At 43.4% G+C, this 144,179-nt stretch overlaps 1 protein-coding gene across 3 annotated transcripts; it reads right to left on the bottom strand.

Moving 5' to 3' along the window:
• Positions 1-2,946: 2,946 nt before the first annotated feature.
• On the bottom strand, positions 2,947-71,965 carry SYBU (syntabulin). 3 transcript variants are annotated; one of them, XM_036436795.2, is made up of 9 exons: positions 71,834-71,965; positions 69,898-70,096; positions 47,625-47,822; positions 34,022-34,180; positions 15,327-15,429; positions 8,255-8,458; positions 6,807-6,956; positions 3,690-4,853; positions 2,947-3,657 (listed from the first exon to the last, which is right to left on the bottom strand). In XM_036436795.2, the coding sequence occupies exons 1-8, from the start codon at positions 71,855-71,857 to the stop codon at positions 3,746-3,748; spliced, it is 2,145 nt and encodes a 714-aa protein (XP_036292688.1). In that variant the 5' UTR covers positions 71,858-71,965; the 3' UTR covers positions 2,947-3,657; positions 3,690-3,745. The 3 variants fall into 3 exon arrangements, with proteins under 3 accessions (XP_036292688.1, XP_036292690.1, XP_036292689.1); XM_036436797.2 differs by having other exon boundaries at positions 69,898-70,093; positions 71,826-71,940; XM_036436796.2 differs by lacking the exon at positions 34,022-34,180.
• Between the last annotated feature and the right edge of the window lie 72,214 nt (positions 71,966-144,179).

The raw sequence follows: 144,179 nt of genomic DNA on the forward strand, positions 1-144,179 counted from the left end.
CTTTGAATCATTTGGTTTAGACAAGGATGCAACCATTAAGACAAAAATACAATTTGCTCTTCATGATCAGCTGCCTCCAATTTGATATTCAACATAAATATTTGTGTTCCATAGAGAATTCTTTTTTTTTTTTTTGGGGGGGGGGGTGTTCTGGTTACCTCACAATTTATTTTAAAAAAATTTTTAAATTATTATTATTTTTTTACTATATGTTTCTTTATTCCTTCATTACTCCCCACCCCCTATTCGTGCCCCACCCCTCTGTTGTCTGTGTCCATTGATTAGGCTCATATGCATGCATATATTGTAAGTCCTTTGGTTGATCTCTTCCCCTTATTCCCACTGTCCCCTACCTTCCTTGAGGTTTGATGTTCTGATTGATGTTTCTCTGTCTCTGGACTTATTTTTTTAAATCAGTTTATGTTTATTATATTCCACAAATAAGTGAGATCAGGTGATATTTATCTTTGTCTGGCTTGTTTCACTTAGCATAATGCTCCCCATCTCCTTTACCAGCACGCATCTCTCCATCCATTTTGATTTGATAAAGAACAGTGCTGAATTTGTGTGTGATTACATTCATTTCTGAAGCAACAAGTGGAGACCAAAAACACCCTTATAATTTTTCCTAAAGTAAAAATGGGTGGATTTCGCAATGACTAAAAATAAACATAAGGAGGGACTGTAAGGAAGATAACAGCTTCTAGGTATTGGTTTGGGCTGGACTACAGGAAGGGACCTGAGTCAGCATGGCTCATTATTTTGGGACAGTTCCGGTTATTCACCTCCCAAAATAGCTTCCATTCCATTTCAGCCAGGTCTCTGCATGGCTGTGTGCTGAGTGCCCATGTGTGTTCCAATGGGAGCGATGTCCTTTCCCAGACAATCCATCTTCGCACATGCACATCCTCCTGCCCTACATCCCATTCCTTCTCATGTTGCCCTGGGCTCCCCTCCTTCAGCTAATCCTCTCTCCTAGTTCAATTTCTTCCTCTTCTTTGGCTCAATCACCAAGTGTATAAAAGTGCTCTATCTCTCTCAATATTGAAAACTAAAACAAACCCCTGTATCCATATGCCCTTGTAACTACCACCTTCGTCCTTATACCCCCTTCAGTAAAACGAAGGCCCCCTCCAAAAAAAAAAATTAGCTGCATGCGTCAATTTCTACTTTCTCTCTTCTGGTCACTCTCCAGCCCACTTCAGTCTGGTTTCCATGTCCATTTTCTCCAAAGAAATGATCTTGACAGTCACTAAGACTCTGTGGACAAAGCCAATGTAAATGTATATGTTCTCACATTACTCAACTTCTTGGAAGGATTTCAACACAATTGACCGGTCCACTCTTGAATCACTCTCCCTTTTGGTGTTCATAGTATTACATTCACTAGTTTAACTCCTATCTTTGAGCTGCCTTTTATCAGGCTGTTTGGTTGGGTCTTCATCCTCTATCTAAATGTGCAAGTGCCCCAGACTTAGTCTTTGGCCTTCTTTTCTTCTGTACACTCCCTCTGGATGATTTCATCCATCCCATGGTTTTAAATAGTAAATAAAGGCTGAGGAACCCCAATTTTATAGCTCTAGCCCTGACAACTCCCATGATTTTCACATTCATGTATATATATGCAATTACTCACTTGACATTTCCACACAGGTGTTTAATAGACACCTCAAATTTATTTTCCCAAACTTGTTTTTCTCGATCTCTCTATACTCTCAGCGAATGGCACCACCATTGACTGACACAGGTGCTCAAGTTAAAAACCTGAGAATCATCCATCCTTAATTTCTCTCTTCCTTAAACCTTACCTCACCCCCTCCCTACATCTAATCTATCAGCCAATCACAACAGTTCTATCTTCAAAGCTATATCTTCAGGTATTCAACTTAATCTCTATATCCACCTCCAAATTGTCATAATTACTCACCTGGACTATTTACAATAGATCCCTATATGGTCTCTTTGCTTCTGCTGCTCCTGCCTACTTACAATGCAGCCAGAGAGAAGGGGGTAAAGAGAAGAGAGGGAGGAGTCCGGGCAGAGAGGGACAAGGGGAGAGGAGAAACCAGATTATATCATTGTTCTGTCTAAATATTCCCACTGCACTGGGAATAAATTCAACCCAGCCCTACCATGATTTACATGGCACCATATGAACTGGCTTCTTGTCCACTTCTCCAGACCTCCCCTTCCCCTTCACTCTGCTCCAGCCACTGGCCTCCTTGAAGCCCCTAAAGATGCCGAGCCCTCTTCTGCCTCTTGGCCTTTGCATTTGTTCTTTTATTTGCCATATTTTCACGTGACAGGCTCCTTTTCACCCATCAGTGCTAATGTTTCCTTCACCTTGTTTATCTCCTTGGAAGCACTTACTGCTATTTAAAATGATCTTGTTGGCATAATTTATGTCATTCACAGGCAGAATTTTAAGACCTCTCAAAGAAGAAACAGAATCCTCCGCTACTGAAGACCAAGCCGGTAAAGTGCCCAGCATATGAGCACCCAATAAGAATTTGTAGGATAAATTAATTTAACAGCTAGTGCTAAAATCCCCACTGTTAAGTCGATGCTGAGAGGAACCAGGCTGAATGAAATTAAAAAGCAAAACTTATAAATTTATTGTTACATCTGTGAACAGAAGGGCTGAGATGAGAATGTAATAACATCTCTTAAACACTCCTCATGTCTCTTGGCCTGGCTCCTGTCAGAGTGGACATAACACCTACTATGTGCATTATGCTGTCCTAAATTCTTGGTATAATTTATGAACAAAATAGAACAGAGATTCCTGCCCTCAGAGAGTTAATATTTTAGTGGAGGATGAGCAATAACCAAGGCATAGTAGATAAAATATATCCCATTTTCACAGACCACTATTGATAACCATGCAAGGATCTGCTGCTCATTTAATCTTTTTTATCTATCAAAATAAAACTGCAGAGATCATAATTTTATAGGGGGATAAAACATTTATTTAACTGTAAACACTAATCTTTATTTTCGTCATGCCTAAGTGTCTGGTTACAAACAATCTCCAATAAAACGCTATCTATAATAAACAAAAAAAAAATAAGTTAATACACTGTAAACTTACAGACAGTTTCATCAATTAACAGTTTTTAAGAACAAACAAAGCCATGTTTAGACTTTGGAGCTACATTTAGTAGAAAACGGCAAACACTCGAACCTTACCAACCCCAATGAAGACACTAAAGGATTAGCCAAGACTTCTTCAAACCCAGGACTCAAATACACGTTCATTTTTTTGGTTACAGTCCCCCCGCCCCCTGCTACGCACAAGACCACGGGGGATGCTGGAACAGTCACACATCGGAACACAGCACGAAGCAAAGCAGGGAGATCGCATGCCGGCAGGACAGAAGCTTGTCTGGAAAAGTGCAAACTTTGCGTTTTCTCTTCCGGAACCACCAGGGTTAAGAGCGGGCACCTCTGACGACACGCAGGGTCACGGTCACGAGCATGCTTTCTACACCACACGGGCGGGGCTTTTGCCTGGAACCAGGGTCTCCATGCCTTTGGAAGATGCCTCCGGTCCTCCTCTCCGCAGGGAACGGGCTTCCACTAAACATAGTGCAAATCAAACACCGAGGAGCAACACGACAGAACACAGACCAGCCTGGGTGGACCTGCTGCTTCTCCCCCCTACCCCCGCCCCCGGCACCAGGTTCCCCACCTGGCACCACACCGCCTGCCACCCCCTGGCCCACGGAACCACCGCCGCTGCCCTCTAGGTCTGCACGTGGAAGGCGGCGCGGCGGAGCGAGTGCAGGGCCAGCACGCAGCAGCCCCGGAGCAGGGCCCCGATGTTGTACACGGGCCCCGTGCCCCCCCTCTGAGTACTGAACGCCCACAGCGCGGTGGGCACCACGGGGGCAGCCACGGCCAGGAGATCCACCAGGAAGCTGCGGCTCCAGTACTGCCTCCCCGCGGCCCCCGGGAGGACGCCGTCCAACCTCTCCTCTGCGCAGCCTGCGAAGTCCAGCTCTCCCATGAGGCTATTGGCGGGGGCCTGCGTCTGCGCCGTGGCGTCTGGGGTCTCCACGGGAGACAGAAGGGTGGCCGGGTTTGGGTTCTTTGGAGTTAAATCCACCATCAAGGCGGAGATGGACTCCGGGAAGCTTTCTGTGGAGTCAGCCGCTGACTCGGAAGGCGATGCCGAGCGCCAGGCAGAGGGGTCCTGCAGCTGGAGCATGTACTGGAGGAGCTCGGACACCGCGGGGCTGGAGGGCACCATGTCGGTCTGCACGGCCCGCTCCACCACCGCCACCACCACGCGGCCCTCCTCCTCCAGACCTGCCTCCGTGGGGATGATGGCCAGGGCCTCTGCCCCCGGGGTGGAATGCAGCAGCTCCAGGTCGTCCGCCTGGGTGTCGGTGGCCGTGGCCAGCTCATCCAGCAAATCCGAGCCATCCACGCCGCTGTCTCCCACCAGCAGCTCACTGTCCACCCCTTCCTCCGTGACCTGCTCTTCCACCGACATCCCATCGGCCGTCTGGCCCACGGGGGCGTCTCGGGGGCAGCTCTTCGCGGGGGACTCGCAGGGGAAGTCCAGGCACAGCTCATCCCTCAGGGAGCCGCTGTGCGCCAGCTCCATGCTCTGCAGCAGGGACTCCAGCTTCCTGTTCTGGATGTTGATGTCCACGAAGTACTTCTGAATGCCTTTGTCTTTGTCGGCCAGGCTGCTCCTCATGGTCTCGATGACCTGCCTGAGCTGTTTGATCTCTTTCCTGGCCTCCTTGAGGGCCAACTGGGCCTCCACCCGGTGGCACTCCTCTTCAATCCAGTCTTCCCGCATCCGGGCCAGCTGGGACTTCAGCTCCACGATTTCCGTTTCCCTGCAGGGAGAAGAGGAGCAGACCCCCGAGGCTGAGAGACCGGCATCTCTGAGCCAGTGGATGCACAGGCAGGAGACCGAAGACATGAAGCCAGTTTTGAGCATTTTTTCTTTCCCAGGTTAATACCCATAAATAAGCCCACCCTCAACTGTAACATGGCTAAAATAATTCTAATAACTAGAATCAGAATAAAAAACAATCCTATTGTTTTTCCCCTTTCTTTGTGGAGCATCACTACATGTCAGACATTGCATTAAGTATTTTACAAGCATTCTACCTTATTCAATACTTAATATTTGAGCCTGGCTGGCATGGCTCAGTAGTTGAGCATCAACCTATGAACCAGGAGGTCACGGTTTGATTCCCGGTCAGGGCACATGCCTGGGTTGTGAGCTCAATCCACAGTAGGGGGTATGCAGGAGGCAGCTGGTTGATGATTCTCTCTCATCATTGATTCTCTCTCTCTCCATCTCTCTTCTTCTCTACAATAAATGACAATATATTTTTTTTAAAGCCTAACCTTAATATTTGAAATTTTATAATTAGAACACATTAGAGTCTCTCAGTTATCCTGTTATATACCTATTAGAGGCCTGGTGCATGAAATTCATGCATGAGTAGGGTCCTTAGGTCTGGTCAGCAATCAGGGCCGATTGGGGCCTTCTGGCTGCCAGCCAGGGCCTTCCTTTGTTCTGCACTATGCCCAGGTGGCCAGCACACGTCATAGTGAGTGATTATACTCCCAGTCTCTTGGTTGAATACCTAAGGGGACATTTTGCATATTAGCCTTTCATAGATAGATAGATAGATAGTTTGTGGAAGGAAAGTCCATTTCACTTTAAAGAATATGTGTGTGTGTGTGTGTGTGTGTGTGTGTGTGTGTATATATATATATATATATATATATATATATATATATATATATATATATATGCCCCACAATGGGGGTGTGGCTGTTTCAGAAGTTCAGGGGACCCTCCTTTGTTAGAGGGGACTGCCTCCCTGCTCTGGGTGTGAGCAGCTTTGACAGGAGAAGTTGGATGTGTTCCTGACTATTTTTAAATGGCAGGAACACTCAGAGGAACAATCCATACTTCCAGCCCAATGGGTCACATACAGGGAGCCCCTCGTAAGCTCTCTTTATTTCTGTGAGAGAGTGGGTGGCTGTGTGCACCCTCTTGACATATCTGAAGATATGGTGTCAGTTTTGCTGCTTTAAGTTTAGGATTGAATAATCTTCCTCCTATGACTGTTCAAACCCTCACATGGTTTCCTCCAATCACACCCCCAAAGACTTCCAGAAAGTAGGGTCTGACTCTGGGCAACCTCACCCTGGGTTCACAGCTACCCTGGCTGGAGCTCTGCCCATCCATCCTAAGATGTTCCAGGGGAAAACCATCAAGCAGGGAATCTCATCTGCTCAAATCGTCAAAGGTCTCTTCTCTCCCAGATAAGATCTCTAAACATGGGCTGCTTTGTTTTGCTTTTTACCTTAGCACTTGGCCAAGAATAACGAACCTCTTCCTTCAGCACAGAAATAGCCGGCAGGAATCACGGTGCACACAGCCATCCACTCCCTCACTGGTATAAACAGAGCTTACGAGGGGCTCCCTGTGTGTGACTCATTGGGCTGGAAGTATGGATTGTTCCTCTGAGTGTTCCTGCCATTTAAAAATAGTCAGGCACACACCCAGCTCCCCCTGTCCAAGCTGCTCACACCCAGAGCAGGGAGGCGGTCCCCTCTAACGAAGGAGGGTCCCCTGAACTCCTGACACAGCCGCATCTTCTGAGAGACTGGGTTATGAAATATGACAGGGATTAAGTCACATTTCTTCTTTTCTAATTTTCTACAGTGTGGTTTCATATTTCATTTTATAGGAAAAAAAAGAAGGGAAAAAACAACACAAACAAATGCCCTAAGCCACCTTAAGTGTGCAAGGAGCTGGGACTCACCTCTCGTGGAGTCGGTGCTCCGATTCCTTCAGCTTGGTCTTCAGGTGTCTCACCGTCACCTCTTTCTGCTGTAGGGGAGTCAGATACTGCTCCGGATTGGGGGGCTTGACGCCGTGATTCTCACCGCAGGACATGTACCTTCCAGACCGCCTGAAACAGCCCAAGCAACAGAACGTTACCTTTAGTATAAAAAAGGCCCAGGAAGGCCCAGAGAAGAGCTTGAGAAGAAGTGGGGACTGTGTGTTAGGATCTTAAACCTCAGAAACGTGTGGCCTCACCATGAAAGGGGATGGTGATCTACCTGCCAGCCTTAGGATGTTCATTACGTGGAATGTGAGGGTGGTGTGTGGGGAGGGTGACAGGGGAGAGGGAGGATTTTCTCTGGCTTCTGAGTGATCTCAGACAAAATAATACACAATGGTCCAGCTCAGAGGAGCAAGCCGTTTCATGTTAAAGGACAATGAGAGAGGGCAGGCGGGAGGGAAAGAAGGGAGCAAGGGAGCGAGATGACCTAACTTTCCACACAATGTGCCTCTAAGATCCCGATTGTTAGGAACTGAATTCAAATTGTTCTGAAACCAGTCCCTGGAGTGAGTGTGCTGATTCGGTGGGCAGTTTCCTCCTCCTGACAGGAACGAGGCTGAGTGTGTTTGGTAAGAGAGGTGCCTGATGTCCTACAAACCACCGGGAGCTGGAACCCAGCCCCGGTCAGGCTGTACGAGAGCTGACTGGTGAGGACAGGCGCCCAGAGGAAGGGGCTGAAGGAGGTCGGCTGGCAGCTTCTTCCCTGGCTGCGGCCCCAACCCAAGCCACTGCCCTCGCCCTGTTCCCTGAGCCTGCCCTCCAGCCAAGAGGGCCTGCGTCCAGCTCCCAGCCCTCCGTCCCTCCTGTCCTGGCCCTTCTGGATGGGCAGTTCCTTCTTTCTGCCTCCCCAATTCCCCCAAGGACTAACTCATTCCTTGTGTGACCTTCAGATCTCACTTCAATTTCACTTTCTCAGCGAGGCCTCCTCTGGTCCCTGCAGCGCTGGAGCCCTGGCCACCTTAAGCTTGCAGAATCATCTCAGTGAGTTCTTGTCGTGAGATGAGTTAGGTCCTCCTTCTCCTCTGGGTGGTGCGCCCAGGGCCCAGCTCTGTCGCTCCATGCTCTAGTCCCAGCACATCACACGGAACCTGGCACCCACCATGTGGTACTCAACATGTAACTGGTATCTCAAGGGACATGTGAGTGATGCCGTTTTTCTCCCTACCCACCCCCTACTTGGATTGCCGAAACTTAGAGGAGAGATTGTGGCTTGCATTCTTCCGGCAGCAGCCCTTGAACAATGAGCTTGTGTGTGGGAAAGAGAAGTATCTTGTTGCAGAATAAGAGTTGCATAACTATTTTTTTTTTTTTTAAGGAAAACGTACCATATAGGAACCATGAATTGAAAGGGGATCAGAACTCACCTCATGATTGGGCTACAGTCACTTCCTTTGTAGGAGCCCGAGTTGCTACTACTTGGGGAAGAAGGTGCATAGCTGGGATGGGTGTTGACAGGACTCAGCTGATTCCTGCACAGCATGGACAGCAGGTCCTGTTCCCGTGGGGACTGGGGGCTGTTGCCAGACTTGTGTGATGAAGCTCCATTACTCCGCCCATGGGGACCTCGGCTGAGGGAAGAGCATGAAAAAAAGAAAAAGAAAAGTTAAAACTCTTGAGGCTACGGGTGGCCACCACTAATGCTTTACTCTTAGAGCTAGTTACCACAAAAGAAAGCCAAGGTATAGAGTTAGAAAGAGGCAATGCAGTTATTGGTGCACACTGCCCTTGTGAGCAGCCTCCTTCCCACCTGCCTGATGCTCTCTCTCCTTCTGCCCTCCGCACCGGCAACCTCTCCCCCTCTCTGTTCTTTCAAGTGGTTTCTGACCACAAAGCTTGTTTTGGATTAAACCCAGCTGCCTGCCAGGAACACAAGCCATGTAAATATTGATTTGGTGCCGGTTCCTTTTGGAGGCGGTTTTGGATGTGGGGTTGGTTCCAGGACACCTGTTTCAGCTGCAGGTGGGTTAAGGCGATTGGTTGAGTCATTTGGAGAAAGGGGAAGTAGGGGACTGCCCATAAAGGAGGAGGAGAAAAGTAGAACAATAAAATAGCCCACATAAAAGTATCAAGCCTATAATTCTAACCACCTATTTTTTTCACCCCTTTTCTTTCCATCCCCAATAACTTAGCACAACCTTCATCATTGAACTGCTGAAATGTCACAGCCCCCTCTTCGTCCCTGGCCTCTTGTCCTGACCCCTTGGGCGAAGTGGCTGACCCTGCAGCTGGAGGCCTTTCTAAAATGGAATGTAAATATCCATGCCCTCCCAGAAGCCATTCACCGGCCCCCCCTGCCTCCCCAATAAAGGCCAGACTTCTTAGCATATTTGCAAGGTCCAAACCCACCCCCCAGTCCCACCCACCCTCTGCCACGCCCCATACCTCTCCTCTATCCCAGCATTCCAAACGACTTACAGTTTCTTGACAATCCACGCTCTCCATCAACTTTATATTTTTAAGCTTCTAATTTCCTCTGCCTAGTATATTCTCCTCTGCTCCCTACCCTAAGCCTCTGGGTACCTCCTACTTCGAAACTGATGGGAACCTACTCCAAGCAGCCTTCTCTGGATTGTTCCTTCCCACGGCCGGTGTCGGTGCCATTCCTTGTTGCTCTCTAATATTCTGTGAGAACTTCCAACATGAAATGTACCACAATGCATCACCACCCCAACCCTCCTTTCCTGAAAACGAGGGCATGCCATGGGCAGAAACACACAGCCTGGCCTTTTCTGTCCCCGCTAATGCCTGGCACACACTAGGTGCTCCCTGGATGACTGATGACTGAATACACTGGGTTGACATCCTGGCACTGCCACATTGTAGGAACTTAACCTATGGGGATATATGATAACTTCTCCTGTCTTCCTCACAGAGTTGATAGGAAAAATCCAAGAAGGCGCGTAAGGGCATTTGACAAGCTGTTCAGGGCAATTCAACGATAGGGTGTCACCAGAGAAGAAACTTGTTTCCACTTCCCTGTTAATCTGGTCCCAGGGAAGCATTCTGAAAAGATTGTTGGAAAAGGACACAGAGCATCCTGCTTTTTGAGGATCCCCCGCTTGCCACTTCAATTACCGCCGTGTCCAACCGGCACATCTCAATGAGAAACGTGTGTGCAAGGAATGTGAGCGTGCACGTGGTCACACTTGGCTCCAAAGCCACAATTCTTTAAAATCAAGTGCAATGTCAACTCGCTGTCAACCCATAAATCACACACAAAGGGAACGTCACCACGTTGGAAAGTTAAAAGGTTCTTTCCTTTTGAAAGCATGCAAATGGACTCTGTCTCCTCTTCATGAAAAGGGGACGCTTTATAGAGAACAGATGGGCTGATGGCTCTGTGACAAACCACCTCGAGCAGCCCAGGGGCGGGAGGACTGCAGGAGTAGCTGCAGAGAACATGCACCCTGGCTTGAGTTTGCTTCTTTAGACGTCACTTCCAAGCCTGGTACCAACCGGCCTGCTTCTTACCGTGGCTGTGAGGAATGTGGAGGGTTAGCCATTCATTGCAAGTTAGGGCAGACAGCAAAGAACTCCCCCTAACATTGACCTGGGGAATCCTATTGAGTCTACCTTCACCACGGACCTTCTGTGACTCCAGCCCTGTTCCTGGTGCTTTATGAACATTGTTTCATGTAACTGACCATCATGCTGGACATAAAGCTGGTACAGAGGTTATCTCCCTCTCTGTGAAGTACTCAGTAAGTAACTGAGGCTGAGAGAGAGACAAACAAACAAGCAAGCAAGCAAGCAAACGAAAAACTGGCTCAAGAACAGGGAATGAAATCCAGGTCTTTTCACACTGCAGAAATACCTCCTACTTTCCCCAAGTGGAGTATACTGCTCTGAGCTTGTAAACAGGTACATTGGGTCCTGGCTATGTATATGGTTGTGACCTGAAGAATTTGCCACTGACTTCTTCAGTGTAGTATGTGACTAAGACACAAATGCAATTAGATGAGGATTTTGTAAGAACTCATCTGCTCTACAGACTAAAGCAAAAACTCTTAAGCTATTAAGCATGACTAAAGTACAATCAAGTCTTCAAACTTATTCACGTGTATTTCAGGAAATGAATGATTGTAGACTGTAACAGCTAACTTTTTTAAGAGAAAGTACATACGTAACAATCTCTGTTCTGTTCCTTACATTTAGTTTAATCCAAAGTCATCATGGGTGATGATAAAACGTTTCGAAGGAGAAGCAGGGGTTCCATATTGGTCTGGGCTGTGAATAGACAAACCCAATGCTACCCTCCTCAGCCCACCTAACACCCCTGGTTTGGTGAACAAGAATGAAGTCCACAGAGGAGAGACAGAACTCTGCTTACCCCACCCCAAACAGGAGGAGGATAAATGGAAAGTGAGAGACACTGAGACGTGAAGATGGAAACCTCGGAAGGGGCCCGGGTGAATTTCTATGCCCCAGCTGCTGTCCTTTACTTCAGGTCACATTCTTATCAACACCATCATCGTTACCATGATCACTGTTTTGGGCTGAACTGTGTGTCCCCAAATCCACAGGTTGAGGCCCCAACCACCCGTACCTAAGAATGTGACCCTGTTTGAAAACAAGGCTTTCTAAAAAGAAATGAAGTTGAAATGAGGCGATTCGGATGGGCTCTAGTCCAATTTGATGAGAGTCCTTATATGAAGAGGAAAATTGAACACAGACAGAGTAAAGAGGAAAGACTGTGAGGAAATGGGACAAGACGGAGGAGAGAGGCCTCAGAAGAAGCCAAACCCATTGATACCTCCATCTCATACTAATCGTCTCCAAAACTGTGAGAAAGTAAATTTCTATCATTTAAGCCAGTGTTTTTCAACCTTTTTTGGGCAAAGGCACACTTGTTTCATGAAAAAAATCACAAGGCACACCACCATTAGAAAATGTTAAAAAATTTAACTCTGTGCCTATATTGACTATATATAAAGTAATTCTCTTGAATAGGAATCAAATAAACACAAAGAAAGTATTTTATAATTACTTTATTATGAAATATTAAGTAAACAAAATAGTGAAAAATTATAAAATTCTTATCTTGTCTGCACCTACGGCACACCAGGCAACATCTCGCGGCACACTAGTGTGCCGCGGAACAGCGGTTGAAAAACACTGATTTAAGCCACTTCGTCTGTGGTATTTTGTCATGGCAGCCCTAGCAAATTGGTATGATCACCATCACCATAATTGGCACCACCACCATCAGCAACGGCAGCATGAGGTAGAAGCCATGATTACCCCATTTTCCAGGAGAGGAAACTGAGGCCCAGGGCTCGGGTCATGCCCCTAATAAACAATGGAGGCTGAACTCAGGTGCAGGACTGTCTGATTCCAATTCCCAAGCGCTTCTCTTCTCACTTCCGTCTGCCTCTGGTCAGACAGGGTTTTAGTTTAAGGAAGAGAATGCCTCAGATACACCAGTGTTGGCCTTCTGTAAGAAGAGACCATTTGTAAATCTCTAATGTGTTGTTTTTAAAATCACCTATCAAAACGACTCTCACCAACTCCACCTGTCCCTCATTCTTCCCACCCCACCTTTGCCAAATGTTCCCGCCATGCTTCCTCCCAGGAGCTAATTCTCCACAGAGAAAATTCCTTTCTAATAGGATTGAGCCTATTAAACAGATCATAAACTATTACAGAATTTGGCAAGGATACCGGCCCATCTAGAGGAGTTGCCCTCAATGTGTGGGTCACAAAGACAATGTGAAATGCCGAGCTAGTCCATCATAGAAATCTACTCTTGGTGCTCTATGCCTGCATCAGATTTAAAAAAAAAAAAAAAAAAAAAGTTAGGGCCTGACTGGTGTGGCTCAGTTATTAAAGTGTTGTCCTGTATACTGAAAGGTTACAGATTCGATTCCCAATCAGGGCACATAACTAGGTTGCAGGTTTGATTCCCTGGTGTTTCTCACTCCCTCCCTCTCTCCTTCCCTCCCTCCCTCCCTCCCTCCCTCCCTCCTTTCCTTCCTTTCTTCCTCCCTTTCTTTTTTCTCTAAAATCAATAAGCATTTCCTGGGGTCAGGATTTAAAAAAAAAAAAAAGTGAGGGTAATGGATAGAATATTTCCAACTTCCATTTCCCATCTATGAAACATACATCTGATTTGCACATAGTTACATTTATCTATTTTATGTTTGACATCAATTTTTAACCACTTAGAGATATCGTGAATTCCAGACTAGCACATTTTCTCCAAGTCACTCAGTATTACTGGCATTACCTTGGAATTTAACCATAAACACAAATTCTGTTGAAAGGCTTAACAAATTTGGCTTCTTCTTCAGGACATTTGTTTTTTTCCTTTTGCTTCTTTGCTCTTCGATGCCTGTACCATGGGTATGGGCTAATTTCTTGAATGGGTGAGATTAGTGGGTTATTTTCAGAGCGAGCCCCATCTGACTTATACAGAGAACGTTCATATTCACCGTCCTGTGATCTCAGAGGCAATTTATTTCCAAAACAGATGGTGTTTGGGAACAGAACGACTGCTTTTTCACGTGGACTTCGCTCTTTTGTTACAGGTTTGTCTGGCTTCGGCTTTGTTTTCAATAAACTCTGCACCGTGGGTCTCGGGTCCCTTTGTAAACATCAGCCGAAGCTGCGGCCTCCCCAAGGGGAATGGGAACTGACTCCTGGAAATGCCAGGTTTTAGGAATGAGACAGCTTTCCTCCAGGAAGGGACCTTACAACAACATGCAGTCCAACCTCTTTCATACACATTTGGACACTGAGGCCCAGGAGAGCCACGTGGCATCCCCAAAGTCTGAACACAAATCACCCCCCTGTGTCTTATGGCTCGTCCGTAGCTTTGTTCAGGTCTCTGCTCAGAAGTCTCCCAGAATCCCCCTACCCCCCATTACTCTCCTGTAGCCTTTCCCTGCAGGTTTTAAAGGGAATTACAGCCTGAATCGGTTTGGCTCAGTGGATAGAGTGTCAGTCTACAGACTGGGGGGGAGTCCCAGGTTCGTTTCTGGCCAAGGGCATGTACATTGGTTTCGGGCACATCCCCAGTGCGGGGTGTGTGTGTGTGTGTGTGTGTGTGTGTGTAGGAGGCAACTGGTCGATGTTTCTCTCTATCGATGTTTCTAGCTCTCTTTCCCTCTCTCTTCCTCACTGTAAAAAAATCAATAAAATATATTAAAATAAAAATAAAAGTAATTACATTATTTATGCACTTATTCTTTCTTCCCCTGCTAGAAGGAATGTAATTTTCCTGGCGTTTTGTTTCCTGCCCCATCTCCAGAACCTGTCTTATAGTAGATGCTCCACAGATACTTGTAGAACAAGTCGCTGATGGTGGCAGAGAATCCCTGTCCCGCCCAGTGTGAAGAGGCGCCTGTGTCCCCCAGTCCTCTCCCCTCTCCCCAAACAGCATCCGAGGCGAACCCTGCTGATGCTTCCTACGCTAAGCACTTCCCCTGTTTCCACCTGCCTCCCCTCAGGAATCTAGATTATGGATTCACCCTTTCTTTCTTCCAGCTGAGCTTCCTTTCCTTTATGAGCCCACACTTGACCCAAATCAGCCAATCTAATCATGACAATAAACCTTATGAGGTGGGCCTCACTGTAGTCCTGTTTTATTTTTTTAATTTATTTTTCTTTCTTTTTTTCTAAGTATATTTTATTGATTTTTTTACAGAGAGGAAGGGAGAGAGATATAGAGAGCTAGAAACGTTGATGAAAGAGAACCATCCACCAGCTGCCTCTTGCACACCTCCTACCGGGGATGTGCCCGCAACCAATGTACATGCCCCTGACCAGAATCGAACCTGGGACCTTTCAGTCCACAGACCGAAGCTCTACCACTGAGCCAAACCGGTTTTCGGCTGTAGCCCTGTTTTACAGACGAGGTGACTGAGGCTTGGAGAAGCTAAGCTACTTGCTCAGGGCCACGCAGCCTGTAAGTGAAACTGCCATTCAACCCAAGGCAGCCTGACCCCAGAGCCCACACACTTTCCTATGCCTAGGAACGTCATACTTCCTTCCCCGAGTACATATTGGGATGACCAATATTTATGCTTATATATAGTGTATGCTTCTTGCACCAAAATAAAGAAAAGGAAGCTCAGCTGGAAGAAAGAAAGGGTGAATTCGTAATCCAGATTCACGAGGGGAGGCGGGTGGAGCTTGGAAGGCTAGCTGGAGGCCCAGGTGAGTGAGCACACCGGTGAGAGAGGAGGAGAACGTGGACTGGACCCGGAGCCGAAGGCTGGCTGAGAGGTGACAGAGGCCACGCCGCCACGTGGCCACAGGAGGACAGGCGGGAGCGAAACACCCATTTCTAATCCCTAAAAACCCCCCCACAAAACCCACTCACTGACCAAGATACGGCTGGACAGTCCTCTGGGTGGCTCTCTAGAAGCATCAAGTCCAGGGAAGCCGCCCCGCGGGCAGGGCCTTACTAACCACAGGGCGGGAGACGGTGCCTACTTGCGTGAGAACGAGGAGCGCTTGCTTCCTGCCGCAGACATGTGGACCTCAGGCGCGGAGATGCTGCCCGTGCTGCTCGAGGAGCTGAAATCGGCTTCGCTACCTGCAAAACAACAGGGGGAGAAGCGTGAGGGGAAGGCAGCCCAGGCCGATGGCCAGCGCCCGGCCCCCCCCGGGGCCCTGGCGGCCTGCCTGTGCACTCTGACTCCGCACCTGCCAAGATTCCAGAGCTCCCGGCCCGTGTTCCCCGCAGCAGCCAAGGGAAGGCGCACACACAGGGACATGGTTCGTCAGCACAGCCTAGCAGCACAGGAGGCTGGCTGCATACGGATGTCCGGCGTCCAGCGGGCTCTACCCACAGTGGGGGAGACACATGCATCCACCCTGTGAGTCACAGGCCCTCCCCACAGCACCCACGGGCCGGCCGAGCTGCAGGCAAAACGACTCCAGTAGTTTTTTTCCCCCCAGAGAGTTCGTCTCCAGGCTTCTGCAGTCAGCTAGCCACACGTGCATTTGGCACTTCGGGGTCTGGAGATGATCAACCAGTTGGAGGCGGTCAGGAAGCAAGCCTGGGCTCCAGAGAAGTGTTGGAACCGCGCTATCTGCTTATTGCCTTGCTCTGACTGCGGCTGCAGTTCTGCTATAAAACAGAACCTTAACGAAAAGCAGGCATGGAGGGCTTCCAAGCAGAACGAAAAAAAGGTCACAGTGACGGAACCGCTGAATTAAAGGGAAATTGGAAATTTTAGGTGTTTTCTGGGGTGGTGGTGGTGGTGGTGGGAGGATTGGTCATTCGTTTAGGAGGATTGCAGTATGTCTTGAGTACAGACTACAGTTTGGTATGTAATTAGAAGAGTGGTAGAATAATTCATGTGAATCCCGTTTGCAACAACAATAAGTATGTGGGTCTGAAATGGTAATGAAAATATCCCATGGCTTGCATGGGGAAGTGAAGGGGAGGGGAAGAGAGAGGCGAGAGGGAATAAGTGGGAAGAAGAAAGAGATGAAATAAAAGATGAAATTCCACTTGCTTTCAGAAAGCAAACCAAGGTGTACAAGTTATTTGACCTTGTCTCTCAACTCCTACAACACAACTCCTGACTCTCTGGTCTAGAACCCAGAGCCAGCTCACATTAGTGAATTGAGGAAAAAAATGAATAATTAAAAAAATATATATATATATATATTTCTTTATTTCAGAGAGGAAGGGAGAGTGAGGGAGAAAGGGAGAGAGGGAGAAAGAGAGAGGTGGGGGAGAAACATCAATAAGGAGAGAGAATCATTGATTGGCTGCCTCCAGCACATTCTATACTGGGGATCGAGTTCACAACTCAGGCATGTGCCTTTAGCCGGTATCGAACCTGGGATCCTTCAGTCCGCAGACCAACGCTCTATCCACTGAGCCAAACAGCTAGGGCAAAAAAATGAATAATTTAAATCCCCTAAATTTCTAACAGGCAGTGAACAATGTGATTATAATAAAAACGACTTCACGAGTGCCTAGTAGGCTCCAGGCCCTAAAGGAGATGCTTTCTACTCTTCATATTTTTGACAACTTTGTAATGCAGGCATTGATCTCACTGCTCCACAATGGAGGAGACCAAGGCTCATTTGTGCAAGGTTTGGGAGTGGCAAATCATGCCCAAATCCTCGTGCCACTTCCATGAACCACGCTGCATCCTTAGCAAGGCCGTGGGGAATGCGGGGACACGGGAGAGTTCTACCATCCCGCTAACTGGCAAGATGAGCCATATGTGCAAGATGTGGCCAGACTGGCCCACTGAGGAGCAGATCCTGTCGCTGACGGGTTGTGTTACTAGTAGATTTGCTAGAAGGGAAGGTAAGCAGCAGCAAGGAGATCAATCCCTCCCCTGGCTGCCAGTACCTCTCAGGAAGTCCAGCCTCTTCTGGGAAAGAGATCAAGAATGATCTCTGAGCACAGGAGACAGTAGTGAATTTCACCTCCCAGCAGAATTCTGGGAGGATTAGGCTGGCAATTTATCAAGATGGGCCAGGCTAGTCCTTATGGATTTCAGAGACTTTATCTAATGATAAATTGAACTCCAGAAGCTCCCCGAACCTAATTAGTTGCCTCTGAGAAAGGCACTGGCTAAGTTCGTATTTTAGTCTCAAGGATGCACAGCTGGCAGTGGTACCCAGAAACACGCTAGTCTGGACAGCCTCGTTCAACCAGCTTTGTATGCTAGTAAATTACCAGGTTGGCTATTAATCATAATGGTGGAAGATTTTAAAAAATAGATACTGTGTGCCTGGCTAGCATGGCTCAGTGTTTGAGCATCGACCTATGAACCAGGAGGTAACAGTTCCATTCCTGGTCAGGGCACATGCCTGGGGTTGCAGGCTCAGTCCCCAGAGTGGGGCATGCAGGAGGCAGCCCATCACTGATTCTCTCTGATCACTGATGCTTCTGTCTCTCTCTCCCTCTCCCTTCCTCTCTGAAATCAATTAAAAAAAAATTTTTTTTTAAATAGATACTGTGGCTGCAGCCACCAGATTTCCGATATCATTTCCTAATGTAAAATTATTACTGGGTAACATCCCATTTTGATTTCCTAAAGGATACACAATAGCCATCAATCATAAGTTAGCTGCCTGCACAGAAAAAGGAAATTCTACAAGAGAAACAGACAATTGCCGAAAATCCACCATTTCCTCCTGATGCCTTTGATCCGTGGTAATTAAGTTCTCTGAACTGAAGGGACACTTCATTGCTACAGGAACTAAATAATTGACTCATTTGCAGACCCTCATGTCACTGTGTTCCCGTACTTTTTGAACTTATCTTCTGCACACATGAAAGAGATTAGAAGGCTCATTCAGGGTACCCAATAGATGCATTCAGGATTATTTGAATAATACAAAAGAGAAAAAAAAATGCTACTTCTCAACTACTTCAGTTTATGATTTGCAAAACTATAACTATTTCCAGTTTGGTTAATGCAATGTAAAGTCAACACACTTGATTTAAGGGCTATACAGAAAAGTCAATTTTACTGCAACACCTGATGTACTTCCCCCATTTGCTGAAGCAAGATAACTAAGAGGAAGGTGGGAGACCTGACCCGCCCCCCCTCCCAATTTATCTATTAGCTGGCAACACAGACACAGGGAAGGGAGGCACTCTTTATTCATTTCCTTTAAACAGTGACTGCAATGAGGGTATTGTTGTGGAGGCTGTAGTTCATTGCTCTGTTGGTACTGAAATCATACAGAGTACCTAATCTAAAAATACAGGTCCCGAGACAGATAGGGCCTCTCTGTGCCTCAGTTTCTTAATTGTGAAATGGAGATGATAATCATAGCACCTGCCTCATAGGGACAGTGCAAGCAATGCATGTATTCATATAACCTGATCTCCATTGTAAGCTTTCAATAAATGTTAGCTGCTGTTACTCTGAAGATGTTAAAAAGGCAATGGTTAGTATATTATACATTTCCTTTGTAGATTATTTAGAAAACAGCAATGGTCGAGAGGGGAAAATGTAGTCTATAATTCATTACAAAAAAATAAATAAATAAATAAAAATAAATAACAAAAACAACTATAATCTTTTGACATGCAACTCTTTAGAATTCAGACTTAACACACTATCATGTAACCTAATTGTCTTTCTTATAATATGTGATATCTTGAAAGCAGAACACATTTTGTTTCATTAAATCAATGCATATGAGGCTATTTCCAGTTGTCCTACTATTGATAACAAACACTATGCGCCAGAAACTATCCTACACATCTTCTGCAGGTTAAGTCATTTCTTTCTTGGGAAAGCACAGGCCCTATGAGGTAGGGACATTGACAAGGCAGAAAAGTTGAATGACACAACAACAGTGACACAAATAATAAGAAGTAGAGGCAAGACTGGGACCCACGTCAGCTGACCCCAGGGTTCATATTCTTAAACACAGGCCTACCGTAACCTAAACCAGTATACTTGAGCATACAAACTTATATCCTTGTCTACTCAGTTCTTTAATTCCCAAAGGTAGATTTTTAAGCCAGACAGTATGCTCAATTTAAACACTTTTAGTATTTCAATATCATTAAGTAAGAAAGACTTTCATCATTTAATATTTAAGGTTTGCCCCCATCTGCTTGTATGCAGACACCTAACTGGGAATCTCTGATGTCACAGGGAATGCTTGGACAAAGCACAGAAAATAAGATTTGGCCACTGAAGAGTCAAACTTGGAAAGCGGAAGGGAATTTAAAATATGCATATCCCCGTCATCCTCATCAATACTGTCTTTGTTCCTTATCAATACTGTCTTGGATTGGCTGCTGAGGTTGGCAGGACTCCGCAGGCAGGATGAACTTGACCTTTAAGACACCGTGTGGCGCCAGTCCTGATGCCTGAGCACCCTGCCCCCTGACGCTGAAGGCATTTCCCAGCTACAGGCTATGCTCGCTGGCCTCCAGAAATCCCGGTGGTTTTTCATTTGGTAGTCTTGCTAGATTCTATTGGGAAGTGTTCCTTTATTCATAGCACCAGGACATCAAGCATTCTCTGCATGTGATGGTGAGGCTGGGAATTAGAGAAGGAAAAATGCAAACAGAAAGAATATGTGCAAAAACGGACAACAAAACTTACTTTTAAAAACCACTACCTGTGATCTGGTCTCTAGGATGCAATTATTTTTGCCTGCTTTTAGGATAATGTGCCGTCCTCCTACATCAGAAAACATCATGGGCCTCGGAGGACAGCGATCCTGGCTCTCCAGAGTTGTATGAAGTCATTCTAAACCAGAGCTTGCCACCATCCCAAACCTTCCTTTATCCTCAGGGTGTCACCACAAAGCTATCACATTAATTCAGGCTGGCCACCCATATCCCCATCTCACATAGAGGCAGCAAATTAAAAAAGAAAAAAGGAAGAAAGGTAGAAAAAAGCCAGTCCCTCATCCCTTCCTCCTCTCATCCCCACACAGAGACACACAGATCTTTTATTTAAAGCTCTCCGGGGAGGAGAGACGAGCCATCTTCACTGAAGCCAAGCAAAGCTATCAGGGAGCAGCTGGGCCAGTGGACAGATGTAATTAGAGGAGACACTATAAAAGAAGATGCTCTGTAAGGCGTGTTCAGGAGAACTGACTTTTAGCTGCAAAGCTTTGGGGTGGGGGAAGCCAAGGAATCAAACAAATCCTTCACAGAGGACTTTCATTTTAGATTTTACAAACTATTCTTTGAACCTTCTAGGGGGTTTATCTTAGAAAGGGATTTTTAAAAAAATATTGTTTCAGAGAGAGGAAGGGAGTGAGAGAGAAGGACAGACGCATCAAGGATGAGAGGGAATCCTTCATTGGCTGCCTCCTGCACTCCCCCTACAGGGCATCGAGCCCACAACCTGGGCATGTGCCCTGACCAGGAATAAAACTGCTATCTCCTGGTTCATGGGTTGATGCTCAACCACTCATGAGCCACACTTTCTAGGCAGAAAGGGAATATTTGATCAAAAGGTCAATCAATTGATTGGGAAACTATGTAAAAAGTATGGTTGCATTTCAAAACAGAAAGTCTTCCTGAAAAATTGTAAGCATCATTTCCTTTTATATCATAATTTCAAAAAAGGTTTATTTTCATTCTGATTGATGTGCAATGAATGGAGCTACCATAAACACAAAAGCATACACACACACACACACACACACACACACACACACATATGCACAAGCATTTAAAAACAAAAAGTTCAAATTTAAAGTATTTAGAAGTGAATAATTTTGTACTGATAAATCTACATAAAATAAAATCGTTTATGGGAAAATAGTAGTCAGAATCAAATAATACATTTAAAGAAATTATTTGCAACATAGGACAGATTAAAAGCTAATTCGCCAAAGCTCATACGAAATTGAAAAAAAAATAAATAAAAAGAACAGAAAAATGAGTAAAGGACACGAACAGACGGATGACAGGACAACAGAGGGAAAAAATGAGCAACATACATGAAAAGCCATACAACTTCACATATAACATTAAAATGTAGATGAAAAGGAGACTTCCTTCATCTGGTTGGCATAACAGTAAAAAGTCAAAGCTTGCTAACGGTGGTTCTGTGCAGGGTTTGGGAAACGCTCTGGGAAGGTTTCGTGAGAGTGCGAACCGAAGCAGCGCACATAAATCTGCTTGGGATGCACAGAGGCATCCGAAAAGACAACACAATTATCTGCGAATAAGGACTCCAGTAGTGAAAAGGAGTGGCGCGCACCTGTGCGTGCTGAAGGGGAAAGGTCAGAAACTCGCGTATTCCTTAAGAAAAATGTGACGCAAAATATCTGCTTGTGTGTGAGCAGCTCTTCACGTAACACAGAACCTGGAGGGACTGAAAAAGGTATGATAACAGGGCTTTCGCTGGCAAGGGGACGGCAGGGCTATTGAGAGACTCTTGTTTTTATTCTCTGTCATTGGGGAACCATGTGGCTTTTCTAACCACGTGCATGTACTCTTGTTATAGGAATTATAACGAGGGGCCCACTGCAATTAAGGGCAATTAGTTTTGTCCTATTTTTTTTTTCTTTCTTAAGAAAGCCCCTATATTTCTTAAAAGAAAACGTTACTTTATAATAAAAGTAATTAAACCATGTAATGTGCTATTATTAAGAGGGCTCTGGAGGGAAGCCGCCTGGGTGTGGATCCTGGAACGTTTCTCTATGGAGCCTTGAGCAAGCCATTTCCTTTCTCTCCGCCTCAATTTCCTCACCTGTAAAATGGGGGTGAACTTATCTATAGTAAGTACTACTCCAGGGTGGTGGAAACTAGGTGAAACATGTGCCCGGAAGAGAGCTAACGCTCAACGTGTTAGCTTTTATTATTTCATAGCTAAACCTATGGCATCCATGGCTAACGGGCCAGGAGGGGGCTTTTCAAACACCGTTCCCTAAAATAAGCCCAAGTAGGAAGTGCCTTCTTCCCCTGAAGTCATGCATTTTATAAACACTCCTTTAAACATGTGGTTTTTCCTCAGCCATTCTTCAGTGGAGACCATGTTTCTTTCTTTTTTTTCTTTTTTTCTTTACCTGTGTGTGTGTGTGTGTCGAACTCAATCAGAGAAGGGGCCAAAATCTAAAATCCAGCCTAAATCGCGGGCCGAATTGTTTACTGAACAGTCATAAACTGTCATTGTGATGGAAACGCAGCGGAGTGCAGTGATGACAGCGCGGTGCGGGCCACATTGCAAGGCCTGGCGGGACGGATTTGGCCCGCGGGCCTTGTGTTTGACACATTGAATAGACTATGTCTGAAGATCTATGGTCCTGAAACAAACTTCCCATGATGCCCCTGGGTTAGAACCCTGCCTTCAGCGAGCCCCAAGGAAAACGCGCTCAGGTTCACAACAGCTTCATCTTTGCAGAGGCCAGACACCTGCGCTAGTAGCTTTGACGGTCCGAGAAAGGGAGGGAAAGATCGTGGGAGAGGAGGGACAAGAGAGCCCACAGGGCCAAGGCCAGCTCCACCTAGTTCACTCCTTTGTCTGGAGCTGGCTCAGCCACCAGTCCTGGCAGAGACACAGGCAATCCACCCGCAGACCAGGAAAAGAGATGATAAACAGGTTGTAAAGGGACCGCACGCAGGGAAGGAGGAGGAAGTGGACATTTCTGACCAGGGTGAACATTTATGCATTTCCTAGAGGGCCCCAGGATACATGTAAGTCTCCCTCTACGTCACCTCCCGGGCATTGGCCAACCTTAGGAGAACACAAGGTAGGAGAATGGGTGCTGTGTGGCTTTGTGACTGACCACCCAACTTCCCTGGGCCTGCTCGCTTCATTAGTAACACATAAACAGGTGGCCCTGTCAATTGAACAGAGATGGCCGAGAGAATGCTGGAGAAGACATCAGGCAGTTCAACCAGAGAGCCAACCAGATGCCTTGCACTACTCAGCATTGCCAGAAGGAGGCGCCAGCCTGCAGATTCACACCCACAAAGTCCATCTAAAGAAGGTGCCCTAAAAGCCCAGCTCTACCTCTCAGTAGTTAATGTGTTCTTGGCCAAGTGTTTTTAACTTTTCTAAGCTTTAGTTTCCTCCTTTATGTACTACCCATGTATATACACACATATGTATATATTTTTAAAGGTTAATCTGTTTCTTTCACAAGAATTTACTGAGCATGCCCACAGCGACCCTTTTGTCCCTGGGTTGTTCAGACCCCGGGTGGCCCTACAAGATCAGGAGTTACCAGCTGGGTTTGGCGTGGGTCACTCCACAGCCTTTCCCCTGGGTCTGGGCAGTGAGACCAGCTGACCCAGAGTTACCACATGACACACAGAACCTGACTGAGGGGGAAACGCCCTTGTCCCACGGCGAGGAGGACAGGGGACAGGTGGCTGCACCCTGTGAGGATGTCCTGGTGCTACCGCAGCCAGGACGTGGTTACGTTCCTAGCGTGAATGCCAAACTCTGCAGCTCAGTCACGACTGAGGGAACTACCTGAGCGTTAGCACAGGCCCCCAGTTTCAGAGAAGGGGAAGCGACTGTGGAACCATCTCTGTATCAGAGAGGAACTGCCCTGCCTTAGAAAGGTAAAAGCCAACGTCAGTAGTTCTGCCTTTTGACTGGCATCTTAAGCATCTTGGCATTAAGTCTGACATGTGCTGCTTTAAAACATCCCGTGAATTTACATAACTCGGTCTGTGGAGCCGGTCAGGCAATTCTAGGGTAGATTTTAAACCATCCTCTGCCCCTACACCCACCAGTCATCCTCCCTATGCCTCTAAGACAGTGGTTCTCAAAGTGGGTTTCATTGAGCCGCCATTGGTCTCACCTGAGAAGGCGTTACAGACGTAGGTTCTCGGACCCCACCCGGACCCACGGAGTCAGCAGCTCAGAGGGCAGGTGGGGCTCAGTCATCGGGCTGAACAAACCCTTCAGGTCTGAAGGCTGAGAACCACCTGCTCTAAGACCCCTCCTGTAGCAGCCTCCTGACTGGCTGCCTTTGAGAAACAGAGCAGCGGGCTTGACCTCGATTTACCACAGAAATACCACAATCATGAATGTGTCAAAACGTGCCTCACGCACTGAGACGGCACACCTGCATGGAGCTCCGGAGCCAGGGAATTTCTGTTTTCCCCACAAGGATGTGCTTTTGCAGACGGGTGGCTGAACCCTGTGGAAATGCACTCATGGCCTGCAGCAGGGGTCTTAACAGGAGTACCACCGCCCAGCCCTGCTCTGCATCACATACCAGGATGCAAATAGTTAGGGAACACCGGCCACACTAGCACAGAGACTGCGCTCTCTCTCTCTCTCTCTCTCTCTGCACATGAACCCTTGAAGCTGAGCCAGTCACCTAAGTTCAACAAAGATAACAGGACTGAATCTTCGTTCAAAAATGAAAAGCTAACACATTGTGAATACACCCAAAGGAAGCAAGCATTGCTATTGTAAAACACCTAAGAGAAAGGGGGGTTTCATAGTGCCGTCTGAGGACCTGGACTCTTTGCTGAAAATACAGATCCCTGGCTCCTACCTCAGATCTGCTGGCTGAAATTTCCCCCCTGGTTCCCATCAGCGACATTTTTACACCTTGCTCAGGTGAGCTTTCTCACATGCCAAAGCAGGGGAACAGCTAGAATACATAGCTCTGGCTTTCCCTATCTAAGGATGAATCCGGGCACCTGCTCCATTCTGTCTGCTTAGTAACCCCGGGATCTGGCCGCTCCCTCCCGGCCTGAACGCTGCACCCCAGGCCCCCATCCTGTCTCCGCCCGGAATGACGGAACAGCCGCACACTGTGTCCCAGCTGCTCCATGGCCCCGAGCCCTGGATCCTCCACTCTGCTCCGGAGCATACATCTCATTAGGCGATTTCCCGGTAGGAACCCTCTAAGGGCAGCCCGTGTCCTTAAGATAAAGCCCCAACGCCACAGCACGGTTTACAAGCCCTTTATAATCTCCTCTGCCGCCTCGCCTCCGCCTCCGCCTCCGCCTCCGCCTGGCCCCGGCCCGCGGAGCCATCACCTTTGCCTGAAGCCGGCACCTCACTCTCTAGGTTCCCAGTTTGCCCACGCGCTGTTGCTGTTCCGTGGACTGTCCCCTGTCCCTCTGGGCCAGTCTCACGACCACCTGCTTCCCAGGTCACAGGTGAGCCTCCCCCTTGAACTCCTTCGTGCTCTGACCTCACCCACAATTTAACAAGCATGCATGACAGTGCACAGCCATGTGTTTGCAACGTGCCAGCACACCCGTGTCAGCTCCTTGAGGGACATTGTATCCCAGCGTCTCATGCAGCATTCAGCACACAGTAGGTGCTGTCACCTTAAAGGATTTCAAAGCACTGGAGGTCCCTCCCACTCTTGGCACTCAGCAATGGCTTCAGGGAAGGCTCTCTCCTGACTGAGCTCCCCCTCTTTCCTTCCCTTTCTGTGGGGGTGACAGACCAGTGTTGTGGCAAAGAGGATCCCTATTCCCTCCCCTCCCACCTCCATCCCACGTGCCCATGTTGCTTAATACTCAAGTTCTCAGCCCAAGATGTAGCAAGCAAAACCCTGCAGCCTGGAAAGATCAGCCTGGCTGATCACTGGATGTCCCCAAAGTTAGTGCCTGGCATAGAGGAGACTCGGAAGAATATTTGAGTGAGGAAAGAAACTGAAAAAAAAAAAAAATACAGATATGTTTGTGGAAGAAGCACCACACGTTTGTGAAAAGTCGCAAAGGAAGGAGGCAGGCTGGAGGTGGATAAAAACATACAGGCTCCCAAAGGAGAGAAAAAGATAAGCTCTTGCCAAAACCGGTTTGGCTCTGTGAATAGAGCATAGGTCTGAAAGATCCCAGGTTCGATTTCGGTCAAGGACATGTACCTTGGTTGCAGCACATCCCTTGTAAGGGGCATGCAGGAGGCAGCTGATCGATGTTTCTCTCTGATCGATGTTGCTAGCTCTCTATCCCTCTCCCTTCCTCTCTATATAAAAAAAAAAATCAATAAAATATATTAAAAAAAGAAAAGAAAAAAATAAGTTCTTGTCCAGTAAAACTATTAAAGAGGTCCCCTTGAGAAGGCAAGGAGGCGCAGCATGAGCCCACTGATGACGAGTTCTCACTTCCTTTCCCATCAGAGTTATGATTGCAGGGTAATGGATGGCACACGTGGATTCAGTAGGCGCTCATCAAAGCCATTAGGAGAGCCTGGTGAACAGGCTGGCACGCGCCCGGATGACAGCACAGCTCAGCCCCGAAGGGCGTAGCCTAATGGATTGCCTGTCAACCTCCGAGGAAATCTCTCGTAACGTGTCACCTGGCTCCGTGCGTGCCCTTATCCTACTTAACATGCTTTATTCATGATGTGAAGGGAAACACAGGAGGCACGGCGCTGACGGCAGCCCACATTACACAAGCCTCGGAGGCACAACCCGTGCAATGAATGACGGCGTCCGACGCTAATGCTACCAGACACTGTGGACTAAAACCCAAGCCTGCCGAGAACTCCGCATCTGCTGTTTCCTCTAATCCAGTGATCCTCAAACCCACGACCCTTTAATACAGTTCCTCATGGTGTGGTGACCCCCAACCACAAAATTGTTTTCGTTGCTACTTCATACATGTAATTTTGCTACTGTTATGAATTGTAATGTAGATATCTGTGTTTTCCGATGGTCTTAGGCCAGAAGTGCTAAACTAGAATTTTTGGGAACATATAGGTAAAATTGTATACTTAACTAGTGCTCTAAGACAGATTTTATATACAGAGCACTAAGTTAGGTATGCAATTTTACCTATATGTTCTCAAAAATTCTAGTTTAGCACTTCTTAGTTGGGATTCAGGAATCTGTGTTTTAACAACTCCACCAGGTGATTCTCATCATGAGAGAAGGTTGGGAAACACTGTCTTAGGCGACCCTGCTAGCAGTTCTCAACCTGTAGGTCACGACAAAATTACAGTTACGAAGTAGCAACGAAAATAATTTTATGGTTGGGGGTCACCACAGCATGAGGAGCTGTATTAAAGGGTCTCGGCATTAGAAAGGTTGAGTACTTCCTCTCAAAGACCTACAGGGTACAGACCAGGAAACGGAGCTCCTGAGTGGTGATGAGATGGGCCCCAAATCACAGAACTAGTACACAGCAGAGCCGGTTTGTCTGACTCCCAGAGTCTGCTTTCTTCCCTGCCCACTCTGCTTGGTACCTGTGATCAGAATTCACCCAGATCTAAGAACTGGCGACCAAGATGATACTCAGGGTGTTCAATTCAGTCCATTTCAAAGATGTGCTCAACCTTGCATGCGTGAAGGCACCGGGTCATGGAGAAGGAGGGTTCTGATACTCAAGGCTCCCCTTAGGAGATGAACTACAGAAACTAAAACAACTAGGACCTGAGGAGTGTAACACAGACAGCAGGCACTAAGGGAACACGGAGGAGGAAGACCGAGTGTTGGGGGTGGGGGAGAGGGCAGACCTTAGGTGAAAGGGATGACATGAGCAAAACGTGGAGGATAAAAAGCACACGGGGGACAATGAGAATATATGGAACCCCTTGTTTAGCTGGTACACAGTGACCAGATGAGGAAATGCAGCCAACATGGTACACTGTACCCGGAGAACTGAAGAAGGGCATGCTACACTAACACAACTGCATGGGAGGAGGGGACTCTCAGCTAAGGGCACTGACTCTGAAGGCAAGAGGGGGCCGTGGCTAAGATTTGAAGGGGATGGGGGTATGAACAGAGGGATGCATTTCGGTCATACTGAGGCAGCTAACCTGGAGGAGGGACTGGATGCTGGAAGGCAAGGCCGGTGGGCATATCAGTTAGGAAATGGGGAGCCCAGACCATCGACTCCCTTTGCACATAGATCTTAGGTTAACGAATGTAACTCACAGGTTCAAAACCATTGAAAACCCCAAGTGAACAAAAGGATTTGAAACAGTAAAAACATCCAAGTAAGTGAAACATTAAGCAACACCTCGCCTTATGTTATATACTTGACTGGCAGGGCTAACACGGAAAAGAACAATTGAATGAAGACATGTTTTTAGTACAACCAAAGAGCGGAAGAACAAAACAGGAATTATCCCTGTGAAATGCAAGCGGGGAAGAAGCCTCTCTCATATTGCCTGAGGACGATGAGAAAAATTGAATACTCTAAACACAGTGGCATGGGATACTCCAAGATCTATGCTAGGTTTGCCACTGTGCAATCAATCTTTCATGCAAATGGGTTTTTTTTTTCCTTGCAAACACAAACATCCATGGAATAAAAAACAATTAAGCTGGGTAAATTCAGGCCATTTTGGCACCTATACAGAGTGTTCAAACAAAAGCCAACGTAGAAATGGTGGTATTTGTTTTAATTCAGACACGTGTTCAAGGAGCTAACTAACATGAGCGTCAGGGATAATGAAGTCACATGAAAATGCTTCCGGGAGGAGGCCTGGCAGCACAACAGATTTCTGGACCAGGGGACGGGCTTGCAGGAAAACAGGTGCAGGGCAGGTGGAACGACTCCCGCCCTCCTGCCCTGGGACACCTGTTCAAGGCCCAGGGAGGTGGCTTCACCTGGGATGCTACCCTGTCACTGTGGCCTTCGGAGCTGGGTACCTGCTGGGGAGAGACAATGAATTCTACAAACCAGCTGAGCTCCCAGCTCCACGCACCAGGATTTCACTTCCCTCCATTGTGGATCAATTGAAACCTCTTTGAATTCTCAAGCTTCTGAACACAAAGGTTCTGGATGTCCCCTACAAGAGTTCACTACGAATTCTCGTGTGGTTTGTAGCATGTAAAAAGAATGGAGCACACCCATGAGTCGATTATACTCTGAGCACACACTATGCCCTGAGTTTCCATGGACTTATGAATGGAATGTTCCCCAGGATCTCAACTCAAAGTGGCATCTGGCACGGGGCACCGCTTCCCAGGCCAACCCTTTGCTTGTCCGGCTGCCCTGCCCCACCCCCAAACAAGTTTCCAAGTCCAAGTGTACTCAGTGTTCCCTATTCTCTCCACCTTCCAATGGAACAGTTGAATGGAAAAGCAAAGCAGACCACGACAAAAAAAACAACAACAAACTAAGGCCACTCTCTTTAGGAGCCCTGGATGATTTGCATGGCAGTCTAATGGAGAGAAGTCGAAAGGAGAGTTTGGAAATATCCCCAAACAATTTAATAGGACCTGGCTACTTTCTGAAGCCTACACCTATAGGCACCCTCCAAAGATGGAACTAACAAGGCTCAAAGGGAACACATCCACTGAAGTGGAAGTCCAATATTGCCTTAGCATGTAGAATCATGTAGAATCACAAAAATACCTTCTAGGCTCTCAGCCATATCCACAAGAATTATCACAGACATCTAGCGCGCACCTATTAAGTTTTAGGCACTGTGCTAATTATGGAGAACACAAGGCAAAGACACGGCTCCATGTTTAAGTTGTATTTACATTGTGCTCCAACTTATTTTTAGTGACACATAACCTAAGGTTGTAAGATGATGTTTAAGTGCAAAGAAATGATACAACACACATTTCAATACAGTAGTCACCTCCAGGGAGCGGGGGGGGGGGGGGGGGCGGGAGAGAGACAGAGAATAGGATCTGGGTGAATCCATAGGCAGATGGTAATTCTTAGGGTGGAACTTTATTATACTGCATAGTTTACATATATATCATCTTTGTGCATCACATTATATATATTTTTAAAAGAAATAGGAGAAACATCAAAAATTAGTTTTAAGTAAAAGATGATAAAAGGAGAGAGAGCAGGGGAGGGGAAGGAGAGAAAGCATGTGCATGATTCATGTCCTAGAGGGGCTTTTTCACTATGATCCATGTCATATAGAGGTGACTTTTCCTCTACTTTTCTAGAGAAAAGTCACCTGAAAGAGTTTTTAAATATAACATGGCAGCCATAACAAAAGAATTTTGAAAACTCCAAGGGCAGAGCACTTAACAGCAATAGCATGCTAAGTTCAGACCCCCAATTGTCTTTTCACTTTAAAAACCTAGTTTTACCCTTTTTAAGCGCTGACACAGCATTGCTTCCTCTGGGCGGCTTCCCAGAGCCCCAGAGCTGGGTTCCATGGTCCTCGTCTGCGCATGCACAGGACCCGCAGGTGCCACAGAAGCACACGGCACAGGCACAGGGAGCCCCTGGGTTCCTGTGGTGTGGCTCACTGCCAGGCACACGCTATGTGTTGGAAAAACAAACGAGGTGCATTACTGGGCTCAGTTCTGTTACATGATGGCTGAGAAAGGGAAGGAGGGGGGGGGGGGAATGCTAAGTTGGAGAATCCCATCCAAAGCTCAAGAATGCCCAGCTTAGCACAGAGGAACCCCTTGCTGTCCCTGGCAGGCTGGGCTTGGCAGGACACCAGACGAGGACGACCGCCTGCAGGCCCCAAGCCTTGCTCTGTAGGCACTAGCGCTTCTCAGCCCACAGTTTCCCTTCTTCCTTCCCTTCTCCCACCACCTGGGAGGGGAAAGCATTGGATGTCAGGCAGCAACCCAGTATCAGGTTCAGGCACAGCCTCTCAAGAACAGTCAGGCTTGCCAGTCGCCTCGGCAGCAATCAGATCTTGCTGGCAGAGGCTGGCAGAGCCTGACTATCTCAGCCACAGGGATGAGGAAAAGAAGCCAAAGTCTCGGGAAGATCCAGTTTCTCTGAATAACGCCACCACCCAAGACAAGGGGCCCCCCTCCCTCCGAAGCTGCCATGAACGGACACCCTCTGCCCGAAGGGATATGCCCCACAGCCCAGGACAGCAGCACCCAGCACCCAGCACCTAACAACCACGTGACCCCCGGGCACCATCAGACCATGTGCCCGTATGACAGCAGCCGTGAGAGGAAAGTGGGGCACGATTTTGGTCAAAGATCCGTAGAGGAAAGGTAAAAGGTCACCAAGGCGGTGGGATGTTGCTAAGAATTTAACGTTGACCTTGAAACAAGGCTCATTTTATTTCTAAGTACGTTATCTGAGTGAAACTGCACTTGAAGTCATGTTTAGCAAAATATATTTAGTATTTATGGACATGCATTGATTACAGGACACTAGCCTCTAGAGACCTAATTTTATTTATTTATTTATCTATGTACTTATTTATTTATTTATTTATTTATTTATTTATATTGTTTGTTGAATTTACTGGGGTGACATTAGTTAATAAAATTCTACAGGTTTCAGGTGTATAGTTCTAAAATACATCATCCGTATTTGTACTGGGCGTGCACCGTCCCAAGTCAAATCTCCTCCCATCAGCATTTACCCTCCTCCCCCTCTTCTACCTCCTCCCACTCCCTCACTCTCTAATAACAGAGACCTCGCTTTAAATCACACCTTACAAATGTCCTCCCTGCTTCCGTTCAAACGAGTTGGTATAATCCTTGCTGTACATGCCCCATTCTTGCCAGGGCAAACAGATGGAAGGGAGAGACTATGCCAGAAAGAAGAAAGGGAAATGAAAACGACCTGGGAATAAAAATAAAGCCGCAAAATATAATCTGGGTCAACTCTTCATGCGTTTGAAAGTCAGCACCGGCAGGCTCTGCACATATGGTGTTAGGTTTATACTTCCCTTGGCTCAGATGTCACACAGGATTAGTGCAAAAAGGAAAAAATCCCAGCATGGGGCCCGTTTTTATACAGATTAATCAATCATTCCCCATTTCTTCCTCTCCCAGCATTCCCCAAACTTCAACTTAATAAAACTGCTCTCTTTTCAAAGCATGTCATGACTGCACTCTGAGCGGAAATCCTTTCAGGAAAGGAAAGAAGCTTCAAGTTTGAACCCAGATTTTTAATTGTCACATTTTTAATGTATTCTAAATATTAACTGACTTATGGTATGTGGCCTAGTCTTTTTTATCTTGCACATCCATTGTGGTATCCTACACACTTATCGTGTATGGCAGCAAAATTAATTGGCAAACCTTTCATTCGTTAAGTGCAGAGTGACTTAGCAACATCATATAGCCACACATTTGAAAAAAGAAAACTAATTGTATAAATTACATTTTGTTACCTACATTTTCATGGACATCGAATGCCATCATTTCTATCAGGATGCCAAGCACTTAGTTAGAAAGTTCTTGGAAAGTATTGGATAGGAAATTTGATAGGTTGAATGGAACCAAACCAAAACACTGTTCAAGCTACTTGGGACAGTCTCCCTTGACTACAGGCATTGTAAAATGATAATACATATAGGAATCATAATACAATAGCAGCTAATACTTATTGTATGCCAGGTGCCCTTACGTCATTGAATTTTCCAAGCGACTTTTGTCATGGGTCCTATCATTACTCCACTCTGAAGATGAGGAAACAGTTTGAGAGAGGAGTTCAGGTATTTTGAGGTTGAAAAAAGGTCCTTAATTACGTGAGTTTTCAGAGATAGACATATTGAGGAAGAGAAATGGGGCTGTGTAAATACTAAGGAGGTGAAAAACCTTGGGTTAAATGTCATCAACGTGGTATCCAGGTCTCCAAAACCATGATCTCTACAGAGTTTACCATGTACCCTTGTTCATCTGCTGGATGGAAATTATGTCTATAAAACATTAAGGCAAGGCAATGACCTAAAGCTTGACCCCAATGACAAAGTCAGAGTCAGAGCAGTCATCATAGGTACCAACAGGGTGGTAGCTTTTCACCATTTTAGGCAATTATAATTGAACCATGGCTAACAGTTGGAAAAGATGACAACACACTGGTTGTCCTTTGCCTAAATGGTCATGAGTACAGAAAATAAGAGACATTTACAACTTCACACAATACTCTTTTATAGGACCAAAATGAATCTCTCTTATACCAACAGAGTGCTTGGTTAGCTTTTTGTTTAGAGTTGCTAGATGCCAGCTACCTACTGTGCACAGTCTAAAAATCTAAATTTTACAGCATATTAAAGTTACTGAACTGGAGTTGGGGTTATCATATGTATAGTCTTTCTTTTGCTTCCACTATTAATTTTAACTCCACAGGCATTCATCATTGGCCCAGCAAATGAAAATCACTTTAAGATGACTCATGTGTTTTACAACATTGAAAACACAGCCCCTTAAACTCTTAAAATATATAGTGAAGAGGAAGTGAAAGATCAAATCAGTTAATGAAAGGAAAACTCTTCCACATCCCAGTTCCATGGGCACGAAGAGCTTCAGAATTCCTACCGGATGCCACCTGGGAGAAGTAAGTTAAAACCGGTCCAAGGGATGTGCTCTGCCTAATTCCCATGGTGAACTGGCTGTCATGGTCACACAAGCAGGCTCTCTCTAGATAATAAATACATCGTGTCTCAGTCTACACCGAGGCCCTCTGCAAACTCTGTGCAATGCCAATTAGCCTTCACCGTGGCTGTGTCATCTATTCCTGGCACACCACAGGGCAAGGCGAGCTCTGCATTTACAAATTCAACAGGCAATACTCAGAGCTAGAAGAGCGTGCTAATATGACAGCATTCGTGGTCATTGTTTTTTGTTTGTTTGTTTGTTTTTTGCTTCAGGTCATACAAAAAGACTCACCTATGACAAGGGCTACTGAGAACAATATAAGTGTGTATTTTTAATAGCTTACAGTAATAGACTCTGCATTCAGAATCTGTGAAAGGCAGAGCTGAACATTTGTTTTTAGACTACAATTTTAGTCTACCACACTAACTTTGCGTGCACGCGCGCGCGCACACACACACACACACACACACACACACACGTACACAAAGAGCATATCCTCTGTGACTAATACTACTTACTCAGAAGGTAAGCTCCGTAGACTTTCATGGCAAACACCGCCTCTGCACACAGCCTTCCACCACAGGCTGGGGTGTGTCTTGTGCAGAAATACAGTGTGTGCAGCTCATCCCTGAGCTGAGTACAGTCTCGGAGTACGGTATCCATGGAGACCGAGCCTCCTACATGAGCAGGGCAAAGAAGTTCCTCTGCTTGGGCACCATAGCAACAGGAGGCAGAGGGAATGCCAGCCAATCAGGGAAGAGCATGGGAGCTTCTCCCCGGCGACTGCAGCATTTCAAATGAAACCATCGCCTCATGAATGGACACAAAGCATTTAAAGAAACCCCAGATTGTCGAAGAGAAGGGAATGCCCACACAATGCTCCGACCATGTTGAAGCCGGACACGTAAGCGTCGTTGTACAACGGTGATTCTATCCCAGGGGGCAAGGGAGAAATTACATCTACACCCCACACATTTCCTAAATGGAATGGCAAGCTGGCAAGGAGGCTTTGAGGCACAGGCTTGGTGTGCCCCATGGACTCCAGCTATTTAACTATGCAAGGCACTTCCCAGTGCTGCCCGGGAGAGGGGAGCAGGAGAGGGCCACCGGGCCCAAGGGAGAAACCAGAATTGAGGGCACTCTGCAGTAACGGTTGGCACATTCCTTCCCAATAGGTTGCTTGGAGTAAACACATTTATTAGGCTTCCACCAAAGCCCTCCGTTTCGTCAGAATAATTCATAAGGAGGTATATCCCTGACAAAACAGGGCTGATGCAGACAAGATGGTGAATGGACATTCAAACGCCTTCAAGACATGCTCTTTGGAAACATGCCTCATCTCTCATGTTTGGAAACATGCCTCATCTCTCATGTTCATGACAGGAATGACAGCGCTCATTTGTTGAGCACGTACTGTAGACTGGGTAAATACTTTCTCCCCAAACCCAGCTTCCTGCCACATGCTGACACTGAGTTTTGCAGAACCTACAGGATGACTGTAGCCTGCTATATACCACACATGATTCTCACAGCAACCTCAAAAGGCTGAGTTATTAATTATTCCTCCATATTATAAAGAAAAAAAAAATGTTTCTTTTGTTACAAAAGAAACCCTCCCACCCGTGAATTCCTCTCAGCCCGCGGCTCTGCAGGCGACCTGGTTCACCCTATTCCAGGTCTAAATAGAAGGTGAGGTTACCCTCTGCCCACAGTTCCCTCCCAGAAAAGAAACCCCTTCGTGCTAGTGTCTTTCCAAAGCCTCTTATTATAGAGGTCTCGCTAGAATTACCTTCTTTGAACAGAAAGTCCCCATTTGAAAAAAAGACTCATCCATCTGAACTGACCTCCATCAGGGCTCACCTAGGCTGCCTTCAGAGGTCAACTGCCAAGGCTGTGTAATGTGAAGGGGGGCAAGAAACTGAAAGACAGGTGTTTAATTATTCCTGTGGTCCAACTCCTCCAGCCTTAGCAATACAGTCCATGGCTAAGTTGTAGAGATCACAGTAACTCACATCCCTGGCTAACTGAGCTCAGGAACAGAACGGCTTTGGGTCCTGAGGACACTCAGATACATCTATAGGAAAACAGCAAAACCCACCATCTCCAAGCTATACATGGATGCTGTGACAACCTGCCTCTTGTCCTCCAATGTCTGTCTCCATGCCCTCCTTCTTCCATAATAACAGGTGACCAAGATGTCCTGGGATATCATTAAAAATGACACATGCCATTCTGCGTCCTGGGTGAGGGGTCCTTCCCCCTCTTCCTTCCTCCTAGTAGATGACAGTCAATGACACAGCTGCCTACAAGCCAGGGGTTACTATATACCTATCTGTATGTGCTGTTTTACAGGAGATAAATGAGCTTCGTTTACCTTTAACACCTGTATTTTGTGTGGGCCTCTTTTTATAGTAACTGAACTCATGTCCTCATAGGACTTATCTTGGAAAATAGGCACCAGACTATGGATTCAGAACAGCTGTCTGTCACACAATCTGATTGGAAGTGAAGGTGATTTGCTCTGGCAAAGACAGAGAAATTGAAAAGTAGCTTCTAGGAATGAGAAAGATAGAATAACGTTTTTAAAAATTAACTATGTTGAACAAAGTCAATGTCTTAAAATTAATAATAGAGTATAAATATGTTAAAAAAAAAAAAAAAAAAAGCCGACCAGACATTGACTATTTCTTCCATATCTCTAAAGGCTTACTCAAGTTAGCAAATAAATTGAACAGTTTTTTTTTTTTTAATCTCATTAGGAAAATGGAGGACTTTATATTCTGTCACTCACATTTATATTCATAACCCTACTCTAAGTTGGTAGGTTTACAGCTGTGAGTACACAACACGCAGAGTTTATTCTTGTATTATCATTTATTCATTATTGTAATATTTCCATGCAAATGACTGTAAACCTACTTTTGCCTCAACCTGTACTTTTTTCTCTCTAGTCTCACAGCCTGCTTTCTAAGCCATCTAAATTTAGTGTACTTGCTTCCAGTTTCATCGCTTCATAATCCAAGCTCCAGAGTAGCCAGAAGGATCCAACACGTGTAACTTAAATTGTGTCTCTCTTCTTAAAGCCCTCCAATGGCCCTAGTGGATAGAGCATCAGCCTGCAAACGGAAGGGTCCCAGGTTTGATTCTGGCCAAGGGCACATGCCTGGGTTGCAGGCCAGATACCCAGTAGAAGGTTTGTAGGAAGCAGCCGAACAATAATTCTCTCTCATCATTGATGTTTCTATCTCTCTCTCCTTCTCCCTTCCTCTCTGAAATCAATAAAGAAATATATATTTTTTAAAAACCTTCCAATGCCTTCCCATTACTCTAACAAAACAGACCTCACCTGCCAGCATCCTTCACTTCCTAACTCATTGTTCCACCCCCACCCCTAACTCTCCCTGCCCCCTCCCAACTCTCCCTAACTGTGAAGGATTATGGCTAAGCTCTCAGCTCAAAGGTCATCTCCCCAGACACTTCTGTGCCCTCTCCCCAGTCACTGTCATCATAGCATGGCCTTGTTTTACTGTCACTATCTGGACTCATCTGGTTTGTCTGCTTGTGTGTCAGCCATCTCCCGTGTTAAAGGCAGCTCAACTTGCCTGTTTTCTCACTCCTCTACACTTCATGCCTGGGACAATGGTGTCAGCACGGAATGAATGCTTAATACCTATTTGTTGAACGAATGAATGCCAGCCAGTCAATGCACAGCTGGGATTCAAACCTGGCTTTAGCAGAAATCTTATATGTGGTGAAGTAAGAGGTTTATATTTCCTTTAGAAATAGAAGGTCTTCCTTAGACTCTTACATGGGGATCTCCTTCCTGCAATGCCACAAACATTCCAAACGCTGCATCTGAGAACAGAAGGCTACTGAAGCCAGGCTCCTGAGTGTGATGGCCTTTAACCACAACTGGCATCCACGTAGCTACGAAGAAGACCGAGGGATCCGGGTAATTATCCTGCTAGCTCCTTCCCTGCCAGGGAAAGGGCACAGTCTGCTCCCACACACAGCCTGGGAATTCTCTGTCCGGGTTCTGGGGTACCTCAGCCCTCCCCCCGCCCCTGAATGGTGTGGAATGGCTCCGAGCTGTTGCCGGGTATTTCACCGTCCCTTGTGGGATCTCCTTAATGGGGCCTCTGCCTTTACAATAAACTCTCCTCCTCACTAAAGGAAAAGATCATAACGCTGCCTGACTTACAGCTCTGGGTTGGTGAGTCTGTGTGTGTGAAGGACGTTTCCAGGTTTATTTCTCTTGTCAGCAGTGGGTGTGTGGTCTGCTGGAGCATCTGCTCTGCACAACAGGCTGTAGCGCTTCGCTCTCTACATGTTAGAGCCCGTGGTGAGCACTTGGCAGGCGCCCAAATCAGTGGCTAGAACACTGGACATGCAATAAATCCCTAGTGAGCCAGCCTTTGGGGAGAAGAGGATTATAACTGGCGAATTCTTTGGGGGAAACCACTAACGGACCACTGGGCAGCATTACATTAACTGGGGGCATCATCAAAAGCACAGATGAGGCAAGGCATGGGAGCGAATATGTAACCCCGCCCTAAACACAAACACGATGTCCACTCATCACCGTGCAGCTTGGTTTCACTGCTCTGGTGGAAGAAGCCACAGACGTTACAATCGTCCACCACAGAACAGTCTCCGCTGTATTCACGGTGAATGACGGTTCCAGAGGTCCATTTCAGCATCAGTGTACTAGGAAAGCTCTTGCCTGAGTTGAGAAGGTCTAAGGATCTTCGCTTACGTGACAGGCAGGCGGCGCATACACATTTGGACAAGTGGAGCGAGGACCAGTTCGCAATTATGTGGAAAACGCTGAAGACCTTAACATTCCCTTGATGTTCACATCCTCATGGTGCCTTGTACTAAACTGCATCCAAACGGCCTTATGTGTTTCACTGAAGTTACACTAACGTTCATTGATTTTGTTATCAGCAACAGCCAGCAGAATCTACACATAGACCATATCAGCGAATTTATGAAAGTTAATTAAGACTTGTTAGGGCTGTACACACATGAGAGAGAAATAATTTCTGTCTTAGAGCCACACATCTTTTTTTTTCGATTATCACACTCCTCGACTGCAACCAAAACCAATCCTTTGAAAGCAGATCTTACTGCTTACTGCCAGTGCAGTGGATAGGTGTTAGGAGCAAACTTACTCTGTCTAAAATCCATTTACGAGCTGTGTGACCTTGGGTGCATTACTTAACCTCTCTGTGCCTCCTTTTCCTCATTTGTAAAACAGGAGACCAGATTTCCCTTTTTAGCACTGACATTAAGGTAAAACGAGTTAAGTGCTCAGATTTTAGCCTGGGACAGTCAGTGCTCAATAAACATTAGCTAAAAAGGTGTTTTAAATCCAATTTCACTGTTACCCAAGCCCACAATTACATGCTCTCCCAGATATTTCCGTCAGTCTCCAGAATAGGTGCCAGTCTTTATTTGAGGCTGGGCCGAGATGCTGCAACCCCTTAGACTGTACAATAGCTATAAGCTATTAGAAAAGTACTGCTTGCCAAGAGGGCTGAAAGTTTCCATAGAACCAAAACCTTCTGTTTTGGGCACTAAAGGTCTAGTTTTTTTGTACTCTATGGAAATATTTCTCAAATGCTTCAGACCTTTCTCTGCCCCCAAACACATCACTTACTGCCAATTCCACCACTGCAATGACTCAGTCTGTTTCTAGAGCATTAATTACTGCACCAAGTAGCACTTAAACATTTCAATGCTTTTCCATGGTCTTTTGTCTGCGCTTTCATATTCTCCCGTCTCTTTCCTCATCGGCAACGTACCAGCTGTCAAACTGTACTCTTGTCACTCTCCTGCAGCAAACATTCCTCCCGATTTACGTAAACTGGGATAACACGACATGCTAGACTCTTGTTTCAAATAAGCATAAGTTCGGTGTAAGAGTTTTTAAGGGTTTTCTTGGAAACAAAGTGTACTGAATTCGTGATCTATCTATTTCAAGAGCTACCAATGACCATTATTACCGCGAAATTACTTGTGGATGGGGGAAGGTTAATTAGAGAAAAGAGGAGACATATGTACTACTATTTGTAATACTTTAAACAATCATCATAATAAAAAGAAATTACTTGTGCCAGGTCCAGCATCGGGCACTTTACACTCAGCTATTTAATCTCCACAACAACCCATTGCACAGGTGCTAGCCATTAAGTTTCAAGACGAAAACAAGCAGCTGAAGAGCACGCTAGATTCGAACCTCATATGCTGGAGGTGAGAATCTGGTCGTTAAAAAGCACCCCCTTCTCCACTCTTCTCTTCCCCTCCCCGCCCCCCCCCCCCAAGGTAGGACAAGTTAGGTAACCAGGGGAGAAGCCCTGCTAACTCTAAGCTCTCAACTGTCCTCTAGGCAGCGCCATTATTGTAAGAATGGCCCCCCAGGTAAGCTGTCCAGCTCCCGTTTCACGGAACTCACTTTGCAGCGAGCGCTATGCCTGTGATCGCGCAGGGAGGTCTGTCGGCTGTGGCTGTGTGTGAAAGGACGTCTCTCCACTGAGGGAAGCAGTGGCCAGTCCCTAGCCTAGCCAGTGCCCTTCTGTGTTTCCTAGCAAATGCCTTGGGATGTGGGAGGTGGTTTTTTTGTGGTTTTTTTTTTTAAAGGAACCACCCTCTGTTATTGCTGCGAAGTTATTGGAGTTCACCTGGCCAGGTTTCCAATTTCAGGAGCCTGGGTGTTGCCGGATGATAAGGGAATACTAACTTGGTTTGGATGCTGATACAATACGGTGGGGTGGCCTCTTTCAAAGGCAGGTCTCAACATTTCAGTGTCTAAGTGTGGATTTCTTTACATTCCAAGTGGCCACGACTATTTTCTCTTGACCTATCCATTTAATTGCAGGTGCTGTTTTTTCCATATTTTATTTATTTTTCTTGATTTCAGTGGGGAGGGGAGAGGAAGAGAGATATAGAAAAATCCATGATGAGAGAGAATCATTGATTGGCTGCCTCCTGCATGCTTCCCCCCACCCCCTCCCCCTCCACCTGGGGATTGAGTCTGCAACCCAGGCCCAGGCCCTGACCAGGAATCAAACCATGACCTCCTGGTTCATAGGTCGATGCTCAGCCACCGAGCCACGCCAGCTGGGCACACATTTTTATTTGTTTAACTTGTGTCACTGTTTCCTTTGCTCTGGAGAAAGCCTTTGGGGCTTGTATTTGTAAAACATTGGCACTGAGTCTTTTTCTTCCAGGGTAAGATATAGCGCTGCCCGAGCAGTAAATCAACATAAACGGAGGCCCAGGAATGCCACTTGATGTACGAGCCGTAAGCCAACTAAGGCCTTTCCTTTATGAGTAAAAAAAAAAATCTCTGCAGGAAAACTGCAAACTAAATCTAGGAGGAGCACCTGGGCCGAGGAATGTTCCAGCCCCGTCTCTCCCCCGATTCCCAGCTGGAATACCTGCACCTCTCCCTCCTTTCCTTCTGCTCGGTACTGCAGGCCCGGCTTGTGACACAGTCTTTTTCCTGAAGCCAGAGGCTCCCTAAGAGCCGGCTGACAGTGAGGTCAGCGTTGCCACATCTCCCCAGTGCTCCCCCCACAGTAAACAGGACTCCTCACACACAGTGTGCACTCCATTTCTTAGTGAAGGGTGTATTGGACACCACCTTTTAAGCTCCGGAGAGTCCATGTCAACGTCAGCTAAGCTGACTTTGTGGGTAAAAGGAACACATCCAGCCACGATCCAACTGGACTGGAGGGATGCTTTCTTTTGCTCTTTGGTGGCAATTTTCCATTAACTCCGCAGAGGCACTGACAGAAGCCAGAGGAACAGAAGGCTCGCTGCCTCGAAGAAGTTCCAGGAGTCCTGCCTGGAGGAGGGCAGGGTTCCCACATACCCTTTTGGGAAGGTGGTGGGAAGGGGGTGCTTGTGCAGCTCACCTTTCTGAGCCCTTCCTGGCGGCCTGTACCCACTTTCCTTTTCCTTCTGCTTCAGGGACAGTCAGCATTATCAGCTCTTTGGTAATGACCAAAGGGACATTTCAATTACTCCCTTCTGAGGTGCACAGCAGTTTGCCAGAATCTAGAAAAACCAACCTAAAATTAAATGGGCTCCTGTTCTTTATTGTTCAAGGGCCGTGAGCATCTAAGAGACACTAATTGCTTGCTATTTTTTTAAATATATATTTTATTGATTTTTTACAGAGAGGAAAGGTGAGGGACAGAGAGCTAGGAACATCAATGAGAGAGAAACATCGATCAGCTGCCTCCTGCAAATTTCCTACCCGAGATGTGCCCGAAACCAAGGTACATGCCCTTGACCGGAATCGAACCTGGGGCCCTTTAGTCCACAGGCTGATGCCCTATCCACTGAGCCAAACCGTTAGAGCTAATTGCTTGCTATTTTAGTAAAATGGTATTGGTTCTAATGAGACAGTTTATTTTTAAAAAGTAGGGCGTGTACCAAGATTGGTTTGGGCTGAGGAGAGACAGCCACTTGCGGGTGGAGGAGGGGGACATTTTAACCTGAGAACTCTGTCTTCTTGGGGTCAACAGATGATGTCTCTGTACTTTATAAATTTGGGAGTCATCCAGGGGCCTCATTTCCAGGATTTCCTCTCTTCATATGTATGTGACTGACAGGTTTATTCTGCTCAAAGTTCAGAGAACTATGGGTCAAGGTTAAGATTTTTCTAAATATGAAAAGAGCTTACTGTACAGAATTGGGTCCCATTCAAATACTCAGACGATGTTTTCAGGGATCGCCTTAAGAATTTTAGGCAACTAAAAATTAAGTTTTAATCTTTGAGCTTGGTTAAATGCCAGTAAAAAAAATATATTTACCCAAGGTCCTTACCTGCTTAGGTGATATGTGATCAAGTTAGAAGCAGTTGACAAAAGTGGTATTTCAGGGTCTGCCTCTGAGAGGCCAGGGTCATTAAATTAGGATTCATAAATCCTAATAAAGGAGATCCATGAAATCTCAGAAATAGTATGCAGTATTTTGTGCTTATGGGTATTCTTCTGGAGCATGGGTCCATGACCTTCATAATTCTCACTTTCTTTCTCTTTCTTCCTCTCTCTCTGTCTCTCTGTCTCTCTTCTTCCTCTTTTCCTCCCTCCCTTACTTTTTTTGTCTCTGCATTTTCTTCATAAAGACCTAAGGCATTAAACATTCTCAGCAAGTCAAATGGCTGATCCTTATCAAGTCACTTATAATACCTTCTGCAGGATTCTTATCAAGTCACTCACTTACCTACTTGCTAGGAGTGGATTTTGTGTGCACACGTAGAGTTTGAAGTCTTATGTTAATATGATTATTCTTTATTATAATCATTAAAACAAGGAAGGTCAATGAAAATCTTAACTCCCATTTAAACTTAGTTTGTTCTTTCTGCACCACACTTGTCTCGTGTTTCACTGTTTCTTTGTACCGTTGTTAACCACTGTGAAATGATTTTAGAATGAGCAGTGGATATTTTGGTAGATAGTTTGGGGTGGAGAGCAAAAAATGAAATGATTTCAGGTTGCATTCCAATCCTATGTAACTCTCACAATGAAATCTACCTTTTCTGTGCAAACAACGAAGCTGACATTCTTTCCAGCATCATTTTATCTTCTCAAACCCAGAGTCCATCTTTGCTGCCAAGGTCAACAAATGTTGACCAAGCCCCCAATATATACCGACCCCGTGTACTAGGAGAACCAAAAGAGGATTTCAGGACTCCTCCTCTTAAACTTACATCCTGTGTTCATGAAAAGACACTCATCACTATTCTCCATCAGGGAAATGTAAATTGAAAAGCACAATGAAATACCCATTGACATTCACTGGAATGGCTATAATAAAAAAAGGTAGGCAATAACAACTGTCAGCCGAAGCCGGTTTGGCTCAGTGGTAGAGCGTCGGTCTGCGGACTGAAAGGTCCCAGGTTCGATTCCGGTCAAGGGCATTTGCATTGGTTGCGGGCACATCCCCAGTAGGGGGTGTGCAAAAGGCAGCTGGTCGATGTTTCTCACTCATCGATGTTTCTAGCTCTCTATCTCTCTCCCTTCCTCTCTGTAAAAAATCAATAAAATATATTTTTAAAAATAAATAAATAAATAACAACTGTCAACAAGGATGGATGTGGAGAAATCAGAGCCCTCAGACATTGCTGGCGGGGATGTAAAATGGTGCAGCCATTTTGAAAAAACAGTTTGGCAATTCCTCAAAGAGTTAAACATAGAGTTACCACATGTGTCAACAATGTTACTCCTCGCTATATATCCACGAGAAATAAACTCATGTCCATACAAAAACCCAGACGTGAATGTTCATAACACATTATTTCTAATAGACACAAAGCAGAATCAATCCAGATGTCCATCGACTGTGAATGGAGAAAGAAGATGCTGTATATCACAGCACCAAGGCAGGAGATGAGTAACCGGGGAAACTGAGGTAGTGCTTACTGGTGAGAGGGTGCCTGGGGACTCTGTATTCTCCACTCAGTTTTTCTATAAACTTAAATTTCCTTTAAAAAAAAGTCTATTTAGATAATGTGGGTTATCAACATAATATTGTAGAATGTCATTGATCCGAATACATGCTAGATGGATGAACCTTGAAAACGTTATCCTAAACGAAAGAAGCCAAACACCAAAAGCCGCATATTGTGTGACTCCCTTTACATGTGCCGCCTAAACAGGCTGACCCATAGACAGAAACTAGGTACGTGGTTGCCAGGGGCCGGGGGAGGGAGAGTGTGCAAGCGACTGCTCCTGGGAACAGGGTTTCTTTTGGGGGTGATACAAATGTTCAGGAATTGGTGGTGATGTTTCACCACGTTTTGAATAGGCTAAAACCCACTGGATTGTGCACTTCCAAGGTGTGGATTTTATAGCATGTGAATTATATGTCAATATTAAGAGGACAACTGAGCTGGGGGAGGGAGGGAGGCAGGTCTTGTCTTGGGTCCTGAGGGGAAGTCAAATTTTGCCACCCCAAATATGCCTTTTGGGGAAATTATTTTTAAGCTGGTTATTTTTAAGAACCAAAAGAGTCAAGAAGAGCCTTTTTACTTTGTCACTCACTCACCTGCCAAAAGAAATCTGCAAGGAAAAATCTGCTTTTTCAGGAAGCTATCACCTTGGTATGATATAAACTGAGTGTGGCAGACAGGGAGAAAGTTGCAAAGTCTGTTTGTTAGACTCCCATCTGTGTCCCATTGTTTCTGGGTGACCTGGCAAGAATTTGTTTAACAAATATTTGCTCCTTTTCGTACACCTGTGAATTGCTCACTTCCCCTTTGAAGCCCTCTTCTTTGTCCGGAAGTGCACAAAAGCCTCAACTGCCTGCTTTGTCCAGGAGGTCCATATGCTTAAGAAACGACCGTTTGTACATTCGTTAATACGATTGGTTATTTTCTCCTGTTAATCTGTCTCATGTCAATCTGATTATCAGACCAGCCAGAAGGGCGTAGAAAAGTAGAAGAAAAATTGTTTTCGCTCCCACACAGTACACAAGGTAACGGTTTTATTTCTTGTCCATAATTACATGACATGCTTCACCTCACTGCCTCTGTCCCAAGGATTGAGGATGCCCACCTCCCTTTTTACCATATCCATCTTCCTTTTTTCATATGCTGTCTTCCCCACTGCGAATCATTCCTTTTCTTTTTTGATATGATTCCAAAGCAATCGATTATTAACAAATTCATCATGACTGTCATTTATCAGGAGCCCAGGAAAGAGGGGACTTCTTTTCCACACAGTTTAAGTTTTGCTCTGAGATTAAATGACACTCTCTTTGGTTGACTAAGTGCAAGATGAAGAATAGTCCATTAAGATGTGCTGCGCACATCAATTATTCAGGAGGAACAAAAGTTGACAGAGATGGAAGAGGATGCCAGCCTTCCCAATGGAAAAGGACACCTGCCAAGCTTTGCCTGCATTGAAATAAAGCTGTCTGTAGCTCTCTGTACAGTAACGTCATCACAGACAAAAGTTAGAAGACAAATGTAAGGAATGAGGACCCATGCAGGCTACTAATCTGTCTTTTCAGGTTCATAAATATGCATAGGATAACTGTGAGTGTTAAAGAAAATAATGCGATATAGAAGTTGTCTCACAATGCCAGTGCTCATGTCTTTTTACTGTAAGGTTAGAAATTCAGTTCTACTAAAACTATTTGCTCATTTACTTTATATATTTCTGAGATATAAAATATTTATTTATATATTGCAAATTCTGAAAATTGACCTTTTCTAATATTCATGGCATTTCATCCAATACAATAATGATCTCTATTTCATTGAATAGTTTTAGTATTTTGTAATCCTTGAATACATATATATGCATATATATATATATACCCACACACACACACACACACACACACACAAAAGCACACACATACCAGGAATATTGGTTAATGCGAATCTTTTTTTCAATAGATGGAACTACATATATGTTGATATATATGTGATTTGATATATATGCTATTTTGTTGTATTGACAACAAGCTTCAAAACTTCATATGTCAAATTTTCTGAAAGTGTTAACATCATAGATATTTTTATGCTTAAAAATGTGGAATTTATGGCCAAAAAAAGAGCATTTGTGGGAAGTTTTAATTCATTACTTTATTTTGAAGAAAAGTGTTGCTAAACGTTATTGTATACTTTGGGAAGCTTATGGTAAATATGCTCCATCTCAAGATTCTTGTGAACACTGGTTTAAATGCTTTAAAAGTGATGATTTAGATGGGAAAGACAAAGAATGCCAAAGACAACCGGAAAAGTTTGAAGACCAAAAATTACAAGCATTATTGGATGAAGATGCGTGTCAAACTCAAAAACAACTTGCAGAAAGAGTAAACGTTGCTCAGCAAACAATTTCTGATCATTTACAAGCAATGGAAAAGATTTTAAAGGAAGGAAAACGGGTGCCACATCAACTGAATGAGAGACAAATGGAAAACCGAAAAGTCATCAGTAAAATATTGCTTTCATGGCATGAAAGAAGGTTCTTTTTGCATGGAATAGTGACTGGCAATAAAAAGTGGATTTATTTTGAGACTCCCAGACTCATAAAATCATGAATTGATCCAGGTCTACCATCAATATGAACTACAAAGGCAAGTCGCTCCGGAAAGACAATGCTCTGCATTTGGTGGGATCAGGAAGGTGTGGTGTATTTTGAGCTTCTAAAACCAGTGAAACTGTTAATACTGATTGCTACCGACAACACATCATCAATTAGAACCACACTTTGATCATAACACAACCAGAATGGGCCAGAAGACATGGCAAAGTACTTTTGCTTCATGATGATGCACCATCACATACTTCAAAACTAGTGAAAGACAGGTTAAAAGATCCTGCCTGGGAAGTATTAACCCACCCACCGTATTCACCAGACCTTGCTCCTTCAGATTACCACTTATTCTGATCAATGGCAGTCGCACTTTCTGAGCAGCACTTCAAAATGTACGAAAAAGTGGAAAATTGGGCCTCTGAATGGTTTGCCTCAAAACAAGAAAATTCTATTGGGACAGTATCTGCAAGTTACCTGAAAGATGGGGGAAATGTGTAGCTAGCGATAGACAATACTTTAAATAAAGCACTTCTGATGTTTCTTTTGAAATTATCATGTTTTCTTTGATTGGAAAATCCACATTAATAACCGGTACAATTGGTACATATAATATCATAGTCATATTTCTATCTTCAAAAACAAATAAAATAACCAGGTTTGCAAGTATGCTCAGCCCTAAAGTTCTGCATCAAGCTAACCTCTTTTTTTTTTTTTTTCATAATTTGTGGTCACTTTAGATGGTAACTTTTTAATATAATTTATGTTGGGATTAATTATAGCGTTTAAATGTCTACTAGATAATCCAGTTTACATTTCTTCAACGTTGCTCCATCTTCTATGTCTTTATAATGTGCTCATATCACTATAATGTCTCAATTTTTAACAACTAGTGTAGAAAAATATTCCACTCTTGGTCCCACATCCTTTTTGAAAACAGATGTTTCTGGATTCTAGGTGCAGCATTAGTGTTCCCTGTCTTGACATACAGGTGTTTCGTTTCAAGTGTGAAATCACCACAGTCATACTACGCTGATCACAACATATGTATAAGCGCATTTACCTGGCTTCACAAGGCCTGACTTGGGTTCCTTCTTATATCGAGCTGACTGGATGCTTCCCTCACCAACCATTCCAACTGTGCATTTCTTCCTGGTAAAGTCTTCATCACTTCCAGGGTGAAAGCCAACAGGACTGTTTCCAGTATCCGAGGGCGTCTTCACAGGAGACACAGACTGGCTACTAGGACAGCCAGTGTCATCTGGAAGACAGGAACCACGAAGTGTTCAGTGAGGAGGAGGAAACCAATGATAGCCGAGAGAAACATACAGTGGGCCATGCACATATGCGCTCATGCACGCGTGTACACACAGACACACACACACACACACACACACACACACACTGCTTATCAAGCCCCAGGCTAACACCTGTAAATGATTCTCCTTTTGTTTTTCATATTTTGGTCAATCATTTTAACAGAGAAAATATCAATGATCAAACCAAAAAACTTACATGCATATATCCATAACCCATGGACACAGACAATAGTGTAATAAAGGCCTTAGGAGGAGATGGGTGTGGGATGGAAGGGGTCAATGGGGAATTGGACATTTGTAATACTTTCAACAATAAAGATAAATAAAATAAATAAAAAATATCAATGATCAAAAAACACATTTTAAGGCAATACCTTATAAGCTTTTTGGATCACAAATATTTCTGTAACATTCATGCTCTCAAAACCTAAAGGTTTGTCTCTTTTTAACACATTAGGTAATCTACGTTTGGGTCCTAAACGGCCATGGATTTTTGATGGGGTTAGTAAAAATTCAGCAGAGCAACCTGAATCATTAATGGGAACACTTCAGAGTTGTCTGTATTAGGAAAAAAAGTGACTTAACTATTACTGACCACACCCAGTTTTTGATCACTAACTTGGCCCATCATTTGGTTAACAGGATGAGAGATAAAGAGAGCCGGCATTGTGAGTTCTAGGAAGCAGAGAGAAGTGGTCCTGTTTTATTATTATTTACACCCAAAAGTATATTGGTTAGTATCTTGTTGTCTGGGGTAAATAGGTAAAACGAATTTTGATGCTCAAAACAGTTCTCTTAATTTTCAAGTTACAGATTATTACCACTGTTATTATTATAAATTAATATGCATGATGGGAAGTGACGTGTGTAGACGCTTATTCAGCAAACAGGAAAGTTGTGCTGCTGACTCCTATAAGTGCTTTCCACACTTATTAAATATTTATGATGGTTGGCTAATTCATATATACTTGGATGAGGAGAACTTTATGGGAATTTAATGCAACTCAATATTACTTAAAAGTATGTCCACTCAAACTAATCAATCAGTGGTCATTTTCATTACTAAGTATATCTTTGTTATACAAACATATTTTGATGCCAGAGTTACCTTAGTAACTAGTTAGAAAAGAAAAAGAAAAAAAGACAGTACAACTTTTAGAAGTATTACATTTTTATGAATATTAAAGGAACTAAAAATAATTTGCCATCTATGAAAATCTATCATAAAACTCCATAGCTTGACTAAAGACAGAAATAGAACTAAGCCTGAATAAAATATACCGATGGCCTGAATTTAGAATCCAAAGAGAGCTGCCATTGCTTCATTTTTGGCCTTCATTTAAGTTTTTATTATGAAATAGCCTAGTTCCTGGAATAAGTGAACTTGGTACTAGTAAAATGATTTATTTCTCCTAATATCCTTTTTTTAAAAAACACTTTTGGTCACAGTGTACATAGGACCTCAATAGTCCACTTCTGGAAGTGAATGGTGCTTGGAGCATTGTCCGTGCCTCCTGCCTTTGCTGCTCTTTGCAATGTGCTGTGTTCTTCCTGAACTCCTGGATTACAGAGTGATGAGAACCCCTCTTGGCTGCTACTGCTCAGCTATTTCATGGATTATTGTCCCTGCCTCTCTCTTCCATTTGAAGGTCCCGTGTTTCACCCCGAAGAAATCTGAACTCCTTCTCTGAAGGTGCAAAGCCATTACTAATACTGATTCCAGCGCTTTTGACAAGGCTCAACAGGTCTGCACATCGCCTCAGGAGAGTCTCTCCTTGAGTCTTCTCCAAAAGAAGATAAACCCAAAGAAATGAGGCCTACTCATTCAAAATTACCCACTGCCTTGAAAGCCATTTCTTTATGAGTCAGTTCCATAAAATACTTCTTTAGAAAGAGAGATGGCCCAAATAAATACAAATCCATGCTTCAGATATTTTACCCTAAAATGTAATTTTTTCTCAGAAAAATCTTAGACTCCAAGTGACACTATTAAGCAATTGCTGGTATTGAGAAACTATCAAAGTATGCTTCAAATAAACAGAAAGCATATGTGTTCTGTTTGGTTCTATTATTCTTGTTAAAGTGAAATAAGAGTATGTTCACACCATGTCTTCAGTGCTGGTAATGTCAAGGATTAAGTGCTTAGGTCTTATTAAAAACTAGAGGCCCAATGCACAAAATTTGTGCAGGGGAATGATGTCCCTAAGCCCAGCCTGCACCCTCTCTAATCTGGGATCCCTCTTACAATCTTGGACTGCTGGCTCCTAACCACTCGCCTGCCTGCATGATTGCTCCTAACCACTCTGCCTGCCATCTAGATAGCCCCCTAACTGTTCCCCTGCTGACCTGACTGACACCTAACTACTCCCCTGTCAGCATGATTGTCCCCAACTGCCTTCCCCTATGGAGCTGAGGGGGCTGGGGAACTGAGGCTGGATAAGGCAGGGCTGAGAGGGCCGGGCACATCCATAGCCATGAAAATCTGTGAGTCAGAGAAGCTGGGACATTTGCCTGTTTTGTGTAGTGGGACCAACACTAACAAAGGAATCTGGCTTTGCAAAGGGCAGGGCCATACATTTTCCTACCACGGAGAGCACACTTCAAATTATGCAAAGAAAGGCCAAAGCCAGGACAACAGAACTTCCCATACGGGTGGGCTATCTCATCACCAGTGACACCTGCGGTATTTTCCTCCACGCAGCACTGAAGGAGTGGTGATTTTTTTCAACGTCATGTCTAAGGCTCCCTTTCCACTCTCCCCTTTCCCTCTTCTTCCTCCTACTCTTTTTTTATCTTCCTGGTCACAGTTGGAGGCTGATCACCAGTCCAGATAAAGATAATTGTCCTTTCCAAAAGTCTAAGTATGCCAAGAATAGTGGAGACAAGTTGATGTTCTCTGGCTGCTCAGGCCTAATCTACCATGAGCCAAGCTGCATGTGGATCAAGCACATATTGAAGAGATTTATTTCTTGAACCGGCTTGGGATAAACCCTTTGCCCTTGCCTTGTTTCTTGCTGCTACCTTGGTTCCTGAATTTGTCCTGTAGAATCCAGAGATTTAGAAACACGGCATTTATAATGATAGGTTTGTGTAAAGAATTTATCAGTGAAAAGTAGTTCTACCAGGATTCCACGAGGCAACTGTCTCTGGGCAGGAAATGGCAGAAATCCAGAATGATCTACCCCCAGAGTGTGAGTTGTTCCACATTTCCAGAAGAATGCCAGAGAAAAGCACGAGCATTTTAGTCTGGTTTTGGCACAAAGACTTGAGGAAGAGGGTGTAGAAGGCTGTCTGCATTGGAGAGGGAGAAGCTTTTTTGTTTTTTTTATACACATAGAGGCACGTGTGCACACATCCACTCACACACCAGCTCTTACATGGCTGAGTTTTTACACTTCTTTCTCTGTTATTCATGGTAAGAATAAATCCACAACACACACACACACACATACACACACACACACACACACACACACACCCGAACCACGTTCCACACTTTACACAATGTGTGATACATTTAAAAATATAGGATGAGCCGAAACTGGTTTGGCTCAGTGGATAGACCGTCGATTTGCGGACTGAGAGGTCCCAGATTCGATTCTGGTCAAGGGCATATACATTGGTTGTGGGCGCGTCCCCAGTGGGGGGTGTGCAGGAGGCAGCTGGTCGATGTTTCTCTCTCGTCAATATTTTTGGCTCTCTATCCCTCTCCCTTCCTCTCTGTAAAAAATCAATAAAATATATTAAAAAATAAATAAAAATAAAAATACAGGATGATTTTTTTTCATGGGGTCATCATTTAAAATCCCACTTACAAGGGCCACTGGTGAAACTCAGGTAAAAGTGAGCCTCACCAAGGCCACACCTAAAGGACCACTATCTACAGTGAAGGAGACACATTTACATGTCTTCCCTGATTGATATTAAGGGATAAGTTATTTTGCTGTTGTTGTCCTTGTTTATTTGCTTTGAACCTGTCAATATGCAGGACTGAGAATAATAGAAAGAATATTCCCAGATCCAGGAACCCCCAGAAGTTGAGGTCTAACTAGAATGTGGCAAGAGATATACCTACTCCCTGTTTCCAAACTGTTGTTAAAGCGAAAAAATGTAAGGTCTATAAAGACAGATGGGAAAACCAGGCACCACTCATATGTGGAATCAAATGGACAAAATAAATTGATGAACAAAATAGATCCAGAGACACAGAAGCATAGAACAGACTAATGGATCTCAGAGGGAAGCGGAGGCAGGTGGGTGGGTGGGGAGAGATTAACCAAAGAACTTATCTGCCTAGATGCATAACCCAGGGGCACAGACCATAGTATGAAGGCTTGGGGGGGTATTGGTACAGGGGGGTGGGTGTGGGTGGAGGGGGTCAAAGAGAATATTTAAAAATTGTTTATCTATTTTTTCCTCTTTGCATACATTACAGCTCTTTAAAAATATGGGGTATAATTACTCCATTTACAGTTCTGAAAAAGATGCGCATATCTTTTAAAATAATTTCAATTTTATTTTAAATGCAGTAGAAGAACTTATTAGTAAAGAAAATCTGTTGGGGTTGTTAAAATTTTAACTTAATCTTTTTATTGTAAAAGTAATAATTCTCATTGTGGAAAATCTGGAGTGCAGAAAAGTGCAAAGCGCTAAAGAAAAAAATAAAGAGATAGTATTTTCCTATAATATTGTAGTACTAGCAACAAAAATATTTAACCATTTGGATATTTCTTATTAATTTTTTCTTAGATTCATATGGCTGTATCTGGTTGCTTGCTTTTTGTTTTGCTAAAATTTCAACATATATTATAGACAGTTTTATTACTCTGCTACTGACCATTTCTCCCTGGAATTTGTTAGGCTAGAAAGCAAGCTATTAATGACTAACAGGAGCCAACACAAAGGGGTCCCAGTTGGCCAAAGATGGAATAATTTGGGCATGAAAAAGAATAATAAATGCTACCAACTGATAACCATTGAATATTTTAAAAAATCTGAGTTCACAGGCATACCAAAAAACAAAACTAAAGAGAGAGAAAATATCCCTTTCACTCACAAGAATCCCAACCCACTGGAAATCATGGGAGGTGAGCCAGAAACAACGCTTATGTTGAAATTTGTTAATTGATTTTAGGGAGAGAGAGAGAGGAGGGGGAAAGAGAGGGAGAGAAGACGAGAGAGAGAGAGAGAGAGAGAGAGAGAGAGAGAGAGAGAGAGAGAGAGAGAGAGAGAGAGAGAGAGAAGAGAGAGAGAGAGAGAACGCAATGGGACGACATCAACTCTGCACCCAGTCAGGGCTATTTTGTAATTATGTCTAATTAAATTACCTGGGCAACCAACGTAATCAATACAGCAGAGGGATTAGTACCCACGAAGTATTCTGATTATCACCAACAATAGAGTAGCACAACAGACATCAGGTACCGTCTGATGGAATGGGAGGTGAAGCCCTCAGCACTCCCCATAAAGTATTCGCACCACAAAACATTTCCCCCGAATCTATTCAACTTTCAAAGCTAATGTCCACCTTATGAAATATATGGAGAAGGAAATAATGAGTTAAATCGGGGCTTGGTGAACTTATAGCCTGCAGGGCCACTGGTGAAACTCAGGTAAAAGTGAGAATCGTAGAAAGCTGTTTGCTTTTGTACATAGAATACCACTGAAACACAACCATGCTCAACCCTTTGCACGTTTCCTGTGGCTTCCAAGCTCACAATGGCAGGGCTGAACAGCTGTGGCAGAGATCATCTGGCCAGCAAAGGCGGAATAGTCGCTGTCTGGTCCTTTACAGAAAAAGACTGTTGGCCTCTGGGCTAAAGGATGCCATGAGGAAGCAAACAGACACTTTTGAGACAATTAGGGCTATTTTACTGTTCTCCATCATCAGGGAATTATGGTCATTGTGTTAGTAGTGAAGATGGCACCATGATTATGTAAGAAATTGTCAATTAAAAAAAAAAGAAAGAAATGCATGCTGATGTATGTAGGTAGGCATAAGATGACACGATGACTGGAGTTTTGCTTTAAAATGCTTCAGCAAAGTAAAAAAGAAAGGAAAAAGGGAATAGATGTGGCTAATACGATGATACCCTGCTGTTGCCCAATGTGGATAAAGCGAGTAAGCAGCATATTGGGAATCACTGCCTTATTCTCTCTGCTTTAAAGTACATTTTACCAAGTTTGAAAATACTTTATAAAAAATGTTAAATGAGTAAAATAGATGTAAACATTGCATTTAAAAAAAATCAACTTCTCCTTCTGGGATACTTTAGGTTGTTTCTAACTTTCTCACTATTATTAAAATTTAATAACATTTTCACAGATAAATATTTGGTCAAGTTTTTTTGTTTGTTTGTTTTTTGTTTGTTTGTGGTTTTTTTTTTGTTTTTTTTTTTACCATCTTAAAGAATTCATCTCTAAAAATAATGGAATTACAAAGACTTCCAAGAAGTTTGAGCCAACTTACATTCCTATATTATTGTATGAGAGTATCCCATTTATTAAATTCTGGTCAGTATTGAATATGATTCTGCTTGCACTTTTGCCGAGTTAACAATGGAAAATGTATTTCTGATGTTTCAGTTCACATATATTTAGTTATCAGTGAAGCTTCCTGTCTTCCACATGTTCACTGGACTTTTTACTTATTCTATGAATCGTTCATGTCCATTGACAACTTTTCTTTAAAGTGTTAAGATTTTCTTCCTGGCCTGGAAGAAATCCTTGCATGTGAAAGGCATTAGCCCTTTGTCATCTCTCATCCAGTTTGTTGTCTGCTTTTAACTTTATAATCTTTTTTATTTTTTAAGCATTTTTATATTTCTAGTTGCCAAATCTCTTCATATTTTTCCGTTGATTTCTTCTAGTGGTTTAATGCTTACACTCTCTTTCTCTACCCAAATCAACCAAATTTTATATATTCCTTATTCTATCTTTTTATAACTTACCTTTTCACTTAAATTTAGTCCTTTTTGATAAGGTTAGATAGGTACATTATTTTTTTTTTAATTTTTAGAAAAATTTCCCTTTCCATATTACTGTGCAATGTTTCTCTGATGAAATTCTATAGCAATGAATGTTTTTTTGCAAAGTAAAAAAAAAATAAAAATCTACGTATATTCTTAAATCTACATTTTAAAATATTGGGATATTTTAAATATACCTAATTTCCTAACTTTTAACCAAAATGTCTAACAAACAGGGCTGTGAACACATTTGGTGGCAATTATGATGATTAAGTCCCTATTTACTCTCTTTGAATCAATTACATTCAAGAACAAAACACTAAGTTCTACATATAAAATATTTCTTTAAAATCCAAGAAACATCTCTAAGACTTTTGGTTCTAAATTTTTGAATTTAGATCTCGGAGCTCATTACTGAACTAAACAATACCAGAAGACGTTCTTAAAAATAACAGGCAGAGGAAAACGTGGTTTTGCACTATAATGTCTTTTGAAACATTCAGTTATGATTTGATGCTATTCAGCTGCACATTTTGAGGAAAAATCTTTGCTATTTTAAGGAAACATTACTTAAACCTATATGGAAATTGATTGATTCTCGTGAATGACAGTAATGTTTACTGGCTATTTATTCATCCATTCAAATATATATTGAGTAACTACCATGTGTCAGGCACTGTTATATGTATTATTATTCTTACTACTTTAGATACTGAGATTTTTTTAAGATAATCTGATAAAGACAGATAAAATGCCACAGTTTACACTCACTGTTGATCTGAACCCTGTGAAATACCACAAACCACTCAAATGCACTGTAAAGAGGTACAGTAAGAAAATAATTAAAAAGCACTGACTCTAGGTAAGGTGAGAAATGTAACATTTGTTAAGTAGTTATCACATGGCACGAACACTACTTTTTATCCTATAACGTAATAATATCTTATTTTATAGGTAGGAAAACAGAGGTTAAGCATTTCAGTCACACATCTACTAAGTAACTGACTCAGGGTTTGTCAGATGTTACCAAGTCCTTGTTTTCCTAACTACCAAAAGCTAGCTGTTTTCTAAAATGTTCTATGCCTTTGTTCCAAGAGGAAACAGCAGCAATTTGGGGAATGCTCAAATCAAAAACAGACAAAGGAAACTGTTAAAAGAAGCCATCCCATAATAAGCAGACCACAAAAATCCGAGGCAAGAAACTCTAGATGTTTCCAGTTTCCAGTAGTCTTGCTTCAACACAGTAACCATATAAATGCTTGCCATTCAAATAGTTTTTGCATTCTAGTTTCCAATAGCAAAATTTGAACTTCCACTCATTTAATTTTAGAATCTTTTTGGAGTGAGAATTCACAAGTCTACAAGGCTCTACACTAATTTGGCTTTAGGATTATACAATGAAACACTACCCAATTACCAATGTTGAGGTGTAAGAATCTCATTACCTATCCATCCATTCATCTATTCTTTCCACACATAATTACTGACTTCCTGTATCAGGTAATCTTCTAGATATTAGGGATGTAATGACGATCAAGACTCTACAATCCTTGTCGTCAAGGAGTTCACATTCTAGTGGTGGAGAGAGACATTTAATAAACAAGTAAAAAATACACAAAGGCCCTAACTGGTTTTGCTCAGTGGATGGAGCCTCGGCCTGCAGACTCAAGGGTCCCAGGTTCGATTCCGGTCAAGGGCATGTACCTTGGTTGCGGGCACATGCCCAGTAGGGAGTGTGCAAGAGGCAGTTGAATCGATGTTTCTCTCTCATCAATGTTTCTAACTCTCTATCCCTCTCCTTTCCTCTCTGAAAAAAAAAAAAAAAATCAATAAAATATATATATATTTAAAAATAGAAAAAAAAAATACACCGAGAAGGTATTTTGATTGTGATGTACTTACTGTTAATGAATAAACTGGGTGATAGTAGAAAGACTATCAAGGTGGGAGGTGGGAAGATACTTCATTAGAAAGGTTGCCAAGGAAGGCCCTGACAAGGCCATTTTAGCTGAGACTAAAACATGAAAAGAAGCCAGTCCTGGAAAAGGCAGGGGAAAGAACTACAGGCAGGGAGGGCAACGAGGAATTTGGTGCATTGAAGAGACAGAAAGAAACCCAGGGAGACAGATAGGAGAAAAGGATTGATGACGAGTATGTGCAGGACTGTGGCCAGGAATGCTACATGCATAGGAAGTGCAGTGGAAGCCACGGCATGCATTAAACAGATGACAGCAATGTTGTTTGTGGAGAAGTCTGTACTAGTGATTATCTAGCTAATACTTACTGAGTGCTCCTAAGTACCAGGCATGTATTAAACACTTAACACCGACCTCAACATCTAATATCCCCTTGAGATTGGCACAAACATCATCCTGCTGTGCAGAGGGCGCGAAATGCCAGCACTCGCGTTTGAACCACCTGCCTAGGTCACAGCCGGGAAGTGGCAGAGCCAGGGCATGGATCAAACAGGCTGACTCCAGAGCCTCCTTCTTAATCATATGCCCTGTGGACGCTTCAGGGGTGAAAACACAGAAGCAAATAAACCCAGGAGGAGGCCACTGCCATCGTAGAAGTGTGAGACGAGGGTGGTCTGACTAGGGAGGTAGCACTAAACAATGAATGAGAAATGTAGATGGATTTGGGATCGATTTTTGAAAACATAATGGAAAGCATTCATTTGTGGTCATGAAAAATAGAAGGCATAAAGAGTGTCTGCTAGGATCTTTGCTTCAACAACAAGGACCATGGCGGTCATTTGTGAGCAGGGGGTGAAATCAAGACTTCTGTTTTTGATCATGTTAAAGCTGAGGCACAAATCATCCACAACTTTGGAGATATCAAATAGGCAATTAGATATGTGAGCCCGAAGCTCAAGGGAGAGGTCAGGTAGCATCTCCATCCTACAAGTGAAGGATTTACAGATGTGAATCCTGGAGGTTGGAGGGTGGGGGGAGAACAAGAAGAAAAGAGGGCAGAGGACGGGGTGTGGGGCATTATCCCCTTGTGGGGACAAGGAGGTGGGTGTGAAGGCAGCAAAGGTGACTTAGGACTGAGATGAGAGGCAGGAGGCAAATACCTCCCAAGACAGAGGCTTGTTCAACTGTGCTGATTTTTGCTGAGAAGCTGAGGAAAATAAACGCAGACAAGAGAATGTTACCGGACTTTGCCAACATGGTCCCTCACAGGCTTAACAAGGGCAAATTATGGAGACAGGATTTTGGAGAAGGTTTGCTCTGAAAAGGGGCAGAGAAATAAGATGGCAGTTGCAAGCTGATGAGGGGGTCCGAGGGGGCTTATTTTGTACAAACCATGTGTGTACTTGAGCACAGGTGTGTGCTGACGGCAATTCAAATGAAGCGCCCCCACTAAGACAGGCAACCTACCTCCACAGAAATACAGCGGAGAGGGACGTCATTATTTAATGACCGTCTCCCTGGTTTCTTGGAGACAAAATAATCGTTTGACATAGAAACATTCCCGGGACTTCTGAGCTATTTTGGAGCCCTGAGTGCTCCCATAAGTGATCCTGGCGCAGCCCCGCAGCGCAGGAGGAAGTGAAGAAATGAAGTGAGGGATTGCGGGGGGAGAGGGAGGTCTTTTCCTTCCTAGAACTCCTGTTCTCTCTGAATCCAGGCCTCGCTTTGGTCTCCCTATCAAGGGTCCGAGTTGCGTTAGTAGCCACAGGAAAAGGAATCTGGAGAGGAAAGTGGTTTGGTTCACATATGCCATGTAGTGTGAGTAAGGAATCTTCCAGCTTTGGGGAGGGAGCTGCGGATGCTGACATTGGGGAGCAGGTTGCCTCCAGCATTGCCGGGAGACGGGTGAGCCCGCAACGGTGGTGGTGGTGGGGTGCAAGCCTCTATTCCTCTTGCTCTTTCTTTCCTAGGGTGTGATCTTTACAAAATAAGCATGTTACTAATCCTTCCGACTTTCCACCTTCTTAGCAGTATGAGCTCATTTGCCGTTTCCAAGCCATGCCTTTGCAAAGACTCAGATTTTCTTTCTTTCTTCCATTTTTTTTTTTTTTTTTTTTTTGGTTTTGTTTTTACAGCGTGGGTTTTGTTTTACTTCAGGTTCCTTGGCAGCAGACTATGGCAGAGAGGGAGAGGGAGAGGGAGAGGCAGGGAGAACTGGCAAGCTGGGATAGCTTATTCTCCAGAAAACCTTACAACAAGGAAATGCCAAATCACTCTGAGGACACCGGAGTTACAGTTGGCTTCCTTCTGGAAATGTAAATATAGCTACACCCCACCTCTTTTCCCCACACTGACAAGCTGAAGATGGTGACCATCAACAGGAATAAAGGTGGAAGAAGGCTGAGGAAAAAAACAAAGCTCATCACACAGTCTGGGTTCTCCATACCGTTGTGTGTGTGTGTGTTTTCTATTTGGACAAAGAATTGTTTTAGATGACCTATGTGTTATCATGGAATTTACTTAATTTTAAAGGAAGGAGCAAAGAAAGGAGAGAGAGAGAAAAGAAAGACTATGCTCAGAAACAGTCTAATCCCAGCGCCATTCATGAAATGAAATTCTGAATTTGGAAGGTTCACCTCACCGGTGAAATGCCCACCACAGAAGAATGGCTGAGGAAGCGATGGCTTTCCGCAGAGCGGGACGCGTGTTGTCACTGCAATGGGGGAGGGCACAGCCATGCACTGGCACCCAATGTCCGCGCAGGGACTGCCCGGAACACACAGTCCAGGACAGGAGTCCCGTCAGCATTGTTCATCGCTCTACTCACCTCCTAGGAGTGTCCTGCCCCCACAACGGGGGTTCGATAAGTATTTACTTAACACAAACGGAAAGAACCACGTGTAATACAGCACAATCTCACTTTGGCAAAAAGTGAAACAAAATAAGTCCTATAGCCCTGGCTAGTGTTTCTCAGTCATTAAAGCGTTGGTCCCTGCACAGAAGGGTCTTGGGTTCGATTGCAAGTGAAGGGCACATACCTGGGTTGCAGGTTTGATCCCTAGCCCTGGTCAGGGAGCATTCAGGAGACAACTAATCAATATGTGTCTCTCACATCAATGTTTCTCTCTCCCTCTCCCTCTCTCTCTCCCTCCCTTCTCTTTCCACCCCCCCCCCTCCTTCCCCCATCTCACCTCTTTCTTACTCTGTCTAAAAAAATCAATGGAAAAAAGTCCTTGAGAGAGGATTAACAACAGCAACAACGAAATAAAATGAATAAATAAATCTTATAAATATGACGACCTCCACTCTGACATGTGTTTGCACATTTCTATTACTTGTAAATTTTTTTAAAAAAATGTATTTAGTAACAAGCATGAAAAAATATATATATAGTCCTCAGAAACACCTCAGAATCAATAGAACTGCAGGTTAGGATCTGCAGGGTCTCAGGAATTCTGTCAGCATCGGAGAGGAATCCTATCTGCGTGGCTGGGCCGCCCACACCAAAGCGGAGGGAGGATGGCTGAGCCAGCCAGGGAAGAGGGACCCAGGAACATTCACCTGTGGGGGACGAGCGCTGGGTGAGCCCACCTCAGGAGCACTGGGGTCCCTGGGACTCTCGGTTTGGGTTTTCTCAAAAGAGCGAGCGGTCAGTCTGAAACGCCGGGCCCCCTTCTGGAGCCAGATCGTGGCACCCGGGCCCTGGAGGGCCTGGGCACGAGGATGGCTACCCCGTCCTGTGAGCAGCAGCTGGGGAGGAGTCTCTGCTCGGAGCAGCAGCTGGGGAGGAGTCTCTGCTCAGAGCAGCAGCTGGGGAGGAGTCTCTGCTCGGAGCAGCAGCTGGGGAGGAGTCTCTGCTCGGAGCAGCAGCTGGGGAGGAGTCTCTGCTCGGAGCAGCAGCTGGGGAGGAGTCTCTGCTCGGAGCAGCAGCTGGGGAGGAGTCTCTGCTGGGCAGAGGAGGGGCTGAGTTGTGTCTCCAAAGCAGGAGACAGACAAGCTGAGCAGCAGGGGAGGTTTGGGGCAGTGTCTGGCCCAGGAGCCAGCAAAGCCACTTAACAACACAGGCACACCCTGCAGGCTTGCATTCCCAAAGTCACCAGCCTCCCCAGGGGTCAGTGGGAGGGGACTAGCACTTTCTCGGAATCAAAAGCACCTGTGGAGCAAAGCGGGGTGGTGGCCAGTGTCACGTTGGAGGCCTGGGAAAGTGGGGAGGTGGCTTTGTGCTAAATTCCTCTTCACGTTAGACCGGGCTGTTGGCTTTCCCTTGCTTTTCAAGGGCCAGCTCTTTAGCGGAGCACTTGCTGATTTTTTCTTAGCAAGAGATTTCTCTCCCAGCTGCCCACAGCCCTGGGGGCATAGTTCTATTATGGAGATTTTTCTTTTCTTTTTTTGTTTGACAGGAACTTCTCAGGACAGGAATGTTTTCTTCATTTAATAAACCTGTTAAATTGAGTGCTGGGTATGGTTCTAGTTATTTTATTTCCCCAACTATGAAGGTGGCATTCTATTCTCAACAGATTGTATTCAGTGAATGAAAATACACCACTTGCCCTATTCTCATAATGATGCCTTCTACCAAATTCCAGCAAATACTGATTAAGTAACTGCTACCTGTCAGTAACTTGGTATTTATTCCTGCTTTCATGGAGCTTATAGTCTGTCAGCCTCCTGGGGAATCAGGAATTGGATATGAAATTTTGAAACCAGGACATGTGGGATGACAGAGGAAGCCCCAAACCCCTGTGCTGTAGTCACATCTGGCCTTTCTGTGCTTCCTTATGTGTCACTTTTTGGGCTACCCCAGTCTCATTACAAACTTATCACTTCTTTACTATTTTCAATCCCTCCTCCCCCCTCTCTTGCATTTCCCTTTGGCCTAAAAACATTATCAAAATACCTGTCATTTGATGAACACCCTATCTTTACTATACGCGGAACACTTGTTTTTATTCTATTTCCTCTCTCATCCACTTTGGCTTCTTGAAAAAGCCGTCTATACTCCATTTGTCACCTCCCATTCACATCTCTGGGACTGTTTCTGCCCAAGGTCACTGATGCCCTCGAGGTCTTCTCCCCGAGTACTTGCAGTGCACTCCTCCTAATCCTGCTGTGACCTCTGAACCTAACGGCTACTTTCTTCTTAAAAGTCTTCCTTGGGGATTGGAGACACCGTCACTCCTGGCTCCCCTCCTTCCTCTCCGAGTGCTCACTCTCAGGTGCCTTGGTTTCCTTATTCTGCCTACTCTTGCTTTATCTCAGAGTTCCAGGCCTGGTCCTCTAATCTTCTTCCTCCACACACTCTCCTTGGGTAATGGTGTCAGCTTCCTTCGCGTCAGCAGCCAACTTCTCCATCTTCTCTTCGCTCCAGACCTCTCCCTTTATCTCAAATGCCACAGAGCCTGATCTGAGCTCATCAACCGGATGCAATGTCCTGCTGCTCCCCTGGTGCTCACCCAGTGGAAACTTAAGACACAATCCTTTCCCCTTCCACTTGCCATTGGTGACATAGACCCGTATGCTCCAGCCCCCAATCCTCAGACCTATCGTCCTATCAGTCTTCACTCCGACTGCCTCGATGGCCTTCCAGCCAGGCGGCCCCTCCTGCCCACTGCCCAACACACAATCAGAGAGATTTCTTAAATCGTAAATCTGGCCATAACCCTTCTCTGCTGAAAACCCTTCACTGGCCCCGCAAGGCCTCTATGAATTGTACAGCGGCAGCCATGAGCCACATCCCACTATTTATGTCTGCTGACTTTGCCTACAGAGTTGGTTAAAGAGCCGAGTTTTCAAGCGTCTGAATACCGTAGGAGGGTGTTCTGACTACCATCCAGTTCTAGCGTCCCCCACGACTGGTCATCCATCCAGGCAGCCCTCACCCTTTCCAGGACTCTCGAGGTCCTGTAGGCATCCTGATCTCATGGATCAAGTGCTGACGGGACCTGCCCGCCTTGCTAATCTCATTTCATGCTTTTAACTTAGGCCCACGGGTGCCACGGCTCATGCTTACTCACCACACTAACAACGTCACTTCTCTGACGTTGGGCTTATGAAATGTGAGAGGCTGATGGGATCATAAGTGGAGCAACAGACTCTAATTACAAAGAAGGGGTGTGTGTGGATGGGTGTGGGCAAAAGGGGGCAGGGAAACAAAACAGTGAGGAAAGGTAATCACGTGGGAAGCACATTCAAAGATTGGCTCTCCATGTATTTTGGAGCCATGCTCAGGGCAGTAAAGTAATAGATGTTTCCAATCCCTGTGTTTTGTTTTTTAATCCATATATTTTTAAAATATGTTTGTTTGTTTTTTATTGATTGCAGACAGGGGGAGAGAGAGGAGGAGAGGGAGAGGGAGAGGGAGATAGAAACATCAATGATGAGAGAGAATCACTGACCAGCTGCCTCCTGCATGGCCCCTTACTGGGGATGGAGCCTGCAACCTGGGCATGTGCCCTGACCTGGATTCAAACCGTGACCTCCCAGTTTATGGGTCGATGCTCAACCACTGAGCCATACGGGCCAGGCAATTCCTGTGCTGCTTTTCATCTGTGTAACCTTGGCACACTTCCTGATTCTTAGTGGTATTAAACAAATGACTGTTGGATAATACATTTTTTATGGAAGTTTACAAAATTCTGAATGTCTTACTCCTCCCAAACCACAGTTTCTCTCTTTTGATTTGTCACTTTCAGTGAGGGTACATGCATGATATACCCAGGATAGCACTTTCGGTGCACCCAAATCATCCTTATACCAAAGAGAGAAAATACAAAGGAATGCAAGCCAGGGCTCAAAATAGTAAATCCAGAAAGAAAGGATTCTATAGGAAAATAAAAGTGTTTCCTCCTTCCTTTACTTTTCTACTACTTAAACACAACTTAAGTCCATTACGTCGAGATAAATGATATTGTTGCTAAGACTAATGGCATAGGAGTTCTGCATAAACAGCGAGGAGCTGTAATTTCTAAGGACTGTGCAGGCATCTCCCTTGTCATACCACGGATTTAAGTGGCCTGGTTGGGCACCGCCTCCACCATCGTGATCCTCCTTCAGCCTGTGATGCCACTTTGGGCACACCCCTTGCATTTCTCACACAGAATCTCCCAACACACAGAGACCAGAGAGCAGCGAGGCCGACTTAAAAGCCATCTGGATAAACCTGTAAAATGCAGATTCCTAGGCCCTCTTATTCTGAGATTATAGGGTGGGGCCAAGGCACCCACATTTTAAAAAAGATTTTTTTTTATTGATTTTTTACAGAGAGGAAGAGAGAGAGAGAAACATCGATGTGAGAGAATCATCGATCAGCTGCCTCTTGCACACCTCCTACTAGGGATGTGCCCACAACCAAGGTACATGGCCTTGACCAGAATCAAACCTGGGACTCTTCAGTCTGTAGGCCAACACTCTAGCCACTGAGCCAAACCGGTTTCGGCCACCCACATTTTAAACCCATTTTCCTGAGGGTTCTAAAGTAGACCACCACCATACTCAGACACTGAGAAATACTGTCCTAAAAAAATGAGTAATTTGGAACATAAAAGATTTTCACATTGGGTGCCATCACTTGCTTTCAGGCATGGTCCAATTCTGTCATGACTGCCTTCACAGTCCCTACTGATAAGTATTTTTTTTTTAATTAAATGTCAAGAAAACTTGGCTCTCTTCCTCCTAATGGCAGCTACCACATCCTCAAGGAAATAGTGCCTAGGAAACCTATTTCAGTAGGTACTTATTTCTGTGACTGAAGCAGCGAAGCACCTGAAATACATATTATGCAACTCGGCCTCAGTCCTACCCTCATTAAAAGGATCCTGATGTCTTAGGGCCTTGGTTTTTTTTTTTTTCTTCACAGCAGGTTGGCAGGCATTCAATTATGCTGTAATTCGGTACTGCGGCTCACTTTACTTTAAGCAGTTCATCTCAATTCTGTTCATTATGTTACGAGGCCTGTGGCATCCAGATGCCAAGTTTCCTCCTCTGGACAGAAGCATGGCAGACATAGTTCTGCTTGGCACGGCCTGACGAATTTTTGGAGGCGTTGTCATGCCTCGGCAGAACACAAGTCAGGTTGTAATTTGCCTTAATTGTTCTTCCCACAAACAGCAACAGCGATGACTTCTAGGTCATGGGCCCTCAAAGAAGGATTCCTCCATAGCCACTGCAGAAACCCAAAACACTTCCTGCAGCTATCTTCCTCAGGATTGGACTGCAAAGAATTCTGAGTTCCGGCCATTTAGTGTATTGGTGGGGTAGACAGTGTTTAATGGGTTAAGTCATACATTTGCCTAAGTATCAGTGTGTGCAGATTAGAAACATGGGAATAACTCAGAGAAATCACTGGCCTCCCATAAAACAGTGCTCTCTACGCATAATTTGTTCCACCTGCCATGTTTACAAGGCACCCCAAGGAGAATGAGCTTAAAGCCCAGCAATCCATCTGCCTCCCAGTTCTAAGGGGGCAATTATTGCCTCAACTAAGTGAAGAGGAATGCCCAGCACGCTGCTGGCCATGTTAGGTGACTGATGTATGTGACTGACTGACTCACCCAGGTCATCAGCTTTTCTTATAATGGCTGGAGTCCTGGTACAATGACAAACACAATTAACCAATGAGAGAGACGGGGGGGGGGGGGGGGGGAGGAGATGGACAGAGACTTAGCTGCAGTGGGCCACACGTGACACAAGTCATAAATATGGATTTTATCGCTTCTCATGGGAATGTTAAAACAAGAAACAGGGGCAGGGAGTTCTAGGGGGGAAAGATAGAGGAAATTTGTGCCAAAACATTGGTTAAAAATTGATTAAACATAAAGGATAAGACATAAAAGCAGGTATTTTGTTGCTGTTAACTATATTTCCTTATGCTTGTATATTTTTTTTAAAAAAAGAAAGTGTTAGTTAATATTTACTAAAAATGTATGTTTTATTGCTATGTACACAAAATAGGGCCTGGCCTCCAATATGTACACTATCAATTTAACTGTACCCAACTAAGGACTCTGTGACTAAGCTGAATACCAGCTGTAAGCAGTAGACTTTTCATAGAATGGTGTTTGAGTACATTGCAGAACACACACACACACACACACACACACACACACGTCTTCAAAGAAATCCTGCTCATAAGAAGCTATTAAAAGAAGGGCTCTTTGGGGACACACCCCAAATGAATTGCAAAAGGTCACACACAACTCCTTCCTGAAATGAGATATAAGATACAACATACAAATTAGCATATAGAATATCAAGTCATTAAATGTTCCTCGTCAAGGTTCCCCTGGGAAGGAAGTGGCATGAGGGAAGGAACAGAGAAAAGTAAAAGTGGACAGGCCACTTTGAAAACAGTTTCTCCGTTTTTTAATGTCACTGGTCATTGTAAGATAAAAAAAAAAAAGTGTGAGGGTGAGGGTGGAGAGCAAACCCATTATCATGATTTTTCCCTTATTAACACAGAGCCAGACTCTCAAAAGAGAGGATAATCCTTTATATTAAATAAACTAAACTTTGTGTCAACTCCCTAGTATTCTTCTTTGAATAACTAAGTATCTTAGAATATAGGATGCTCTTAATGAATGAAATGCCTTTGACGCAGATTTGGGGGAAAGAGTCTCTTGTTTGCAGTCCTTGAAAGGTAAGTTTCAAAATCAATTGCATCTCCCCCTGATTCCGCATGCCCCCTTCCCCGTTAGCGAGGGTGATGATTTATGTAGGGGACAAGCTAATGCAGAATGACCGCTGTAAACTCACAAAGCTATGGTGGTACCAGACACCTCTTAAAGATCCCAGTATCCTTCTAGCAGAGGATGGCTTTTGCAATGTGTGCATGTTCCCTGGTCTCTGACTTAACTGCCATGATGAAGTAACCAGCACATAGGCTGGCCTCAGTGGCTGGATTAAAACCAGCTACTCCCATCTGCTGGCTGGACTGTTTTGCATTTTCTATCCCACCGCCTGCCGCTTTAATGCTCCCCCCAGTACCAACCCATTTATTTCCCATCCACCGGTGGACCTCCCGTAGCATCATTAACACGCCCCCCAAGGCCTTGCTCCTGTCCATTTGAGTCGGTGCAGCACTCAGCGTCCTCGTGGGGTCTGTCAGGGCCCTGCAGGGAAGGCAGGCAAAGAAGGAAAAAGCACAAGCCCAAACCTTGGGGAGTCACCCCCACAGGAGGAGGAGGGACAGGGACGAAGGGGGTCCCATCAGGAGACAGGATAGAGGCTGATGATGGAGAGGCAGCTTTACAGACACCCATCATTAGATGCTTCCGCCACTCAATTCTCAGCTAGTTAGTGGCAGAAGGATCAATACCTGCTTTCGATTTTCATGTACGGCATTATGGCCTTCGTGGGAGATCCGTCCCCTGGGGAGGAGGAGTGATCTTGGAGAGAGTGATTCACGACCCAAAGTCATAAGGTTATTGGTTTGTCAAATGTATTTTTCTAAAATATATTTGGAGTTCCGCTTTGACCAGCTTTTCACTTTTTTTTTTTTTTTTTTTTTTTTTTTTCCTCCCTGATAACTCTACTCACCCTGAAGTCAGTTAGAGACGATGAAGGGGAGAGAATATCGGTAATAAATGTGGAACTGAGTTATGTAAACAAAGCCACGTCAGTTTGAAATGCTATCCCCTGGTGATTCCTGAGCTCCAAATGGAGCGAAAGTAAACGGCATTACATTCTGCAAATACGATTCCAGTTCTGAGGGTCTTAACTGCTCCAGCTGGTCAGTTGTCTTCCTTATCATGCAGACCCATCAGTGATTTCCATTTTAATCTAGACTCATACCATTCCAATAGCCATAAATATTAAAATGTAACACTTGGACAGAATTTTCTTTCAGAACCAAGCAGATAACCCAAGGCTTTACAAAGGAAAAAAAAATTAGGCAGCACAGTATTTCTGCTATACAAGTTACAGGTGGAATTCTTTTGGTAAGTACAATATATAATAAATCCAAAGTCGCGTTTTAAAATCCCTGAAAAAAAATGTAGTTTACCAACTCTAAATATAATGAAATATTACAGCCTGCTAAATTAGGGCATTAATCACAGGATCTTGATTCACATATCCCTTCTAACAATAGCGTAATCTTCAAATGACATTTTCCCTGAAAGTCCTAAAAATGATCCACTGTGAAGCATTTTTCATGAATCGTAAGATAGTCACTCGTGTAATTTTTACCCAAATTCCTAATACTTCGGAGATAATTCAAATGCTTCCAAGTTTGTGCTTCAGTGAGTAAGTATAATAGGCTCTGTCCAGTGACTATCGTGGCACCTTCCAGAGCTATGAAGGGATTTGTACGTTTACCAATATGCTCAGAACTTGAAGGAAACGTCCTTGATCCCTAGATCTTCCCATCAAGAACCATCACTTGTGAAGCACCTCTGCACGCCCGGCACTGAGCTAGGAGTACACGCAGGTATGTGGTTTCACTCAACCTCACAGCCACTCTACAAGGTGGGTATTACCATCCCACTTTATGGATGTTAGCAACTAAGGTTTAAAGAGTGTAAGCAACTTGCCCAAGGCACACAGCTTGTAAACGGCAAAACCGCCAGGGATCCCCCACACAGGCCTGGAAGATTACAAAGCTTGTCCTCTTCCCCTCCGTCAAAACTCCAGGCCAGGCCTGGGTCCTGAGAAGAGAAACCTGGGTCCTGAGGTTCAGGAAATGCTTTATCTTTGGGGATACCGCCAATAGGAGTCCGCAGGCTTAGGAAGGTTGTTAGTGTAAAAATGCAAACGGATATGTTCTCCAGATTTAACAAAGGAATACATTTCTTTTTATTTTTAGTCTATTTCCCCCCATTGATTTCAGAGAGAGTGGAAAGGAGAAAGGGAGGGGAGGGGAGAGGGGAAGAATGGGAGAGAGAGAGAGAGAGAGAGAGAGAGAGAGAGAGAGAGAGAGAGAGACAGAGAGAGAGAGAGACAGAGAGAGACAGAGACAGACAGAGACAGACATTGATTGGATGCCTCAAACGGGGCCAGGGATCAAACCTGCAACCCTGGAATGTGTCATGACCCAGAATGGGACTGAGACCTCCTTGTGCACGGGATGGATGAGTCTCTAGCCCACTGAGCCACACGGGCTGGGCAACAAAGGAATACACTTTTAAGCAGTCATAGGAACAAGAAGTTAGAGTTTGCATTGTATATTATCAACTAAAATAACATAAAAACAGGTATGACATTCCATTGGGTTGAACCATATGGAACTGCTGTATTTGTGGGTCAAACGGCCAAAAAGGTGCAACCATAGCCAATTCATCCCAATAACAGAAATCTAGTTCTAGGCTCTCAGGGCCCAGTCCTGGCCCATTCGCCGTGTACCTGCAATGCACACATTTCATACCCCTGGTCCATTCTCCATGTATCTGCAGTGCACACATTTCATACTCCTGGTCCATTCTCCATGTATCTGCAATGCACACATTTCATACCCCTGGTCCATTCGCCATGTACCTGCAGTGCACACATTTCATACCCCTGGTCCATTCTCCATGTATCTGCAATGCACACATTTCATACCCCTGGTCCATTCTCCATGTATCTGCAATCCACACATTTCATACCCCTGGTCCATTCTCCATATACCTGCAATGCACACCTTTCATACTCCTGGCCCATTCACCATGTACCTGCAGTGCACACATTCCCCATGTACCTGCAGTGCACACATTCTCCATGTACCTGCAGTGCACACATTTCATACTCCTGGCCCATTCGCCATGTACCTGCAGTGCACACATTCCATACTCCTGGCCCATTCCCCATATACTTGCAATGCACACATTTCATACCCCTGGTCCATTCCCCATGTACCTGCAGTGCACACATTCCCCATGTACCTGCAATGCACACATTCCATACTCCTGGCCCATTCGCCATGTACCTGCAGTGCACACATTCCCCATGTACCTGCAGTGCACACATTCCCCATGTACCTGCAGTGCACACATTCCCCATGTACCTGCAGTGCACACATTCCCCATGTACCTGCAGTGCACACATTCCCCATGTACCTGCAGTGCACACATTCCCCATGTACCTGCAGTGCACACATTCCCCATGTACCTGCAGTGCACACATTCCCCATGTACCTGCAGTGCACACGTTCTGTACTGTACCTGAACAGAAGCTGTTGCTGCTAATGGTGCGCCCTGAGCGCCCGGAGCTGCTGTGGTTGAACTCTCTGCTCTCCTCCTCAGAGAAGGGAGACTCGGAGGCGGGGGACACTTTGTGCTGCTGCTGGGGCAGGTGGGGCCGGAGAATCAGACGGGGAATCCGGCTTCGGGAAAGCTCCTTCTCACGATGCCCTCTCTGCTTCTCAAAACCGGACAGCGAAAAGAAGAAAAAAAAGGAAACTCGTTTCCCCGGCTGACCTCCAGGCTCTTCCTTCTGGGCTCAGTTCCTAAGAAATCACATTTCTGAAAACCGGCTCTTCATAGTCCTTATCTCAGCTGCTGAGAGGAATTCCAAAGCTCTTCCACTGAGCTATCCCTCCTCCTCTCCTGCAGAGCACACACCCCAGCAAGGATGTGCACCCACACACACAACCATGTACGCTTCCACCACTGGCAGGTATGTATCTGCCTCACCTTCCCCCTGGCTTTTTCTGTCACCTTCAAGCTTGGGACTGTCTCAGAGGCTTTTTGTGACTCTCAGCACACCACTTGATTTCCTCCAGACTTCCATTTTGCTGTCCCTGAATCAGCAGTGACAACATGACTCCTGCCATCCTACCTCCTCCCGCAGACCCCTGTACCTGGAGCAGTTCCCTCCTGCTAGGTCCCGCAGCCTTATCTCCCAACCCCTCCTCGTCCAGCCCGGCTCTCCATTATTCATTAATAGCCTGGCACACGAGGCCAGTTGCCAACAGACAAGCAAACAAAAAATCCAATACTCTGTAAGATGGTTCCACCTTTTACACCACGGTCAGCTTTCGTTTTCCCCCAGGAAGAGATTTTTCTGTCTCCTTTAAAAAGCACAGCATCAAATACAGAGGACCATGTCTTGGTTTAAAAAAAAAAAAAAAGCATTAAAAAGTAATATCCTGGCAACGTCTTTCCCATTTTAAGGTGCTTTCCCGGCCATTATTTCATCTGTTCCTTATCACAGACAGAACACTCATGTATCTCCCTATTTACAGATGAGAAAACTGAGGCTCAAAGAGGTCAATACAGATGCCTGGCCAACCTAGGGCATCGAAGAAGAACGGGCTTCTGAAGTCACCACCACCCTCCGCCTTATTAAAATGGATTCCTAGGAGGAGCTCTTGGGGAAAAAAAAAAAAAAAAAAAAGCCAGGGCTCCCTCTGACCTCTGCCACTGAAAACAGGCTGTGGATTAGGTAACAAGCCCTCTTTCCAAACATGACCTCTTGCTCCTTTCCACGCTGCTTACGGGGCAGGGTCGCTGCCAAAGCCAGCACCTCCGGGGGCCCGCCCAGGGCAGGAGCCGCGGAGAAAGCGGGAACCCCTGAGGTCACCCCGGCAGGCACCCAGGGCACCCAGCCCGCCCAGGGGTGCAGGCCTCACCCCGTCTCCTCCGCATCCCCTCTGCACACCAGCCCCCCCCCAGCAGGCAGCACCCTGCGGACCCCGGACCGCAGCCCGGGCGCTCCCAGGCTGTCCTTCTGGCTCTCCCTCCAATACACCCAACACCCAGTGGGTTTTCCCCGCAGCACACACGCACACCCCGGATGGCGATGGAGAGCTAGATGGCAAAGCCTCAATTTCGGGAGCTGGGATGCACCCTCCAAAGGCAATCTCGTTCCCTCTCCTGTCAATCCTCCCCCCAAACCCGTTCCTCCAGGGCCATCTCCCCATCTCATCACCTGGGCAAATGCCCCCCCCCCCCCCCACACACACACACCCGTCTCCCCAGCGTTCCACCCACCACCCCTAGTCCCTTTTTGCCCCAACTCTAAATGCTTATCCCCCTGCCCCCCTACCCTCCATCCGCCCCCCCCCCCCCCCGAGCTCACCCTGGCCGCTCCTCGCCCCGCAGTGGCCACCCACCCACTCCACCCGCGCCCAGGGCGCTGCCCCCGCGCCCTCCTTACCTTGGGCTCTCGGAGGGGTCCCATCGCGCTGCCGCCCGCCCGCTCCTGGCGCCGCCTCTGCCGCTGCCGCAGCCGCCGCCGGGGGAGGCACCTGCGCGCGGGGCAGGGGCGAGGTGAGCGGGGCAGGGGCGCGGGGAGCGGGGCAGGGGCGCGGGGAGCGGCGGGTGCGGGGCGGGCTCTGCGGGGCGGACGCCGCAGCCTCTGTCGCTGCCGCGGTGCGCGCTCCGCTCCCCGGGCGCCCGGCCGCCCGCCCCGCCCCGGCCGGACACGTGGTGCCGCCGCCGCGGCCGCCCCGGGGCGCCGCCCCCTCCCTCTCCCTGCCCCCCCCCCCCCCCCCCGCACCTGCCGGCTCCGCCCGCCACCCCCCTCCCCCGATGTCTCCGCGGCCCCTCCCGCCCTCTCTGCGGACCCGGACCCGAAGGGGGTGGGGGCAGGCGAGGCTCCGGACTTCTGCATCTGGGAGGTGCCCGGCGGCACCCTCCTCTGGGCACCGGGGATCCGGGTGGAAGGCTCTGCACGTCGGGTGGGAGAGCGGAGATAAGCTGCGACCTCACTGCGGGCCAAATGGAGAAGGGGGAAGTTGTCCCCCAAGTCAGCATCCAGCTCCCCACAATTACCTCGCCCGCAGTGAGAGAGAGAGAGAGAGAGAGAGAGAGAGAGAGAGAGAGAGAGAGAGAGAGAGAGAGAGAGAGAGAGCGCGAGCGCGCCAGGGCCGGTCCTTCTCCACCGGGCCCCAGCCAAGCGAACGCTGCAGAGCTGACACCGCTGCTGGGATCCGGGGTCCCAAGGGCTGCGAATCTCCTTGGGGGGTTTGCATGGGAACGTCCTTGGCTGGGCAGCGCCCCAGCCCCAGGCAAAGAAGGACAAGTTGGTGCCCAGGGAGCATCCTTTCCTCCAACTCTGCCCGCAGCAGCCAGGAGGCAGCCCAGGGCCACAGCTGCAGGAAGGTCACTGCCCTTGACCTCAGAAAGCCGGGGTCAAGGCATCACCCCACTCCCTTTGATACCTTCATGCCTAAAATCCTTGACCAACTCTGAATATGTGGTGTCTGAACCTTGACCTTGTTGGTTTTCAGATATGCCTTGTGAAATTGTGGGATGACAACAACAATAATAGTAATATGTTCCTCAAAGGATAGCTCTGAGGATTCAATAAAGAATACAAAAGAGCTGTGCCCAACTGACAGAACTTTCCAAAGGGCAGTTACGTTCCCTCCAACGTGTCTGTTCAATATTTGTCTCTTCCATGACTGGCAGAAAAATCATTTGTGAGGCAAATTTACTCAAAAAAGCTCCGGAAGCTATCCAACAGAGGCCTTAGAATAGGCCCCATCAGCTGGATCATGGGCCTGGGTTGATTTTTACCCTGGGTATACTTAAACCTTGTCCGGTGATGGAACTCCATCACCAGATATTATAAATTTATTCAGAATTGGAGAGTATTGTATTAGAAATTTATTCAGAATTGGAGAGTATTGTAAGTAGCAGTGTGGGTGGGGGACAGACTGATCCTTACAGCCAAGTGTCTGTCCCGCATGGGAGGACTATGGTCCATAAAAGTCCTATCTGAATCTCCAACATCCCCCATTTGTCTGTCCTCCCCACAGCGTTTTTCTCAGCCCTCAACTGTCAAGTTTACGGAAGTCCAGTATGAATCTAGAGAGAGCCTCAGATGATTCGTGGAATCAATGGCCTTCTTACTATCCCCCCTGCAAAGAAATTCTACTTCATACATCTTTTTGCCTTTTTAACCTACTTCGCTCTCTTAAGTAGTGAGTTTGATAATCCTAGAATTCTTTATCTGGGGGGAAGGGGTAAATGAATTAATACTTTCTATCGATATCTCAGATAATGGACTTCAGAAAAGCGATGGTCCATAATGATTCCTGCAGTTTATTATTTCCAAAATTATGAGCCTGAGGACATATACTGTTGACAGGAATGAACTGCTAATGTCAGGAGGTGCTTCTGAGTTCCTTATTGAGAACTGAAAATGGAGTCTGCGGGCCTAATAGCAGAAACATCCTCCACTGAGCTAGCCAATTCGGAACCAGAGAGTCATTTTTTACTTCTTCTCCCTTCCAAGGTCCACATAGCATAAACCACGAGTGATCTCCATGCCACTCTGGTGATAATGCCTTGAATCTGATTACTTCTGCCCATGGATCATCGACTGCTTTATCTTCAGTTTAAGTCTCAGCCACAAACATTCTGGATTACTTTAAGAGTGGTGTAGCTAGCTGAAACCGGTTTGGCTCAGTGGACAGAGCATCAGCCTACAGATGGAAAGGTTCAATTCCGGTCAAGGGCATGTACCTTGGTTGCCTGTGTGTGTGTGTGTGTGTGTGTGTGTGTGTGAGCGCGCATGCGCAACAGGCAGCTGATCAATGTTTCTCTCTCATCGATGTTTCTAACTCTCTACCCCTCTCTCTTCCTCTCTGTGAAGAATCCATAAAATATATATATATTTTTAAAAAGAGTGATCTCACTAAAATTGTCTTGCTTCCAATTTTGCCTCATTCCTTTCTTGCCAGTTTTTCATTTTTGCACACGGTCTTTCTGAAAGGCCAAATGAAGACATGCTTCTTCATTAAAGCCCGCTAATGATCTCCCCGATGTCCTCAGAGGGACATTCAGGCTCCTCAATGTGGCACGGTGATCTATCTAGCCTTGTTTACCTCCTCAATCTCTTTTCTTGCCACGCCTTTCTCTCCTGCCAGGCATCCTTCCCCCTTCCTTTCCTCCTTCACTACTCCCTCCGTCCACAAATGGATGACCCCCCCCAAACTGTGGAATGTTGTTTTCTGGAAGTATATGCTCTCTTTCTCTCTAGACTCTTGTATATGCTGGTCCCTTTGTCTAGACTCTAGAGTAGGGGTGTCGAACTCAATCAGAGAAGGGGCCAAAATCTAAAATCCAGCCTAAATCGCGGGCCGAATGGTTTACTGAACAGTCATAAACTGTCATTGTGATGGAAACGCAGCGGAGTGCAGTGATGACAGCGCGGTGCGGGCCACATTGCAAGGCCCGGCGGGACGGATTTGGCCTGCGGGCCTTGTGTTTGACACATGTGCTCTAGAGCAACTCTTGCACCCCACCCACACATCCTCCTCAACTCCGAGCGAGACAGGAAGTTTCATTTCCGAGACAGCTTCTCCCAGGAAACCTCCCCTGATCCCCCAAGAAGGGTCAGATTCCCCCCCCACCCCCTTACATACTAGACTAGGACACCTGGATTTGTTTTATCCCCAGAGGAGCTGCTTTGCTCTTGCATTCAGAATTCCCTATTTTTTTCACCAGGGATTGTAGGCTGTGCCTAGTTCAGGTCCTGTCTCACAGTAGGCGCTCAATAGATTGCAGCCCAATGAATGAGTGAATTCTGGAACCCCATCAGGGACCCGTCAGTACAGCAGAAAGAACCCAGAGACAAATGTCTGTTCTGAAAATGACGCAGGGAAAAGAGCGGCCTCCATTATGTCTTTGTATTTGATGATGAGGTGGTTGCCTAAAAAAAAAAATCCAACATGTGTTCCGTGAAAGCTTTTCCTGTGGAAGTGCAGGCAGTGAGAGAGGCTGGGCGGGGAGAGGCTCCCTCTCATCACCATAGCAACCCTGCTGCGGAGGGAAAAGGCTGATGAGTTAGTGCTCAAATGCCTCCTAGCTCTGTACTTTTTGGAGCCCGAGCCTGCTTTTCCACTGTTCTTAAAGGCAAGTTTTTACAAATGATAGCATCTCAATGTTGCCTCTAATTTCATCTTGTTTCCCGGGTCGCGAAGAGAAATTCCTTACAACGTTTGGATTGCACCATCAAAGAGATATAATCTAATACGGTACATTATATTCATCTTTCATCTGCTTCAAAATAGACCCATGCATCATTTCCAGTTCCTACTTACGTACTTATTTTACGGTCTGGCTTTGTAATTTTGCGGCTTTTCCCTTTAGACATGAATGCCATGCTGGTTTTTAAAGAAAATATCAGCTGCTTCAGAAGGCTAGAACAGACCCTTCCAAGATTATAGACAGCATTCCTGTCGAGGCCTGGGGAGGGACAAGGCATTGCAGATTGGGGGGGGGGGGGGGAGAGAAATATACCTCCACATCAATATGCCTCCAAACCTAGTATGAATTATTTGGATGTGACATTTGTGATTCAATGGTCCCTATCTTTCCTCTGCCCACAACTTGGTCTGTTTTTTAGATTTCTTTCACATTTATCATCTTCCAGGAGACTCACAAGGATCCTGTGAGGTGGCTGTGGCCACCCCCTGAGACCAGGTAAGCGCTGAAGGACAGGCTTCTATGGACAGGAACCCCTGCTCCCCACCAAGGCTGCAAACTTCCCAGAAAAGACAACACACACACACTGCCCAAGAGAAGATGTCTGCACCGCACAAGCAAGACAGCTCGTGGTCCCCATGGCCGCTCTTCCTCAGCTCCTCACCTCAGTACGCCGTGGGCTCTCTGGGACTCAGTCGGGGCTGACACCGCTCCACCTCCTAATCCCATCAGCTGTGCGAGCAAGCGCTGCCTTCTGTCCCCGGGGCTGGGCGATCTGCACAGCAACAAGGAGCAGCTGACGTGCTCTGCAACACGTCACCGAGAAAAGAAACTGCATTCTGGGCATCCTGGGATTTTTTATTTATTTATTTATTTATTTTTTGTAGGGTGCACACCCATGTTTTTCTTAACCAGGGAGAGAGCCCATTTTCCCACAGGAGCCTGTGTGAAAGATCAACCCTTCTCTTACTGTATGTGTGTTATTGTTTCTATATGTTTCCCAATAATTTTGATGTTGGGAAACTATAATGAGTAGAATTCTGCAAGATCACTCCCCTGACCAGAGGCCCAGGCTGTAGCTGGGGTAGAGAAGGGGAGTGGGTAATCTGAGGTAAGGTGGGCTGGAACATTCCAAGGGTTTGGAGCGTGTCCATTTTATCTTTCTTCTGCAAGTGAGTTTTTTAGTCACAGGCATGAAGGGCAAGTCCACGTGAGGAGGCAGAGGTTGGGGGCTGGGGGGCTTTAAAGATTAGTAAGGACGCAGTCTTCTGCTTGCCTGACGAGGAAGCCGACCTGAGGTATCCTCCCAGAATGCAGTCTGCTGTTTGTGAGCTTTGGCCCATTTGTGAGGATAGAGAAAGAGATTAGCCAAAGACATACGTGTGGTGATGGAACCAATTGGTGGACACATGGCTGGATAAGTCATTGACGTATTGGGATAGAAGATGAGAATGGCTGCAATGAAGATGCTCTGGAAAGGATGAGTGTAAAGGTTGCCATCGAGATAGGAGAAATGGAGTCTTGACATTTACCTAATGAGATGCTTCAACTGACTGGCCAAGACAGGCAGATGGGTGGGCCTTACAGACTCACGGAAAGGGCAAAGGATGTTGCCTATAAGTAGTCAGAGGAAGGCCTACGTCTGGGGGCTGAATTCTGAGCCTGAGAGAAAAGCACCTTCCTTTCCCAAGGGACTGAGGTCAGAAAGTATGAGAAGGACAAGGCAGTTGAAAGCTGCCTGACCACGTAGCTCCCTAGAGAGAAGATGAGGAATGAGGGCTGGACTCTTCTCAGCTGTTGCAGGGGCAGAGCAAGTGGTCCAGGTCAGAGGCTCTGAGGGATTCATTCAGCACCCACAGCAGCCTAGGTCTAGACAAGAAATTGACAACCTGGCTTCCCAGGAAGCAACTCTGTGACTGGATTTTAATTACATTAAAATAAAGGGATCTGTTCTCCATCATATCCTTTATTTCTGCAATTGTGTGTCTGTTTTCCCTTCAGCTTTCTGGTGAACATGCTTTGGAATTTCTTAAAACAAAATAATAATTCTGCTTTTTTATTTCTGCAAAAAGATGGGGAGGAAGAAAGAGGGGAATTTTGAGATTGCCTGTTCAAAGGACAGGAGTAGTAAGTATTGCAAAATGGGGCACTGAGCAGAGGCCAACTGCCATAAGCCAGCTACAGGAACCCCGGGGAACCCTGGACATGCCACACTGGCCGGACAGGCGTGGTAGGGGGTGGGGGGTAGGGGTGGGGTGGGGCGAGGTGGAGGATTGACACCTGCATTTGTGAAAATGAAGTTTTGAATGCTTCTTTATTTCTACCTCCTGGGCCCTCTTGTGAATCATTTTCCGTCATCACCTGAAATCTCCTGACTTAGTAAAGACAGCACTTGCTCTGTAGTTGTAGCTCTTCTCCAATCTGGCGCAGAAAAGTCCATAGGAAAAATAAACCCAGAATTTGGGAATCTGGCCTTTGTTGTTTTGTCTGTTCATGTGTCCTCTCCAGCTATTTATAAAATGCTGGTTAATCAAAAAGGGGGGTGAGAAGCATTTTTTTTTTTTAAAGGTAACTTTCACAGTATCTTTTTAAAGGTACTAAAACTGCATCATCAAAGTTTTGGGGAAAAATATTACTCATCATTCTGTCACCCTAACATCAAGGGCCCATAGCCTTTTCGTTAGCGTTTTTGTGTACCTGCTTTCAGGCTTATCTTTCAGTGCAGCGCTGTTAAAATGAGAATAAAATTCTAAATGACATTGGAAGGCATTTGGGGCCTTCTGATCCCATCACACTTGGCTATCTCTGGGTGGCTGTGGCCGGCTCCCATGTCCATTGTTTCCCCAGAAGTTATCACCTCTGTTCTCAGAGTGGGCGCTAACCTTGGATACGAGCCACTCAGTCCTCAGCACTGCAGGCAGACTGACTGCTGGGGCTACTGAAAAGAAACTCGAAGCTCAAGGATAGCTTCCCAGGTCCCTGGCCCTGGTGGCAACGGGACCAGCCAAAAGTTACCGGAAAAGCTACCGGTAATATGGTGGAGAATTGGCAAATCCAAGGCTGGATAAATGATCTCAACTCAGAAGCTGGTAGGAAATACACCTCTGCCCCTTTTTATCAGAAGACCAGCTACTGGTTCGCATAATGCAATGTGGATTCAAAAGTTTGCAAAGAGATCTGTGATGGGGGGGGGGGGGAAGTAGTTTAATAAAGGACATGGATTCTCAAGAGCCAGACGCATGGTGAGTCCCTCATTACCTCTTTCTGGCTGTGCAAACCTAGGGAAGATACTTAACCCCTCTAGGACCCAGCATGTGATACTTGTATGTTGGAAGGAAAGGGAGGGAGAAAGGGAGAGAGGGAGGGAGAAAGCTAAGTTTGCACCGGTTAATGATTTAGGTAGATTAACTTCTCCGATTCTCATTTTCTCAACTATAAAATGGGTTTAATAATAATAGTTCATAATACTGATGTAAGGATTTGATAAAAATACACGCATAACCTACCAGTTGTGTCTGACACATTGATAGAATTTAACCTATGTCCGTTCTCCCTCAGGATCACCAGCATTTGCTGCCCCCTACTTGTGATTTCACATTCTCCGCTTCCTAAAGATCTTAATTTTTAAACTTCCATTAAATGTAAATTGTAAGGTTGTTGTTGTTTTTTTCAGGTGACAAGAGATATAAAGAAACTGAATTTCTTATTAGAAAATACATTGATAGGACTTTCTTCCCAAAGGTAGATTAAAAAGGTAAAAGTCCTGATAAATGTCCTGATACCTACAATTCATTCATTCATTCATTCATTCACTCATCAATGTTTATTTTGTTCCTATTCTGAATTAGGCACTGGACCAGGCTCTGGTTCCAGAGAATTCTAAGTGGAACAGTGTTTCCTGTCCTCCAGTATCTCAGTCTAACAGGGGCATGGGCATGAGCATCACTACACACCATGACATGTTAGTGCCATGGCAGACGAATGTTCTGGGAGCTTGATAATTTCCAAATTAGACTGGGATCGGAGGCTTTCAGGGGTGAGCTTTGAGGTGAATTTCTTAGGATAAGAGTTCCTTTCTCTTTATCTCTCCCCTTTCTGCTCCCTCCTTCCTCTCCTTCCCCCACCCCCAGTCTTTCTACTCTGAGAAACTTCTGCTGCCCTACACACTGGTCCACAATTTCTTTCTTTCTTTCTTTCTTTTTACATTTTACTTTTCAATTACAGTTTGCATTCACTATTATTCTGTATTACTTCCAGTGGTACAGCACGTGGAGTGATGATCGCACACTTTACAAAGTGGACCACAGATAACTCCACAACAGACTGGTACAGAGAGAACCTTTACCATCTGACATAACCTTCTGGAAGAAAGGCACTTTGCCTCGGCGTTTTGATTACCTGCACAGCATCACGCACAGCACCTGGTCCCTCAATCAAAATTTTGTTCATTAGCAACATTATTTAAAATTCCAAGAACATTGCCATACCGCCACCTATTGTTTCATTGGTGTATTATCCTTCTGACAGTTTCTTGGCTTGCAACAAGGTCTTCCCAACAAATTCAAATGTCCAGAACACACTCAGAGTTTAAGGATATACTTCACGTAATATCAATGAACATAATCAATAGTCAGAGGGTATGGGATAATGGGCAGGTGCTCTGAGGTCTGACAGACACTGCTTCCAAATTCTCCTGTTCTCTTTACCTGCTGAACCACAGCAGACAAGCGAGCTAAATCATCTGTGTAAGTCATATGGCTAAGTCAAAGTCAGATAGTTCCTACCTTACCTATGATTTAGGTAGAACTATTTCGAAACTTATGATTTATAGTGAATAGCTACGTGGGGAAAAGAACCTTACGGCCCCGACACTACAAAATCTTTTTAAACATCCCTGAGAGCAGCCAATGTCCTGATGCTTGAGATCTAAGTATAGAACTGTGACTTCGTTCAAACCAATGTGCTATGTTTCCCATGGTAAACACTTGTAATTTTTACATATCAATTACTCATTTTTTTATCTGCCAATAGTCCTCTACAGTTCTAAATTCAGAAATACCTCTCTAGAAAAGGGTTGTGAAATGTTACAAATGGGGAATAAATATAGAATTAAGAATCTTCTGTTTTTCGTTCTTAGCTTTTAATTATGCATTAATGGATACCTGAAACATTGTTTTTAAAACATGAAGATTATTCATTCCTAAATACAGTGGAGCTGATGCAAGTAATAACGAGGCAGTTTCTGTAATGCTCACCTGAGAACCGCCTTACCGAGTTATACTTTCACAGCTGCAAATTTTATCCTGTGAATTTCAGACTTTTTATAAATAAGTGACTTTATTTATTCAACAAATATTGAGTTTTCCTTGCTATGCACTAAGACTTCTGGCAAATACTGGAAGAAATCTTAAGTCGTTTGCCTTGGTAGTAAGAAAGGTGAGATTTTAAAAAATTTTACGTTGTGCCTTCACACAATGCCCTAAGCAGTGTTTGGCCTGTTACATGGCCAATTATCAGAAGGTTAGGATGATGAACTCCAACTAAATATTAAGCCATGAGCACTCTTTTAGGGAAAGTTCAAAAGAATAAAATAAAACATGATCATTTTTAACACTTACAGGCTCATTTAATATTAATACTTCAATTTCTAGCTTTAAACTCTATTTTTAAGATAAACCAAGAATAAAAATACAGAAATAAACGTGACAAAAGAATCCTATTTATTAATACAGAATCGATGCTGTATTTTTTCTTTATAATTAAGAAATGCAATAGAGCAAAATTAAGCAAGTCTTTTCCCTGCCAGGTGAATCCCTTGGATTCCTTTTCCACAGAGCACTGCTATTTCCATAAAGATGAAGAACCAAACAGGCACGCGACAACCCCTTGATGGTCGGAAATGGACTCACTTCATCATGTTATTTTGCCGTAATAGCTCTATTATTACACGTTGCTACAGAACAGTCACTTCTCCATAATTGGCAAAGATAGCCAGAAATAATGGTGACTTACAGAGGGTTCAAGCAGAAAATTCTATTTATTTTTTTTTATTAGAAGGAATATGGCTCCTCTTCAAAACGGAGTTTTCTGATGGTCTTTGGCCAGCAGGTAATCTGTCTGCTCTGGTGAGTTTTACTACAAAAAAGATTGTGCATTCCTGGCGTAGGGGCTTTCATAAAAATGTGCGTCAGACATCCAAGCCCTTCTGAAGCCCTCAGTTCCTGCAACCTGAGTCCACCCTTTCCTTCCCACCGTTGCCATTGAAACTGGAAATGACTGCAGAATACAAATCATATGATAAGTATCGGAGGATTCTTCTGTGTAGCTTTCCAGCATTTCTGCCAAATTCCTTGCTAGAGAGCTGTGTGAGGCTTTTGAATCTGAAACCTTTAGCCAACTGCGTAGCAGCCCTTACTCAGGGATTAATAAACATTTCAAGTTCTCTTTAAGGCTTGCTTATTTGTTGGCCATCTATCTATATCCCAAAATGTTAACCACCACCAGATGCTTCTTCTTTCTGGAGTCCCCTCAACGTGGGATACCCACAGTTCTGAATTGCATTAGTATAAATGAGCACTCTTTCCCTAAAACGTTTAATCGCAATGCTATCCCCCACTTAGCTTGAGCCTACGGAAAGACGCTTCCTTCGGGTTGGTTTCTCAGTAAACCACTGAGTCAGCATACAAGCTCCCTGTCTTGATCCTCTTGAGGGTACAGTAGGACTATTTTAGAAGAGATGTGGCAAAGAACCAACCACACTGTCCTTCAGGCAGACAATGCCATTTGGAGAGTAGCTCTAAGACCCAATGATGACTGCAAGATATAGGACAAACTTCCAGCTAGTTAACATCCTCATTTGTAGGCCTGAACTTGTGATTTTCCCACTGACCATGCTTTTTTAAATAATCTTCACCTTCGGATATGTTTATTGATTTAGAGAAAAGGGGAAGAGGGAGGAAGAGAAGGAAGAAAGGAGGGAGGGAGGAAGGGAGGGAGAGATTGATTGGTTGCCTCCCGCAATCTTTTGGTGTAAGGCAGTGGTCAGCAAACTCATTAGTCAACAGAGCCAAACATCAACAGAACAAAGATTAACATTTATTTTGAGAGCCAAAAACTTCTGCACATGGGCCATGAGGTTTCAATCACAATGTACATGTGTGCGTGCCTGCATGTGGTATTTTATGGAAGAGCCACATTCAAGGGCCAAAGAGCCGCATGTGGCTTATGAACCACAGTTTGCCGACCACTGGTGTATGAGACAAGACTCCAACCAACTGAGCCACCCATCGACCATGCTTTTTACAGTGAGGCACCAGCAGAGGAAATATATGAAGAAGGGCTTTTTCTGTCCTGTTTTTATGCTATAACCAGTGTGTTCTGTCTGCTTTCCTCAGTGCTGTTAAACGATCTTCCACAAACTCCGCTAAGGTTTTTAATTCACACAAAAAAAGAGGCTTTGATATGTTACAAGGAGAAGCGTGGTAAAAATGTCAACAAAGCCAGTGTATTAAATGTATCCAGAGCTGCTAGCTTTTCCTAAATGGTGATTAGGACAAGGTATTGAAATAAGAAGAGTGTTTCCTGCTTGAGCAAGTCAGACACTTCTTTCTTCACTTGGAGATCAGAGTGAACGGATGCTGTTACCCATTAAACCAGTATGCCTGCCATTTACATCCGCTCTTAAACTCTGAGACTGGATTAAGAATTATATTCTTCAAACCTTCTGCATTTACCTGCCTGGGTTCTACTGAACTCAATAATTGAGCTTTTGGCAAAGCTATCTTACCCACAAGGAATGTATACATCATTTTGCGGTCAGACCCATGAATAAGGATGGAAAAGTACTGAGTTTGCTAAACAGCGATCATAGATAATGTCTGATCACTTTTCCAGTGATGTGGGTGAGCCTTATATTTACTTTCAGAAAGGTAGTCTCGCCCCACGTCTATTGCTGGTGAACATCTAGTCGGGCAAGGAGAGAAAATTAGCCAAGGGAATTTCCAGTTTGGCTATTGTATAGGCCAATGGTCGGCAAACTCATTAGTCAACAATCAAATATCAACAGTACGACGATTGAAATTTCTTTTGAGAGCCAAATTTTTTAAACTTAAACTTCTTCTAACGCCACTTTTTCAAAATACTCTCATTCAGGCCGTGGTATCTTGTGGAAGAGCCACACTCCAGGGGCCAAAGAACCTCATGTGGCTCGCGAGCCGCAGTTTGCCGACCACAGGTGTAGGCAATAGCAAACAACGTGGCAAACCTGCTGCCTCCTGTTTCCGTCTGGCACCTCCACTTCTGTTTATGATTTCCAAGTTGAATTCTCCAGGGTGTCCTGGTAGGAACTTTCCAAAGCTGATAGCTCCTTGTTGCATTTCACCGCCTAGGTATTTGTTTACATTGTTCTTTTTTAAGGAGGAGCCCACTCTGTCATTGACAAAAGCAGCACTCTGGTCCAGAGTGGCCCGTTTGTTTTTTCTTTTGTACACAGAGAACAACAACTTTAATCACCTCAACTCCATTTCCCTGTAAGTAGGTGGTGAATCTAGTGAACTGTTAGTATGAGAAGGGAAAAATATGTACTTATTATTATTAGTTAGTTTTAGAAAAGAGAGGTGGGTGTTTTTGTAAAACTGTTCAGCAAGCCAGTTTTTGTGTGTGTGTGTGTGTGTGTGTGTGTGTGTGTGTGTGTTTATTGATAGGATCCTAACTTCATTTGAAATGTGAAAATATAAATGCTGCATGGAAAAGGACAGAAAAATTAATTTTACTTCAATATCAAATGCTATGTTTATGAATCGAGCAGCCAAAAAGCCAATTAGCTAGACAGCTGTGATGAAATGACTCTAAAATATACCTAATTCTGAGTCATCTTCTGGCACTATCCATTTGGCTTCATTTATTTCAATTAAAAAATATATGGAAAGACATCCCTCCAAATTAATGTCCAATTCAAAATAAAACCAGAACCATATTTTGGTTTACAAATCAAAAAGTAAAAGCCCTTTTTCCTATTATTCAAGGAAGAAAGTTGTTCCACAGTTATGTATAAACTAGAGGCCTGGTGCATGAAAATTTGTGCACTCAGGAGGGTCCCTCCAGCCTAGCCTGCACCCTCTTGCTGTCTGGGACCTCTCAGAGGATGACTGACTAATGGCTTAGGCCCACTCCCTGGGGGATTGGGCCTAAGCTAGCAGTCAGACATCCCTCTGGCAGCCTGGGAACCCTCGGGGGATGTCCGACTGATGGCTTAGGCCCACTCCCTAAGCCATTAGTTGGACATCCTTAGCACTGCAGAGGCAGGAGAGGCTCCCACCACCACTGCTATGCTGGTCAGCCATAAGCCAGCTTCTGGCTGAGCAGCACTCCTCCTATGGAAGTGCACTGACCACAAAGGGGCAGCTCCTGTATTAAGCGTCTGCCCCCTGGTGGTCAGTGCACGTCATAGCAACTGGTCATTCCTGGTAGTTCTGCCATTAGGGTCAATTTGCATATTACCCTTTTATTATATAGGATTCTTTAATTTTCCCCATTTACAGTCATAATAAAAGGCTCCCATTAGTACATGGTAAAAATTACAAGTTATTTTAACATCAATTTAATTCTTTTTATTTATTGAAAAGATAAGTATATCACAAACTTTCTGGACTATGTCTGTATTGTGTCTTATCTTAAATATTCTAATTTGGGTTCCCAGTTGTCTCATATCTTAATACTCACAATCACTGATTTTCAATGCTATGAGCTATTTTCTATGCCTCAAATGAGAATTTATTTCCAAGTGCAGTGTGGCCAGCCTACATAACTATTTGTATGTTTACCATTTGCCCAACCATAGGAAAACTTTTTAAATATATATATTTCTTTATTGGTTCCAGAGAGGAAGGGAGAGGCAGAGAGAGATAGAAACATCAATGATGAGAGAGAATCATTGATCGGTTGCCTCCTGCATGCCCCTCACTGTGGATCGAGCCTGCCACCCAGACATGTGCCCTTGACTGGAATAGAACTCAGGACCCTTCAGTCGGCAGGCTGATGCTCTGTCCACTGAGCCAAATCAGTCAGAGCTCTTTTAACTACTAAGTTAAGAGAAAAGTTTGTAGGTTTGTGACAGTTAAACATGAAGGCTCTACTATATATACCACTGATTTGCAATCACATACAGGCTTTATGAAACTATTTTTTTCAGGTTTTTAAAATTGTAAATGATTCCTCCTGCTGGTGCAGTTTCTTCGCACTTCATCACATTTCTAAATAAGTAACTGAAGATCTCATCTCCCGCAGGCATTGTACCAATACTTCCAAATGCTTCTGTTCAATTTTTAGCCCCTAAAGGCCATATTGAAGGAAGAGAAACTAGAAACCTGCTCTTCTTGACGTTTTCCACAAATTCGCTTTCCTGAGAGCTTGTACATTTCTTGCTTAGTTTCCAAAGCACATTCGATACCTATCAGAAGCCGAGTGAACATGGCCCATTCCTTAAATAAAGGCTCTGCAAAATCTGCTGCCTTGAAAGTGGGAGAGGCACGCCAAGGCAGCGGCTGTGCTTCTGAGCGGAGAGCGCTTCTCGGATGGCATGGCACAGGAATGAGAAACACTCAACAACAGCGCAGTCTTTGAAAGTTCATGGCTTCGACCCAGGGTTTCCGAACACCGGTACCATTAACATATTGGGCTGGGTAATTCTTTGATGTAGAGACTGCTTTTGCATTGCTTGGTGTTTAAAAGCATCTCTAGTCTCCACTTCCTGAATGCCAATCGCATCCTCCCCTGAGGCCCCCATCCAGGTCTCCTCCAATCAAAAGTACCTCCGGACCTTGCTAAATGTCCTCGGGGGACAAAGATGCCCCTGATTGAAAACTACTGCTCTATTCTAGGTCTGGAAATTATATATGTACAAATACAGTATGGGCTTGGTTTCAGAGTACATACCCATGAACATCAGCATCTACATCTGCTTGGCCTAAGAGCTTATAGACTTTGAAAGAAATGAATCTAGATTCGTAGACTATTCTTCTCCATCTCAATGATCTTGTTTTTGCCTGCCCTTTCATTTAAATACCCCACCTCATTTTTACCTGAAATTGCTATGCCATCATGATAATGTTGACTTTCATACACAATCATTGCAAGCAACAGAGGAAATAGATGTAGCCATTTGAAATCGCTTAGATATATTTGAGGGTGTTTACTGAAATTGTGTTTATAATGCTCTGTACTTCCTAAATAAGCAAGGTGAACACTAAACCTCCATCGCCTTCAATTTGGTATCTTTCCATAGTAGCACAAGGAAGACGCAGTATTCGTGGCTTAAGTAGTACCTAACACCTTTTCAACCACATAAAACTCTTCAAAGCAAGATTCATACTTCTGCTTTCACAGCATCTTATACCTACTCTAGCTTATTCTTTGTCACGTGTAAAACTTGGAGAATTTAAGAATAGCGAAAGCATATCCCAAGCTTTTAGGCTCATACATTTATTTTGAAACGACAGTAAAGGCAGACAGATGTATTATGGGGGTGAGAACGTGGTGATTTCACAAAGGCAGCAATCTGGAACAATGCATATAAACTATTTGTTCTCTATTACCCTCTGGTGGTTTGTTTTTTTGAAAAAAGAAAGTGTTTTTAAAAACACCTTGTTCTTATCACCGATAATATCAATAGCCATCATTTCTTGGTAAACACTGTATAATAGGTTTAATGAAAATTCTCTCATTTAACCATTTACAGTTGCCTGAGGTAGGTATTATGACCCACACCTGAAAACGAAGGAAACCGAAGCTCCAAGTGTTCAAGGAAACTTGTCAAAATTGATGTGTCTGGTAGAAATGATATTCAAATTCAAGGCTCAAGTTCACTGTGTGTGTTACTGTTTCCTGGGCAACTCTTAATGAGAGCTGGCCGAATACCATCAGCCTTGCAAGTTGAAGAGGCTAATGGACTTTTTGGCAAAACAGAGGAGCCTTGTCATATTCTCATTTAAATTAATCATATTCAACTATTCAATTTTGGAGAGAAGGCAGAGGAGGGAAAGATTTTTTAATCACCCAGGCCTTCTCCAGCTTAGGTCTGGAAGTTAAAGTGAAATGGGAGGCATGAATCTATTATTTCCTTAGTTTTTCGTGGCTCACTGAACCATGTGTGTTGCTAGTGGTTAAAAATACAAATATCTTTATACAAGAGTTCTGATTATAGCCAAAACCGGTTTGGCTCAGTGGATAGAGCGTCGGCCTGCGGACTGAAAAGTCCCAGGTTCGATTCTGGTCAAGGGCATGTGCCTTGGTTGTGGGCACATCCCCAGTAGGGGGTGTGCGGGAGGCAACTGATCAATGTCTCTCTCATCGATGTTGATGTTTCTAACTCTCTATCCCTCTCTCTTCCTCTCTGTAAAAAATCAATAAATATATATATATATATTTTTTTAAAAAAGAGTTCTGATTATAAACCAACAGGTTCATCTCTGGTATACAGCTCACAAAAAATAACCCTATTCTGACTCTAGAAGAAAAGTGGTTAAAAAGTGAATTTATGGCCAAATTACAGGATCTTCAAAGATTAACTGAACTTTATTATTATTGCTGTTTACTTTGCATGCTTCTTTAAAACTTTAACCCAGCAAACAATGAGATTCTGTCTTTGTATGTGTGTATGCATGGCAGGATGCTGGGGGTAAGGGGTGATTTCAAGGGGGATGTCGCTGTTTTCCAGTAAGGTAAGGGAAGCCATATTCTTCATGATATCACTTACGATAGGAAAATAGTATCCCGCTTTTTCAGACCATTGCTGGCAAAGATGACTATATTTGAGAGGTTCCCAAGATGGTTGCAATTCAGACTGAGCCAGGGCAACACTGAATGGCTGAATAGGGCTTCAGAAGAGGCCCAGTGAAAAAGATTATGCTACTCACTCCAGCTCGATAATTTATAACTTGGAACCCCCCTGATTTGTATCACTTGTATTTCGTGAAAAATAGAAGAGATATGTATTTAATTCAATTAGTTACAAAATGGACCTAAAATCCACATGCAGGCTTATTTCCATGACCTATTTAGTTAATCTATGAAGCAACTAATCTAAGAGATTCAAAATATTTATTGGCGTTAGCATAAACACCTATAAAATCTCATTGAGCAAATTATATTTACACGGAATGGAGATATAAAACATATCAATGTATTGAAATTTCAAGCAGAAAACATCTTCTTGTCATTTCTCATTTAGTATCATGTGAGGTTTTATTCAAACACCATGTTTTAGTTTCTGGGGTGCGAGTTAGAGATTCTACCAACAAAAAGTTTTTTGGGATTGATTCTTTCCTTTTCCCACTTCTTTTTCTGTCCAAGAACATATAAAGCAGCCAGAGGTTATTATTCATAACTGGAAAAAGCATATCCACCGGTTTTATAGTTTTCAGTTGAAGGATATTTATTTATTATGCTTTAATGACAACTGTGTACCTTTTATTGACTGAGCCTGGATCCCAGCTACATATATAAAAACTGGGAAATCCATACATGCTAATGCAGTTAAAGTACTTTAATCCTTCAATAAGTGATGAATGTTCATAGGCATATTTATTTTCTGTGTAAATGCAGCCAGATAAAAGAATGATTATTGAAAGTAACAGAATTATGCACAGAACTCTAATAAATAACTTAACTTCCATAATGTAGAAATTAGCTTCTATAATTGGCTATTACCAACACAATATATATGCATCACTATACCAACAACAATAACCAAATTGAGTACTAAGAAGGTAAAAGTATATGTTAAGGAAATTTTGAAAATCAGACTTTTCCTATTTATAAAAAGAAAATTCCAGAAAAATACAACTTGAATATTACCTTATATATTTTAGTTTTATTAACCATTTTCATGTATACTAGTTCATTTAAATTCAAAATGCCTCTTGACCTTTATTGTACTATTTTTAATGAGCCTATTGTGTAATTTTTTTATTTGTTTGTTTTGTAGATACTACTGAATGAAGATATAAATGGTGGTTCATGTCTATCACCAGTGTTTAAATACAATATCTTTAAATTAAAATTTTGATGAAAGAACATATATGCCTTATCTCTGCCAGGATATCAGTTTTTACTAAACAACCCTGATTCCTTCCTTTTTTTTTTTTAGTCCTTTCTCACTCCCTCCCTTCCTCTTTTCCATATGTTAGATCATTCTGGGAATAATATAATTATAGACAGGTTGTTTTCAAAGAAATAATTGAGACAAAACCTCTTAATTTATAAACCTAGATAAAGCTACTTGCTCTTTGAAATTTATAGCATAGTAATTAGATATGAAAATCCTGACATCAAATGTACAATACTGTTTTTTCTTCCCATTAGAATTCTTCTTGATAGGTGACTCATGTTTATATGCAGAATACCATTCTTCATGGTAAAGTCACATGAAGAACAAGATACATTTTGTTTCAGCTTTATCAGGTTTTCTCCTTACTCAGGGTGTGGCAGAGTGCTTTTCTTAAAAGGCTCCCCTTAAAAGGCTATGTGAGTGCATATTTCATAGGTTTCCTATTCATTATTCATGCCAGTAGGCAGAAGGAGTGTGTACACGTGGAGCGTTCTCTCAGATGTGTTCTCTGAGGAGCACACTCAGCCTGAACCTCAAAGGGGCTCTTCAGTGGGGCTGGAGGGCAGCTTGGGCAAAGGGCAGGTGGTGTCATCAGACATAGTCTTATAGAGATGCTCCAGTGGGTTCCAAGTTCCACTGGGATTCAATCTATGGTCACAGCAATCAGGCCAATGGCACTTTATCCTAAAGTAATTTGAGTGAATATAGCATTCAAGAAATTCCAAACTACGCGTTCCCATGTATTTTGTACTTTGTGTTTCAGGAATATTATTTTCTGAAATATGAAAATAAAACAATCTCTAATTAAATTTGGGAAGGTTCATGTCACTTATTTACTTATATAAATTGGATTCATGTTTCTTAGAAGAATGTGCAGCCAATTTAGGACTATGCATTCATTAATATGTGTCAAAGATGCTGTGGGTATTTAATAAAATTCTAATTATAAAAACAAGGAGAGAATGTTTTTTTCCTGCCTTTTGAATTAAAGGCAATATTAGTGTAAACCGTTTTTGAAAAACTAATTTATGAAGTCTATATGAACTAATAAATTGGGTGCTAAAATGTACTATGTAACTTAAGAATAGGAATGAAAACCATTTTCTTTAATATTAGATTATACATTTTCCCTGATCCACCTGCATACTTTCAGTATTAAACAAAAAGAAGTTTGGAAAGAAGTTACTTCTCAAATTCATTTTTATTTCCTTGTTTTTATATAACAAGCCTATTACATAAATTAATAGGAAATTCTGAAAATCAGACTTTTCCTACTTAGAAAAAGAAAATTCCAGAAAAATATAACTTAAATATTACCTTATTATTTTAGTTTTATAAACCATTTTCATGTATACCTAGCTCATTTAAATTCAAAATGCCTCTTGACCCTTATATTACTATTTTTAATGGGCCTATTGTGTAAATTTTTTTTGGTTTTGTAGATACTACTGAATGAAGATATAAATGGTGGTTCATGTCTATCACCAGTGTTTAAATACAGTATCTTTAAATTAAAATTTTGATGAAAGAATATATGCCTTATCTCTTAATATAACAAGGAAATAAAAATGAATTTGAGAAGTAACTTCTTCCCATGCCTCACTTCTGCATATATCTGAGGTAGATTGGTAGTTATCATCTCAGGAAACCACTTACTGACATTAGTAAACTACTAACATAGTTATTATTATTAGAAGAAACATACCAAATGGTAGTAATTTTAAAGGTGCTGTGCGTTTATTTTCTATTTTAAATATGTTTTTATTGGTTTTTAAAGAGACGAAGTGAGAGGGAGAGAGAGAAATATAGGTGAGAAAGAAATATGATCCATTGGCTGCCTCCTGCATGCCACCTACTGAGGATCCAGCCCCCAAGTCTGGCTTGTGCCCTGACCAGCAATCAGTGGATAGAGCATTGGCCTGAGGACTGAGAGGTCCCAGGTTCAATTGTGGTCAAGGGCATGTACCTTGGTTTTGGGCACATCCCCAGTAGGAAGTGTGCAGGAGGCAGCTGATCAATGTTTCTCTCTCATCGATGTTTCTAACTCTCTATCCCTCTCCCTTCCTCTCTGTAAAATAAACAAACCAATAAATAATAATAATAATAATAATAATAATAAAATATATTTTTAAAAAGTGGATAAATCACTAGTATCTATATTGCAGCCTGGAGTGGACAGCAGTTTCAAAGGACTTTTTAAAGTTATACAGGAAGATAATTCTTCTAAGGCAATGAAAAAATATTGTTGCCTAGGGCCTGCCATGTGATTCTAACATGCAGCTAAGGTCAGAAAACACTGTTCTTAGTTTCCATCCACACCAGTGGCATTATTTTTTTTTGCAATTGTTTTGCTACTACACCCATGTGATGACAATTATGATGAACCAGGTCAGTGTGAGAAATTAGGGACAGCAAGAGAATGACAGCTTTCAATGTTATTAGAATGAGATAACTCAGATATAACAATAATCACCATCACTTTGGGTTAGATGCCTGATTCTATACAAACAGTATAAGACTTACTGGAGAGAGGTGGTCTTAAGGAAGCAGGCAACACACCTTTTCTGCCTTGCTGAGGTGGGAGTTTAACTGGCATCAACTTAATGACAACTGGAATTGGAGCCTATTGGAAAACAGCTTGTATTTAAATCCAGTTTTAACTGCAAGAGTCTCCATCAAGTTGTTATGAGACTATTAAATTCATGGCAGCCATCTCTGAACATCTGCATACTGGATAGTTTAGCAATAAGTAATACAGCACTTCTACTGAACAGCAGGTCTGACTCTTTAATCCGAATCTGTGACAGCTCCCAACCAGGAGAGCGTGTGTGTAAACTCTCGTAGATTACAGAAGCATTCAGTTTGTACAGCTGCAGTGCAACTAACATCAAATTACTATCATATTAATTTAATTACAATGCTTCTAGATCAAAGAAAAGTCTTTCTATTACGTGATAAAACAAAACCTATGGCCTAGAATAAATCTGGATAGAAACTCATTTAACTCACTCAACTGCTACCTAGCTAGCAGGTGTAGGAATGGCTACATGCCACCACCAGATTAGAAATACTCACTGAAGAGCACAGGAAACAGTTCTGTATGGTCTGGTAAAAGGCAAGGTGCATTCTACCGAAGTGAAAAATTAAGCTTACTTCTTATAATACATGATTTATGATTATTTTTTGCAGGAATCATAAATCAGATGGAGCGAATTCTTTGCTGTTTCAACGCTCACTTGGAAATTCCAATTTTCTTCAGATCCTTTCCAATTTTCCAAAGTAGGCTCTCTGGAAAAATCAGCAATGTTTTCCAGATGTGGTTTTATTCACCACTATCTTCTTAATATTTTTGTGACAAATCCTTGACAAAAATATATCCCTGCCCCCCAAGCAAAACAAATACTCCTCCCTCATCACCACAAGCAAACTTACCTCTTGGCAAGGAGAAGTGATCAGAAAGCCCTGGGCAGGGAAATATAAAGAGCGATAGGTTAGGAGGCATCAGTTCTGGAGCCAGGGTTGGAGTCTTATTGAAATGAACCCGAGTGGGAGGGCTGGAGTCTACACTGGTGGGTAGAGCTTCCTGGTGTCTCCCTTTGTTCTAAGGAGAATGCTAATGCTAATACCGCAGTTTGAATGCCTGCTTGCTTAGGGAACACTGATGCAGTCTGACAAAGCTTCCAGCTTAAATATCCAAAAGGAAACATTAAGATGGAACTTGCCTGTGTAAAACAAGCCACACGATGCATGTGCAAATCTGAACAGTTGGAAATTTGTGGTCATGTTAGTTTTATCTCACCTCTTTTGAAAGATGTAATCAAGATACTAAGAAAATAAATTTTCCATTTCTTGTGAACTAGGGAATTTGTGTGTGACTTTGAAATTTTTTTTCACCTTTCTCTTCTCCCTCGTGTGTGAAATTTTCATTGGCAGGCAAAATCGGGCAGTGTAGAAAGAGAAAGAAATTCCTCAGGTCAGGGAAATATAGATCAAGGTATAGAATAACAGAATGAAAAATGATATGAAAAAGTTAAGGTCATAAGAGAAAACAAAACTAACAGTGCAACCTAACAGTTTTGGCTCAGTGGATAGAGCCTGTGGACTGAAGGGTCCCAGGTTCGATTCCAGTCAAGGGCATGTTCCTGGGTTGTGGGCACATCCCTAGTGGGGAGTGTGCAGGAGGCAGTTTACCAATGTTTCTAACTCTCTATCCATCTCCCTTCCTCTCTGTAAAAAATCAATAAAATATATATTGTTAAAAAACTAAATGTAATTTATTCATGTGCTAACATGATATGTTTTAAAGTATAGAAGACATTTAATTTCAAATTATTTTAATGCTCTTTTTCATTGTACTGGGGGAATATAAAACAAGTCAAAGAAAAAAAGCATGGTTATAGGCCTAAGAAAATCCAAAATAAAGAGTTTTTGGAAATCAAATAAAAATTGACAACTGTTGAATATTATTGCTATTCGTATATCTTGATAAATCAAGTGTAGGAGCAAAGTGATGAAAATTCCCAGGCTGTAGTTAAAATAGGTTAAAAACAAGCATTTGCCAATCCAGCCTCCCTGTTGCATGTCCTTCAAATACACAAGCTTGTAACGTGTGAAAATTTTCTTGCTATGCTGGTTATAAAGTTGAACAATACATTCACTTCTAAGTCAATATTTGCATTCTGCAAGTCATTCACTGAAAGAAGTATTAATCCATTTCCCTCCCCTGTCTGACCCTGGGATCATTGACCAGGATAAATTTCAGCACCATGGACAAAGCAAGCAACCTTACTCTTGGGGCTATGGGGAATGTTCCCAGGATGTTAAAATGTAAGCAATAGCAGAAACCGGTTTGGCTCAGTGGATAGAGAGTTGGCCTGCAGACTGAGGGGTCCAGTTTGATTCTGGTCAAGGGCATGTACCTTGGTCTCGGGCACATCTCCTGTGGGGAGGTGTGCAGGAGGCAGCTGATCAGTGTTTCTCTCTTATTGATGTTTCTGACTCTGTTTCTCTCTCTTCTCTCTGTAAAAAAAACAATAAAATATGTTTTTTAAAATGTAAGAAATAACTTTATAGCAGCCATCTTCCATTTTAATATGTTTTTAAGGACCAAATGAGTGCTAAGGAATGTTCAGTTGAATTATATCAAGTTTACACTTTCCTCTATGTTATAACTATGAAAAATATAATTGCCCCTTTACACACATGCATTCCTGTGATAAATGCATTTAAGTGTCATTAGGTTTAATGGCTCCTACTCACTCAGACTCTTATACCATACCTTTTAAAGTTAGATTAATGCATATTAATAGTGTGAAATTGGTGAAATGATGAGTAGAGTTTCCCTGGGCAAAAGTTAAATCAAGGAAGAAGACGGGTTAATATTACCTTTTACCCCATGCTACAAAAGATGTCAGCCCTGCCCTTTGGGAAAGAAAAGCTCACTGTTCGTTGAACTTAAATTGATTGTTATAGGTTTAAGCTCAGGTAACTGTCTTTGGTTAAGTTACTAAAGGTTTGCAGTCTTCTTCAAGAAATAAGAAAAAGATATGTGCGTTTCTGAGATTAAATTGGTATTTTATTCAGTAATTTCAGAGAAAGAGATAAGATGTCATTGCCTTCCTTTTCTGAATTCATCTTACAAATCCAACTTAGGGGTCATTCAGGATATTTTTATTTTGTAATCTCTCCTTGTATCTTATCACCATGTATCACACAAACTAGTGGTGTTTAATCAATTTTAAGTGAGTTGAATATTATGATAATTCTATTAGTATTAATGTGAAGAAGAAAAAAGGAAAAACCCATGGTTCTGGTTCCAGGATTTCTTGATATACCAAAATGCTGCTTCATACTATCAGCAGGAGTAGAATAATTTTGAACAGTGACTTGCAAAAGCATTAAGAATAAGAAATATATTCATTTAAATTATGTTTGGAGAAAGAAAAGTACAAGCTCACCACTTGTAACTCACCCTCACATCCTCACAAGATGACCGCCCCACACATCACCACAAGATGGCTGCCACCAGATGGTCACCCCACATCATCACAAGATGGCCTCCACTACAAGATGCCCACCCTTATGTTGTCATAAGATGGCTGCCAGGGAGGGGCAGTTGGGGGTGATTGAGCAGCAGGGGAGCAGTTAGGTGTCAATCGGGCCAGCAGGGGAGCAATTAGGGGATGATCAAACTGGCAGGGGAGCAGTTAGGAAGCCTGGATTGTGAAAGGGATGTCTAATTGCCTGCTTAGGCCTGATCCTGCAGGACATTTCCCAAGGGGTCCCAGATTGGAAAGGGTGCAGGCTGGGCTGAGAGACAGCCTCTATTTTTGCTATAACTTCTATTTTATTGACATTTATTATTGTTAATTTCTTACCATGTCTAATTTATAAATTGAACTTTATCATAGGTATGTATGCATATAAAAAAAATAGTATAAATACGATTCGGTACTATGCCTGTTTTTAGGCATCCACTGAAGATCTTGGAACCTACCCCCGTGGGTGAGGGAAGGGTGCTGTAGTTTAAGCAAACTGAGTTAACGTCCTCTCAGAAAAAGAGACTGAAAAGGCACACATACATACAACTCGAATAATCATTACCATACATTTTAGATGTAAAGACCAAGTATAGCTTCTAGCTTCTACAGAGCTAAATATACTTGCTGAGCTGCTCCACTCTGATAATGAATAAAAAAATTTCAGGAGTATTTTATAATTTTCAAAGATTAATGACAATTATTATTTTTTTTTCTAGAAGGAATAATAGGTAATTTCTCAAATGGTTACTAGGTTGTGGGGGAACCTTTCCTAAAATATGAGAAAGTCACAGGACTGGGCAATTTACTACTAAACATGTGGAGATCAAGGAGGACTGAATGACATATTTTTCAATATAGTCTGCGTTAAAATAGTATCATTGTCAAACAACTGAAGTAGCCAAAAACCTGTGTCATGATAACATATTACTGCTGTGACATCTGAAAGCGAGTGAAAAACATGACTTCACTTGGGCTCATCTTGTCCAGGGGACAGATACTGCTATTCTCCCAAACATACAGGTGGAGAAAACTGTCTTTGGTTGAGTTACCAAAGGTTTGCAGTCCATGGGCACCCTTTTGGGGAAGAGGGAAACACCCTTAAAATGTATCTGGTCAAGTATCTGAGATTGCCATGGTGCAGCAGCAGAAACTTTGGGATTCTGAACGGTGGGGCCCAAACCTGGCCCTTTTCCGAATGGGGAGATTTAGACACCGGAGCTGCTGTTTGCTGCTGCTGCCCAGGGTCTGGGAGTGAGGGCAGAGGACCTGCAAGGAAGCTAGCAGGAGTTCCCTGCCGTCATTGACACTACTTGCTGCACACAGGACAGCGGGAAAGCAGTTTTCCCCACGTGGCCCTCTCCCCTGAAAGCTTTAAGAACCTCTTGCCACGCTCCAGGGCAGGCTCAGAGATCTCTTCCTCTCCGATTCACTCTTGATTTGAATTCAAACCTGTTGATACCACCCAATAGAAAGATATTTTGAACTCATCCAGGACATATGGATTGAAAAAAAGGGTCCTCCCTCCGCTCAAATCGTTTGCATGAAAAATCCCGGGAGAAACAGAAACTTGACAGGTGTCCAGAGTCCAGGGGCCCTGGCTGGTGTGGCTCAGCGGGTTGAGCCTGGTCCAGGGCTGACTATCCCAGTTTTCCAAGACTCCTTTCTGTGGGTCACCTGTGCAGCCTGGACTCACCCCTTCCCCCGCATCCCTCTCCCCACCCGGGAACGGCGGGTCCATCTCTGCCCTCATAGAACCTCCCAGTGCCGGGTCTTACCCTGCCTCTCCCAGCGGAGCCCCAGCCCGCCGTCCAGGGGGAGGCATCCCCACGGCGGCCGGGGTGCTGCCTCCCGGGCCCGGGACCTGCAGGCTCGGTCTGGTCCGGTCCGGTCCGGTCCGGTCGGGTCCGCGGGGCCCGCTGCTGGAGGAAGCGGCTCAAGGCGCAGGGGGCGGCCGCGTGGCCTCTTCGCGGCGCCCTGGAGAGGAGCCACTGAGAACAGCAGCCGGGACCCGAGGGGCCCGCTGGGCCCTTTGCGCCCTGGGACAGTTCCTCTCCAGCCTGGGAGACCAGGCTCACAACTGGGTGGAGACCTACCCATGGGCACAGTTTTCACCGCTGCACCAGGGACCCAGGGTGCGGGGTCTACATAAGGTGTCTTTATCCGAATGTCCCGATCCTAGGCATCAGTGTGGCCATTCACTTTCTTGCTCTCAAGAGGTCATAGTGACTGGGTTTTAAAAACTAAGCCCTGGGGGCTCAGTTGATTGGAGCATTGACCCAATGCACCAAGGTTTCTCTCTCTCTCTCTCTCTCTCTCTCTCTCTCTCTCTCTCTCTCTCTCTCTCTCTCTCTCTCTCTCTCTCTCTCTCTCTCTCTCATTTTAAATTCAAACCCGTTGATACCACCCAATATAAAGATGTCTTGAACTCATCAACTGAGCTCTCAATAAAAATGCTTTTAGACTAGATGAAATACCCCAAGAATCTTTCATTGCAATAGAAATATACTTTTACATTGACTTTAGGTAACATGGAAGGAAACCTCAGGACTGGGAAGAAAACGGTTCCAATCTGTGAGTCCAAATGCAAAGGAATCATCAGACACCCCACCTGCTATTCTGGGAAGGCAGGGGTTTGAAGACATTGGTGGGAAGGTACCTTTCCCCCTCCTTAGAATTGCCGGAGCCCCAGGTAGCCCTTCTAGAATATTCAGTTTAACTAAAGAGATTCATGATGGAGCTGGTTGCCTTATCTTGTCCTGCCGTACCTAAGGGTCAAAGGGCAGCCACCACCAAGGCTCTTCCAGGTGAGTTTCTTGTTATGTTTATTTGCTTACTCTTAATTTAATCTTTGTTTTACACTTGGGAAGAGCTTTCTGTTCAGAGCCTGCTTTTGCAGAATAGCATCCCTGCCCTGACCATGACCCCCTTCACCTTCCCTGCCCCCCCTTCTTACCTAATCACCTGGATGTAGCATACACAATCAGCTTAAAGTACAACAGACTACCTGTTTTTATGTGTGCAAGAACCCTGCAGTGCAAACTTTATATAATTGAAACCCGCCAGTCTCGCATTACTTAACTTGGAACACGTTAAATGCATGAAACATTCTGTTGTTGCAGCTCATTTTCCTCTGGTCATCTCTTCTCCTACTTCTCTCTCATCTTACGGCTCCAATTCTAAGATTTATTCTCTCTGGTGTTTTCTGTGTTGGAAACCCCTTCCTCCATTGAAAATACAGATTCGTAACATAATGGAGCCCCATCACAACAAAAATTCTTCTCTTGACATTACTAGATCTTAGTATGTGCTTTACCCTGTCCACCCCAACTCATTCAAGAGCCAACCAGTAAATGTAAACTTTTCTTGATCTTCAACACAGATATATCTACCCTAGGGGTGTCGAACTCAATCACGGAAAGGGCCAAAATCTAAAATCCAGCCTAAATCGCGGGCCGAATGGTTTACTGAACAGTCATAAACTGTCATTGTGATGGAAACACAGCAGAGTGCAGTGATGACAGCGCGGTGCGGGCCACATTGCAAGGCCTGGCGGGACGGATTTGGCCCGCGGGCCTTGTGTTTGACACATGTGATCTACCCCTTTGGCTTCTTGTCAAAACTACTGTCTTCACTAGCATGTCCTTCACCAGCTTGGTTCATGGTCTCTTGGTTCATGGTCTCTTAGTTCCTGTCTATAGTTTATTCATTCAACATTATTTACCCAGTATTATATTCCAAACCTATGTTGTTTTTTCCTTTTTCTCTTCTTATTTTCTTAAGGCTCATTTGTTAAAAGTGTGATTGATGAGGCTGATATATGTGCTCCTCCATTCCCAGGATGGAGAGGAGCATATATTGGCTGAGTGTGTATATACCAATTTATATCATCTAACTTGTTACGTTTTCCTTAAAAAAGTCGTTATTCCTTATATAGTTTACTGATGACAAAGAGGGGGGCCTTGCCTTGTTACAGTCCTAAAGCTAGCACATGGTGAACTGGGGATTTGAACCCAACTATATTTCTGATTTTTCTGTACTCCTGTTCATTGCACAGGCTCCATCACATAGACAGCTTTTAAACCATGGGATGCTTTTAAAAAGTGGATGGTTTATTCTTAAATGTAAACAGTTTTCTTTGGTCAAGTCATTGTGGTGGTTAAAACATTGGTCATGTTGCTGTGGTGGTTGAAAACAATGCCTCTATTCAAAAATAATAAGTCAAATGGAGGAAATAGGAGATACTACTGCAGGATGGACGGGAATAGATTTGATAATATTTTGTCCGCTCAACTCAGAGATGCCAATAGCTTCCTCTCTCTCTCTCTCTTTTTTTTTTTTAATAGAGTTTAATCAGAACCCTTGGGAAGACTGGAAAACCATGATAGACTCACTTAAAATCACATACATGATGTGAATATTTATTGGAAAATATCTTGGAGAGCCGAAACCTGTTTTCTCAGTGGTTAGAGCGTCGGTCTGTGGACCGAAAGGTCCCAGATTCGATTCCTGTCAAGGGCATGTACATTGGTTGCGGGCACATTCCTGGTAGGGGGTGTGCAGGAGGCAACTGGTCAATATTTCTCTCTCATCGATGTTTCTAGCTCTCTATCCCTCTCCCTTCCTCTCTGTAAAAAATCAATAAAATATATTTTTAAGAAAAAAAAAAGAGAGAGAGAAAAAATATCTTGGAGAAAGATTATATCATTCTTGGGTCTATACCATGACTAAAAATAAAGTACGAGCAAGGCCAACAACTTTTATCCATCATATTTTGGTTTGCAAGTACCATGAGATACATGTTAAGTTTGAGCAACTCATATACTCTCTCAGGGCCTGGAGTTCTTTCTCTGTACAACAGAAGTAATCAGCATATTTCTCCGGGAGTTTGAGGTGTCAAGAAGATAATGGACACATAAGTGCTTTGAAAACTATAACTACATATACATTATTGTATATGACAATAATAGCTAAATGGAAGTCACATAGTGAATTGAGTGGAAGGGGGATATTTTATAGTTTACATAAGTCTTAATCACAGCCACCAAGTTTTTGCACCAATGGAAAATTTATAGATTCGTTTCCTCCATTCAATAAATGAAGAAACAAATGCCCAGGGAAAGTAAATTGCTTGCAGTCACATCACATCCTTAATAATATTGCAAATTCTAAAGTAAGGAAGTAGTACCATGGAAACAGGCAGAGTCAGTCAATGAATATTCATTGAATGCCTACGACATATCAGGCATTGTGTTAGATGCTGGGAATAGAGTGGAGAACAAACAGATAGCATCCCTGCTCTCTAAGATCAAAGATGAGTGAGCAAACAAGGTTTTCCAGGCACTAAGTGTTTTAAAGAAATTAAAACAGGCAGTGTGGTGATGATGATGTTTTTTGATCTGAACAACTGGGTGGGTGGAGGTGCAACTCACTTTGGTGGGACTGGATTGTAGTTGCAGTTTGGTTGGGGTGAGGATGGGAGAAATGATTTAGCTCTGTTTTAGACATGTGAAATGTCACATACCAATCAGGCATCCAAATGGAAGTGTAGGGTAGAAATTGGGAGCTTAGATAAGAGGTCCAGGTTGCAGATAAACATTTGAGAGTGTTCATCACATGGACAGAGTTCAAGCCATGGGGTGTTTTATAAATATGGATAGTTTATGCTTTTTTACAAATATATTTTTATTGATTTCAGAGAGGAAGGGAGAGGGAGAGAGAGAAAGAAACATCAATCATTGATTGGCTGCCTCCTGCACATCCCCTACTGGGGATTGAGTCCACAACCTGGGCATGTGCCCTTGACCGGAATCGAACCCAGAACTCTTCAGACTGCAGACTGATGCTCTATCCACTGAGCCAGACCAGCTTAGGGCTGGATAACTTATCCTTAAATGTAAAAAGTGTTCTTTGGTTCAGTTGTGGTGGTTTAAATGTTGGTCAGGTTGCTATGGCGCTTCAAAGGAAGATGGTTCACAGGTGTCTTAGCTTGTCCCTCCCAAAACTAAAGCCACCTGACGTTGCTCAGCCAAAGGCGAGCAGACCATCACCATAGCAACTGCACCTTGTGCAGGCAGCGGGGAATCTTTTCTCATTTTGAGGCTTCGGTCATGTCTGCATTTTAAAATGAAGGTGTTCATGACCACACTGTGATTTCTTTTATTAAAGTTCAAATATGTGCCTCGAATCCATTTCAGAGCTGCATAAACCTGACCTCTAAGTTGAACTTAGCTGGTAATGGCTTCCTATTCTTAGTTTTAAGATGTATGTGTAAAGCCGTCATTCAGTTTTTATTTTCTTAATAAAATTATCTTGACGGCCAGTATTTGCTTATCTTTGGACTTTTATGGTGTGATAGGTTCTTGTATATATTACTTAAGATCATTTTAAAGTCAGAGACGATTCTATTTTGGATAGAATCCACATGTTTTAATATAGCTTTTTACTGGAGTTCCTCTATCTCTGCAGCCTCAATATTCCTTGCTTCCTAACCTCATAACATATGCTCAAGTCACGTTGAATTATCTCCAAATCTGCAAACATGCCGTGTCCTCTCTCACCATCTTGTCTTTGCATATGCTGTTCATTCACAGTAGATAACATTCTCCCTTAACTGATTCCTGTGGATTTTTTAAAGCTTCATTGAGAAGTCTTTCCTAACACTAACGTTAACTGTGTCATAGGACTTAATGCCTATTGAATTGTTAATAATTGCATTTTTGTTGCTCCTACTGGGCAATAATAGATCCTTGGAAACTCTGTTGTCATTCCAATATTACTAGTAGCTATCACAGAGCCTGACATTTGAAGGCATTCGATAATTGTTATTTGGTTGAATGAATGAATGAAATTTCTCTTTATGTTCCTTTTTTTTTTTTAAACTAGAGGCCCAATGCACAAAATTCATGTAAGGGGCTGGGCCCTTGCAGCTGCGTGCAGTGGCTGCCTCAGCCCTCGCAGCCTTAGCTTTGTCTGGAAGGTTGTCTGGGAAGTTGTTCTGCTGTTCAGCTGTCGGTATATAATTAGCATATTACCCTTTTATTATTATAGATATATTTTTATTGATTTCAGAGAGGAAGGGAGAGGAATAGAGAGATAGAAACATCAGTAATGAGAGAGAATTATTGATTGGCTGCTTCTTGCACACCCCCTGCTGGGGATTGAGCCCTCAACCCGGGCATGTCCCCTGATCTGGAATTGAACTGTGACCTCCTGGTTTGTAGGTCGATGCTCAACCACTGAGCCACACCAGCCAGGCAGTTTTTCTTTTTCTTTTTAAAATTTTATTTTATTTTTTCATCACCATTTAAACACACACACACACACACACACACACACACACACACACACTATCCTGACATATGTTTTCAGTTATATTTCATACATTCTTGAATATAAAATTATGTTTTAGTAGTATGCAATATAAATATTGTTTCTTAGTGGTTCTGCGTCTTTGCAGTTGCCTGGGGCATTATTCACCAGTGGTCTGTGCTATTCCTGCTCCCATAAGCGTTACCTCCTTCATTCTCAAGCATTTACTTGCTTCCACCTGTAGGCCTAGAAGGAAGTGTGTAAGAAGCTGACTGCATATTGCCCATCATGGTCTCCCCAGCGCCTAATAAGCAGTCTTCTTCATATTGACACAGATATTTAAAATTTAATTTTTAGTTCAAGATTCATTTTTTCACCAAACTATGGGCACTTTGATTTGAACACATTGCCTCATAGGATTAAAGTAAATTGCACAGTGTATAGAAGTTTTAAATAAGCAACAATAAAAACTTCTCATTGGGTGTTTACCCAGTATGCCTGACATAATCAACTTTCTAATACAATATTTAATAATCCTCTCATATTAAAAATGAAAGCCACTTAACATTACTTTTTATCTTATTCCTCATTAAGCGATGGCATGATTTAAAACATTTTTAAGGGGGTTATGTGACTTTTACATTTCAGCAAAAGAGGGTTATGGTTCCAAATCAGTTGGCGTGTGTGGCTCTGAAGGTTGCAAATAAGAAGATATTAAAAGGCTGCAGGTGCAGCTCATGACTAAGAACCTGCAGAGAGAGCTGCCTGACTATGCAAAGTATCCTTTCAGGAGGCCTGGAGGACTCTTTATGATGAATAATGGCACATATTTTGAATTTCCATTTGAATGGAAATAGGCACAGCAGGTCAGATCCCAGGACCTCTTCCAGGGCCTCACAGTTTAAATTCTAAATATTTTTACTAGGGAAGAGTCCCTGACACCTTGCAAACAATTCTGCCCCTGGCGGTGGAATCTTCCTAAACCCATTTCTCTTGATATATTTGCCCTGGACACAGAGGCAAACACCTTAAGGGTCCTGGAAGTCACCCTGGCAGGGAATTTTTGCCAAAAGGATGCTTTACTGTCCTTAGTTTAGCTGAGCAGTTCTTATTAGACTGCTTTCTTCCTTCTGGGTTTATTCTTGCTCTCTATTTTTAGGGACTCCTCCCTAACCCCCCTTCCCCGCCCCAGTCAGACTCAAGATGTCCTGTGAAATGGAAATGTAGCTGAGCGGAGAGCTAGATTGACAGGGCGAATCCTCCATCTGCCACTTACCAAGGATAATTTGTTCAACATTAAATATAATAAGGCCTGGCTGATGGTTGCATTATACCCAGTGGGGTGTCTTTTCAACCCAGGGCTGGGGCACAGGTTTCTCCAGCTCTCTCCTTTCAGTGATTTTGCCTTTAAGTAAGTGAGAGCAGAGCATCCAAGCATATTAAATGAGACTCAGTTCCTAATTGTCAGATATTAGTGTAATGGGCTTAGCTAAAAGGATTTTTAGACTTTTGGGCCAATGTGGCCCCCTCTTCTGGAGGCTTTGTATGAATCTGCCCCTTGACATTGGAGGGAGGCCTGTGCGGATGACTGGGCGCCTGGCTGTAGTTCTTTAATTTCCTGGCTCTGTGGCTGCCCACCATGAATGTGCAGGGCTTAAGGCTGGGCTGCCTCCAACAAACAAACATATTTGTAGGAAGTGATCGACTCCAGGCTGCGCTAAATTTGGAGCTTACTTCTCAGGGTGAAATCCTACATCAAAAACATTTCATTTAGTTCCCTAGCTTGCATTTCCAAGTGTTGTACTAGGTGTGCCGGTTAATAATGCGGATTTTTTTTTCAATAGATGGAGCTACACATGCCAGTATGTTGATGTATATGCGATTTGATATGTATGCTCTTTTGTTGTATTGACAACGAGCTTCAGAACTTCATATGTCAACTTTTCTGAAGGTGTTAACCTCATAGATAGTCTTACGCTTAAGAATGTCGAATTTCGTGCCATAAAAAGAGCATTTGCGGGAAGTTTTAATGCATCACTTTATTTGGAAGGCAAGCGCTGCTGAAAGGTATCAAATACTTTGGGAAGCTTAAGGTGACCATGCTCCACCTCAAGATACTTGTGAATGCTGGTTTAACTGCTTTAAAAATGATGCTTTCGACGTGAACGTCAAAGAACGTCCGGGTCAACCAAAGAAGTTTGAAGACCAACAAACTTTTGAAGCTTGTTGTCAATTCAACAAAAAAGCATCCATATCAAATCGCATACGTATCAACCTACTAGTATGTGTACTCCATCTATTGGGGAAAAAAAATCCGCATTATTAACCGGTACACCTCGTACAAGATGGGTTAGGCAGTTTTTATTGATAGTCTTGTTAGGAAGTGAGCTGTGCCTGAATTCTCAGGGTATTTCTGAACTCTTCGACCCCAGTGTGCCAGTCCCTAGGGCTATAGACGTGTTGGTATGAAATAACGTGACATGTCTGGTCTCTAATATGCAGAGCGTGTACCCACAGCAGGGAATTATGTCACTTCTGGTGGGAACTCAGGCAGCATTGTCAAGGTTGGGCCTGATTTTTCACGGGGTTGGTAGAAAGGCTCATTTACTATTGCTCGGGGACCTTGGTGGGGTTCCAGGGCAAATAGGGTCATGTTGGTAAACAGCTAGCCGACCACGTGGCCTTTAGGCACTATAAGGACCTCTGACCTGGCCCCGGGGACCTTTGAAGGGGGTCAGGACCCTGCCTGGAGTGAATAAGCACTTGGAAATTCCCCTGGGTCATAGTTTGTGTTTGCGAATCCTTAGGTTTCAATGACTTATTAAAAATAATTCAATTATGCCGGGACCGGTTTGGCTCAGTGGTAGAGCATCGGTCTTCGGACTGAAGGGTCCCGGGTTCGATTCCAGTCAAGGGCATGTACCTTGGTTGCGGGCATATCCCCAGTAGGGGGTGTGCAAGAGGCAGCTGATCGATGACTCTCTCTCATCGATGTTTCTAACTCTCTATCTCTCTCCCTTCCTCTCTGTATAAAATCAATAAAAATATATATATATTAAAAAATAATAATAATTCAATTATGCTAAAACCAGACACCTTCAGGGTTTGAGATCCTTCCTTGTTGACAAACCCCGAATTGGAGTTTTTCAGTGGCCTCCCTCACTTGTGGCCCAGACTATATTATTTCTTTTTCTTTTTAAAATATATTTTATTGATTTTTTTTTTTTTTACAGAGGGGAAGAGAGAGAGAAATAGAGAGTTAGAAACATCGATGAGAGAGAGGGGGGATGTGTCCGAAACCAAGGTACATTGGTTTCCATTGCCCTTGATGGGAATCGAACCTGGGACCCTTCAGTTCGCAGGTTGATGCTCTATCCACTGAGCAAAACTGGTTAGGGCCAGATTGTATTATTCCATTCCCTGCCTCCCCCTGTCCCCACCTACCCCAAGCCTGCCCATTGTCTCCCAGTCCAGCTGCCACAAGAGGAAAAACATTCTATTCTGCGCAGCTGTTTAGAAAGCCTTGTTTGTGTCTTCAGCTGAAAGGATACATCTGAGTTTTGAACCCAGGGAGTGAGAAAATGGAAACACTTAGCAACTATTTCAATTAAGAGCTAAGCATGCATACCTAGGTAGGTTACTTAGGCATCTAGGGAACATTTGTCGTTGCCCCAGAGAAAAGAAATGGGATAAATTGTTAAGAAAAATGTGTTTCTTTCACCCGTTTCCCCTTATTCCTAGCACATTCTAGCTGTTTCCCTAGCCCTTCCTTTATGGCCACTTGACAACCAAACAGAAGGTGAGAGCTCTTCCCTGCAAGAGTTGAGCTTGATTGCTGACAATCTTCCACCCCCAGGGGTTCTCCCCCGCTTCCCCCCAGGAGGGGAAATGGCCCCCAGCTCACCCTGCCAGGACTCCCAGGCTGCCCGGGGAATGGGGGAGAAATCTCATTTTGGAGACAAGCGTTTCCTGTGAACTCTATTAAGCAACAAAGTCGCCAGGCTCTCACAGGGGTCACGTCTCCAGGATGTAATCACCAACTTCTTGTGTGCAAAATCAGGCCGTGCCGGAGCCCGCTCTGCCCGTGTTCGTCCATGTGATCATTTCACGATAGCAGCTTCCCCGGGGGAGCCGGAGGAGAGGCTTTTCCTGCACATGTTAACGAGCCTGTCAGCCTGCCTCATTTCTTCCCCTTGGTCTTCATTTCGTTTCCCATTCTTTCATGTGGTGAGCCGCCACATATATGTGGAAGGCCGAGAGAACAGATGTTTAAATGTCTTCCAGCAGAGATGGAAATCTATGGTCTTTTCTCTTGAAAGATTGCATTTTCTTGATTGAACAGGGGTAAAGGGATTTTTATATCTGTGTTCTGAGGGGGGGAAAATGTAAATTGGGCATAGAATTTCAGTATGTTCCTAGATGAAGAAGTCTTCTTTTTTTGTGAAGAATTGGACAGTAAGTACAGTTGCAATAAAGCAAATCATAACAAGCATCTTATGTCATAAAAGATTTAAGAATCCTGTCCAAAATTCTGTTTTTACTAGATTTTTATTTTAAAAGAGTAGGTAATCTCTATGTAGAAACCATGATGGTTCTAACAACTAACATTTTTTATTTTGATACTTAATATAACAGCACATTCTGAATTTGGGAAACATAAAAATGTGTTTTTAAGTTTAAGAATAGGAAAAAAAAAGATCAAAATATTTGATTTCGTTTGTTCCTCGTACCATTCCGTAATTGCTAAACTTGTATTTAATTTTCAACATGCTTAATATTTTTTTCCCCCCCTCACACTAGAGTTTGATTTTTATAACTAAATTTACCCTGGGGTTCATTATAAAAGGATAGCTGAATAGAATGTGGGATTATAAATGAATTTGCCTTGGGATTTACCATGTAAGGACTGTAGATTAGGATGTGTTTTAATGAATTTCAACTACCCATTGGTGATTGTTTATCCTAATCTTTCAGATGGCTTTTGTTAATTAACGTCTGTGACTAATGCTCCCTGTAGCTTCACCTTCTAAATTAATCTGGCTCTCTATCCTTTGTAAACAAGTGTATGATCTGCTTCAATCAGATTTCCTGAAAACAAAGGAAAGTATTCCTCACATCTTCCCAGGAGATTTACAAATGAGATGCATTGAACTAATCCAGTTGGGGCAATATGATTATTTTTGTGTGTGTTTGCAAAAGGGCATCGATTGCTTGATAACACATGAGGAAAGGGAGGTGACAGATCTCCTCCCAGCTTCTTCCCATCTGGATCCGGGGGAGAAGGTGTCGGTGAGCTAAGACCCTGGTGGCTGCCAGCTCCAAGACTTTCCTTAGAAATGACGCTGTCTATCCCTTCCTTTGGAAACGGGGGATACATTCTCGAGCTCAGACAAAGAAGGAGATGCACTGGCTCCCGTTCACTCACACCTGCTTTCCTAGGCGCAGGCAGGACTGAGGCCTGGGTATCCAGGCCAGTTGGCTGAAGGAAGGACATGCATGCCCTCTGTCTGGGTCTGGGTGTGGGTCCTTGAGGCCTCTCACATGCCTCCTCGGTGTGTGTTTTGGTTTGTTGGAAATATTACAGATTGGGTGGCTTAAAAAATAAACAGAAATTCACTTCTCACAATTCCAGAGGTTGGGAAGTCCAAGGTCAAGTTCCCAGCATGGTGGCATTGTAGTGAGAGCCCTCTTCCTGGTTCACAGCAGACACTTCCCTGCTGTGTCCTCACCAGAAGGCGGGGGATCTCTATGGCGTCCCATAGCAGAATGCTAGTCCCATTCACGAAGGTTCCACCCTTACAACCCAATCACCTGCCCAAGCCCTCACTGCCTACTACCATCACCTTCGGGGCTAGGATTCTACCTGTGAATCTGAGGGAGCGGGGGACACATATCTCAGATCATAACAGTGTGCTTTCTTCCTCTGCCCTGTCTTCACTGGCTGTGCCCCTTCCTTGGTTTTCCTCTCTTGTCCTGCTACATAAACTCTCTGGTCATTTCACCAGAGCCATGGATTTTGTTATCTCCTGGTGAGCTTCACACACGCCCTCTCCCAAGGTACAGATTCCAATATTCAGCACGCTCTTGGATATTTTCATGTGAATACATTATTGTTCCTCAAAACCATCAAGTCTCAAGACGAACGGATTATCTTTATTCTCAAACATGGCTTCTTTTGTGCTTCTTATCTGAGGGAGAGATACCATCTAATTCTCAAACACGGAGCCATAATGGGTTCTTTCCTCTTGCCACCCTCCCATATTCCAGATCACTAAATTCTATACATTTTCCCCCCTAAATATATCTCATATTCCTTTTCTGTTTTCCATGACCACTTCTATCATATTAGATAAGTTTGTGAATTTATTATTTTGTGGAGGAGGGAAGTGAATGGATTGGGAGATGAGAATTTTTAAAAAATATTTTATGTGTATATATATTTTATTGATTTTTTTGCAGAGAGGAAGGGAGAGAGAAAGAGAGCTAGAAATGTCGATGAGAGAGAAACATTGACCAGTCGCCTCTTGCACACCCCCTACTGCGGATGTGCCTGCAACCAAGGTACATGCCCTTGACCGGAATTGAACCTGGGACCCTTCAGTCCGCAGACCGACGCTCTACCACTGAGCCACACCGGTTTCGGCAGCATTTTTTTTTTTTTTTAATCCTCACTGAGGATATTTTTTCCATTGATTTTTTTAGAGACAGTGGAAGGGAGGGAGTGGAGAGGGAAAGAGAGAAACATTAATAAGAGAGAGACACATTGATTGGTTGCTTCTCACTTGAGCCCTTGACGGGGAATTGAACTCTAGACCCTTTGGTCCTCAGGAATGCTCTAACCACTGAGCAAAACCAGCCAGGGCAGGAGGTGAGCATTTTTCACAGATGTAGTACACAACTCTTTGTAGGCTAGTAAGACACTGGATATACTAACATCACCATTTTTCTTCTTGCTATATAGCTTTTGTGAATATAATTTTAAAGTTTGTACATGAGTTTGAATTTAATGACAATCCATTTACCTGTTGATACCTTTGCGTCAATATATGGTCCCACTAACATTATATGAAAGTGTTTTTTTATGCACATTCTTGCCAACTCTAAAAATTGTCAGTTTTTAACAAGTTGATGGGCAAAACGCTATACTACGTTCTCTTGATGTTTTCATGATCACAAATAACTACTAGCATTTTCATGCATTTTATTATTCCTTTCTGTTTTTTATTATGTGATTTACCTCATGAATTTTTCATGATAATACAGTAAAACTTCACTATGATTTCCACTGGAAGAGTTCTTTTTTTTTTTTTTTTTTTTTTTTTTTTTTTTTTAATATATTTTATTGATTTTTGTACAGAGAGGAAGGGAGAGAGACAGAGAGTTAGAAACATCGATGAGAGAGAGTCATCGATCAGTTGCCTCTTGCACACCCCCTACCGGGGATATGCCCGCAACCAAGGTACATGCCCTTGACCGGAATCGAACCCGGGTCCCTTCAGTCCCCAAGCCGACGCTCTATCCATTGAGCTACACCGGTCCCGGCTGGAAGAGTTCTTTATGTGGAGCATATGAATCTTTTCTGGGATGAGGTGTGTGTGTAGTAATTTTTTCCTTTTATTCTGCCACTTGTTTTTTCATGCTTTGTCTTTCACAAATAATGTGTGTGTGTAGTTTTTATTCAGTCTCTTGGTCATTTCCTGTATGTCCTTATAACTCAGGGGTAGGGAACCTTTTTCTGCCAAGGGCCATTTGGATATTTGTAACACCCTTTCTTTTATTATTATTATTATTTAAATATATTTTATTGATTTTTTTTACAGAGAGGAAGAAGGAGGGATAGAGAGTTAGAAATATCGATCAGCTGCCTCCTGCACACCACCCACTGGGGATGTGCCCGCAGCCAAGGTACATGCCCTTGACCAGAATCGAACCTGGGACCTTTCAGTCCACAGGCCGACACTCTATTCACTGAGCCAAATGGTTTCAGCTAGCACCCTTTCTTTATGCCATCATGCAGTGTCTCTTCCTCTTGGCACTATTTTCTCAGTTTCTGCTGTAGCAATGTACCTGAGATCTTATATACTTAACTAGAAGCCCAGTGCACGGAATTTGTGCACAGGTGTGGTCCCTAGGCCTGGCCAGAGATGAAGCGTGAGTGTCTGGTGTGGAAGGGTAGGTCCCAGCTGACCTCTGGACCCTGGACAGCACCTGGGCCCTTGGGCCTCCATGCACCCCTCTCCACCTGAGTCATTGGGCCCCTGCCTGGCTCCCTCAGTGCCTGGGAACTGAGTGGCTACCCTGACCCCCGTCGCCACTGCTGGTCACTATCTGCGGGGTGATCAGCTGTGCAGTTGGGCCCCACTCATACCTTCCTTGATCTGGCGCCGCCCACTCACCTGCTCCACCATCCTGCCATGGTCCTGCCCTTGTCAGGGCCCATCAGGGCTGGCAGCACCTCCATTGCCACCTGCTTTGGCACCACCCCCTGGTGGTCAGCACATGTCATAGTGAGCAGTGGAACTCCCAGTTGAACTCTTGGCCAAGGGGACAATTTGCATGTTAGGCTTTTATTATATAGGATAACTCTCTTTACTATATGCCCATTTTTTCATTTAAGTAAAACTAACGAAAAGGAACTTTCATATCTCTGCTGTGAATGGAGATGCAGTGGTACTTGCAATAGATAGAAGACCATAAAAATAAAAGCATGGCGACTACAACTACCTCCCTGTGTCCCACGTAAAAGCATCTTGCACGTCAACACAGACCAGCTTTTGGAAAGCACTCTCCGGTTGTATCACTTATCAAATTACCCAAAAGTAGACTTTTAGAGAGAGAGAAAGATAGATTTTTCCGGAACAGATTTACAGACCATTGTACACTTGTAGCTTATAAAAGAGACACGTCTTTGTAAAAGGGCTTGAACGTATCATTAACTTATCCCATTTATTTCTAGTTATTGTCACAGTAAGAAGTGTTCATCTTAACCTCGTGCCATGCAGCAAGCCCCGGTTGACTAACTCAATTTTAAACAGTGTTGCGAGGAGCTTTAGAAGTGTTTCTTAGCACATTTCTCCTATGACCTTTGCCTTAATCCAAGAGGGAAGTATTAAATACAGATGAAGAGCAAATGAGATCGCAGGGCAGGGAGAGTGGGTGTTGTGCCTCAGGGGACAGATGTTGTTGCAGAAAACTGTCAGGCTAAAATTTTTTTTGATTATGTGGTAGGATGACTATGACCTTAGAATAAAACACAGTGTTATATTTAGATTTGGGATGGGTCAGGGACTACTGCTGGGCTAGACTTAATTACACATACCATTTGACTGTCTTAACAAAAATCTCAAAGGGATCCATTCTTCATCGTAAAAGTTTAAATATACAATTTACATCACTTACTCCATCTCTTTTTTTTTCTTCTTTTTTTTTTCTAGGTGCTGATTTGTGCTTTTAGTAGCTATGCACTAGAAATAGTCTACATTCAAACGCTGTTATTATTTGATTTGTTAAGATGAGCCCGCATAGAAGCTGAACGCTTAATAAGTTGAGGGCTAGAAACAAAGAAAATTATTATTTAAGACTTTTCACATTTGTTACCATTCTCATCCTAGACTTATAAAATACCAGTTTCGACGAAATGCGTAAAAGTGCTGCCAACCCTAGAAATTTCAGAGAACAGTAAGCATTAACTAGGACTATAAAAATAGAACTTCGTGGCCAGTAATGAAGGGGTGTTTATTTCCTACATTACTCCGAAATGTATAATTTTAGTTGTTCCTTTTCAAATTACAACCGGATACAAAAAACCTCTTTTTATTCAGAAAGGATGTTATTAAGTTTTCCTTAGAGAGAGAGAGAGAGAGAGAGAGAGAGAGAGAGAGAGAGAGAGAGAGAAGCCAGCTGTGCACAAGCAGCTCTCAAAAATGGGCCTGAAGATGAATGTAATAGCTTATTAACATGGCTCCATGTTTTCTTCATGAGCTGAAGTCAAACTGTTTAATTCTTTATCCTTCTTGTTGATTTCATTACCATCCACCCTTGGTGATCTTTAGTTGGGAGAGAGGCATTTAGTTGAGACCAAGCTGAGATTGCTTTCATGAGTCCGTGGGCTCTGGGGCTGGTAACAGTTGCCTTTGTCCTGTAATTCTGACTGTGACTTCAGCATTTCTATATTCCTTTCGCTGACATTGGCGATCACATGCCCGGGAGTTCCCCTTCCTTCAGTGAAAGCTGTCTGGAGCCTCAGCAGCTGGCCACACCGTGTGGTTGAGTCTTCCGTGACTGCTCTTGCAGGGAGGTCAGTGGGGACACCTCAGGGTGCTGTAATTTCTGTCCCCCAAGTTTTACACGACAGTATTGGGGTTCCATCACTTCCAGAAGATTCTGAAAGGGTCCAGTCATTTATTTATTTGAAAAATTTTATTTTTTTAATTAAATGTATTGCAGTGACATTGGATAATAGGAGCATATAGGTCTCAAGTGTAGACTTCTAGGACACAAGACCTGTATAATGCATGGTGTGCCCACCACCCAGAGTCAGATCATCTTTTGTGCCCATGTACCTAGTATTAGTCCCCTCCCACTTCACCTGTCCCTGCCCCTTCTTCCTGGCATCCACCACACTGCTGTTCGTCTCCAGGAGCTTCAGTTTTTTGGGGGGGGGTTATTTTTTTATTTTTTATTGATTTTTTTTTTTTACAGAGAGGAAGGGAGAGGGATAAAGAGTTAGAAACATTGATGAGAGAGTAACATCGATCAGCTGCCTCTTGCACACCCCCTACTGGGGATGTTCCCGCAACCAAGGTGCAATCCCTTGACCAGAATCCAACCCAGGACCCTTCAGTTTGGAGGTCCATGCTCTATCCACTGAGCCAAACTGGTTTCGGCAGGGTTTTTTTTTTTTTTTTTTTTTTTTTTTTTTTTTTTTTTTTTTTTTTTTTAAAGAGGAAGGGAGAAGGATAGTGAGAAACATCAATGAGAGAGAAACATCAACCAGCTGCCTCTGCACACCCCCTACTGGGGATGTGCCCACAACCAATGAACATGCCCTTGACTGGAATTGAACCTGGGACCTTCCAGTCTGCAGACCAATGCTCTATCCACTGAGCCAAACTGGTTTCAGCTAGGAGCTTCAGTTTTATATCCACATGTGAGTGAAATAATGGTTCTTAGGTTTTTCTGAATAATCTGTTAACACTCAGCATAATATTCTCAAGGTCCATCCATGTTGTCACAAATGGCAGTATTTCTTCCATTCTTATGGCTGAGTAGCATTCTATTGTGCATATGTATGACATCTTGTTTATCCAATTCTCTATCAATAATTTATAATGGGTTGAAAACTGCTCCCAAAATGTCCCATTTTGTTGTAATTTGTAGTCCTAGAACAATTGTCTCCACATTATGTAGACTCTAATTTTTTTATAGTGAGATTGCTAAAATCTCTTTTTTTTATATTATGGTACGTTAAATAAATCTTTCTAACTATTTGTAATTGTATAAATACAAATAAATCTTTCTAACTATTAATCTTTCTATTTGTAATTGTATAATCTAGTGGCATTGATACATATACTATGGTGTGTAACTCTCTTCACTGTCCATACTCAAAATATTCAATCTCCTCCAACAAAAATTCTCTACTCATTAAACAATAACTCCCACTACCCTCTTCCTCCCTGTCCCTGCTGGTATCTGTTCTACTTTCTGTCTCTATGAATTTGCCTCAGATATTCTAGGTGCCTCAATATTTGTCTTTCTGTGCCTGCCTTATTTCACTAAGTATCTCTGTTGTGGCATGAATCAAAATTTCATTCCTTTTATGGCTGAATAATATTATAGCGGGCATATATGCCACATGTCATAATCCACTCTTCGGTTAATGAACACTCGGGTTGTTTCCACCTTTTGGCTATTGGGAATGATGTTGCTGTGAACATTGGGTACAAGTATCGGAATCCCTGCTTTCAATTATTTTGGATTTATCCCTAGCAGTGGATTTGCTGAGTATAGTTCTTGCTATTAGAATAAAAATCTAACATTAGTTTCTTCTTTTCCACCATCAAGAAGAGGTTTTTTTGTTTTGTTTTGTTTTGTTTTTAATATATTTTATTGATTTTTTACAGAGAGGAAGGGAGAGAGATAGAGAGCTAGAAACATCGACCAGCTGCCTCTTGGACACCCCCCTACTGGGGATGTGCCCACAACCAACGTACATGCCCCTGACTGGAATCGAACCTGGGACCTTTCAGCCCGCAACCCTATGCTCTACCACTGAGCCAAACCGGTTTCGGCAAGAAGAGGTGGTTTTTTTTTTGCCACAGAACTATTCAAGGTCCGATGTTAATAAACTATTCAAGGTCCGATGTTAATGCCTGTTCAGTTGGCTGCTTGTAGTTCCTCTCATGTGAATCCACCTGGGTGGTCTCCGTGATCTCCCTGTTTTCCAGTTACAAGTATTTCTCTCCTGGTCTTGACTGTGAAACCCTGGGAAACAAAATCCATCAAAGAATATAACCCCCTCTTCCCAATTTATCTAGAATATAGATCTCATAGATCTCATAGATCCCTTTCTCTTTCAACATTCATGACACACAAAGAATTTTTTACTTCATGAATAAGGTCTCCTAAGCATCATTTCTATAGCATTTTCAGAATTTATTTTGCAAATTACTTGAAATGGCACCTGTCACCAATGAACAGGGATAGGAAATAAGGACATGTCATGCCCCTTGTGGGAATGATTATTCCGGACACGGTACTAATTTGCCAACCCTGAAAAAGTCAGTTTTGTTTATAAAGATTGTGACATATCCACAGAATTGAGAATTTAAAGTAAATATCATGAGCTTGTGTTTGCTGGCCCCTGGGGTAATTGCTTAATGCAAGTTCCCCTAGAGCTCTTTACTCTCAGAAATCACATTAAAACCATGACATTATCAAAGTATGGGAGGATGGGAGACAAAAAAAAAAAAAAAAAAAAAAAAAAAAAAAAAGGAAAATGGATTCATAGTGGGAGCTCAGACTGGGAACTCATTTTCATAGAGATATTTTGTCATTTCTCTTAAACTCATCCTTATGCCCATCACAGAGGCTGGAGAGAGAATAGGCATACTGCATTCCTCTGAGACTCAGAGTTAATTATCCTAAATAATGCGGTAGATGTTCTGCTAATGGGAATGGAAATCAAGTAATCTCAGGGACTACAGTGCCCACGTCGCCTCTTTCCCTCCCTGCTGTCAGCTTTGCTCTGGATTAGCTGTGGTTCTGCAGGCTCACCCCGTTTTGTAGAGAACAACGGACACACAGAATCAGAGTTTTTGAAGGTGTGTTTGTACTCATGTGTTTAAATTCTGTCGGCATCTTTGCAAACTGGATTTTTGGACCTCAGATGAGTTGTTCAGAGACTGAGCAATGTGTCCAGAGGCAGTTAGCGATGGTTCAGAGGTCCCCAGTGTGGGAGTCAGTCCACTGCGGATCTGATTTTGGAGGTGTAAGTCCTTAGATAAGGCACTTAACATTCCGAGCCTCAGTGTCCTCTTCTGTAGTGCATTTTCAATAACAACTCATATGATTGCCATGAGAACAAAGTGGAAGAACATTTGTGCACGTCTATCATTTTCTAATGGCTGCTTTGTTCTCATCAGAATTGTAAGTGCTCTATGTACACGTCTCTAGTGCAATGAAAGTGCCAGGTGCACCCTGGCCAGGTTGGTTCAGTAGATAGAGTGTTGGCCTGCGGCCTGAAGGGTCCCAGGTTCGATTCCGGTCAGGGACACATGCCTGGGTTGTGGGCTTGATCCCCAGTGGGGGCGTGCAAAAGGCAGCCAAACAATAATTCTCTCTCATCATTGATGTTTCTATCTCTCTCTCTCTCCCTTCCTCTCTGAAATCAATAAAAATAACATTAAAAAAAAGAAATCGCCAAGTGCGTGATACCTGTATCTCGAGTTATCACTCAGGCAGGTTACTCCAAGAGTTCCTTAACAGTATCAAATCTCACCCCACCTCACCTTCCTTTCTTCATCTATAATAGAATATGAGGTAATAACGAAATGGGAGTTTGATAAAATTATTTTCCTACTTGAGCCGAAACCGGTTTGGCTCAGTGGTAGAGCATCAGTCTGCGGACTGAAAGGTCCCGGGTTCGATTCCGGTCAAGGGCATGTATGTTGGCTGTGGGCCTGGGGATGTGCAGGAGGTGGCTGGTCGATGTTTCTCTCTCATCGACGTTTCTGGCTTTCTATCTCTCTCCCTTCTTCTCTGTAAAAAAATCAATTATATATATATATAAAATTATTTTCCTACTTGAAATATGTCAGTATCATCTTATTGCCATCCGAACTATGTTTAGACTTCTCAGTGTGGCATTCTGTGAAATTGTACTTCTGCCAACTTCTAGTCCTTTTTCCTGCTTCTCCCATGTATTTATCCCCGGATACAATTACACGTATGAAGTTTCGCATATGCACCTTTCTCTTTCACAGCCCCTTCCCTCCTTATTCAGGATAACATGCACGCTGCCTGCTGGGCAGGCTCAGGTGTTCCTTCTTCGATAGAAGCCTTCCTCAAAGCAGGCCTAAAACGTCACTGCTGGCTCACCTGATTGCCCTGGACACGCTGACTCCCAGAGATCAAGAACTATCTTTCATTTCCATATGAAAATCTGAGCAGCATGTCTGGCCTTGAGCAATTAACTCACATTCACTGGATCGATAAATAAATAAATTGTCAGCCCTTAGATAGTTATCAGCATGTCTCTCCATGCCTCATGCCCTGAACTTATTCTTTTCCTCACTAAACGGCAAACACAAATCTGGTTACCCTATAAATGTGCCACAGTGGACTCAGATGCCCACAGGATGTCTAAGCTTGGCTTATGGCTCAGGCGGTAAATGGAACATAAGAGTTGACCTCTCTTCCTTCTAGAAAACCAGTGAAACGGTAGTAGAAACTACAAAGGATATTACAGTCTCATGAGCACTGAGAACTGGGTTAAGAAAATCAGCAAACCAAAAATGTTAACCAATTTTGGGATACTAAATGTGGGCAGGCTTACTTTGTGGTTAAAGCAGGAAGTACGGACATAGGATGAAACCATAGTGGAAGTGGAGCCCATTTTTTCACGATGAGTCTATCAGACTGAGCAGTGGGAGGAGGGACAGAAATCAGACGGTTGACGTGCTGGCCAAAAAACGGACAACCAGCTGCTGCCATTGGTTTATGCCATCTTCTCCCTCCGCTGCTGTGTGTGTGTGTGGTGCTGGCATTTCCCCTCAGATTGAAGCCAGGTATATTACCACCACCACCACCACTGCCCCTCCAAAGAAATAGAAAAACTCTTCCTGGGAAGAACTCGGTACCTCAGAAGGGGATTAGCACTGCGATTAGGATGTTTCTCGTCCTGGCATTTGGGGAGCAGTCTGCCTTGTGCTCTCACCGGCATCCCCCAGCTGAAGCCTGAATGTGGCTCTCTCCCACACCGAGTTTGCACCCACCCACCCACATCGCAGCCTGGGATGCCAGATCCACCCGCCGGCCAGGAGTCATTCATCACCGTGAATGTGTGACCACAATCCAGCAGCCTTTTGAGGACACCCAGCCGTTTGAAAGAGGAGCAGCAAGGGGGAAAAGACAGAAAAATGGATCTCTGAGAAAACAGATTTAGAGTGGGAGAGAAACATTTTTAAGTCATGTTTATTTTACCTGTAAAGCAAGAATGGACTGTTGTGAAAAGGAGTGGGGAACAGGCAAAGAATCTATAGGGGAAAAAAAGAAATAATTGAAGGGCTGGAGTAAACAAAATGTAGAACAAAAGGACAAATTATAAGAAGGAAAAAAAAAAGGGGGGCCAATACAGGAGAGCCAACGTCTGAATGATAATTTCAAAAGGGAACACAGAAAATGAAAAGGTACAAATAACTGAAGGAATGTAAGCAAACAAATAAGAAAACAACAAATCAAACCCAAGTGAACATCAGCTCCCTAGGGCTGAGGAGAGATGAAAATACTCCAATCAAAGAAGGTTGCTGAGCAGAATAGTTTAAGCAGACCTTCATGTCCACGTGTCCTTATGAAGCTCCGAGCACCAGGGATAAATTGAAGATCTTAAACCTCAGAGAGAAAACAGGTTATATACCTAAGACAATGTGCAGGAAGGACATAATGTAAAGGAAACGATGAAAGATGGAAGGAGAGAGATGGTGGGGGGTGTCGGGGGAATGCAGGGGGATATGTTCTGAATTACGTATATAGCTCACCTGCTTTTACAAGCCACACAGCTGTGATGTATCGTTGTGAAAAGATGAAGACAGATGGTCTCTTCTCTCATGGAGTTTAGATTCATCACATACAGAAGGTAGTCTACAGATACTTCTAAAATGGATGGATCAAGAAGAAAATAGGTATAAGCATATTATGAATAGCATAAACATAAACAGTAAAATAACTAAAGATGTGATTCATGGAGGTAGGGAGGGGAGATTGGAGGAAGGCAGTGCAAAATGCTAGCTTTTACATCTTTTGTTGTGAGGCCCCAGTATGTAATGTTTAAACCACTTTATTTTTTATTAAAATAGGAATAAATGTGCATGATTTGGGGTTCAAGTGACCATGAAAAGGGTGAAAGTAAACAATGTAGTGGGCCCGGCCAGTATTGCTCAGTAGTTGAGCATTGGGGTTCAGTTCCTGGCCAGGGCACATGCCCAAGTTGTGTGCTCGATCCCCAGGAAGGGGCATGCAGGAGGCAGCTGATGGATGATTCTTTCTCATTATTGACTTCTCTCTCTCTCTCTCTCTCTCTCTCTCTCTCTCTCTCTCTCTCCTTCTCCTTTCCTCTCAGAAATCAATAAAAATACATTTTTTAAAAAGGTAGTGGGGCTGGGACATAGGAAGTGAGTTCGTATTTGTATCTTCTTGAATAGTTTGAATACATAAGCATTATTCTTCTAAGAAAACCATGAAAGTTTAAAAAGCAAAACAAAAGCCTTTGCAGGCCTGTCAAGTCCTTTGATTATCTTATTTTAACTTTCTTTTCTTTTTCCCCCCAGTTTTTAACCGTTCTCAACCGTCACCAGTTATTGTGTGACTGTTACTGTGATATTGTATAGTTAACCAAGACTTCTCCCAGACTCTCTACAAGGAAGTCGGTATGTTCTTCACTGTATTAGTTTCCTGTGGTTGCTATAACAACGGGATGGTTTGACCCAATAGACATCTATTCTCTCAAAGCTCTGGAGGTCAGAGGTCCAGCATCCGTGTCCCTGGGCGGAGGTCAAGGTGAAGCACAGGTCGCACCACTCCTTCCGGAGGCCCTCGGGGCGAGTCTGGGCCTGGCCTCTTCCAACTCCGGTAGCTGCTGGCATCCTTGACTGGTGGTTACCTCCCTCCGAGCTCTACCTTAGTGGTCACGGTGCCTCTTCTGTATCACATCTCCCTCTGCCTCCCTCCTGTAAGGATAGAGGTGACTGTTTTTCAGACCTACCTGGATTGTCTCCCCATCTCAAACATTTTAAAGGTAGTCACACCTGCAAAGACTCTGCCACATGAGGTCACACTCTTAGGTACTGGGACTAGGACCTGGATATCTGTGTGTGTGTGGTGGGGGGGGAGAGGGCTAAGGGGGCAGGGAGGGGAGAGGGTACTTTTCTTCCACGTTTACTTATATGGAAATGAAGGGATCAGGTTCACTTTCCCAGGACACACGGAATTAAGCAGCAGAGTCTGAAATTGAAGCCTGTGTCTGGTTGATCCTGGAGCCTGCCTGTCCCTCCTTCTCTCCCACTGTCCCTCAAAAATAAGCATTTGCATTGCTGTTTTATTCTGAGTCAAGGTTAAATGTAAAATCCCTGGTTTAGGATTCAAAGGGTAGGCAGTCCCGAGAGAAGGTACTGATGACACAGGCAGTACTCTTGAGGTTAGTGCAGCGTTTGCATTTAATTCCTTCATTGTTGAAGCAGGCGGTGAGGCCCCGAAAAGACAGATGGGGACACTCCTCCCGGGGATGGTCAGCATCTCATTACCTCGGCTGCTGCCGGCTCTCAGCTGATGTGTCAGGCACCTCTGCTAGCGGGACGTCCTTCTGGCCGGGAGGCATGTTGCATCTGCAAAACCCCAATCCAGTGTCCTCCTCTGTGGGTTCAGGGAGGTGGGTACTCTCAGGCTCAAGGGTGGGATGGTGACCCTGCTTTTGCTTTTATGCTAGAATTTCTAGGGGAAGAGAACTACAGCAGCAAGAAGTGCTATCTCCACTGGCTTTTGAAAAATTATTATTGATTTGAGAGAGAGGAAGGTAGCGAGAGAGAAGAGAGGGAGAAACATCGCTTTGTTGATCCACTTATTTACTTGCATTATTGGTTGATTCTTGCATGCGCCCTGAACAGGGATTGAACCTGCCACCCTTGGTGTATTGGGACAATGCTCTAACCCACTGAGCTACCTGGCCAGGGCCACTCCACTGGCTTTTACTTAAACCCAAACACATTTGACTCGCTTTGCAGGAATACTAGTAGATAAGCTTTCCCCTTTTCAAAAATGTTCTTTAAGAATGTTATGTTCTAAACCAAGTTTCATATAAACACATGTATAGTATTTCTTAAGAACTATGGGTTTGTGTGTAACAGCGAACACTTTGCCCAAACAAGCTCACTGCGCGAGGGGAACACAGAGCCCTTTGAAAAATACTTAAATGACACAAGTGACAATTGTGCACAAACAGTACACATGCACAAGGGGCATTCTTTCCTTAGAGGTAGCCAGTGAACGGTGAACAAATCGGTGTGCATTCTCCTAGTGTCCTCTTTATGCTTGTTAACATATCTATTTTTTCCCCAATAAATTTTCCCAATAAAATGGGATCATTTTTTTTGCTACTTGCTTTTCAAAATTAACAATGAACTCTAGAGGTGTTTATAGGTCAGAACCTACAAAAGGTTGTATAACATTTTAAAACATGGACATGCAATACTGTAATTTATTTGCTTCCTCATTGGGCTTCTGGCTTCTTTATTATTAGAAGGAAAGGTGAGAGGGAGAGGGAGAGAGAAAAGGGGAGGGGGAAGGAGGGAGAGAGAGGAAGGGAAGGGGAGAGAGCGACAGAGAGAGAGAAGAAAGAGAAAGGGAAAAAAGGAAGGAAGGAAGGAAGGAAGGAAGGGAGGAAGGAAGGAAAGGAGGAAAGAAGGGAGGAAAGAAGGAAGGAAGGAAAAGAAAAAGCTGAGGTGTCCAGGACTGGATCAACCCTGCCCTCTTGTGATAAAACTTAAAATTGCAGGGTATGTTTTTTTTTTCTCTTCCAAGGATTCTTAGAATGTTTCTCATAATGCTGTTCTCAGCAGCTACCAATATTTTCAAAGAGAATGTACAGACCACATCATTAGTTGCACAGGCTCATAGAACACTAACGGTGTGGGCTCGAAGTTCACAATGAGAACAACGCCACGTGGCAGTAGGCGATTCTTGTTCTCTCCGTTAGGGAGTTGTTGGACTTGCCCGGGGAGCCGTCTTCTGAAGGGGAGAGTCCTGCAGTGATGATTTAAAGCACACGTGTCAAACACAAGGCCCTCGGGCCAAATCCGTCCCGCCAGGCCTTGCAATGTGGCCCGCACCGCGCTGTTATCACTGCACTCCGCTGTGTCTCCATCACAATGACAGTAAACCAGTTCAGTAAACCATTCGGCCCGCGATTTAGGCTGGATTTTAGATTTTGGCCCCTTCTCTGATTGAGTTCGACACCCCTAATTTAAAGGGTGAAGAATATATAGTTGAAGACTGAAGGACTTTTTTCCTTAAGATATAGAGGAAACAATAAGGACTGTCTAACCCAGTTATTTTATTCCACAAGTGAGGAGACCAAAGGTCAGAGTGATTAAGTGGCTTTGAGTTTAGCTATTTTGGATTCCACATATAAGTACGTAAGGTCATGCAATAGTGGTCTTTGTCTGAGTTATGTCACCCAGTATTATGCCTTCAAACTCCTGATCAGATTAAGTGTTTTCCCTCATGTTCCCTCAGTCTCATCTCCTACATCTTTCCATGTAGGAATCACCCCCTCTTCCCCTCCCCAGAAGGTACCTTTTTCTCTCTTTCTCTGTGTTTGACTGTGTGTCCCAGCCAGCTGGACGACCTTGGACAAGACAGTGAACTTGACCAGGGCAAATGTTCCTCATCTATACAATGAGGACCTGGTTTGCCGTCTGCCAGGAGACTTGGAGGCCTGACTGAGACCGCCTAGACGGGGCTCTTTGGGAGCTGTGCAGCCCTCTGTCGATGCCTGGGAAGCATCAGTGAGCTGCCTGCTCTGCCCTCCAATGGGTACTCCCTCACGCCCATGTGCGACGCCTGGCAGCCAAGTAGCTCCGCTTGGTTCCCGTGGTCTCTGACCCGGGGCAAACCCACACATCTGCCCCCGGCTTCCCACGTGGCCTGCCTTCCCCTGCCCTCCTGGGAAGGGGGTCTCTCCAGCCTGCGGCTGCCTGATGGCTCTGAGGAGGATGGGAGTTTTGTGACCCCCAAATGTGCCTTTTTGGGGTATTGATGGCTTTAAGTTGGTATTTTTTTTTTTTTTTTTTTAAATGGGAGTCTGGAGAAGAGCCTTTTCCTTTTGCTTCCCAAAAGTAAATGGTAGAATTCATTCTGCACTGGGAGCTGTGGCTGTCGATGGACGTGCTGTGGGCGTGAACGGGTGTGGAACCTTTGAGATCCTGTGAATGGGTGTGGAACCCTTGAGATGATCCCTGGTCCAAGGGAATCCAGGTAGGCAGCTCTGCTTATCGAGTTCATGTGATGTCAACCAAGTGTGGCGGACAGGGGGGCGCCTGCGAGGTCTGACTGCCTGTCCCACTGCTTCTGGTGGCCCCGCCGGAAGGTGCCATGTCTGCTCTTCCTCCTCCACCAGGAACCGGCCGCTTTCCCCTCGAAGCCCCTGACCCCTGCCGCCCTCCCCTTAGTCCTGAAGCCTCACCTGTCCGGCTTGCCCAGGGCTCTCACATTCTCAGGGAACCGCCACATGCACATACGTGATGTTCGGATATTTCCTCCTGTTCATCTGTCTCATGTCAATTTGATTATGAGACCAGAGAGAAGCACTTAGAAGGGTAAGGGTAAAGTTTTTTTTGTTTTTGTTGTTTTTGTTTTTTTCCCCTCCCCTACAAGGATCTTCAATAAAACCTGATTTTTCTGAAACCACATGTCATTCAGACTTGGATTCCTCATGATTACGCTATGCATTGGTTGCACACCGACTTATTAAGCATCTGTTCTGGGTCAGGCCTCACTCTCAGCCCTGAGGCCTGGCTGCCCACTGGATGTGCTCGCTCTCTCTCTCTCTCTCTCTCTCTCTCTCTCTCTCTCTCTCTCATATTTTTATTGATTTCAGAGAGGAAAGGAGAGGGAGAGAGAAAGATAGAAACATCAATGATGAAAGAATCATTGATTGCCCGCCTCCTGCAGGCCCCTTCCCCCCCACTGGGGATCAAGCCCACAACCTGGGCATGTGCCCTAGACCAGAATCGAACCTGGGACCTTTCAGTTTGCAGGCCCCCGACACTCTATCCACTGAGCCAGACCAGCTAGGGCTGGCTGTGTTCTCTTTGCCCCTGCAGATGGGCTCTCCAGCCCTCTCTGCTCTGCTCTGTGCCCGCGGACTGATCAGCAAGAACTGCTGGCTCCCTTTGGGGTGCATCTCCAGGGCATCCCAGCAGGTGATCTCAGAGGTGGAGGAGTGGGGGCGTATTCTCCCAGTTCCCTTCTGACGGAGGCCACAGCCCTGCAGGCCCCTGTCCTTGTGAGGCGCCCTCTCCCCAGGTCCTCTCTGTGCTCTGGGTTCCAGCGATGCTTCTCCAGAGCCCTGCAGGCCCAGGAGTGGCAGCGCCAGGCCCGCAGCAGCCCTTGAATGTCACACTGTCCATGAGCAATAGAAGCCATGCAGCAGGCACTTGTAAAGAGTCCCTATTCCACTTCTTCTCATTACCCCTTCCCTTCTCACCAGGCCCCTGATTGCCTTAATAATAAACTGACTGACATGGGGGACCTGGCTCGCAGGGAGCCAGCCCTCTGGAGGGGAAGACAGATAATTGATATAATTCAGCAAAATCGTAATAGTGATATTATATCTGTGGAACAAAAAGTGAACTGTTTTATTTGATAGAAAGAAATTGGGGTGCCAGGTGAGGGGCAGCATTAGATGGCGGCAGGGAAGACATTTTCTATGAGGTGACATGCACCTCTGATGCCAGAGGGGCCAGTCCCTTGTAGGGGACTCGTGACCTGAGCCAAAGAGTGCCCTGGTTTCACCTGGGAAACCAAGACCAGCGGCTCACGTGGAAAAGCAGGATTTGTGAAGCAGGAAAAGCTGCTCCGTAGGCAGAGTGGTGGACTCTGCTCAGGAGAGTATATTTAACTCTGGAGTGTGATAGTGTCTTACAAGAGAGAAACTGTTCTATTGAGACCTTCCGTGTTTAGGAAAGGGAAATGGGGCCGTTTTCTAGGGACTTTACCAACGTGGACGCGGGGTGAGTGGAAATCATGGCGCTTAGAATCCATTCTGTCCCTGCAGCTGTAGCTTTCTGCTGACATGCTGTGGACGTGAATAGACGTGGGACATTCCCAATCATGTCAAGATGGAGAGAAAGGAATGGAACCTGTTGGGTGACTGATTCATCACATCTTTATTTTGCAAGTTCCATTGCTTCGTGATTTCACAGGGCAGCCTTAAAGCATGACCATCTGACAGCCACTAGATGGCAGGAGTGAACAACAGAAGTACAACACCGTTTCTACCAGAAGTAAAACAAGTTTTATGTTCTCTCCTGTCTTCTCCCTCTCCCGCCTGCTCTTACAAGTGCTGTTCTTCGTTGTGTGTGTGTGTGTGTGTGTGTGTGTGTATGTGTGTGTGTGTGTTTTCCCTTTTTTCTCTCACTTCTCTCTTTTTGTCCTTCACTGTGTCTGTATTTCTAATTATCTTAAGTGACTGATTCTCAAGAATCACATACTAACTAATTCCAAAGAGGACTGCAAACCAGTCAGTCCCAGGTGCATACCATTTAACTACTAACACACACATTGTGCTCTCTCATAGAGAAGTCCTATATAACGGCTCCTGCTTGAGCTGGGGAGAAAGTGTCGTGGCTTTGGGGGGCTCAGGAAGCCTCCAGTGTCAGTCCTGCCCTCTCACGCTGGCAGGGGTGGGGTGCATGGTGCAGGGGAGCAGGACTGAGCCCAAGAGAAGGAAGCAGCACAAAGCCCGTTGGAGCACTGCGTAAACCCATAAGCCACAGCACTTCTGGGTGACGCTGTCAAAGATAATGAAGGTGCCGTGCTTAAGTGATTCCTTAAAAAAGCAAACCTAATCCCCTTACTTCGGCAGCATAACCAGGTCACAGGAAGCCCTGGAGAAACTCGCTACCAGGTCCTTAATCCACTCAATGGAGGGGAGTTCATCGGCCTGAAGAACAACCATGCAGTGAGCCCCCTGGTTCTTTTGGGGGCTCACATTGTGGGATCCCTTAACACGACCCACGTGCTTCAGGGCCCACTCAGGGTCCGGTTTCTGGAGAAGGCTGCACACTAAAATGAAGAGACTGGAAAAGAGATAGTTTGGGAGAATGGGGGCAAGGTGGGAAGTCCACCTCTAGTGGGAAGACTAACCCCTGCTCTGACCTTTTACCATTCCTTTTATTGAGATTCCAAGACAAAGATATCTCTTAGGCAGGAAGTTCCACAACAGAAAATCAACAAGAATTAACATATGATTAACAAATTAAAGTTGCCTCAACCACCACTCTCTCAACTAGACAATGAGTTAATAGCTCCGACCATTCAGAGCTATCAAGGTTGGCCAGCTCTTTTTTACATTTTAATACCAGTGATAATATTAGGTTTCTGTTCCCCCGCAACCATGTTGGAGAGGTGTGATTTTGGCTCTCAGTTCTCTCTGCGAGTCATTGTTCTTGCTCCAGACATCTTCCCTTTCTTTAAAAACGTATTTTTCTAATCTCAAAGGCTTCTCTTTTGAAAACAAAGGTTCTGGTTTCTTAAGCACAGAGTATGAATTTTATCCCTTAATCACTCAGAGGCAGGCTTTCAAGAGCTTCTTAGCGGTTAGCAAGGCCTCTTGGGGGTGCTACTTGACCGCTGTTGGTAAATAAGGGAAAAGCTTAGATTTTTTTTTTTTCCAGACTCCAGAATTAAGGAATTGAGGAAGGGCCATAACTCTCTGTCTCTCTTCTCTCTCTCTGTCTCTCTTCTCTCTCTCTGTCTCTCTCTCTGTCTCTCTCTCTGTCTCTCTCTGTCTCTCTCTCTCTCACACACACACACACACACACACATACTCAGTGCACACTAGATCTACAAACATATACTTATTCTAGTTCAAAATCAAACCTGGCCCAAAGTAAGGAGATAATGAAAATTCCTGCTATGATTATAATTATCCTGTTGATTCCGTTTTCTCCGGTTGTAGGAGTTTAAGACCAGGACCCGAGCAGAGGTTAGTGAATTAACCTCTGGGATCACTGGACCTCACGGATAGGAAGTACATTAGCTCCAACAGAGCTTGGAGAATTCGGGGTATAATGGGTTCATTCCAACAGCTCTACATCCGAATTGTGAAGCAATGCACGCACCATAGACATGATTGTTTTCGCGATAACATCCTGGTGGGGTTTTGAAGGATGAGTAGGATCTGCAGATGTGGGGCTTAGGATGGGCAAATATAAAGCTTGTCAGACAGAGGGAAGTAACGGGGAAGAAGCAGAGAGTGCTGGGGTGGGATACAGTTTTAAATAGAGTGAAGGAAGGTCTCACTGAGAAGCCCTCACGGAACTTGCTAGCTGAGCACAGGAGATGAAGGGGTGAGCCCCTGAAGCAGACACACGCTTGGAATGTTACAGAAATGGCAAAGACGCCAGTGTGGCCAGAGTGGAGACCTCCGTGGAGGAAAGGCAAAGGAGATGAGGCTGGAGAGGCAGCATTGTGGGGTTGATGGTTGAGAGTGGGCAGGTCCCGTAGGGCCTTGTGGGCCGTTGGAATACTTTAGCTTGACTTTGAGCAAGATGGGGAATCATGGAAGGATCTGAGCTGAGGAATGGCAAGGCCTGACTTCTGTTTACAAAGGTGGTCTGACTGTGGTTTTGAGAGATAGGCTGTAGGGAGCCAAGGGTGCAAGCAGAGAAACCATTTAGGAGAAGTTGGTAACAATACAGGTGAGAGTTGATGGTGTCTTGAACCAGAATATCAGAAGTGATAAGTGGTTGGATTCTTAAATTTTGGATATTTCAGGGGCCTGGCCATTGCCCCATTATCACCCTGCAGAGGGAGAGCCAGGTCACTGACCAGAGGGCTGTGCTGGATGGGTGGGGCCCCCCTCTGTCAGGGAGATCCATCGAGGAGACCCGGCAGGGTGGGTGGGGCCTACCTCTTTAGGTTGATTGATCTTGTGGTTCCTGAACTATGAGAGGTCACAGGCTGACCTGACGGACCATCCCCTCCATCCAAGTGTATGAATTTCATGCACTGGACCTCTAGTATCTTAATAAAACAATGAAAATGAAGAGTCATATCCCTTTTTATTCCTTTTTATTCTCAGAGCATTGACATAGAGTAAAAGTTTAGATTTGCGATGAAATATATTGGCACAATGCTTTTCATTTGAGGTGTTAATTGTTCAAATGAATATGCACCAAAGCTTCTGTCTGTAGAGCTCCATCAACAAGACAGAAGTGTTTCTGTTTTCATTTTTCACCTTGTCTACAGTAATAGCAATTCTAAAAGAAGAAAATTATGAGAGAAAATTTAATTATTTCAAAAATACCCCCATTTAGTAAAAGTGCACCTTAATTTAGAGGTTCCCATCTGGTGTAGAGAACAGATCTCTCTCTCTCTCTCTCTCTCTCTCTCTCTCTCTCTCTCTCCCTCTCCCTCTCTCTCTCTCTCTCTCCAAAATATCTGAGATGCCAAGTGCATATAAGCCTGCCTTGTGAAATAGAGGGAATAGAATTTATATGTACACCCCCCCCCCCCAATATCAATAAAGTTCTGTTGCCTATATTTGAGTGTAGCAACTTTTCCAGGCACCTGTGTATCCTTAGTCTAATAACTGGAAATTCCAGTCTGAACTGGATAGAGAGTATGACAATTTAAATTTTCACAACTTTACCTTAACTTATCTTTTACATTTCTCAGGCCAGTGTTCTGGAAAAACCCACTATGAGAATACAGAATTACTATATATATTTATTTACCTCTTTTTTACTTGCTGTTCCCTTTATCAGACATACATTTCCCTCTCTTCTGGGTTAGGTAAAACCCCATATGTTCTCCAGAGCCCAGCACTATTTCTGAAATACTACCACTTCCACCACTAAAAATAGCAAAACAAAACAAAACAAAACAAAACAAAACACCATCAACAATAATATATAAGGCAATTACCGTATTTTTCGGACCATAAGACGCTCCGGACCATAAGATGCACCAGTTTTTAGAGAAGGGAAATGAAGAAAAAAAGATTCTGAAACAAATAGTGTCCTAAAATATTTTATGTGCATTAAAACCCAACATCACAGTCATAAACACATGTAATCAACCCTGTAAAGTAAACAGCAGCATTTAGAACCATTTTAGAGCCGGGCAAGCACACAGAGACCACACAGAGCCGGGCAAGTAAAAAAACTTTTTTTTAAAAGTATATGTGTAGGCTATATTTGGACCATAAGACGCAGGGACTTTTTCCCCCCACTTCTGGGGGAAAAAAAGTGCTTCTTATGGTCCGAAAAATACGGTACCTTGTGCTGGGAAATGTTTCCTCTTCAGAAAAACCCTACAAGGTAGGTGTTTTTATTTTTTAATTATTTTTTTAAAATTATGTTTTATTGTTTTTTTTACAGAGAGGAAGGGAGAGAGAGTCAGAAACATGGATGAGATAGAAACATTGATCAGCTGCCTCCTGCACATCCCCCAGTGGGGATGTGCCCGCAACCAATGTACATGCCCTTGACCGGAATCGAACCTGGGACCCTTCAGTCCACAAGCCGATGTTCTATCCACTGAGACAAACCGGCTTTGGCAAGGTAGGTGTTTTTAAATTCTTATTTTTCAGGTGAAGAAACTTAGGTCAGAGAAGTCCAGTGATCTGATTAGGTCACACAAAGAACATGACTAAGAATCAATATTCCTATCCTGTATGACTGAGTGTGAGTTGATGGCTTTAATCACAGTTTTCTGATGTACAGATATTATTCCCAGTAGCCCAAAAGCTCATTGTTCAGATATGACTGTGGGTACTATCTTATCAGTTTGTAATGATCACACTAGATAGTAAGCTCTTTGAAAATGGAAACTTTATTTTGGTCAACTGCCTGGATATAATAGGTATCAAATAAACATTTACTGAATAAATCGAATAGAAGAACATCCTTTACAACCTTTTGAAACTCAAAAGTAAGGAATATTTTGAGCTTCTGAAAGTGTTTTTGGTCAGCAGTATTTATAGTTTGAAAATGGATTCTTATATCCAGAGTTTTCCTATCCTATGTAATAAAGAGCTAATATGCAAATGGTCATCAAGCCCTTGTGCTCTCACTCTGAGGCTGTGCTCTCCCCTCCTTCTCCCCCCAACCCCCCACTGCAGTGCCTGGCCGGGGAACCTAGGCCCAGCCTCCTGCCCTGGTGCCAGGCCGGGAGGCCTGAGGCTGAGTTGGGGGACCTGAGGCTGTGCCCCCCACCTGGTGCTGGGCTGGGGGTCCTGAGGCTCTGCCCCTACCCTGTGGGGCTTCATAGGGGTGGGGCCAGCCGGGTCTGGGTCTTTCGAGATTTCAAGGCACTCACGGATGGGTGGGGACTTGACTCTGGGTCCCACAGTGTGCCCCGGACTCTGACAGGAGGAAAATTTCCATATTCATTTTACTAATTTTCTTTCATTTCTGACACATCTGTTATAGAGAAAAGGCAAGCAACAATATTAAAATATTTCCTCTAATTCCCTTTTAATGTGCACGAATTTCATGCACTGGGCCACTACTGTCCTATGAAGAGCCACAAAAAGCCACAGATTTGAGAATGAAGCTGAAAAACAATTGGTATCACTAATATTTTTTTGTGTGAAAATTACTAGTGCTAGTACTCATGATTATACTGTTGTGTAGGGCTTTTTCTTACTCCTGAGATAAATACACATTTAATTTCACCTAGAGATATGAAAGCAATACTTGCTGTTCGTAAAGATATTAAAATTTTCTTTTTTGTTTGATATATCTGATACCCTTTGCTAATAATATTTATATTTTAGAATTCTGAGTAATTCTGTCTTTAAAAAATTTCCTATTTGTTGAGCAAGTTCTAAAGGTTCCTATTTCTGATATGATTACAATTTTACAATTGGTATAAAAGGTTCCAAAGATTACAAGTCATGAAACCTGATAGAGCATATCCTGAGATAAAATTTTTGGGAAATTTCACCTCTACCCCTGTTTTTTTTGTTTGTTTGTTTGTTTTGTTTTGTTTTTTGTTTTTTGTTTTTTGCCATGAAATTTTTATTGTTTGAATCTTTATCATTGATTTTTAAAAATATGCCAGGTATTCTGGAAAATTTATATCATTTGGACAAACTTTACCTTTGCTGCAACATTGAGTAAATTTTCCATCATATGGTTTTTATCAGAGAAATTTAGTGATAGGCAAAATTGACATATAACAGTCATTTCACCCCAACTGTGTTCGATAATTGCATCCTCATTTACTCCATTTTTGCTGTGAAGGCAGTTCCTACCAGTATTGGTATACTTGTCAATAACAGTTTTTTAGACATAGTCTGTTGATGCTGCTGCTTTCTTTCGGCCACAGAGGTATGTTGTGCCAATAGTTGGTCTTCAGATATATTCTGTTGATGACGCTGGCTTCTTTTGGCTACAGAAGTACAATTGGGGCTTGGCTGGCCGGGAAAGGACCACGTGAGATTGGCCTGCCTGGAAGGGACCACTGGAGGGCTTCAGAGCATGTCCAGCCCTGTCACCTCAGCAGCCCCAGCTCATGTCCCCAGCCTCGCAGCCCCACAGCCCCGCCTGGCACCCTTCCTTGTCCTGGTACTGCCTGCTCATCTGCTCCACCATCCCACTCTTGTCTGGGCCTATCAGGGCTGGCAGTGCCTCCACTGCCATCTGCTGCCAGCTACCCCTGTTTTTGTGTTTTCACTTTATGTTTTATAGATTTTCACTTTTTATTGATTCACAGGCAGTTTCTAGCACTCTTGATAAATAAAAGCCACCTCATAATGATTTTTTTTAAATTAACTTTTAGAGGGAGAGAGAGAGAAAGAGAGAAACATTGATGTGAGGAATGTGGATAGGCCACCTCCTGCACGTGCCCTCACTGGGGACCGAACCTGAAACCCAGGCATGGGACTGGGGACAGAACTAGCCACCTTTTGGTTTCCAGGATGATGCTCCAACCAACTGAGCCATCCTGGTCAGGACCACAATGATTTTCTTATAGGAACTATTAGGTAAAAATTAAGAAAAAAATATATATAATTAGAGGGAGGGAGAGAGAGAGAGGGGGGGGGGGGATACATAAGGAACCTTCTATCCATAACAGGACTCACAGTTGATCTCCTTTAAGTAAAATTGCATTAGTGAATATAACATGATTTTACTGATGAAAATTTAAAGTAAATATGTTTTCAAGAACACTAACATCTAGCACAACTCTTTGCTAATAGTGGGCATTGGAAAACTTGTATTGCTGAACAAATAGAGTAAAATGGACATCCCCATGCTTGCAGACTGATGCCAAATCTCGAAGAACGTTGGTGAGATGGGGGGAGAGGCCTGAAACAAGGCCTTTGGCTGGATGAGTAATGCATCTTAAACACTTGAGATGGAGTTTGGAGTTTATTTGCCACTGGATGAGAAACCACACAAGGCCTCTCTGCAGAGGCCTAACATGATTCAAGCCGTATTAGAGAAGATGAATTTATTGCTGGCATGTAGAACCGAGGATAGAAACACTGTGTGTTTAACTAGAACAATTAGCATAGCCTCATTGAGAGTTACTGAGGGGTAACATGGAATGAGAGCTAGCATTTCTGGCTGTGAGGTCACAGCCAAACACAATAAAACAAAGTGATTATTTAAAGTAAGAGAGAGAAAGCTTGCATCATTCATTCATTCCCATTTATTCCTTGGGCCATTTTTGAGCATTCACCATGGCCTAGCCCTGTGTCTACCTAGGTTTGGAAAATGAATGAGATGGAATAGTTCCCTCTAAGGAACCCAAAAGGGAGACAAAACAACAACAACAACAAAAAGTCAATATTTACATACATTTAGAGGATTTCTCCTAATAGTTATGCAAGTTTTTTTTTTTGTTTTTTGTTTTTCCTTCTGAAAATCCAGTTTCCCCCTTGAGTTTGTGTTCCTAGTGTTTAATGATAAACTGACTGACCTGGATCAGGGTCAGGCCTGTGATGTGTCTATGTAAGGAGGCGATTTAACGGGTATTTTCAGATCTTATTGACTGCCTCAGGCTCCTTGGCTGCTGTGTAGCTGAGGATAACAGAACTCAGGCAGTGGAGGAGAAAAGAAGTGAAAGCTCCAGGGGAAAACCCTATAGACACCTAGTCGACTAACTTCCAGAAACGTCCTCCTGGTACCTGAGGCTTTGATGAAGCATTAAGATCTCATTTTCAGGGACCAAACGCCTTTCGGATGGGTGATAGGTCCCCTTGCCAGCATTGATAAAGGAGAACAGAATGAACCCTCTCAGCCTACTGCTGTCATCATTTCATTTTATTTGAACAGCCATCAACCGAGGAAGAGAGACCAAGGCTTCTAAAATAAAGGGGGGAGAAAATGCTTCTTTATTACTCACCAGTCTTAGGGCTCTGTCAGCAACACTGAGAGCTCTCGCCAAATAAAATGATTTAGCAGGTGGAAAGCTGTTTACAAGTGCAATTTCCACCCCTTTCTCCCTGAAAGCAGATGTCGACTCAGGCATCAGCCGTACCTCAGAGTGTAAATGAGATTTGCTGGGCACTTCTTCCTGGCTTGCTTATTGGCACAAGATGGAGCCTAGCGTTGCCTTGGCTAGGTCTTGGGGATGCTCTGAAATGTGGGGGGGAGGGAGGAAGTGTGGATGAGCCCAGCTGACGTGGCTCAGTGGTTGAGCGTGGCCCTGTGAACCGGAACTTCATGGTTTGATTCCCGGTCAGGGCACATGCCAAAGTTTGTCGGCTCCATTCCCAGGAAGGGGTGTGCAGGAGGCAGCCGATCAATGATTCTCTCTCATCGTTGATGTTTCTAATCCTCTCTCCCTTCCTCTCTGAAATCAATAAAAACATATTTTTTAAAATGCAAGCTCTACTACTCCACCTGCAAAGATTCTCTTTTTGTAGGTGTGGGGTGTGGTTTGTAATCTGCATTCTTCTTTACTGCTCCAGGGGAGTCTCATGCTACCTTTTGAAAACAAACCTGCTTTTAAGGCAAAATTCACTCACTTGCTCACTGTTTCAATATGCCCACTTCCTCTCATAATATTCACTCTTCTCTGCATAAACATCAATTTCATCAAAGTATGTTCTTGTTAAAAAAGAAAGTGATTTATTTTAGTGAATTTTATATTGTTATATATATATTTTTTTGTGAATTTAGGAATAGCCTTTATGACGTCAATTTCTTGGTTTAAAATTTTCCTATGAATAAAGCATTTTCTCAGGGAGAATTCAACATTTCAATGAAATCGTAAATAGTCATCCACTATTCACAGACTTGACCAGAATATTTTAGAAATGGAGGCAGAATCTACAGGGTTTCTTCAGGAAAATATAACTTTTGGAATAATCTAGAGTTTATACTAATTGAAATCAGTAATGTATCTTTATTATCTTTTTGATCTTTTAAAAGTTAAGTCTAACCTCACTTGAATGAAGGTCAATGGGAAGTTGAAAAATGTGAAGGCAAAATTTTAAAGAAGCTTCTTTTTGCCAAAGAACATATGGGGTGTTTGTGGTTGAATAACCATCTGCTGTTTTTTTTTTTTTTTTTGTTTTTTTTTTTAATAAATTGAGAGAATTAAAAAACTGAGCTCCCTTAAACTTTGTAGAAAAAGTATCTACATGATTTCTATAATATGCTAAACTGGCACCATTCAATAAAACTTAATGCATTGACAAAACTATTCTATGTCAATGCTGTCCAACATGGGAGCCACTAATTACATATGTATTTGAAATGGTATTGTGATAGACACAGAATTTTAATTTCATGAAATTTTAATTATTTATATTTCAATAGGTACATGCACCTAATGGCTACCAAATTAGACAGTGCAGGTCTATACAGTATATTCAGAATTCATCTATAGCCCTATAGGACTTAGAAATTACATATACCAAGCCTATAGAAAATTCTAAGTCCATAAAAACATAATTAGAATAGGGTTATTAAATTAACGATTCAAGGAAGGGGGCGAGCATGCAACCTTTAGGTCTTTATTTTCCTCAGTGGAGTAAAGTGGAGTGTAGCCTATAAATGTTTTCTCCAACTTTCAACACTTTACAATTTATATTTAGATAGTTTTAAGGTAATTAGGACAAAGAACACAAAGAAATCAAAAATACACTTTTCTTGGCTTGCTGCTGTTTTCTCTTTGCAGATTTTTTTTTGGGGGGGGGGCATTTTTTTCTTTCATAAATTCAGTGATCATCTCTGTGGAGATATATCTCAGCTCTCAATCTCTGCATATGACCTCTTACACATACTCTTGCTTTCCAATTGAATGATGTCAGGTTCTCAATTTTGATATTCTACTCTTAAGCTCAATGTAAACCTGTATGTTATGTACCAAATTGGTTCCCTCCTTTCATTTATATTTTGAAGTCCTCATCCCTAGGGCTTCAGAATATGCCCATGTTGGGGGGTGCAACCTTTCAATAGGAAATTAAGTTAAAATGAGGTCATTAAGGTTGTGTGTAATCCAGTAGGATTGCTGCCCTCATATAAAGAGGAGATCAGGACACAGATACAACAGAGAGAAGACCGTGTGCAGAAACCAGAGAGGCCTCAGAAGGAACTGACTCTGAAGACATCTTGCTCTTGAACTTCTAGCCTCCAGAATTGTGAGAAAACAGCTGTTTTAGCCATCCCACCTGTGGTACTTCGTTACGGCAGCCCTAGCCAACCAATATAATATTTAAAACACTAATATTTTTCATCAGATTTGCACATATCTAAATCTTCTTTATTTAAAAAAATATATATTTTATTGATTTTTAACAGAGAGGAAGGGAGAGGGTTAGAGAGTTAGAAACATCAATGAGAGAGAATCATTGATCAGCTGCCTCTTGCACACCCCCTACTGGGGGATATGCCCGCAACCACAACCAAAGTACATGTCCTTGACAAGAATCGAACCTGGGACCTTTCAGTCCGCAGGCTGACGCTCTATCCACTGAGCCAAACCGATCTTGGCTAAATCTTCTTTATTTTTTATTTTCCTTAAAGGGTATACACACACATACTTTACCCATTCCACATTAAAGAAATAAACACACACACACACACACACAAAAAAAGAAAGAAGTAAACAAACATTTGAATACTGTGTCACACTGTCTAAAGCTCTGGCCTTTGGTGTTTCTATTCTTTTTTACCCTCTGTTCTTGACAACTTGGTTGTTTTTCCTTTTGGAATGTCTACTTTTCCTTTAATGCTTGTTCTAATTCTAATTAACTTGTAAGAAGTGGCTCAAGGAGTGTCTGAAACCAGGGTGAGCTACAAATGTCCTACACTCCCATTACATTTTACATAGTACTCCATATGGCCTACCTATTTACTTGAGGAGAGTGTCCTTGTCTTATTGATGAATTTTTATTATTTTATTAGTATTGTTTTATTTGAGAGTGTGTGTGTGTGTGTGTGTGTGTGTGTGTGTGTGTTTTAGTTTCCCAGCACACTAGAGTTGCTGGTATTTAATATGCACTCCAGAAACATTTTTTGGAAACAAACATGTAATAGTTTTCACTTTAGATCACAAATCCTTGCTAGTTAGTCTTTCCTATGTTTCTTCAAATATTCAGTGTTCCTTGAGCATTTATTATGTGCAAGACACTATAATTACAAAACTTTCACTTCACTTGGGCTGCATAGAGAGCGTTAGTCAAATTGTGTTTTCTTTTTGCTGGATTGCTTTGTTGGGTAACCATTCAAACATAAAAAAAATCTTTTTGCTGGTAGCATGTTATTTAATAGTGACTTGAACTGAACTACTTGTGTGAAAAGTGGATAATTGTGATAGTTGGTTATGCATTGAAATAATGTGCTCTTAAATGTATCTTTACTCTTATATGTATTTGTGCTCTGAAATGTATCTTCTCTCTGATTATTTATTATTATTTTTTAAAATATATTTTATTGATTTTTTACAGAGAGGAAGGGAGAGAGATAGAGAGCTAGAAATGTCGATGAGAGAGAAACATCAACCAGCTGCCTCCTGCACACCCCCCACCGGGGATGAGAGAGAAACATCAACCAGCTGCCTCCTGCACACCCCCCACTGGGGATGTGCCGGAAACCAACGTACATGCCCCTGACCGGAATGGAACCTGGGACCTTTCAGTCCACAGACCAATGCTCTACCACTGAGACAAACTGGTTTTCGGCTGATTATTTATTCTTGAAATGAGATATGCACTTGATTAATTCAAAGAAGTCTTAAATCAGTTTGAAAACCCCAAAATTAGTATCACTTTTAGGAAGACTGAGTTCAGTCTAGTAAAGTTGGATTTTTCTTTAATCGTGAATAACCATTTGGCCTTATCATACATACTTTCATACATACATGTGGTATCTGAGATATATGTTCTAAGAAATTTAATTGAAGGACATTGAAAGACATATACAATAATGGTCTCCTTTTATTTTCCTCCTATTTGACTTACATACATTTTTGAAAAGAAGAGACCAAAGTGGGAATGAAGGTGGGTCTGAGAAATAATGGACCCTCAGTCTTCGGCTTCTTTCAATTGAAAAGCATATGGGAATTTCCCCAGGACATAAGATAAAATAGAGATTTAGAAACAATAAAAAACAAGAGCTAAACTTCATCTCCCTGTTAAGTTCATATTGGACATAAGGCCATAGATATCACCTTCTAGAAATTCTGTTGACTTGGTAAATAATTAAAAACAAACAAACAAACCATGAGGTGTATCTGCATAACTATATCCTCTGCACCCTCCCTCAGCAGAAGTGGAATAGTCCTGATGGGTTCAGAGTCAGGATCAGGGTGGGAGTAGGGAGTTAGTCGAATCTAGTATCTATTTATGTCTTTAGCATCACACTGTATCATTAAGACATAAGAGCCTTAAGGGGACTTCTAATTCAGTTTTAACCATATGGCAGAAAAGGGGCCCAAAGGAGTTAAGATCTGGGACAAAACCAGATGTTTCCTAATTCACTTCTGAGTATCATTTTCATCATTTAGAAAATGATTATCATTCATTTAAACTGGGCTACTGTTACACCAAAGTTGACGATATTGTGGTTTCTAAATACTTAGGTACATTTCTGCTGAGGTCATAGGAACTAGGTATTTAGAAATCATAATAAAGAAGTTGATGGGGTTGGCTAATGAAAAGGTTAATGTAAACAACTTTATAAAAGTTCAACTCTAAAATCGCAACATATTATAGATCTGGTAGGATAGTGTGATCATTAAGATCATGGCGGATCTCGGTTACAGGAATACATTCGGGCACGTGAAGCATGCTGAAGACCATATGATAGTTCCCCAATAATTTCACTTCTTGGTATTCAAGACCTTGTGTTCACGTCATCACTTGCCTGTGGGTTGGACCTAGTGACTTACGTCTAATCAAAGATAGGAAGGGATGTCATTTCCATGATTAGGTTACAAAACACGGTGACTTCCATCTTGCTAGCAGACTTTCTCTCTTGCTGCTTTTGGTGAACAATGATGTGCTGTGGAGGCCCACGTGGCAAAAATCAGAGACCCTCAGTCCAGTCCTAGAGGAACGAGTTTGGCCAGCAACCACTGAGTGAGTTTGGAAGGGGATTAAAGCTTGATTACAGCTTTGTGGGAGGCCCATCTCAGTCATACCTGGACTCTTGATCCAAGAGAAGCTATGAGATAATTAATGTGTACTGTAGTATGTTAAGCCTCTGAGTTTTGGGTCAATTTGGTAGGCAGCAATAGATAATTAACACAAAGAGTGTCTAACACAAAGTAGAGAGGTAGGTGGGAAGGGTGAGCCCTTTTTTAGGAAGTTTCAAGGGACAGGGATGAAGAGGAAGGCTTCAAGGGTCTTCCTGGGAGCCATGAAAACACTGTTATAAACAGAAGGGATGGTATAAGAATAGATCTTGGGGTTACTCTCTGAGCATTTGAGTCTTACAACATAAAGGCTGTTTATCATGAACCTGAAATAGAAATTTTGAATAAAACAAAGCAACTGACACAAAAGATTCAGAAGCTTATATAATTTAAATGAAGACAAATTTCTATTTTTATTTTTTTTCTGATGACATTTACTGACTTCAAAGTCTGTGCTGTTATCTGGAGGATGAATGTAAAATGGCATTGCATTGTGGAAGGTATCGTTCTTCATGTGACTCATAACCAAAAAAAAAAATCAGTTCAGTGTTGCAAATGTCTGAATTGATTAATGTCAGGTTACTTCATCATGTAAACTGCTTCCTGGAGGATAGCATTCATGTTTTTCCTTAAATATTATTATAACACAAAAAAGGATACTATGTTTAAATCATGAAAAACACGTCCATAAATTTATTCTGTATTAACACAACTATTATTATTTTGTGTATTTTCTTATAGTTTTTTATAGGGCAGAGATAGCATTTAATGGTAGTTTGCCAGCTTCTCTGGCCTCCCAATATCTTTACATAGCATAGGACTTTTAAACATAGCACACCTATAGTTTTGCAATATTTTATTGTTTACTTAGCACCTGTCATTGCTATTTCCTGATTCACAATTATGACACATAAAGAGCATAATGGTGGTAGAATACTGTGATACATTACTTGGGTAAACTATAATTTTTAAAATTATCCCCCACTGTTGTACATTTGGGATGCTTTCTGTTGTCCTAACACAAGTAGCAGCATTAAATGTGTTTTTGGATGCTTCTCTTTTATTGTTTCCCAGTATTCTGAAAGAGTTAAGGCAGCCTTCAGGAGTGCTTTGAATTCTGGAAGAATCTGGCTCTTTGTGTCTGATTCATTTTCTGAGTGGGTGGTACACTGCTCTAACCTTGTCACTGACAGCAAAGTTCAGATTTCCTCCTGTAAAGAGAGAAGTCTGTCCTTGTAGTTCTCTTTGATGGAAGTGTTTATCTCCAGACAATGATTGCACTTACGCTTCCATCAGCACACAGGTCCTTGCTAGAGTCAGTTCTTTTTTGAGTTGAAATTGCAGTTTCCTTTGTTCATGTGGACTATTTAAAAACCACGGCAGTTCTTATTTAAAAGGCTCAGGTTGTGTTTTACATTAAACCTGTCCAAATTTGGTAAGGATGATTACCCTATTGAGTGCAATCAAAATAATCGGATGAAAACCACCTATTTTCTAACGTATTTGTCCAAAAGAAATGCTCAAATAACATGACTTTAGTTCCTATATAAACTCGTCGCATTTTGTAAGCAACATCTGAAAATAGGTTAATGAATCATCATGGGAGGAAGCTTGAGAATCTTTGACTTAAAAAAGGATGTTAGCAGTCATTTAAGTCGATCTACCAGCCCAAAGCAAAACTCATTTAGAATGTGCCTGATGGTCTATCAGTTTTTTATTAAACCCCTTGCATGTCTAGAAGATTACTATCACATCAGAGAGTCCATTTGTTCTCGGACAGCTTAATTCTCTCTTATTTTTTCTTGAATTGAAAGCTATCCTTTTAACATCTCTTTAAAGATACTCTGAATTTTTTTTGGAGCTACACAGAAAAATGGATATTTCTTCTTATCATAGTCCTTCAAATGGTTGAAGACTACTATATATAAGTTTCCTCTTAGTTTTCTCTTTCCTATTCTTTAATATAAATATACTTAAGCCATGTAGGATTAAAAAAATTAAGATACTGATGTCTATATCCCTAATCAACTCAAATATATCCCTGTGTGTGTGTGTGTGTGTGTCTATGTCCTTAAAATGAGAATCATAGAATGGAAAATAGTGGCCCACAGACACAGTAGAACAAACCATTTTACATTCCACTATTTTTGAGTTGAGATATTTGCTTTAAAAATATCTTAGAGACATCTTCAAATTTTATCATGTAGGATTTCCCTGTGATATATTATACCTGGAGGTACTTAGTGTTTCCAGCAGTCTTATCCTAGAACACAGTTGCTGAGAGATGCCACCTTACTTACAAGAGTTAGGTATAAAATCGATAATTATTCAACTCTTCTATGAGGACTATGTCATAAAGCCTCAGTGCTTTCAATAGGGAATATGGATTATAGTAGGAATGTGGTTTATAGTAATAGGTAATACATTGAGAGCTTTTAATTGCAGCTTGAATTTCATGGCCCATAACGGAGAAAATAAAATATGAACAAGAATCTATCAATATCTTACAACTAGAAATAGGCAGGATTGTGTGCCTAGAAAACTGTGGCTTAATTATTTGTAAAGCATATGAGACTTAGACCGAAAGGGATCTTATATAACATGCCCTCCTAATTGCACAGACGACTGACCCCTTTAAATTTACCTCTAGTACCTGCGAGTCATTTGAATTTGGAAGGATTATTTGAGAGGTGGTTCTACTCTTCTACTTTTCTGTTTTACTTTTCCCCAGTTCATACTCTACACAGACAATTGTTTTGATCATTTTGAACATCTTGACTAGATTCAATTAATCCATTTAATGAGAACAAACATCAGTTAATGTTTGAGACATTTATTATTCAAGTTAGCCACAAGAGTCAATCTAGCAATGTGGTATACTTAGTGATTTGTCTTTTTTATATGATGAATTATATTTTAAGATTTTTTTAAATTATGAAATTTACATACAAGGATAATATTTTATATATATCTCCCCCCCAAAGTTGAAAAAATAGACATTATTAGGGCCATAAACACCCTCCTAGCACCCTCCCACTGTATACACATCTTGATTCAGCCCTTCTCCCAATAGCTGCCCTGTTCAGAACACAAAGATAGATTTTTTATAACCATTCCCTCTTTTTTCTTTCATTTTTACTATTTAAGTATGTATCTATAGACAATTGTTTAGTTTTGTTTATTTGGGCATTATAAATAACAGAATGTTTTATATATTTTTCCATGGCTTGCTGCTTTTGCTCAACACTATGTCTGCATAATAAGTACATCGATATGTGTAGTGTGTTTTTTTATTTTTACTGCTATATAGATATTTTGCAATGTATTTATTCAACTTACTACTGATATAAAATTAGTTATTTCAAGTGTTTGCTTTTAAAACTTAAAGATAATGTTGCTAGGAATATTTTTTTAGATGTCAACTAGTGCACAGGTATATGAGATTTCCCATTTTTTTGTTTTGTATTTTCTTTTATATGAATTCTGTTTATATTATAAAGTATATTTCTCTCCTTCCTCCATCCTAAATGTTCAAAAGAAAATGCTACACAGAGGAAAATATTTTATAACTTTCCTATACATACAATTTAAACGTTTTAATATTTGTTATAAATACATTAGGTATATTTAATATATGTCTACTATATGAATATTTTAAATGAGAACTTAAGATGAATTCTCAAAAAAAAAATCTGCAGCCTTGATTAAATTTAAATAATGGTGTGGGAGTTTTTTCTTTCTTTTGTGTTACAGTTAATGGAGATTATTTTAAATTTTATTTCATTATTAGACATATATCTTAAATAGTAAAATGGAGTGTTTTTATATGTTATCATCATTAAATTAAAGTCATATTTAAGGAACTGACTTTTGAAATTAACTTCCTACATTTATTTTACTTACTGAGCATCTTTTTTTTAAACTAAACATTGTTAGGTATCAGGGACTAAGTGGTGAACTGATTCCAACCTTACCCTCAAAGAACGTGTTCTGGTTTGGGAGAAAGAATGAGAGATAATGAACCAGATGTACTATGGCAGGAGAAACACAGTCTAGAAAATTCCACAGCCATTTGAGTCCCAGAAACCCAAAGGATCCAGCACAGTGTGGAGGGGATTTGGCTTCTTGGAAGAAATGATGTTTAAATATTTAAACAGATTTATAGGAGGAGCAGGAGTTGCCTGGTTTATGCAAGAGAGCCTTATACATCCCCTCTTTGTTGTTCGGTGAATCTTAATAGGTGGTTTTTATCTTTTCCCACAGGGCGCACATAAGCATCATGGGAAAGGGTCCAGTCCCATGGAGAGAAGCCAGACAGAAGCCCTGAAGGCCAAACTCCTCCACCAGGATGTTTGCTTGGCAGTTCAGCATCTTGACCCTTTTCTTTGTAAAGAACATGTCCACAAAGAGGTTTTCAATGCCAAAACCGGTTTGGCTCAGTGGGTAGAGCATCAGCCTGTGGACTGAGGGCTCCCAGGTTCAATTCTGGTCAGGAGCATGTGCCTTGGCTGTGAGCACATCCCCAGTGGGGGGTGTGCAGGAGGCAGCTGATCGATGATTCTCTCTCATCGATGTTTCTAACTCTCTATTCCTCACCCTTTCTCTCTGTAAAAAATCAATAACATATATATACATATATATATATATATATATATATATATATATGCACACACACACACACACACACACACACACACACATATATATATATATATATATATATATATATATATATGGAGAGAGAGAGAGAGGAGAGAGAGAGAGAGAGAGAGAGAGAGAGAGAGAGAGAGAGAGAGAGGGAGAGAGAGAGAGAGAGAGGTTTTCAAACCCATGTCCTGGCCCTTAGGGATATGGTTCAGCAAGTATGTATTAAACTCATGTCCTGCACCCAGTGGGTTATGCCAGGAAAGCAGAAGAATCTTAGGGAAGAAAATGCACTCTGATGTAGCCATGCTGCTAATGAAGACCAACAGAAAACATATTCCAACTTGGGAAGACCCTTTGGGGGCTCATCT

Source organism: Pipistrellus kuhlii, unplaced genomic scaffold, assembly GCF_014108245.1.
Source record: "Pipistrellus kuhlii isolate mPipKuh1 unplaced genomic scaffold, mPipKuh1.p scaffold_m20_p_14, whole genome shotgun sequence".
NCBI lineage: Eukaryota > Metazoa > Chordata > Mammalia > Chiroptera > Vespertilionidae > Pipistrellus > Pipistrellus kuhlii.

What these genes read in the sequence shown, in the direction of transcription:
- SYBU (XM_036436795.2), bottom strand. Translation starts at nt 71,857, where the DNA reads ATGGGACCCCTCCGAGAGCCCAAG. An exon ending in GACCCCTCCGAGAGCCCAAG is followed by an intron (nt 70,097 to 71,833) that starts GTAAGGAGGGCG and finishes TCCGGTTTTGAG; the next exon opens with AAGCAGAGAGGGCATCGTGA. An exon ending in CAGCAACAGCTTCTGTTCAG is followed by an intron (nt 47,823 to 69,897) that starts GTACAGTACAGA and finishes CCTGTCTTCCAG; the next exon opens with ATGACACTGGCTGTCCTAGT.